At 47.3% G+C, this 124530-nt stretch overlaps 1 protein-coding gene across 8 annotated transcripts; it reads right to left on the bottom strand.

The window, feature by feature from the left end:
- Window positions 1–8471: 8471 nt before the first annotated feature.
- nod1 (nucleotide-binding oligomerization domain containing 1) lies at window positions 8472–96685 on the bottom strand. Of its 8 annotated transcripts, none has more exons than XM_038796828.1 (13): window positions 96531–96685; window positions 51913–52226; window positions 46245–46419; window positions 37916–39716; window positions 29222–29305; window positions 25147–25230; window positions 22831–22914; window positions 20621–20704; window positions 18101–18184; window positions 14566–14649; window positions 13400–13483; window positions 13207–13295; window positions 8472–9142 (listed from the first exon to the last, which is right to left on the bottom strand). In XM_038796828.1, exons 2-12 carry the CDS (start codon window positions 52117–52119, stop codon window positions 13220–13222), a joined length of 2847 nt encoding a protein of 948 aa, XP_038652756.1. In that variant the 5' UTR covers window positions 52120–52226; window positions 96531–96685; the 3' UTR covers window positions 8472–9142; window positions 13207–13219. The 8 variants fall into 8 exon arrangements, 7 of the variants coding, with proteins under 7 accessions (XP_038652756.1, XP_038652755.1, XP_038652757.1 ...); XM_038796827.1 differs by lacking the exon at window positions 96531–96685 and adding an exon at window positions 82490–82569; XM_038796829.1 differs by lacking the exons at window positions 13207–13295; window positions 96531–96685 and adding an exon at window positions 82490–82569.
- Between the last annotated feature and the right edge of the window lie 27845 nt (window positions 96686–124530).

Genomic DNA, 124530 nt, shown 5'->3' with positions numbered 1-124530 from the left:
GAGTGTGGTTGTTCCACTGGGCATATTTGGCTGGTGGGGATGGGGGTGCTGTTGAGGTAAAGGCTTAGAGTGTCGTCCCTATGCAGGAACTCTCCTTCATCCTCACCCATTCTGCATCTGGTTCCTTCACCCATTCCTTCACACTCTCTGCTGTGGCCGCCCAGTGATATATTGTAGGTTTTGGAGGACCAAACCCCCCAGGACATTTTTGAGATCCTTGGATTCTTTCCCCTCCCAGACGAATATCATGATCAATTTGTCAACTGTGTTAAAGAAGACCTTGGGGATGTAGATCTGGAGGGATCTGAACAGGAAGAGGAACCTGGGCAGCACGTTCACCTTGATCGTCTGCACCCTCCCCGCCGGGGAGAGTGGGAGTGTGTGCCACCTCTGCAGGTTCTTTTTTACTTCCTCCACCAGGCTGGCCAGGTTCCACTTGTGGATCCGTGTCCAGTCGTGGGCAATTTGGATCCCCAGGTAGCGGAATTTGCTTCAGGCTAGTTTGAACACCAGCCCCTCCAGCTTGGCTCCTCTCCCTTTCAGGTTCACCGGGAAGATCTCACTCTTGCTCAGGTTGAGTTTGTAGCCTGAGAAGGCCCCAAACTCTTTCAGGAGCTTCATGATTCCTTCCATGCTGCCTTGTGGGTCCGAGGCATAAAGGAGCAGGACATCCACATAGAGTGAAACTATGCTCTCTGTCCCCTCTCTGGATCCCCTTCCAATCTTTCGCTGTTCTGAGGGCAATCGGCAGTGGCTCAATTGCCAGGGTGAATAGGAGTGGGGACAACAGGCAGCCCTGCATTGTGCCCCTGTACAGCAGGACGTATTCAGAGCTGGTGGCGTTGGTCCATATGCTCGCCATGGGGGCGTTGTACAGGAGTCTCACCCAGGAGGTTGGCCCTGTTCCCAGCCCAAACTGCTCCAGTACCTCAATGAGGTACTTCCACTCAAACCTGTCGAAGGCCTTTTCTGCGTCCAGGGAGATGATAACCTCTGGTGTTCTCTCCCTGGATAGGGTCATTATCACGTTTAGCAGGCGCCTGATGTTCGCTGTTAGCTGATCCCCCTTGACAAAGCCTCTCTGGTCTTCTGCGACCACACCTGTTACTCAGTTCTCCAGTCGCCTGGCCAGGACTTTTGTCAGTATTTTCGTGTCTACATTGAGCAGCTAGACGGGTCTGTAGGATCCACATTCCATTGGGTCTTTGTCTTTCTTGGGTATCAGCGCTATGGTGGCTTGTGCTAGCATTGGAGGCAGTGTGCCCCTTGCTAGCAAGTCTGCAAACATTTCCCGGAAGTGCGGGGCCAGTGCTGCCACAAAATATTTGTAGAAGTCTGCCGGAAACCCGTCCGGTCTTGGCGCTATCTCCACCTGCATGGAGCTAATACTCTCCATGATCTCTCCCAGTTCTAGCGTGCTTCCAGCCCCCTCCTCCTATCTTTCCCCACAACTGGCATGTCCAGTCCATCGAGGAACTGTTTCATCCCGAGGCCCCTTCGGAGGGTTCAGAGGTGTACAGTCCCTGGTAGAAGGCCTCCAATTCTTCGTTGACCTTTTCCGGCTTGGTTACTAATCTGCCATTGTTGTCCCTAATCTGAGCTATTTCTCTCAGGGCTGCCTGTTTACTTGGCTGGTGAGCCAGCAGGCAGCTGGCTTTGACTCTGTGTTCGTAAAAGGCCCCTTGTGTCTGGTGGAGTTGGTGTACTGCCTTCCTAGTGGAGAGCAGGTCCTAACCCATTTGTAGCTTTTTCCTCTCAGCCAGAAGCTCTACTGTCGGGTTCTTCGAGTATCGCCCGTCCACCTCCAGTATGGAGTCAACCAATTATTGCCTTGCCACCCTCTTTTGCCTGTCTCTGCATGCATTGTATGTGATGATCTCTCCTTTGATCACTGCCTTCGCACCTCCTAGGGCGTGGAGGATGAGACCTCCCCATTCTGGTTGTTGGTAATATACTTGCCTATGGTCTAGGGCTGGTTTAGCACACAAAGCTAAATCGCTGGCTTTTAAAGCAGACCAAGGCAGGCCAGCAGCACGGTTCAATTCCCGTACCAGCCTGCCCGAACAGGTGCCGGAATGTGGCGACTAGGGCTTTCCACAGTAACTTCATTGAAGCCTACTCGTGACAATAAGCGATTTTCATTTCATATTTTCCCATCAAAAGCCTTGTCGGCCAGGAGAGCTGTGTCCAACCTCCAAGGGGGGCGCAGGATACGAACCGTCTCCAACCTCACATCCCTGTAGTGTGGTGCGTGGACCGTGGTCGCAAATTACGTATGCGGATTATTCCGCTCTTACAATTCCTGGAAACAGCGATTTCCCCACCACAAAGAAGTTGATATGTGTGTAGACCCTGTGTACCTGTGAGAAGAATGAGAACTTCTTCTCTCCTGGATGCGTGAACCTTCACGAATACACTAGTTCCTTTGCCATAGAATCATAGAATTTACAGTGCAGAAGGATGCCGTTTGGACCATCGAGTCTGCACTGGCCCTTGGAAAGAGCATCCCACTTAAGCCCACACTTCCAACCTAACCCCATAAACCCAGTAACCTCACCTAACCTATTTGCACATTAAGGGCAATTTAGCATGGCCAATCCACCTAACCTGCACATCTTTTGACTGTGGGAGGAAACCGGAGCACCTAGAGGAAACCCACGCAGACACGGGGAGAATGTGCGGACTCTGCACAGACAGTGACCCAAGCCATGTTCAACGCACCCCACTTTTGGGTTTGACCTGTCCATCAGTGGGTCCTGTACACAGTTAAAGGCCCCTTCCCCCCCCCCCCCACATGATTAGTCTGTGGGTGTCCACGTTGGGGATTTCCGCCATGATCTTTTTTCTAAACTCTGTGTTGTCCCAGTTGGACGGGTACACCGGTGCCCCGTCCAGGACCCGCTGACCATGACGTACCATCCCCCTGGGTCCATAACCATCCTCGTCACGCTAAATGCTGCCCTCTTACAAAGCCGTATGTCTACCCCCCCTAGCTCTCATCCCAGAACATGAATGGTAGGTCTTACCCGCAGTCAGTCCTTCTCCCTCATAGTTTCTTGGAGGAAGACTATGTCAGCTTTCGTACGTTTCAGGTGGGCGAAGACTTTGGATCTTTTCGCTGCACCGTTAAGCCCCCTGACATTCCAGGTGATTATTCTGATGAGTGTTTTTTATCCCCCACCTCCTGTGGGATCAACCATTCTTACCTGGTGGATGCGCCCTGGGGTTTCCCTTTGTTAGGGGGCTTTCCAAAATGGCCACGGTCGCCGTTCTCACCATGAGGCCAGGTCCTTGCACTCCGGGGTTTCCCTTTGTCCATTGGCCCCCAATATGGCCACCAACTATGTGTACAGCATTGAGGAACTTAATCTAGATTGACATGTTGTCATGTGAGAGTACCTTTAAGAAATGGATGTTTAAGCAATGTACCTTTAAGAAATCAAGCAGCCAGTTTTGAGAAAAAGAGCTTGGGTGTGTCTGTGTTTGCAGTGAGCTGGATCTGCTGTGATCTCGGCCATGAAAGACTATCTCTGAATAAATTGGGTAATTTAAACTCATAATAGTAATGTCTTTAACCTGATGTGTTTCTGTTGTTAAAGGTGAAGTATTTTGGAGGTTTGAAGGAACATTTTGAGGAATTATTTAGTGTTGTATTATTTTCGGGGATATCTTTGAAGTAAGGGGTGTTGAGCGATCCAATGTTTATTTAAAAGGTTAAGTTGAATTCATGGAACAATCATTGTTTTGTGTTTAAAAACCCACGTGTCCATAATCGTAATACCACACCTGGAGAACAAGCCATGTGCTTCAAAAGCAACAATACATTAAAGGGGGGAGGTTGGTTGAACTCCATGATACATTTTGGGGTTCTGAAAATGCCGCTCCCATAACAATGGTGCTATACCGAGGGAGAGATGGCAGAGATGCCATCTTTCAGATGAGACCTTACATCAAGGTCCTCTTTGCTCTCTCAGGCAAGAGATTATCTGTATTATTCCAAAGGCAAATGTGGTCACTGTTGTAATATAGGAAACATTTCAAACAGATAATAACCAGTGATGCTGGTTGAAGGATGAACATTGACCCTAAACCAGGAGAACTCCACTCTTTGAGTTTGCAGTTTGTGGGGTCTCACTGTTCTCAGATTGACTGCTGTATTGTACATCATTACAACAGTGTGACATGTTTTCAAAATTGTGTCCTGAGATCTTTTATATCCACCTGAGAAGACATACTTGGCTTAACGTCTCTTTGAAAAGATGGCTCCTCTGGCATTGCAGAGGAGATCTGAGTATTGCATTGGACTTACAGCCTGGATTATGTACTTACGTCAAGATGGTAGAATGAGCTGGCACATGTACATGGTTGCTAAATTAGCTGATGACACAAAGAAGTTGAAGGACACAGAGAGTCTGCAAAAGGATGTAGATAGGTTAAATGAGTGGGCAAAAGATTGGTAGATGGCGTATAATGTGAGAAAATGTGAACTTGTCCATTTTGGCAGGGGGAATAGGAAAGCAGCTTATTATCTGAATGGAGAGAGATTGCAGAACTCTCGAGGTAGAGGATCCAAGGGTTCTATCTGCATGGTACATGAATCACAAAAGGTTAGTTTGCGGGTACAGCATTTCATTAGGAAGGTAAATGAATGTTGTTGCTTATAGCAAGGAGAATGGAACATAAAAGTAGAGACTTTTTGCTACAGTTGTACAGGGCCTTGGAGAGACCACATCTGGTTTCCAACTGTTGACGTAAGGAAGTCTGTAACATTAGAAGTAGTTCAGTGTGGTAACATCATGTCTCACTGCTGCGGAGATGTCTGAGTGAGGAGATTTTGAGACTTGTATGTCTCATAAAGTCTTTACTGGTAGTCTTTAACTGTTTGCAGTTCCCAAGTTACTGTCAGGTGTAGAGTTGTTCCACACAGGTAGGTTGCTTGCTTCAAGATTTCTGTTTCTAGACTATTCCCCCAGAATCTATTATTATGTCACTCCCTGCATCATACTGCGGGCAGTGCGGTTCACCAGTCCCACGTCAACACTTGCTTTGCCAAGCAACTTTACATTACAATGAATGCAACCGCATATCACAACATTCAGTGAAGGTTTCCTGGACTGAAGGGGCCATCTTATGAGGAAATGTTGGACAGATTCTAGCCTGTGCTCTTTCGAGTTTAGAGGAGCAAGAGCTGATCTTATCGAAAAGAATAAGATCCTGAGGGGACTTGACAGGAAGGAAGCGGAGAGGACATCTCTCCTTATGGGAGAGACTGGAAGTAGGGGGCAACTAGACAGATGAGGAGAAATATTTTCTCTCAAGAGGGTCATTAGTCTGGAATTCTCAGGCAGCAGTAAAGGCAGGATCTTTGAATGTTTTTACTTCTGAGTTAAATAGATTCTTGATTAACAAAGGAGTCAAACGGTATAGGAGGCAGATAGAAAAGTGGAGTTGAGGCCACAGTCAGATCAGCCGTGATATTATCAAATAGCACAGTCAGCTCAAGGGGCGGAAAGGCCTACTTCTGCTTCTAATCCGTATGTTCATATGTATTTTTTATGTAATGCAGAGAAGAGGAAATGATACATTTCTCTGATTCGAACTTGAACCCCCAATCTTTTTACTGAGTAGCAGGAGTTCGACCACTGAGTTAAGGCTATGTTTTGTTGGGAAGATAAATATAAAGTTTACTCAACAGAGGCCATGAACCCATTGGGCCAAAGGGCCTCCTTCTGCACTGTAATCACCCCATGAGATTATCAAGTATTCCTCTTTAGCCGGAAGGGGCAGCTATTTCAAACTGATACCATGCTGAGAGTGTAAGAAAAAAGACAGCTAAAACTTAGTGCAATTAGGAAAATGAGGCTGATAGCCGTTTTCCCTCATGGCACGCTCTCATTGCAACTCCAAAACAAGGACAGAAGACTAGCTTGAACTTGTCCTGGGTGATTATTGGGCCTTTTATTTAAGGGAGGAGCCTTTGTCTATCCTAAACTAGCCTGTTGACAGGGAGAGGGTGGGAACTCCTTAAACCTGTGGTCCATTTCCCCTGATCTTTCAGAGGCTAAGGGCATCTTTTGGACATCAGTTCATTAATGGACTGGAAGACTGGCCTATTCCATGCTGCCTTGGGATGAATGACATGAGTTGAAGTCAAGGGTCATGCAGGTTGAGACCAAGGATGGTGGTGGATCAGGCCAAGAATCATAGCCTGGGCAAAAACATGGCATGGTGACGCAGTGGTTAGCTCTGCTGCCTCACAGCACCAGGGACCCAGGTTCAATCCCGACCTTGGGTGACTGTGTGGAGTTTGCACGTTCTCCCCGCGTCAGTGTGGGTTTCCTCCGGGTGCTGCGGTTTCCTCCCACAGTCCAAAGATGTGCAGTTTAGGTGGATTGAACATGCTAAGTTGCCTCTTAGTGTCCAAACGTTAGGCAGGGTTACGGCAGGGAGTGCTAACCTAGATAAAGTGCTCTTTTGGGGGGTCAGTGCAGACTCGATGGGCTCACTTCTATTTTAAAGTGTTTACACGCGTTTAATTTCCTTTCACTGGTTTCTTCTCCACCCTCACATCAGTCAGGGGACCAGAGCTATGTTTTCTGGTCTCCTTCAGCAGTCACGTGCCAGACGTTCTCCCCTAGTGAGGTTTCAAACGAGCACAATCTTGGAGCGTTTGCTAGGATTGTAGCCCAGAGAATTTCTGGAGCGTTCACAGAGGCAAAGATGATCCAGACGGGAAAGGGAGATAATTTGGGGATCACTGAAAGTATCCGGTTAATGGTATGTTGTTAGCAACAAGTTCCAACTTCTCCAGCTCAGGCTGATAAGTCTACCTAGGTGACTTTAATTTCACCCCTCGGTAAAATACATTGTTTTATTTTCTCAATATTGCTGTAATACATTAAAGTTCTAAGTCTCCATCTGTGTACTAAAAGGAGATAAAGATTCATATGTAATATTGTCATTCAAGTGCAGGCATGAAGATATTACATTTTAAAATCGACCCTGATGAACTGTAAAATAGCGTCTGAACCACTTAGCAGGCTTCCTGGAACGTCCCAAATTGGATTATAATGGACAGTGGTCTTCCTTGAATGGACGTGCCTAAACAGCACGAGTCTGTGGAATTTCAGACCTCCTATTGTCAAGGCTGACACCTGTGCTGAATGGTATCAGTAGCTGCTGTAACTGTACCTTACCTTTAATACATTGGCCCTTTAAGACCGGGCTTGGAACCCTGGGGGACTCCACCTCTGGCTCCGCCCCCAGGAAACGGTATATAAGATGAGCTCACCCGGCAGCATGTGGTGAGCACACTTCTCGGCTGCTGTTCAGTTCTCTGATGATTAAAGCCTTTGAATTACCAATCCTCTCTCCTGTATCGTAATTGAGGGTATCTCAACACCAAAACAATCAACTCCCCGGTCTGTCGTGTTACAAAGGAGGGCTACCGAGATTACATATCCACAATGAAGGGCCAAAGACAACCTTTTAACATTTATCAATCGCTTTTAGCCATGTGACTGAAACTCCTCCACTATGAAGGATCATCATTTGCTTTCCAACATGTATCGATGGCCAATCATCATGTGATCGAAACTGCTGATTTTAAAACCTTTAATCAAAAAGCTGAGAGACGGGGCAGACAAAGCATAACAAACACCAGCAGCATCACAGCTGCAAAGAAAATCTTGTGTCACCTTGCCTTTTCAAGATTTGTAAGGCTTAAAGTCTTTTTAAAGTCCCCTCTTAGCAACTTTGAGTCTGCTGTCAGAAATTGGGCATCAATATTAGGGCCTGTCTACAGGGCCAGCTGAACAGTCTTTAGTTTGAAGGAATTCTGTGGTTTATCCAGGTTTGACTCCAGTCAGCGGAATTACCTGAACTTCAATTCCAGAGTGTGTAAAGGTCCCTACTACGCTCAAAGGCACATAAGCGAACTGTTCGGTCTGGATTGTAGACGTGCACCACTGCCTTTAATTGTATCTTTCTTGGGCTTGTGTGTTGTGTGACTGATGTACCTTTCTGGGGTGATTGTGTGAATGGATAATGTTTAAATCCACGAAGATCTGCTGCTGGTGACTTTTAAATTGACCACACAGTAATGGGAGGTGGGTGCTGATGGGAACACACGTCTGCCGTATCAAAATTAAAAACTGATTACAGACAGAAAGGTGTTTCACTCTATCTCTCCCCCGTCCGTACAATATGCACACTTTGTTTTTACAAACTTTAAGTCATTCCGTTCACATGAGCTAATTTTTATTATCCACCAGTATGTTTCATACCATAAATAACCATAAATAAGTACAAACATTTAGCTGCCCAATCTTATCCACCTTTCCTGCACCTTTCTCCTCTTTGCTTCCCCCTTCCCCTCCCCCCACACCTACAGTTCATCCTCTGATGTTAGTTTCCCTGCTGTTTGACCTTTCACATCTTTTGTCCTCTCTGGGGACTGCCATTAACACACTTTCCCCTTGGTATCTGTGGCCATTAGCACCCAGTTTCCCTGGGTGGCTATGACTCATCTTTCATTCTCACTCTACAGTATAAATATTTCCCACTTTCTGTCTGTTAGCTTTGACAAAGAGTCATCGGACTTGAAACGTTAGCCCTTTTCTCTCCCTACAGATGCTGCCAGTCTTGCTGAGATTTTCCAGCATTTCCCGTTCGAACTTGTTTGAATGACGGAAATTCCAGTTAGACACTGTGTCAGTATAAATTACGTTAACTGGTGGTGGAAGAGTAGAAATGATAGACGTCACGGTTATGCTCAGGCCTTGGCAATGAAATCTTGGGATTGGTGTCAGCAGCTACAATTGCTCATTTCCGATGAGTCACAAAGACACTTTCAGTACATCATGAAGGGCAAGTGGAAAATACCATGGTTTACATGCTGGGTTTTGCAGCAGGATTTCAGTTCCTTCAGATTGTCCCACTCACTGGAACCCACATAGAAAACGTTTGGCAGATTCTGTTTTGGTTTCCATAGGTAGGTAGTGTTACGACTGTTGAACGTTTTTCTGCTCCCCGACATACGATGGCTCCAGCTAATTGCACAGGAACTATCATTCAAATCAGAATCCGCTTATCTTTTGCAAACCTTTTGGCTTCTTCTGCAGTGATACAATTACCGTTCAAGCTAATCAGGAAAGAATTCAAACAGGTTAACGCCTGTCCCAGAGGTTCACAAAACAAAGTCTTAGGCTAGAATTTTCTGATACTCGGGCAGGGGCTTGCGCCCGAACCGGAAACACGTGAAATCATTCAAAAAGACATTGGGCGCCTGTCCCAAAGTTATCGTGCACTCGTGGAATATTTCAGTCAACGGAAGCGCACGAGAATCAGAAGTGCTCCCGCCCACAACCAAACAGGCAATTTAGCCCATTAAGGCTCCAAGTGAACATAACTTTACGTCGCCCTCCTGCTTTTACAGTTGCCGGATCGGCCGATTGGCTAGGTGGCCGTTATGTTTTAGCTTCAATCTCGACCCAGGGTGGGATGAACTGTCTGGGCTAAAATAAAATTTGAAAAGGTGTCTGGGGATTGAGGTCTGTGTTTGAATGTGCTGCCAAGACACTCTGCGCGTAGTTTTTCCATCTAATTTTTTTTTTTAAGTGGTCTGCAGCCCCCTGAGACAGCTCTGTGCCAGCTATTCCCCTGAGGGTGCGCCATCCCACACCCACTCTTTTCTCCACGCCCACCCGGCCAGCGGAAAATCACGTTCTGGGGCCGACATGTTTTGCGCCCGCTTCCAAGTCTGCCGTGCGAGTGCACAGGACAGATGAAAAAAATCAGGCCTTAGTGACTGCTAAGTGCCGGGTAACACATAACGCTTGTTTACAAGATTGTGTGAAAGAACAGAGATCTACATAAATTTTATTGAAAAGAAGCATTATTGGAATCTTCACGGTTTGGAAACCCCTTTGAGCTGTGATATGACTTATTATTTGATTAACAATCTGACAGACTGTAACGTGATTGATCCCCTATTTAGTAATTATAGGGTGGCTAGTCCTGCTGAGGAGAGGGTTTTATGGGCTCCCACAAACCATATGATGAGCAGATTGCAACCCAGAATTCAAAGCCAGTTCTCCAATCTCCATGGACGGGGACTGTCAGGAGCATCATTTCAAAACTTGCACCTTCTGACTCACAGGGACGACGGCTACCACTGAGATAGAGGAGACCGATTCTCTGGCTGCGTTGTACCTGCCGTAAATCCCGCTATGTCAGGAGAATTCTGCGAGAGGCCCAAAATGGGATTTGCGCTGAGTGCCAAACAGTTTCCAATGCTCCTGGGGCCTCCCTGCATAAACAATCTGGTTCACACCCTCATTGGGCATGAACCAGATGAGCATATTAAAATTCTCATTTAAATATGAAAGATTAGCTTTCAGCCGAATTCTCCCGGCTCCTGCAATTCACCTGCTGGCACAACGTGAAGCTGGCAAATCAATACTGGTCTCCACAAACGGAGACCAAACATGATGGCGAGGGAGGGGGGGGGGGGGGTGCTTGGAGGCCCACAGGGGCTAGTTTAGCACAGGGCTAAATCACTGGCTTTGAAAGCAGACCAAGGCAGGCCAGCAGCACGGTTCAATTCCGGTACCAGCCTCCCTGAACAGGCGCCGGAATGTGGCAACTAGGGGCTTTTCACAGTAACTTCATTTGAAAGCCTACTTGTGACAATAAGCGATTTTCATTTCATTTTTCATTTCAGTCCCAGGGTGCCGGGGCATGGCTTGGGCATGAAGGAGGCCTTTGGCAGCCCGATAGCTGGGTGCCCTTCACCTGGGGAAGGCTGGTACTGACTGGTACTGGGAGAGGGTCTTTGCCAACAATTGGGGGACGGTCTTTGCCGGTGAGAAGGAAGAGGGAGCCTGTAGTGTTTTCTGAGATCAGGATGCCCTGTCTCTAAAGATTTGGCCTTGCTGGCATCTTTGGGTGCTGCACAACTCAATTTTAGCGAAAATAACCCTTGGCTCCAAAAAAATGAAGTGCGGGAAGTTCACAACTGGGATTGTGCGGGAACAGCCGCACCAAGTTTTGCACCCAAAATTACACTTAGTCATTTTTAGGGAGCATTCTGCCCAAAGTTCCACTTGTGGGGCGGAATTCTCCGACCCCCCAGCAGGGTCGGAGAATCGCCCGGGGCCGGCGTAAATCCCGCCCCTGCCGTGGCCGGAATTCTCCCCCACCCGGGAATCGGCGGGAGCAGGAATCATGCCGCGCCGATCGGCGTGCCCCCCCGCGGCGATTCTCCGGCCCACGATGGGCCGAAGTCCCGCCGCTGAGAGGCCTATCCCGCCGACGTGGTTTCAACCACCTCTGGTGGCGGCGGGATTGGCGGCGCGAGCGGGCGGCCCTGGGGGGATCGGACCCGGGGGGGGGGGGGGGGGGGGGGTGCCCCCACGGTGGCTTGGCCCGCGATCTGGGCCCACCGATCGGCGGGCGGGCCAGTGCCATGGGGGCACTCTTTTTCTTCCGCCGCCACCATGGCCTCCACCATGGCGGAGGCGGAAGCGACCGCTGACGCACCGGCGCATGCGCGAACCGGCGAAGGCCTTTCGGCCAGCCCCGAAGCCGGCCGGCGGGCGTCAAAGGCCATTGGCGCCGGTTTTGGCGCCAGTCGGCGTGGCGCCAACCACTCCGGTGCGGGCCTAGCCCCTCAATGTGAGGGCTTGGCCCCTAAAGGTGCAGAGAATTCCGCACCTTTGGGGAGGCCCGACGCCGGAGCGGTTGGCGCCACTCCGCTACGCCGGGATCCCCCGCCCGCCGGGTAGGTGAGAATCCCGCCCCAGGTAAGTGATGATGACCCATTCATGCTGCAGAACTATTTCAAAGCACTGCTGGATTGCCTGAGGCTATCATCGGTGTTGTGTAGATACACCTCTAACATTACAGTGCAAACCACTAAACATCAGCACAACAATACAACAACTGGGAAAACGTGAATCTAAAGCTGAATTACCCACAACAAAGTCACAGCAGCAAGTACCCTAGCAACGTGGCTTCGGACAAATTAAAGGGTTTTTACCCAGAGGCCTCAATGGGGAAGATTTCTCTGAGCAGTGGGTGAGGAGGATGGGGTGACGGGGAGGGGGGGGGGGGGGGGGGGGGGGGGTGCAGGGGTGATTGGTTCTGCCCAGGAAACTCCAGCAATGTGAATTTCCCCAGATGCTTGGCACACCACAGTGTTGTCTTTTATTTCCCCATGAAGTTCCCTTCCCAGAAGTCAGCCTGACTGACCTGCTTTGCCCCCTGTTGGGCAGAGTAGAAGGCTGCAGGAGCAGGGAAAGGACCTGGCACAAAGCTAGCAGTTGTACAGGAGTTTGGAGTGTGGGAGAGAATGGGAATCTTTGGAGGCCCCAATCCTTGATGCCGGGGGTTTGGAACTCAGATGGGGAGGCTCCAATGGTGGGAGGTTGTGGCCGTTTGGTGGACGTGTAGAAGGTAGCTTATAATAATAATCTTTATTACTGTCACACGTAGGCCGACATTAACACTGCAATGAAGTTACTGGGAAAAGCTTGGTGGGCTGGAGGAAGCACTCCCAACTTCTCCTGGCCTACAAGCAGTGTTGTAAGGCAATTTTCTTTTCCCTAAAGTTGTTCTTGCATTTCTAGAGGGCCAAGTTTCCACAGGCCTTAAAAAAAACCCTGGCAAACGTGATTAAAACATCAAAGCTGAGGTGCCAGCCCCATTGCACCTCCTGTGAGAGGGTTAGCTGGCCTCACCCTGTCCTGTCCCTTCCACATCCAGAGGTGGGTTGATTGGGGACGGGTTCGGGATTTCAAAAATGTTTGCATCACAGCTGACACCCAGCTCCCCCGTTTCTGGTGGTTAAAGTTACCTCCTCCATCCCGAGGCCATTAACAACCAGTGGGTATCCCAGAAATGTTTTATTTTGTGAAAACAGTTTTACCTGAAAGCAGAATTGTTTCCAATCTCTCCGATGCGGATTGTCACACAGCTCGGAGAATCGCCATGGAAACGAGGACACAATATTTAAATATGAGTGATCCAGGAAGTGGATATTTTTGAAAAGGCAAATAATTATAGGGAGTTATGGGAAGAGAATTAAAAAATTAAGTTCATCCACTGCACATATCCTAACTAATTGGCTTATTTTGCCATCACTACCGTGTTTGTTGACCAACGTTGACCCCTGGTCCCACAATGCCTTGTTTTCAAAATTCTCACCCTTGTCTTCATGTCACTCAATGGCCTCTCTCCTCCCTATCTCTGTAACCGCCTCCAGTCCTGTGACCTCAGATAACCCTGTCCAACTCCTTCACCCAAAATTGGAGACAAAAGAGACAGCTCATTTTACTGAATGGCCTTCTTTGGCATTGTAAGATTTTATAATACTCCCAGGCACTAAGATTATTCTTACCAAATCTCTTCTATTGTTGCATTTTCTTTGAGTATCTCGAAGAAATACTTTGCTCCCACCTCTGTAATTTTGTTGTTAATGACCCTGTGATGAAACAAAGATATTTTAATATCAGTTCTGCATAACACTGTTTCATCATTTAATCAACATGTTAGGCGTTTCAATCCCATTTTGTTAAATGTGAGGCTTAAGTGACAGTAGTTGCATTGATTAATAAATTGCCCTCCTATCTGCATCACAAGTTCTTCCAGCCCCTGCAATATCGTCTGTCTCCGGCCCTGTTTGAATCAAGCTGTGACCGAGGCCCTCACCCAGGCTTTTGTTACCTCTAAACTTGACCATTCCAATGTTCTAAAATAAGTCAAAATACTGCAGATGCTAGAGCTCTGAAATAAACACGGAAAGTACTGGAAAAGTTCAGCAGCTCTGGCAGCATCTGTGAAGAGAGAGAGAGACAGAACCAACATCTCAAGTCCAATATGATTCTTCTTCACAGGAAGTCACATTGGATTCAAAACATTAACTCTGCTTCTCTCTCCACAGACTTTTCCCCAGCACTTTCTGTTTCTATTCAATGCTCTCCTGGCTGGCTCACCTTTCACTCTCCAAAAAATTAAGTTTATCCACTGACCATATCCTAACTCGCAATTGGCTTATTTGGCCATCACTCCTGTGTTGGTTGACCTACGCTGGCTGACCCCTGGTCCTACAATGCCTTATTTATAAAATTCTCACCCGTGTCTTCAAATCAGCCTATGGCCTCTCTCCTCCCTATCTTTGTAACCACCTCCAGTCTTGCAACCCTCAGAGAACCCTGTCCAACTTCGCACTGTTGTACAAGTCCCAATTCTTTCACCCAAAATTGGAGGTCATGCTTTCAACAAACTAGTTCCTGAGCTCTGATAGTCCTGGAATCTGTATGAATAAAAGTTGAATCCCCTGGGCACTGCTGTTAAGGATCCCCAGAGAGAAATCATAGCATCATTAAAAATTATGGTGCACGTGGTTTATCTTCGAATGCTTCCGTTTATTAGTCTTAAACATATTGGCGGTGAGAGAAAAAGGTTCTTTGAGTGGGTAGGGCAGATGGAGATGGGTGCAAAATCCAATCCTGACTAACAGAGACAAAGGAAATGTAATGTGTAAGAATGCAAGTAAACATTTACCATAAATGAAGTAGGCTTTTGTTGAACCTGAGCGCTTCAGCAAATAACTCTGCTGCTTCATCGTTCAACTGATTTTCTGTCAACCTAGTTTACAGAAGAAAACGTTAAAAAAAGACCAAAAAGCTTCTGAGCTTGATTGCTGCTCAAACATAGTGAACACAAGTTGGAAGCAAAACAGTTGAAACCTTTAACAAAAACACAGAGAAAAGGTGGAAACACAACTGGGCAGTTGGAATAGGGTTGCTCGTTTTCTCTGTCTTTGTAACAGTAACCACGGAAGTGCTGTCTTTACTTCGTAGGGTGTAACCATTCCATGACTTGATCAGTCTGCGTGTGAGTAACTTACTGTCATTAGCCCTAAACTTGCTACTTTCAACCCTTGTTCTACTGGCAGTGTCAGCCAGCTGTGCACCCGTATTAGCAATCACACCACTGAATATGGGGTTGTGGGTTTAAACCCCACTACACAGTCTGAGCATATCTTCCAGGCTGACATTAGAGTGCTGTACCAAGGGTTTACTTTAACTCAGTTGGCTGGACAGCTGATTTGTGATACAGAGCGAGGCCAACAGAGCGTGGGTTCAATTCCCGTACCGGCTGTTTGGTCATGAAGGTACTGCCTTTTCAACCTTATCCCTCGCCTGAGGTGTGGTGATTCTGAGGTTACATCACCACCAGTCAGCTTTCCCCTTTAAAGGAGAAAACAGCCTATGATCATCTGGGAGTATGGTGACTTTACTACATTGTTGGACATACTGGGCAGCATTTTCCGGTTGCCCTTCAGTGTTCTTCCGGTGTCGGAGGCGGCTCGCCATTGGCTGCCAGCGGGATCTCCTGGTCCCATTGTGTCTGTGATGTTTTGGCTGACTTGCCCATCCTGTATTGGGGAACTCAGAGGGGGGGGGGGGGGGGGGGGGGGGGGGGTGCCTTGGGTGGGACCAGGAGATCCCACTGTCAGGAAGAGCCAGGAAATTCTGCCCAGCAGTTTTTCAGATGAAATGTTAAACCAAGTCATATCATAGAATAATAGAATCCCTACAGTGCAGAAGGAAGCTATTTGGACCATTGAGTCTGCACCGACGGTATGAAACAGCACCCTAGCGAGGCCCACTCTCCCGCCCTATCCCTGTATCATCTGCTCATCAAATCATGAATGTTTGTGGAACTTGCTCTGCATAAATTGGCTTTTTACATCACAACAGTGATTACACTTCAAAGTAAGAAGTCTTGCAACACCAGGTTAAAGTCCAACAGGTCTGTTTCGAATCATTAGCTTTCGGAGCACTGTTCCTTCCTCAGGTGAATGAAGAGGTGGGTTCCAGAAACATATATACAAGGTCAAAGATGCAATATGATACTTTGAATGTGATTCTTTGCAGGTAATTAAGTCTACAGGTCCAGACGGAGCAACTGGAGAGAGGGATAATCACAGGTTAAAGAGGTGTGAATTGTCTCAAGCCAGGACTCTTGGTAGGATTTCACAAGTCCAGGCCAGATGGTGGGGGGTGAATGTAATGCGACATGAATCCAAGGTTCCGGTTGAGGCCATACTCATGTGTGCGAAACTTGGCTATAGGTTTCTGCTCGGCGATTCTGCGTTGTCGCACGTCCTGAAGGCTGCCTTGGAGAACGCTTACCCGGAGGCTGAATGCCCATGACTGCTGAAGTGTTCCCCGACTGGAAGGGAACATTCCTGCCTGGTGATTGTCGCGCAATGTCCGTTCATCCGTTGTCACAGCGTCTGCATGGTCTCGCCAATGTACCACGCTTCGAGACTTCCTTTCCTGTAGCGTATGAGGTAGACAGCGTTGGCCGAGTCGCATGAGTATGTCCCATGTACCCGGTGGGTGGTGTTCTCAAGTGTAATGGTGGTACCCATGTTGATGATCTGGCACGTCTTGCATTGATTGCCACGGCCGAATTGTGTGGTGTCGTGGTCGCTGTTCTGAAGGCTAGGTAGTCTGCTGCAAACAATGGTTTGTTTGAGGTTGCACGGTTGTTTAAAGGCAAGTAATGGGGATGTGGGAATGACCTTGGCAAGATGTTCGTCTTCATCGATGACACGTTGAAGGCTGCAAAGAAGATGCCGTAGTTTCTCCGCTCCAGGGAAGTACTAGACAACGAAGGGTACTCTGTCGGTTGTGTACTGTGTTTGCCTTCTGAGGAGGTCGGTGTCGATTGATAAGTCGAGTGCCATATCCCGTTCGTACGAGGGCATCTTTCAGCATTTGTAGATGTCTGTTATGCTCATCCTCATCTGAGCAGATCTTGTGTATACGGAGGGCTTGTCCATAGGGGATGGCTTCTTTAATGTGTTTAGGGTGGAAGCTGGAGAAATGGAGCATCGTGAGGTTGTCCGTGGGTTTGCGGTAAAGCGAAGTGCTGAGGTGACCGTCCTTGATGGAGATGAGTGTGTCAAGAATGCAACCTATTTTGGAGTAGTCCATGGTGAGTCTGATGGTGGGATGGAACTTATTGATGCCATTGTGTAGTCGTTTCAGTGATGTTTCAGTGATTCTTCACCTAGGGTCTAAAGGACAAAAATGTCATCGATGTATCTGGTGTATAACGTTGGTTGAAGGTCCTGTGCAGTGAGGAGGTCTTGTTCAAACTTGCGCATGAAGATGTTGGCATATTGAGGTGTGGATTTGGTCCCCATGGTCGTTACCTGTGTCTGGATGAAGAATGTGTTGTCAAAGGTGAAGACGTTGTGATCCAGAATAAAGCGGATGAGTTACAGAATTGCGTCTGGAGATTGGCAGTTGTCGGTGTTGAGTACTGAGGCAGTTGCAGCAATGCCGTCGTCATGGGGGATGCTGGTGTAGAGTGCCGAGACATCCATTGTGACGAGGAATGTTCCTGGTTCAACTGGTCCATGGGTGCTGAGCTTCTGTCAGAGGTCCTTCGTATCGCGACAGAAGCTGGGCTTTCCTTGAACGATGGGTTTCAAGATGCCCTCGATGTAGCCAGAGAGGTTCTCACACAGGGTCCCATTGCCTGAAACAATAGGACGGCCTGGTGTGTTGGCCGTGTCTATTTTCAGGAGGCACTGGAGATCTCCAACGCAGGGAGTACGTGGGATGAGAGCACGTAGGGTGCTCTGAAGGTCTGGATCCAAGGTCTTCAAAGCAATGCTTTCGCTTTTTATTTGTTGTGCATTTCAGGGATGGACAGTGAATGCTGACTTAGCCAACAAAGCCCACATCTCTTGAAGGAATAAAAAAAATTAAGTGTGCAAAATCTTAAAATCTTTTGCATGGCCTTTCAGGCATGTTAACTTCAAAGAGTCAGCTTCCACGGGAACCTACATGTTGCTGCATGACTACGTTGCTTAGAGTGGAAAATTGCCTCAAAGGCTAATTCATCTGCTCCAAAGCATTTTGGAATTTCCTGAGATGGTGAAATGTCCTACATAAATATAAATTATTTTCTTATTTAGAGGAGTTATGGAGATTGATCAGGATGTTTGGGGACAGACAGAAACCCACTGTTCTCCAGATAAAGCTGGATATGTTGAAGCTGAAGTTGTTCTTACCAAAATATCTCCAGGGATCTGTTGTCTTTCAGTGCTACCGCCAAACTTTTTCCACCCTCTGCGGAAATGCCATTTGCTGCCAGGCTGGATAGGGGACACCGATACCATTAATACACATTAAAGAAATTCAATGACAGTTTGAAGAATCTTATTAGACAGTAAAGGCATGGACCATTCCCATCCCACCTTCATCCCAGGCTTACAAGGTGCAGTTTCCACGCTGTGTCTTCAGCTGTCCAGGCCCTAAACTCTGGAATTTCCTCTGTGAATCTCTATGTCCCTTGTTCAAGGGTTCAAATCCCACATTCCTCTTTTAAACAAAGGGAGGCTTGCATTTATATAGGCGCCGCTCTTCACAGCTGATGAAGTTGTTTCGAAGGAAATCCCTCCCGATATCTCTTCGCCTCTCTACCTTGCTTTCCTCCTTCAGTACACTCTTTATAACCTCTCTGAGCAAGCTTTTAGGTCATCTGACCCAATATTTCCTCAGGTGGCTCAGGATCATATTTTCAGAGAATTTCATAGAATCCTTATTGTGCAGAAGGAGGCTATTTGGTCATCGAGTCTGCACCTACCACCCAAGTACTCCACCCAAGCTCATTACCCCACCCTATGCCCGCAACCCCACCAAACCTCCATATCGCTGGACACTAAGGGGCAATTTTAGCATGGCCAATCCACCTAACATGTACATTTTTGGACTGTGGGAGGAAACCCACGCAGACATGGGGAGAACATGCAAATTCCATGTCATCCAACGCCGTAATTGAACCTGGATCCCTGGTGCTATGAAACAGCAATGTTAACCACTGTGCCACTTTTGTTTTATAACGCTTCTGTGAAGCACCTTGGGATGTTTTGTTATGTTAAAGGAAATATATAAATGTAAATTGTTGTTGAGGGGCAATGAAAGAAACATGGGAACAGAAATAGGCCATTTAGTCCCTTGTGGCCTGTCTTTGTGCCATATCCCCAAATACATTTGGTTAACAAAAATCTATCAACCGTGTGAGTCCGGGTATCATCTTGATTAATCCACACTGTGAGCCATCCAAAGTCACGAAAGGTGTTTTTCCTCAGGTATGGTACCCAGATTGCTCAAAGTACTCCAGGTATGGTCTTGTATAACTCGAGAATAACTTTTGTCTATTTTAGTTCTTTAGATAAAATGGACAGCATTCCATTATACATTCCGATTATTTTCTGTGAGTGTTCATGACATTCTAATGTTGTATATTCTCTTTAGACAGTCACTTTTGCTAGCTTTTCACCAATTAGAATGTGCCCTGTTCTTTCCATTCAAGGGCCAAAATTGATGACTTCACATTTTCCTGCTCTGTAATCCATTCGCCACAGTTTTGTCCATTCACTTAATCACTTTGTAATTTATGCCTTCATTTACATGCTTTACAGTGCTGCTCATCTTTATGCCATCATCATTTAAAGCGTTAACCAACAGAGTGAATAAGCGGGATTTTCCGGCCCTTCCCTCCGGCAGTCCTGCCAAAGGCATTCCCACCCCCTAAAGCGGCGGGTTTCCTGGCGGCCGAATGGGCAAGTTGCGCAAAACGCCACAGACATCGGCTGGAACAGAAGATTCCGCCACTGGCCAATGGAAAGCCACTTCCGCCGCTGGAAAACATGCCGGGAGGGGGATTCCCACCCACTGGCTGTCGTCCCAACACAGATCCTGACAAGACATCCTATCAGTTCTTCCTACTTTCAACTTCCTCACCAGGTCAATATTAATAACCTTCAGTTATTATTACCAACCCATTGCGCATCCTGACTCTCTGATCAGCTGAAAAACTTCCAACTCTTCACTCACTCCATCCTTGATTATTGACTCTAGTGATTTTGTGACAACAGATGTAATGCTAACTGGTCTATAATTCCTGGTTTCCCCCTGTCGTTTTTTTGTTTTCCGACTGCAATGTGACATGCACAATTTCCAATCAAAAAGAGTGATTGCCAATCAAGACAACTGTGGAAGATTATATTTAGGGCATCTTCAATGTTCTCTCCGTCTTCCTTTAATAAGCTAGGATGGAAATCGTCTGGTCCTGGGGACATGTCACCCTTCAGTGCCATTATTTTCTTCATCGCTGTTATTTTGCTTATGAAAATGTTGGGGAGTCCCGTCTCTGATTCAATATCAGTTTCTTTGGGAGGTCCGTCCCTTTTGCTCCTCCCCTTTTTTAAAACCCATTTCAATCTGTTTTGTTATATTTTTTATTCTTCATATCGTTCCCATTTGCTAGTATTTGTGCTCGTTTTGCAACTTGTTATGCTTTTTCTTTATTTTTGTGTTGTTCCTTACCTTTCTAGTCATCTGTGGCTTTTTTCTTGCCAAATGAGAACTCTTGCATGCTCTCAAACCAAGACCATTGGATAGACTGGGCGCTCAACCGCATTGTATCATCATTGGAGCAAGGTTAAGGTTCTCAGGGATGAACTATTTTGGTCAAGCAGACATTCAATTGGTTTGTGTCATCCAAATGCTGCGTGCAATGTGATTACCTGAGCTCTCTTATTGAAGGATGGTTTCTTATAGCTTCAGCAAAGGCGACAGCGCCTGCGTCTCCGATCTGATTCCCCCACATCCTGCAATTCAATTCAAAATTTTCTCAGATTGTTAATCGGTATTCAACAACAATGTTGGCCGGGATTCCCCGGCTGTTCGCTGGTGGCGGGATTTTCCGGTTCCGCCAGCAGCACTCCCCCGCCTGTGGGTTTCCCTGCGTCGTGGGGGTCTTCAATGGGAATTCCCTGGCTGGAAGGCCAGACATCCCACCCATTATATATATATTATATATAATGTGCGAGAACAAAGTGACCGTTTTATCATCAATGAATTTGCTACTTTTGAGTAACAGAATCGTTATGTTACAAGAAGTTTCAAATCTCCAGGCCAAATAGTTTTCTATAATGTGGACTCGCTGTAGAGAAATCTCCATAATTAAACTAGAATAATAGATGCAGCCACACATCACTAACTGCTAGTGATCAGATCTCAGTGACACAGTGGGGATTGACAATTGTGAATCTGCAAAGCAAGATTTCTTTTTTTAAAATCGACGCATGTTCCTTCCCCTGTCTATCACCTCCTTCTGCCAAGGACCATCCTCTAATGAAGGGGAAGGGTTAGTGAGAAGCTCCTAAACAATTGCAATGCTACTCGATGGCTGATTTCGCTTGATGCCTTCCCACATTGGTACCGCTGAAATAAAAACAGCAAGAGCTGGGAAAACTCAGCAGGTCATGTACCAGCATTGCTGAAACTGGAAGCTTATTGTCAGTGCAAGTCATTTTGAGATGTAGGGGTGAATCCTCCATCTCCCCAGCCGCGTGTTCCTCGGTGGGAAGCCGTCACAGGCAGTGGGGATTTCCCATTTGTCAACGTCACGCCACTGGGAAACCCTCGGGTGGGGGTGCTCTGCTGGCCGAACAGAGACACCCACTGGCGGGGAATTCCTCCAAAGCTGGTCCCTAAGACTCACTCTGTGCCGACAAGTCTGTTTCTACTCTCCAAAATAAAAAAATAAGGAACACAATGTCCTGACAAGCAGGCTGTTTCAACTTGAGTCCTCGGCTTAAAGGCAAATTCTGAATGTGGGTCTACAGACAAAAAAATAATAAAAGAAAAGAAAATGGGAACCAATGTTATAAAGCAGACCAAGGCAGGCCAGCAGCACGGTTCAATTCCCGTACCAGCCTCCCCGGACAGGCGCCGGAATGTGGCGACTAGGGGCTTTTCACAGTAACTTCATTGAAGCCTACTCGTGACAATAAGCGATTTTCATTTCATTTCATTTCATTAAAGCATGGCCAGGATTCTCCCTTTTGGGGACTGAGTCCCCATGCCCGCCGGAAAACGGGCAAGAATCACTCCTGACTTTTTCATCGAAAGTCTGGGGTGATTCTCCGTTTTCCAGGGGGCTAGCAGGGCCCCGGGGTGCTTTCCGCAGCTCTGGCTGTTGGTGGGGCCCTGCTGTCCAGACCGTGCAGCCGCGCATGTGCACGGCGGCCGCAAGCGGGTCCGTGCATGCGCGTGGCAGCCCCACTTCAGCGCAACACAGCAGGCCTGCGCGGAGCAAGGTAGGTCCCCCACAGATCGCGATGGCCCGCTGATTGGTGGCCCCCGATCACGGGCCTGGACACCGCTGAGGCTGCCCCCGGAGTCAGATTACCCCCACCCCCCCACCAGGACCGCCACCACGGCCACGGGTCCGAGCTCCTGCCGGGTGGTACCAGATGTAAACCACGCCGGTGGGAGTTCAGCCAGTCGCCCGCGGAGAATCGCCACGGGGGCCTATTTCAGCGGCCCCCGACCAGTGCCACGGCGACTGCGTGGGCGTGATTGGTGCCGATTCTCTGGTCGCCGGAGAATTGGTGGTCCGGCGTCGGAGCGGCATGGCAGGAATTTCCCGCACCCCCGGCGCAGGATCGGAAAATCCCGGCCTAGTGTTTGCTTTTCAGAGAAGAAATGTTAAATTGGTCAGGGACCCTGTTCAGAGTCATACTTCATCTACATCAAGCTGTAAGGGTATTAAAATGACAGTGCAGTTGTACTGTACTTTACTGCAAATGACTGGTTAGGTCTCAACTTGAGTACTGTTGCTTTCTGAGCAGTACACTTAGGAAAGATATCAAGGTTTAGAGAGAGGTTGCAAAGGAAATCTTGTTATCTTATGAACACCAAGAGCATTAAAACCATATTGCATACTCACCCTACATCTCTGATGACTTTGCTTTTCTGAATTGCCTGCGCTATTAATTTCCCTCCTTCGCTTGTAAGTTTGTTGAGTCCAATTCTGCAATTTCGGGTTGATTTAAAAAGCTTTAATTGTACGCATTTATAAAATATACTGCTTCAGCCCCAAATATTAAGGTTCACTTCTTTTCTTTCATGGACTCTTTGGTGCTCAAAAATAGTGGGCGGAATTCCCCCCTCGCCGGGTGGGAGAATCGGCGGGGCCCCTGGCACCCGCACGCGATTCTCCCACCCCCCCCCCCCCCCGCAAACCAGCGTGGCGAGAATCACGGCTGGCTGCTCGGAGAATCGCCGCTCACCGTTTGCAAAAGGCGAGCGGTGATTCTCCGGCCCGGATGGGCCAAGCGGCCGCCCCAACACGACAGGTTCCCGCCGGCGCCGTCCACACCTGGTCGCTGCCGGCGGGAGCTGCGTGGGAATGCTGGGGGGGGGGGGGCGGCCTGTGGGGGGGGGTTCCTGCACCGCGGGGGCCTCCGATGTGGTCTGGGCTGCGATCGGTGCCCACCAATTGGCGGGCGGGCCTCTCTGAGGGAGGACCTCCTTTCCTCCGCTGCCGTGCAAGATCCATCCGCCATCTTCTGGCGGGCTGGACTCGGGGAGGATGGCAACCACGCATGCGTGGGTGACGTAATTTACACGGTGCCGGCTGCGTAATTTACGTGGCGCCAAGGCCCAGCGCGCATAAATGACGCGACGCCGCTCCTAACCCCCCGGGGGCAGGAGAATAGGGGCTAGGAGCGGGCTCCGACGCCAGAGTGAAACACTCCGGTTTTCACTCCGGCGTCGGCACTTAGTGTGTCCCAACAGCAGAGAGTTTAAAGAGGACTGGTCTCGATGGTCGAAGAAATTGGGAACTCACTTTTGCAAACAGCAATTAATTCTAGATCAACTGGTAATTTCAAGAATGTGGTTGATAGATTTTTACTAAACAAAGGTGTTAAGGACAAATGCTGATTCGTGGGACTTGATATTTAGCCCAGGCTGGGGTCGCTATCAGAGGTGGGTGAATGCTAAAAATACAGCTGCAGCCCTACATGTCAGCTTCCTGGCTCCCTGCAGCCCCCAGACGGGGGAGCGGCGACAGGTCTGCCCATCCGAATGCAGCAGGTGGCTGATAATACTTGTTAATGGCCTCTTAAGGCCAATTAAAGAAGGTCAAGTGGGATTTTCCAATCGGCCTCCAGGTCCCCACGGGCAACCGGGCCCAGTTTATCTGCCTAGAGGTGGCCTCGCAGCAGCTACTGGTTACATTATAGGGCTTCTTTAGAAAGATTACTCTTTTTCCAAGTTCTGCCACTTCAACTATCCCTAATCCACTAGCCCCTGTATTGAGAGGTTTGGATTTCATAGGCCTTGAAATGATCAAAGAATTGCATAAATGGCCATACTGATCTCCGGCCTATGTTGAGTTATCATTGTCACTGAGTGAAAAAAGTATTTGGCTTTTGCAATCTTTCGTCAAAAAACTGTTTTCCTAGGATAGAATGACAGGGGAGGCTTTCGATCTCCCACTGTAATTTCAGCTGAAACCCCAGAGAAAAGTCATAACTGCTGTGCCTGACCTGGAAGCACGTGAAATCACATGAGAAGATCTCGGGTGTGCATCCCGATGTCATTGTGCATTCACGTGATATTTCGGTTGGCACAAGCGTTGGAAGCATGCCCGCCGACAATCAAGCTGGCAAATTAGCCCATTAAGCAATCAATTTTTATGCAGTCTCTCTGCCTTTTACGGTCGACGTGTAGGCCGATTGGCCAGGCAGCCTTTACGTTTAAGCTGCTACTTCGATCCAGGGTGGGATGAACTGTCAGGGATTAAATAAAATTTTAAAAGGTGTCTGGGGACTGAGGTTTGTGTATACATGAGTCGCCTGGACACTCTTTGCATTGTTTTTCCATCACTATTTACATTTTACGTGTCTGCAGCTCCCTAGGAGAGCACATTGAAAGCATCAGCCCACCATCTTCCCTTTTCTGTGCTTCTGCCCATGTTACCCCTCCCCGCCAAACAGCACTGAATCTTTCACAGCAGCCATTTTACGCTGGATTCCTGTTAATTATCTAACCAGCATGAAATCATGTTCTGGGCCCGAACATGGCTAGAAGCATGTCTCACACCCGCTTCTGGGCCCACCAAGTGCGCGCACCTGACGAGCAAAATATTTAGGCTGTTTCTGTAGTTTCAGCCAGTCATTGGTAGACTTCAATATTACCATTGGCATTAAATACAGTACAAGTCATTTGGATAAACTGTCAACATATTATTTCTTACTTTAACGTTCGAAGACAGGGGCATTCTTCAACAATTTGGGCAATTGACTGGGCACCAACATCAGTGATCTGATTCCTGTACAGGCTGGAAAAATAACACACGTTCTTTAAGAATGGTGACTCATCAGTAAGGTGACACCCATATATTGAATATTAATTGCTATGGCATCCATAGATTTCCTACAGTGTAGAAGGAGGCGATTCAGCCCATCGAGTCTGCACCAACCCTCTGACAGAACACCCCAGCTATCCCTGTAACACAGACCTATCCCCGTAACCTTATCTAACCTTAAGACACAAAATGGCAATTTTACATGGCCAATCCACCTAACCTGCACATCTTTGGACTGTGGGAGGAAGCCGGAGCACCCGGAGGAAATCCACGCAGACACGGGGAGAAACTCCACACAGTCATCCAAGGTCGAAATCGAACCTGGGCCCCTGCCGCTGTGAGGCAGCAGTGCTAACCCCTGTGCCACCCCTGTTTATGTATCTTTCCACCCTGGCATCATCATTCACTGTCTCCTGAAGCTTGTGAACAAATAATGTGATGGAATATAATCAGAAAATAAGCAACTGGCCCTTTTCTGTTGGCATATACATTGGCTTCATTTCATAGAATCATAGAATGATACCGCAAAGAAGGAGGCTATTCTGCACAATGTTGGCTCTCTGTAAGAGCAACAGCTAGTCCCATTCCCCAACTAACTCCTCTCTTCCATCCTTTCCCTGTAGACCTGCAATTTTCCTTCCCTTCAGGTGCTGATCCAATTCCCTTTAGAATCCCATAATTGTACCTGCCTCCACACCTCCAGGTTGTAAATTCTAGATCCTATCCTTTTGCTCCTTAGAAACGTTTCCCCTCATGTTGCTGCTGGTTCTTCTGCCAACCACCTTAAATGGGTGTCCTCTGGCTCTTGATCCTTTGCCAATGGAGATGGTCTCTATCTGCTCTGTTTGGATACCTTGTGGTTCGGAACACTCCTCTCAACCTGATCCATTCTCATAAATCTTTCCTGCAACTTCTTTAAGGCCTTCACAGCCATCCTAAAGTTCCCAGAATTCCAGTTGAAACTCAAACAAAGTCTTATAAAGATACAAGTTCCTGGCTCTTGTACTCTTAAGGGTGGGATTTTCCGCATAACCCACCGCATGTTTTGTGGCGGAGGCCCGCCACGGGTGCCCTGTCGGCGAGACCACAAGTTCCCACCGGCGTGAACAACCAAAAGGTTTCTATTTGCATAGCCTGAGATCCTGTGTGCTGCAGTACAGGCTTCTTACCACCAGGGTCTGACAGTGAGCTGGAAAATCGGAACAGGAGAGGGCCGTGGTATTTTTAAAGGGATAGACTGCCAGACCACAAAGGTGCAAATAAACAGATTTATTGGGATGCTATTTGCTCACAGGCTGCTAGACTAGACTGACAATTAGCCTGCCCAAACTGCTGATGACATCATCAACACATCAAACCAGGGGCTGGTTTAGCTCACAAGGCTAAATCGCTGGCTTTTAAAGCAGACCAAGCAGGCCAGCAGCACAGTTCGATTCCCGTACCAGCCTCCCCGGACAGGCGCCGGAATGTGGCGACTAGGGGCTTTTCACAGTAACTTCATTGAAGCCTACTTGTGACAATAAGTGATTTTCATTTCATTTCATTAAAGTGACCTTGTTCCAACTAGGAACAGACATGAAAGCACAGCACTTTCCTCCCCCTTTACGTTACAGGTTGCTGCAATGAAACACAATATAACGTTAACAATCAAAATTTACAACATAAACAGTAGCAGCCGTGTACACCACCTACAAGATGCACTGCAGTAACTCACCAAGGTTCCTTAGTCAGCACCTTCCAAACCCACAACCACTACCATCTAGAAAGACAAGGGCAGCAGATACCTGGGAACCCCACCACCTGGAGGTTCCAATCCAAGTCACGCACCACCCTGATTTGGAAGTATATCGGCCGTTCCTTTGCTGTTGCTGGGGCAAAATCCTGCAACTCTGTCCTTAACAGCACAATGGGTGTACCTACACATCAGGGACTGCAGCGATTCAAGAAGGCAGCTCACCGACACCTTCTGAAGGGCAACTAGGGATGGGCAATAAATGCTGGCCTAATTTGCCATATTTTTGGCCTCTCAGATGGGTGTAAAAAAGAACCTGTGGTGTGCGATTTCAAAGAAGAGGAGGGGACACAAAGAAAAGCAGGTTAGATGCATTGGCCATGCTAAATTGCCCCTTAATGTCCAAAGATGTGTAGGCTAGATGGATTGGTCATGATCAATGGTTACGGAGATAGGGCGGGATAATAGGCCAAGGAAGAGTGTCGTTTCGGAGGATCAGTGCAGACTCAATGGGCCAAATGGCCTCCTTCTGCACTGTAGGGATTCTATGGATCTATGGAGTTCCCCACCCAGTGTCCAAGCCAACATTTATCTCCCAACCAACATCACTAAAACAAATTAATCGATGACTTATTTCATTGGTGTTTTTGAGACCTTACAATGTTTGGTAGCCATGCTTCCTCCGTCACAACAGTGACTATGCTTGAAAAGTACTCCATTGCCCATACAGCATTTTGGGGCTGTTTTATGGTTAAAGCAGTCATTGTGAATTTAATGAGTTCAGCCATGCTATCTGTTTCTCCTAGGAAAAGATCAGTTTGAACCAGTATTCCTCATATTTCCCCGTTTTACTGGTTTTCCATTTTGAAGTATACAGGGCCAGTTCAGACCAGTATTCCTATTTCCCTGTTTTACTGCTTTTTCCTTCTAGGAACGCATCATCTCATCATTTGTTGAAGGAAAAGAAATTTGCTACTTTTGACAATACTCTACTGACAAAAGGCTGTTTCCCAGACTGGGACAGAAAAGTGTTAAAATAGGCTTTTGATTGTGTGTTACAAGGTGACAATCAAAATTCAGAAATCAAAACCAATAGAAATAATTCATACCGAGCTCAACAGCAGCAGTTCATAGAATGAACCGCACAGCTTTAATTCAATGGAATTCTGTGATGGGAAAAAATAAATTTAGAAAACCTATTGGCCTGACTCTCTGCTCAAGTACTCAGTGATCATCATCATTTACTAATTCTTTGAAGTGAAAGCTGGATCTGTTCCTGCCTATAGGGCAGAGATTTCATACAAGAGTTATAGAATCACAGAATCCCTACAGTGCAAAAGGAGGCCATTTGGCCCATCGACCCATGATCTGCACCAACCCGTCGAAAGACCACCTTTCATAGGCCCAACCCCCCACGCTATCCCTGTAACCCCACCTAACCTTTGGACACTTAGAGACAATTTAGCATGGTCAATCTACCTAACCTGCATTTCTTTGACTGTAGGAGGAAACCAGAGCACCCGGAGGCACAGGGAGAATGCAAGTCGGAATCGAACCCAAGGTCCCTGGTGCTGTGAGGCAGCAGTGCTAACCAATGTGCCACAGTACTACTTCTGTGAAATGTTATTTGGGGTCAGACTGACCTTTTGGAATGGCTCCAATCATCCAAGTGAGTCAAAAAGGAATTTCTCAAATTTCACCTCACTTCATCATCCACTGTCCTTTTCCAGAAGTGATTAGAGAGACCAGACAATATTTTCATGCATTCATTTGTTTGTATTACAATATCTTGGGGGGGGGGGCAGGGGTGGCTGCAGCGAGAGAGGAGCAGAAACAGACAGCCACTAATGCCCATTGTACAAATGTACAGTGATTTCCTTCATACCTAATGTGTCAGATGATTTAATCAACCTAGTCTGCATTTCCTCAGGGCTTGGGGGACCAGCAGGATATACAACAGTCCAAGAGCTCTGTTATTGTGTTATTGGGCTGGACCCAGAGCAGTTGAGTTTTGCCCAGAAGACCTACAGCACCCATTCCCTCCGCTCACCCACAGATGACCTTACCCTGACCCACAACTACTCCAGCTTGGTCATGGCCAGAGGCCCAGCAGCTGAAATGCACCCAGCCAAATCCACGGCTGCTTAGAGACCCCAAAAGTCTTCAGAGCCAGCAGCCGTAATTCACACTATGATTATACATAATGTGCAAAAATACTTCCTCAACACTTACCCAAGGATTTTAATGATTTTGTACTTTGTGAGTTCTTCTGCCAGTACCTTGGCTCCATCGTCTGTTACCTGATTTACACTCAATCTGAGTTTAAAGAGAAAGGGCACATTAGAGTGTTCAAGAGTAAGGACACATCATACACAAAAGACAAATGAATTTACTATGATTAATCAATAACTAGCCAGGTGTGAAGATCAGGTGAGGGGTTATTTTGACAGATGGATAAAGATGTGAAGCATCCGTCAGGCTAAGAGCCATGTGAATAGTATATTTCTGGATATGATCACACCGCAGCTTAAAGGTGCAAAGGCAGAGAGGAAATGGGTGGCCACCAGGCAGTCAGGGAGGACAAGACAGGTAGTGCAGGAATCCACCGAGCGCATCTTGCTCTCCAGCCAGTGTTCAGTCCTGAATACTAACTAGCCTCCGGGTGCTCCGGTTACCTCTCACATTCCAAAGATGTGCGGGTTAGGTGGATTGGCCATGCTAAATTGCCCGTAGTGTCCTAAAAAGTAAGGTTAAGGGTGGGGGGGGGGGGGGGGGGGGGGGGGGGTTGTTGGGTTACGGGTATAGGGTGGATACGTGGGTTTGGCTCGGCACAACATCGAGGGCCGAAGGGCCTGTTCTGTGCTGTACTGTTCTATGTTCTATGAGGATGATGTTTCCTCTGGGGAGTACAGCCAGAGCCAAGCGTGGGGCACCACAGGTAGCTCCTCTACACACGGGCAGGACGAAGATTGGAAAAGCGTTTGAGATAGGGCGTTTCACAATTAGAGGGACAGATAGGCGATTCTGCATATGCAGAGGGAATCAGGAAGTTACGTTGCCTCCTCGGTGTGACGGTCAAGGATGTTGCTGAGTGGATGAAGGGCACTTTGAGATGAAGAGTGAAGAGCTAAGGTCATAGTTTATATCGCTACCAACAGCATAAGTAGAAAGAGGGATGATATCCTTGCAGGCAGATTTTAGGGAGGGATGAAGAACACTAGCAAGTAGGAAATCAAAGCTAATAAATCTCCAGTTTACTGCTAGTATAGAAATAGAAGGAAAGAGCAGGTGAATGTGTGGCTGGGGCTCTGGTGAAAAAGGGAGGGCTGTAGATTCCTGGGACATTGGGAACAGTTCTGTGGCAGGAGGGACCAATACAGGCTGTTCCGATTGTACTTCAACAAAGTCTCAAGAAAGTCTTTGTGAGGCAGTTTGCTAGTGCTGTTGAAGAGGGTTTAAACTGAGTATGTGGGAAACTGGATGTAGTAACAGGAAAGAGAAACCAGGTGCACTAAGGATTGGGAGAGATGGATTACAATAGAGGAAGAAATAGTAAGGCATTAGGCAGGGTCAGAGTAAAAGAGCATGCAATTAGGTTTACTGTGCATGTATGTAAACTCATAAAGTCTGGTAAATAAGGTGTAAATAACCACCTGGTAATATAAACAGAGGCCTCTCTCAAAAAAAGCATGATGTGGAGATGCCGGCGTTGGACTGGGGTGAGCACAGTAAGAAGTCTTACAACACCAGGTTAAAGTCCAACAGGTTTGTTTCAAACACGAGCTTTCGGAGCACGGCTCCTTCACCTGAAGAAGGAGCCGTGCTCCGAAAGCTCGTGTTTGAAACAAACCTGTTGGACTTTAACCTGGTGTTGTAAGACTTCTTACTGTGCTCAAAAAAAGCAGGAATGGGTACTAAATATTCCTAGATGCAAGGTGCTGCATACTCCACTGTCAGGATTCTCCGTTGCACCAGCAGCGCACCCACGCCTGGGGATTTCCCGATGGTGGGGCGCTGCCCACAATGGGAAACCCCATTGGCCGGCTGGCGAGACGGAGAATCCCACCGCCAGCTGGGGCGTGCCGCGCCAGAAAACTGGTGTGGCGGGGCGGAGAATCCTGCCCAAGGTATTCAGGAAACATAGGGAATGGGAGGAAAGGAGTCGCAGTATATATTGAGGAGAATATTAGTGTTGGAGAGCGAGTATCCAAGAGGGGACCACGACAGAATCTATTGGTTCGAGCAAAGAAACAATAGCAGTACCATTACACTGGAGTAGATTCTATAGGCCACCAACTAGTGAAAAAGATGTAGAGCAGCAAATTTCAGAGCGATCACAGAGAGGTGTAAAGATCACAGAGTAGTGATAATGAGGATTTTGATTATCCCAGTGTAGACTGGGATCATAATTGTATAATGGGTAGAAATTGGGGGGAGGGGGGGGGAAAGAGTTCAAGAGAATTATCTTGATCAGCATCCGGCCCAACATGGAAGCAGACACTGCTGAATCTGACTTTAGGGAATGAGATGGGCCAAGTGGATCAAATGTCAATTAGGGGAACTTTTAGGGATCAGCGGTAGATGCATCATTCTGTCAGCTATGAAAAAGGACAAGGAGCCATTTAGAGTAAAAATACTTATTTGGAGGAGAGCCAATTTCAATGGCACGAGAGCAGATCTTGCCCAGGTAAACTGGAATCAAAGTTTGGCAGACAAAACTGTCAGCTGCTTGCTGCTGTCAGTCAAGGTCCCATTAAGAGGAAGGCAGGGTAAACAAATTCGGAACTCCCTGGGTGGCGAATGAAATAGAGATGAAAGATGAAGCCGGAAAGGGGGATGTATGATCGACGTCAGGTTGGTAATGCAAATGGTGAGGATCTGGCTGAACATAGAAAGTTAAGAGCAAACTGAAAAAAGAAATAAAGAGAGCAAAAGAGACTGGCAGCTGGCATAAACAGGAATCCCTAAGTCTTCTATAGGTATACAAATTTTAAGAAAGTAGTAAGAGGATAAGTGGGTCGATTAGGGACTAAAAGGGGGTGCAGTACATGGAGAAAGAGTACATGCCTGAGTATTGAATGAGTATTTTGCATCTTTCTTTACCAAGGAAGACAATGTTTCTAAAGTTAGAGTGTGAGAGGAGGCAGTTGAGGGGCTGGATGGGCTAAACATTGATGGAGAGGAAGTATTAGAAAGGCTGCACTTAAAGCTGATAAGTAAGCTGGATTGGACTGAGTTCACCAAGGACACAGAGGGAAATAACGGTGGAAATTACAGAAGCACTGGTCATAACATTCTAACCCTCTTTAGATACAGGCATGGTGCCAGAGGGCTGGAGAATTGCACATAGCTTTGTTCTAAAAATATGGTAAAGGATAAACTCAGCAACTACAGCTCAGTCAGTTTAACTTCAGCGATTGGAAAGCTTTTAGAATCGATACTCCGGGACAAGGCATATGATAAAGTGCCACACGGTAGGCTTGGCAGCAATGTTGAAATTCAAAAAATGAAACAGCCAATGGCAGCCTGGATACAAAGTTGGCTGAGTTGCAGGAAACAGGGAGCAGTGGTGAATAGTTTCTTTGACTGGAGGACGGTTCCCTGAGGATCAAAGCCAGGACCACTGTTTTTCTTGATATATATTAATGACCTTGACTTGGGTTACAATTTCAAAATTTACAGATGAGACAAAACTTGGACGTATAGTGAAATTGTGGGAAAGGTAGTGATGGACAGGCTAGTGGAACAGGACACAGCAGCTGAAATTTGATGCAAGAGCTCGGCACAACATCGAGGGCCGAAGGGCCTGTTCTGTGCTGTACTGTTCTATGTTCTAAAGTGTATATGATACATTTTGTTAAGCAGAATGAGACGAGGTAATACAAAATAAAGGGTGCAATTCGAAAGGAGGGTGCAGGAACAAAAAAACTTGTGAGTTTATGTGGACAAATTATTCAAGGTGGCAGGGTGGGTTGAGAAAACGGTTAAAATGTGTACAGGATCCTGAGCTTTATAAGTAGAAGCACAGGATACAAATGCAGGGAGGTTCGAAGAAACATTATAAAATACTGGTTCAACCACAACTGGGGTTGATGTTCAGTATTCTGGGCTTTAGGAAGGATATGAAGGCTTTTGGGAGGGCAAAAAGATTTATGAGTTGTTCCAGGGATGAGTGACTTTAGTTATGTGGATAGGTTGGAGAAGCTGGAGATGTTCTCCTTAGGGAAGAGCAAGTTGTGAGGGAGATATGATAGAAATATGATAGGGTGGCACGATAGCACAGTGGTTAGCACTGCTGCTTCACAGTGCCAGGGATCCGGGTTCGATTCCCGGCTTGGGTCACTGTCTGTGCGGAGTCTACATGTTCTGCCCATCTCTGCGTGGGTTTCCTCCGGGTGCTCTGGTTTCCTCCCACAAGTCCCAAAAGACGTGCTTGTTGGGTGAATTGGACATTCTGAATTCTCCCTCAGTGTACCCGATTGGTGGCGGAGTGTGGCGACTAGGGGCTTTTCACAGAAACTTCATTGCGGCGTTAATGTAAGCCTACTTGCGGCATTAATAAAGATTATTATTATTTTCTCGAAAAACTTTACTGCAATTATATATGTATTTGTGTGGATAAGTAAGTATGTAAAACAATACTCTGTCGGTGTATTAGATAAGAATGGAAAAAAAAGACTTGCATTCATATTGTGCTGTGACTACCTCAGGATACCCCTAAACACTTTACAACCAGTGAAGTGCTTCTGGAGTGTGGTCCGTCTTGTAAAGTAGAAAATGCAATAAAGCAATTTGTGTACAGCAAACTCCGACAAGCAGCAGTGTGACTTAATTGTCATATTTCTGTGTCAACCTTTTCTATTATAAGTATGTTCCTCTGTCCACATTTATAATGGAATTTGCCTCTATAGACTTGCTGCATTCTACTAACACCCACCAGACAGTGGTGGTGCTATAGCATCTCTACTTTACATCTCCCATTTTCTGCACGCACTGCAGCATAGCTCCAATTAACTTTGCCTCCCAAATTGCAGACGTTTTTGTCAGGATCCGAGAGCGTGTTGCATGGTTAATTTAATTATTACAAATGATTACATTCTTTAAGGAAGGCAACTACAATGAGTGTATTTCGTAGTAAATTTCGGGCATGAAAGAATTCTGAATGAGTACTCCACATATCAGAGAAAAACTGCAATGTTTCCTTGGCGTTAACTGATACTTTGTTGTTTCTGATCTTATAGCCATAATTGTAACAGGAGGTAGTTCCGCATAAAATGGCCGTTCCAACACAACAGAAAAGAACAACTTGAGATGGATGAGAAATTGTTCAGCCTCCCTCCTCTAATGCCGATAATTAAGGGTAATTCGTGAAATACAAAATTCTCTGTTTTGAATCAAGGTCGTGTGTAAACATTTCTATCCAATCCTCATGTCTTCATCCTTGCCATTCTGAATATCCTTTCACACCTTTCCAATTACTTTTTATTCAAACAATAGCTACCAAAGCACTTTTCTGAACACATCTATATAACGCAATAACAGTGTCGTGCTATAAATGTTACCACAGCCCCCGAAGGCCATTGGTTGCTCTCCCCTTTGAGTGAGTGTTGATGGCATGATGGCAGAATGGTTAGCACTGCTGCCTCGCACCACCAGGGACCCAGGTTCAATTCTGGCCTTGGCTGACCGTGAAGTTTTCATCTCCCCGTGCCTGTGTACGTTTCCTCCGGGTCCCCATCATCCAAAGATTTGCAGGTTCGGTGAATTAGCCATGCTAAATTGTCGCTTTGTGTCCAAAGATGTGTAGGTTAGGTGGGGTTACGGGGATAGGGTGGGGAAGTGGGCCTAGGTAGGGTACTCGTTCAGAGAGTCAGTACAGACGTGATGGGCCGAATGGCCTCGTTCTGCACTAAAGGAATTCTATGGTGGTGATTTAGCTTTAAAAAAAAAGATTTAGAGTATCCAATTCTTTTTTTTTCCCAATTAGGGGACAATTGGGTTGTGGGGGTGAGACTCATGCGGATACGGGGAGAATGTGCAAACTCCACACGGACAGTGACCCGGGGCCGGGATCGAACCCGGGTCCTGAGGCAACAATGCTAACCATTGTGACACCGTGCCGGTGATTTAACCTCATGGTTACTATGTCTCAGGCGAGGAGTCAGGTTGAGAAGCAAGGCCTTCACGAATAACCTTAGCCGATACGGGAATCGAACACATGCTGTAGGCATCACTCTGCATCACAAAGCAGCCATCCAACTGAGCTAACCAACCTCCTGTAGTGCTATAGAAGTCAAAGGAATCACAGAATACTTGTTTTCACAGTTCCTCCTCATTTTGTTGCTGGTTTTTCACAGCAGCTTGCGTTTCTAACACATCTTTAATGCCTGTTATAGAAGTGGAGTCACACAAAAACTGACACCAAGAGGGGAAGTAGGGCAGGTGGTCAAAGCTTGGTGAAAAGGGTAGGTTTAATGGAATGTCTTAAAGAAAGAGAGGGAGGTGGAGAAGTTTCTGGAGGGAATTTCAGAGCTCTAGCTGGTTGTGGGGGTGACTAACATCAAGGAGAAACAAGAAGCCAAAAATAGAAAATGCAAAGGTCTTGGAGGGTTGGAGGGCTCAAGAAGGTTACAGCGATAGGGACAGGCATTGAGTTAAGAGAATTTTTAAAATCGTGATGCTGCTGGACTGGGAGCGCACACGGATCAGTGAATACAGGACTGATGGGTGAATGAGACTGGGTGCAAATTCAGATTTGGGGAGTAATCGCAGGCCAGAAATTGAGGATGCCTCGATGATTGCAACAAGGGAAACATCACAAAACATGTGGCATTTTCTTACTGAGAATGCTGCCCATTCTGAGGCATTATTCTCAAGACAGAGATTATGTTGATTTTCAAACTTAATTAATGGCTTCTGGTTTATAGTGAAAACAGCTCAAATCTCCCCTCGTTTTTTAATCCTTGGTTTCCCTGGGGACAGCAGAAATGTTAGACTGTGGAATTGCACCAGAGAAAGCCAAAGAGAGATTTTATAGAGGCTGTCAAAATTATGTGGGACTTTCGTAGAGGGAGAAATTGTTTCCATTGGCAGGAGGATTGAAAGCCAAAAGAAATAGATTTAAGATAGCTTGAAACAAAGCCCAGAGAGGAGGGAAGGATTTTTATTTTTGTTGATATGATGTGTAATGTGCTGCGCAAAATGTTGGTGGAAGTAGATTGAATAGTAACTTTCAAAAAGAATTTGGATTAGTACCGGAAAAGGAACCATTAACAGGATTATGGGGAAAGAATAGAGGAATGGCTCTAAATGGACAGCTCTCTCATAGAGCTGGCACAGGAGCAGTGGGTCGTATGGCCTCCTTCTGTCATGCAAGACTCTGTGCTTTAAGTCATTTTATTGAATATTTCAGCTCTTGAAGAATGCACCTTTAACATGCAAGATGGATAGAGCCTTTGTCTGTCAACTTGGTTTGCAGTTTGAGTCAGAGGCTGTGCGTTCAAATCATAGTACAGGACTTTCTGGCCCTTCCTGTCAGCGGGATTTTCCAACCTCCGAAGGCCGGTATCCCGGCGGGAGGACCAGAAGATCCTGCCAGCGGACAATGGCGAGCCGCTTCCGCAGCCAGAAAATGCAGGTGGGGTGGGGGGAGTGCATAAAATTCCTCCCAGAGTCCAGAAACCTGAACAGGTAAACCAGTCTGACATTTTAGCAGAGTACTGTGGGGGTTATGTATCATCACATCTCGGATGAACTGTTAAATTGAGGCCCCATTTGCTTGCTCAGGTGGACACTATTATTCCCGCTCACGAAACAGATTAACATGGCATTTGTTTAATTTGATGTTTGTGGGGCATTGCTGTGTAAAATTGAGTGTCATATTTCCTAACAGGATAACAGCGATTATAGTTCAAAAGTAATTTTGCAGCATGGTGCCACAGTGGTTAGCACTGCTGCCTCACTGCGCTGAGGACCCGGGTTCGATCCCGGCCCCGGGTCACTGTCCGTGTGGAGTTTACACATTCTCCCCGTGTCTTTATGTGTCTCACCCCCACAACCCAAAAGATGTGCAGAGTAGGTGAATTGGCCACGCCAAACTGCCCCTTAATAGGGAAAAGAAAACAATTGCGTACTTTAAATAAAAATATACACTGATGCCTCACAGCACCAGGGCCCCGGGTTCAATTCCGGCCTTGGGTGACTGTGTGGTGTTTGCACGTTCTCCCTGTGTCTGCCTGGGGTTCCTCCAGGTGCTCCAGTTTCCTCCCACTGTTCACAGATGTGCAAGCGAGGTGGATTGGCCATGCTAAACAATTGCCCTTGGTGTTCAAATATATGCAGGTTGGGTGGGGTTGTGGAAATAGGGCGGGGGAGTGGACATGGGGGCACTTACGGAGGGTCAGTGCAGAGACGATGGGCCAAATGGCCTCTTCCTGCACTGCAGGGATTCTATGCATTCTAATTAATTGGCTGTAGCATACTTTGGGTAATGCACAAAAGATGCTATGTTTATGCAAGTTCTATCAGGGAAACCTGTACAGTCAAAGGAGCCATCCTTCACATGGATGATAAAATGAGCTGCCCCCCATCCCCCAGCTATCCTCTCAGTAGGGCACAGAAGGTACTAGAACACTATTTTGAAGACGATCAGGGGAGTTCTCAACAGTGTCCTGCCAATTTCTATCCCTCAAGCAACAATATTTAAAGAACAGACATCTGGTCATTTATCACTGTCTGTGGGAGCTTGGTCTGTGTAAACTCTCTGTCATGTTTTACTACATTACAGCAATAGCCACACTATAGAAGTACTTCACCGGCTGGGAAGCACTTTGAGGTAATCTGACATCCTGACATTCTTTTTCCTTCTAATCGAAGGACACAACAAATACTTTGACGAAGAATGGAAGAAAATATCGGAAAACATACCTAACCACTGTGAGTTTATCAAAACAAGGAATGAGTTCTTTCACTCCATAGTCATTGATATTATTGTTGTCCAGTTCAAGAGCAATTGATTTTTTACGGTGGCGCAAAATATTGGCAATGGCACTGCAGTCAGCAGAGAAGGCATTGCAAAACGTGAGCTTGATATAATCAGCGCAAATCCCTTTAGCTGCAAGATTGGCAATTGCTTCACTCTGGGTTTCAAAAATGTAGCGCAGCAACCAGATAAACCGGGGCAAGACTTGCACTCTACAAAATTCTTCAAAAGCCGCTTTCGGAAGATTCTTTAAGTGCACCTTCACACAGTCGGCAAGGTAGGCCTTGAGTGCCGAGTGCTTCCTTTGGACGCTTCCCGTGGAAGCCAAATGTTTAAACAGGTCCCTCTTAGTCTTAGACAATAGGCCGCAGAGGAAAAGCGTCGTGAACTGTAAATGTTCATTTGTTTCAAATGGATCTTTTCTGTGGTGTGTGCTGTAGCCCAAGCATCTTAGCAAAAGAACATTGGTTCGGGCACCAGTCAAGTAGCTGTCACATTTGGAAAAAAACTTAATGAGTTCCTTCGCACTAATTTCCTCATCCACAACCAAGGAAAAGGCAGCAAAAAATGACTGCAGGGTCAAGTGAAGGAACTCATAAGTTGATTGGTTCCCACATCCGTCGTAATGGCCCGTATTCTTGACAAAACCCAACTGTAAATCCTCCTCTGAGATGCCAGCCGCTGTGATTTGCTCCTGACTAAAGATGAAGTTGCTGTTTTCAATCCCCTCTTTTGCTAATTTGCCCAATCTCATTAATGTATCCCTCTTGGCTTTGAATGTTTCATTTTGACTTTTGTTTCTTTTGTTCAATCCTGCTTTGGAAGAACGGTTTAGGAAAACCTCCAACATCAACAGATAGACGTCAGTCAATGTAATGTAGCCCAGCAGCTGCTGAGAGCTACATGTGGCCTGAAAGTGTTCATAACATTTAAATATAATCCAACAAAACAACGGCACTGAGCACAGACTGCACAGGTGAGGGTTCGCCTCCAGCTGGGTGAAAACTGAGGTTTGATGTGGTTTGTTTTTGAAGAATTTCTTTGAATATCGCAGTAAATGGTCCTTGGAAAAGCCTTTCAGTGCCACTCTCTTTCTCACCATTCTCAACGGTAGATTTGTGCCCGTTCTTGCTGTCAATATTTTTATGGAACTTTTTAATAGTCTTCCTCGGAGAAGATTCATCAAAAGGGCCACAGGGTGCGTGGGTTCAAAGGGCGAGGAGATGTCAGGGATGTCACTGAGGTCACAGTCAACATTGATTTCATCAAACCCGTCCAGTGTGAAGAGGACAGAAGCTGGGTGTTGGCGGATGTAGCTGAATATCTCATCAGCATCTTTGTCAGGGTAACAGTTATATTTGAACAGTAGATCTCTGAGAGAGATCTTATCTTCCTCCTTAAAGCTATTGAAAATTCGACATCTGAATTTGAAGAAGAATTTCACATCAGCACAGAGCTCCCCTTTGGACCACAAGTTCTGAAGTCTCTGGAGCAGTATGGTCTTGCCAATCCCAGCATCACCAGTTACAAAGACTGTTTCTGCATCTTCATTGATGACTCCAGTGTCACTGAACAAATCCTCCAAGTGGGAAATATTTCCTTTAGTTTCATTTACAGCGTTGATTAATTCCATAAGAGACTCAGTGTAAGTATCATCCAGCAAGGTGTCTTCTTTCTGGACGTACGAAGTGACGAACTTTGTGTCCTGTCGTAGATCATGTTTAATCTTTTGAATGTACTGACAGACTAGAAAAGAAATGCAAAGTTATTATCGTAGGATCATAGAATCATGGAATTTACAGTGCAGAAGGAGGCCATTCGGCCCCTGGAACGAGCACCCGACCCTAGCCCACACCTCCACCCTCTCCCCATAACCCTGCAACCCCACCCAACCATTTTTGGACACCAAGGGCAATTTAGTATGGCCAATGCACCTAACCTGCACATCTTTGGACTGTTGGAGGAAACCGGATCAACCGGAGGAAACCCATGCAGACATGGGGAGAACGTGCAGACTCTACACAGACAGTGACCCAAGCCCGGAATCGAACCTGGGACCCTGAAGCTGTGAAGCAACTGTGCTAACCATTGTGCTATTGTGCCAACCAATTACCCTGAAAATGTAGTCATCCAGATAAGCCTATTTATTGCCTATTGCTTAGGGCAATTGATGAGGTCGCTAACAGTACTAAGAGGTCAAATCTATCACAGAAGGCTGAACAGGCTGTGATTCTTTACTCTAGAAAAGAGAAGGATAGAGTGAAAGGGTGACGGGGTGGCATGGTGGTGCAGTGGTTAGCACTGCTGCCTCATGGCGCCAAGATCTCAGGTTCGATCCCGACCCTGGGTCACTGTCCGTGTGGAGTTGGCACATTCTCCCCGTGTCTGCATGGGTCTCACCCCCACAGCCCAAAAGATGTACAGGGTAGGTGGGGTAGCCACGCTTAATTGCCCCTTCATTGGAAAAAAAAGAATTGAGCACTTTAAATTTAAAAAAAGAAAAAAAAAGGAGTGAAAGGGAGATGAAGAGAAATTATTTCCACTTCTCGGGAGGCAAAAACTAGGGTCCATAATTATAAATTGTTATGAATAAATCTTTGCCCCAAAGAGTGGTAAGAATGTGAAAATGGCTACCAGAAAAAACTCAGGTGAGTAGCATAGACGTATTTCACAGTTCTTTACAGTGCAGAAGGAGGCCATTTGGCCCATCAAGTCTACATTTCTCTCTGAAAGAGCATCCTATCTAGTCACACTCCTCTGCATTACCCCCCGTAACCTCGCAAATTATTTATTTTCAGACAGGAATACAATTAACTTTTGAATAGCCCAATCAATCCTGTCTCCACTTCACTCTCAGGAAATACATTGCAGACTCCAAACACCATTGAGGGGGAACCGTTTCTCACTATTCCCCCTGCCCATACCCCTCAGAACCTTGGATATCTCTCCTCTCAGGCTTCTTTTCTCCAAAGAAATCAATCCCAACCTCTCCAGTCTATTCTCAAAGCTACAGTTGCTTATCCAGGGAATCATTCTTGTGAATCCTCTCTGTACTTGCTCCAATGCCTTCACATTCTTCTTCAAATATGGCATCCAGATGAGCCCTAACTAGTGTCTTATACATGTTCAACATGACCTCCATTACTCTTGGACCCAATTCCCCTATCAATAAAATCTGGAATACTATATGCATCATTGTTGTGTGGCAAATGCTTTTTGAAAATCCATGTACATCACATCAACAGTGTTACCCTTCTTAGAAAAATATATTTTTATTCTCCTTTTTCACATTTTCTCCCAAATTTACACCCAACAATAAACAATAATCAGTAACGAATGCAATGTCAATCCCCCATATCAATAACAACAATCCCATCCTGCCACCAAACCCCAAACATGAGCCCGTATGTTAAGATAAACAAATGACAAAAAGGAATCAGGAATCACCCATAGTCACCATCAACACATACAGTCCCCCTCCCACCAATCCTCCCAGACCCCCCCCCCTCAATGTTCATTATAATCCAATTCTCGAAAGTCCATAATGAACAACGCCCACGAATTGTAGAGCCCCTCCATCCTTCCCCTCAGTTCAAATTTGACCTATTCAAGCGTCAAGAATTCCAGCAGGTCCCTCCACCACGCCAGGGCACAGGGTGGAGAGGTTAATCTCCACCCTAACAGGATCTGCCTTTGGGCGATCAACGAGGCGAAGGCTACAACATCTGCCTCTGCACCCGGCTGGTTCGATACCCCGAATATGGCCTCCCGAGGGCTCGGGTCCAGTTTGACATGCACCACTTTAGAGATTACCCTAGAAACCTCCTTCCAGTAATCCTCCAGCTTTGGACGGGACCAAAACATATGAACGTTCACACACATCTTCTACCCCCTCAAAGAGCCAGCTCATCCTAGCCCTTGTAAGGTGTGCTCGATACACCACCTTCAGCTGTTTCAGCCCCAACCTCGCACACAAGGTTCACCCTACGGAGCACCTCACACCAGAATCCCTCCTCCATACCCTCTCCCAACTCTTCCTCCCACTTTGCCTTGATCCCTTCCAGCGGCCATGCGGCTGAAGACTATCGCTAATAGGGAATTGGCAATCGTGGTTAACTGAGCACTTCACACAACCCAAATGGACCCCCATGGGTGGGTGGGCCATGTAGCATGTGGGATTCATTGCTTAGCATCCCAATCACACCTTGATGCATGGATACTGTGTCTGAACACTGCGGAAGGCAACACCACACATGCAACAGCCAACATCCAAACACCCAGAGGTTGGGGCACAGCTCCGGAGACATGTCCACGGCCGGAGGTGGGATAAATGCCACAGGGAGGGGAGATGCCTGGAGAGATGGGCCAAGGGTTCGGAGGTCGGCACACATTGTGGAAGGTGACAGAGGCATCATACAGGTTGTGCACAAATGTATTTATTGCGTTTGACAATTCCCTACCCTCCCGATGGTGCTGCTCCCTCCCCCACCGCCAGCACCCTGACCCCCTACCTACCCCTCCCTCTCCCCCAGTGCCCTCAGTTATCCTTGATGAGCTTTCTCCTTCTAGCTCTACCACTAAGTCTAGGTGTGTCCCCAAGATGCACATCTGAGGTGGAGGCAGCCAGCTGCTTACCACGTCCCGTGGCCTTCAATGTCTTGGCGGTCATCCTCTGGGGGCACTGAGGCCAGAGGGCCCCGGCTCACTTGTCGGCAGCACATGCATATGTGCTGACTTCGAGACGTGGCTTCACCAGAGGGGTGGAACTCAAGGGAGCTGGTGACCACTCACCCCTTACTCTGACCCTATTTAAGAACCTATTGCTGCCTACTCTCATTCTTTTAAACTTTCCAAGTATTCTATTTACCTTGATACTGTTCTCTGATATATCCTCCCTAGCAGACAATTCTTCTCAACTTCCCACTGTCTGTTTTTCTCCTCTCCTCTCGGAGCTTCCCATCAGGATCTCACCCCCACCGGCCAATCTAATTTAAACTCCCCCCAACAGCACAAGCAAAGCTGCCCATGAGGACATTAGTCCCAATCCTGTTAAGCTGTACTCATTCTTCTTGTACAGGTACCTAAGGAGAAGCTAGCTATATCCTTGGGGAAGAAAGATGGAAAGATATGCTGATAGATTTCAATGAAGAGGGATAAGGAGAGATTAATGTGGGTCATTATTGGTTATATAGACCCAGTCAGTGAGTGGCTTCTCATTCTACATAATTCAATGTACTGGGGCTGGATTCCCCGATCGCTGATGCCAAAATCGTGTTCGGCGATCGGCCAGAGAATCCAGGTTTCCGACCAAATCGGGGGCGGCGCCACTTTTGCGATTCTCCGCCCCCTCCAAAGTGACGTAGCACATATCAACGGCCGTAGGATATTGCCTGAGGCCCACCCCCGATGCTCCGTCCCTGACCGGCCGAGTTCCCGATGGCGTGGGTCTCTCATGGTCTCACCCGTCAGGAACCCGGCATGGCGGCTGCGGACTCAGTCCAGCGGCGCCACAGTTGGGGGAGTGCCAATCCACAGGCAGAGGGGGACATTATTCGGAGCTGGGGGCACTATGGGGGAGTTGTCCGGGACACGCCATTCGCCTGAAAGGGGGGACTATTTCGCGGGCTGGGGCCTGCGAGCGACCGCCGCCATGTTGCATGGCCCGGCTGCTGCAGGCCGCCGTCATGTGCATGAGTGGGCAGTGACGCGGCAATTATCCGGGGCATATCGGCAGCTAGAGCTGGGTGCTCTACGCTGACTGCCTGCTAGGCCCCAGCAAAACGGGGATTCGGTGGCCTTTTTGCGCCAGTTTCTGGCGTAAAACGCCACCGTTCGCACGCCGGCGTGGGGACATAGTCCCAGAATCGGAGAATCCAGCCCAATATCTCCAAATGTCACCTTAAGGGGTATGGTTTGAAAAGAATGTGAAAGTCACCATGGTCCCAGAGGATCCTTTGAGAGAGAGACAGAACTGACTGGTAGGGTATAACCTGAGGATCACCACACCTCAGGCGAGGGGCAAGGTTGAGGATGGGCCCCTCATGAATAACATCAGCCGGTACAGGATTTGAACCTGCACTGTTGGTCTCACTCGGCATCATGAACCAACTGTCTAGCCAACTGAGCTAAACTGGCAACCTGGAAAGAACTATCCTATGTTCCTCATTCTCCCTTGGTCTTTTTAAGACTCTATCCAACAATGATCAAGAGCACAAGCAAATGACAAGGTCACAGGGAGGAGGTGGCCAGAGGGGGAAATTATAACAAAATAAGGTACAAATTGTAAATTTGGTTTTCTTTTTTTTACACAGGTGTTGGGAACAGGAAAGCCAAGGGGAAAAAAGAAAGAAGCATACAATCCAGAAGATTAGAGTGTTCAAAGTGTTGTATAGTAGCACGGTAGCACAGTGGTTAGCATAGTTGCTTCACAGCTCCAGGGTCGCAGGTTCAATTCCCTGCTGGGTCACTGGCTGTGTGGAGTCTGCACGTTCTCCCTGTGTCTGCGTGGGTTTTCACCGGGTGCTCCGGTTTCCTCCCACAGTCCAAAGACGTGCAGGTTAGGTGGATTGGCCATGCTAAACTGCCCTCAGTGTCCAAAAAAAGGTTAGGAGGGGGTTATTGGCTTAGGGGGATAGGGTGGAAGTGAGAGCTTAAATGGGTCGGTGTAGACTCGATGGGCCGAATGGCCTCCTTCTGCACTGTATGTTCTATGTTTCTATAATTAATAATAATCTAGTCAATCTCCTCATGTGTTGCAGGGAAAAGTTAAGCCACGTCTTCAGGTCAGGCGAGCGGAGGCAAATTAGAGGACAGGGCATGATTGGACAATTTGGAAATTGCATAGTGGTTAGCATTTTTTATTTGTATTACAAATCCCCATATCCCTTTTTTTTAAGAATATATTCTATTAAGGCATTTATAATTTTAACACTTTTAAACGGAAAGATCCAACAAAGACAAAAAACCCACAATAACATAGCCATCTCCCCCCAAACACAAACCCCAACCAACATGGTCCATATAAACACTCAGTCTCACGGCCCTCCCTTTGTTGGTTTTCCTACCCTTATTCGTCACTTCCATGCTTCCCCCCTTTTTCCCCTCCACCCCCCAATCACCCATTGCTGACAGACTAATTTTTCTTAAAGGTGTCAATCAACATCTGCCACCTCCCAGCGAACCCCTGTAATGAACCCCTGAAGGCAAATTTGATTTTCACCAACCTGAGAAACCCTGCCATGTCGCTTACCCGTACCCCTAACTTTGCAGGCTCCGAGTCCCTCCATCCCAGCAGCATCCGTCTCCGGGCGACCAGCAAAGCAAAGGCCAAAACGCCGGCCTCTCTCCCCCCACCCCTGTACTCCCGGATCTTCCGACACTCTGAATATTGCCACCTCTGGACTCGGAGTCATTCTCCCTTGCAGGACCTCAGACATGACGTCCGCAAATCCGTGCCAAAAGCCCCTCAACCTCGGACACGCCCAGAACATGTGTAGATGATTTGCAGGACTTCCCCCACAGCGCCTACACCTGTCCTCCACCTCCTCAAAAACCCTGCTCATCCGGGCCACCGTCATATGAGCCCTGTGGACCACCTTGAATTGAATCAGGCTGAGCCTGCCACATGACGAGGATGCGTTCACTCTCCGTAGGGCCTCCTCCCATAGCCCAACCCACAATCCCCTCCCAGCTCTTCTTCCCACTTCCTCTTCAACTCCCCTATTGGAACTCTTTCCCACTCCATCAGCTCCTTATATACCTACGAGACCTTCCCCTCCCCGACTCCTGTTTTTGACATCACCTTGTCCTTTAGCCCCCTTTGTGGGCGGTGCGGAAAGCTTGGGACCTGCCTCCGAACAAAATCCTGTCCCTGCAGGTACCGTAACCCGTTCCCGCCTGGCAACTCAAATTCCTCCTCTAGCTCCTCCAAACTCGGGAAGCCCTCCTCAATAAAAAGATCTCCAAATCCCGTGATCCCTGCCCGCTGCCACCTCCTAAAGCCCTCGTCCAGCCCCCCCGGAGAGATCCGATGGTTATCACAGATCGTTGGCGACACCGAGGCTCCCTCCAACCCCATGTGTCCCATATCCCTGTTTCTAGCTAACTGCTCACGTGAACTAGCCAGGCTGTCAATACTGTCCCAGCATATAACCACCAGGGAGAAGGTATAATTACAGTGCGACAGGTTCACCTCAGGAGTTATAATGGAAAAAGGCAAAAGGATAATAAATGTATAATAAATTATTTGATTGAATGCATGAAAGAAATACTTACCAGCGTCTGTGATAATTACTGATTTGGTTCGTATGTGGTCTGATGGCTGGTATTGTATTTCTTCCAACCATGGGCTAAGGTTGGTGTAAACCTCACTGGCCTGGTACAAGACGTGAAGGAAATACTCTGCTGTTTCTTCTCCTTTGCTCTCAACCAGGTCCAATATTTTTCGTACCTAAAAGAAAGCATGTTACAACATAATGGATGTCGCAGACGTTCAACAGAATTCATAAATCAATCTGGATGTAAGGTCGCTGTGAGTTTGGACAGCCTCAACCCAGTTCCTAGTGGGCTTCAGAGCAAAGCAGTCCTGAACTTGCTGCAACATGGCAATTGGAAAGAAAAATGCCACACCAGTACAGAATGGAGTCCTCTTCTGATGTTGGGGCTGAGGGACATTGTTGTGAGTACAGGAGGTTGTGAGTACAGGAGGTTGAGATCAGCTAAAGAAGTCATAGAATTCCTATAGAAGGAGGCTATTCAGCCCATCAAGTCTGCACCGACTCTCTGAAAAAGCACCCCCACATGGGCCCACTCCATCGTCGTAATCCCATAACCCCACCCAACCCTTGGATACTGATGGGCAATTTGGCAGGGCCAACCCAGCTAACCTGCACATCTTTGGAAAACCGGAGCAAATGGAGGAAACCCAACTCAGACATGGGGAGAACGCACAAACTCCACACAGACAGCCAGCCAAGGTCGGAATCGAACTCGGCTCCCTTGCGCTGTGTGGCAGCGGTGCTTTTTAAAAAATAAATTTAGAGTAACCAATTCATTGTTTTTCAATTAAGGGGCAATTTAGCATGTCCAATCCAGCTACCTTGTATATCTTTGGGTTGTGGGGGCGAAACCCACGCAAACACGAGGAGAATGTGCAAACTCCACACGGACAGTGATCCAGAGCCGGGATTGAACCTGCCGTGAGGCAGCAATGCTAACGATTGCGCCACCGTGCTTCCCTGAGGCAGCTGTGATAACCACTGTGCCACCATGCCGGTCAAGCCAGGAAATATTCGGTCTGCATTGCTAATTGCGAGTCTGCCTTTACCCATGAGACATTTATCTGGAAGAAAATGGCAGAGTGGCATTGTCACTGCACTATCGATCCAGAGCTGCAAGGTAAAGCTCTGTGGACTTATGTTCGAATCATACCATGGCAGATATTTAAGTTTTAACTCAATGAAAATCTGGAATTTAAAGTCTAATGATGACCATTGAACCATTGTTGTAAAAATCCATCTGGTCCACTATCATGTGAGAGTACCTTTAAGAAATGCGTGTTTATAAATGGGTATGTATATAAATATCTGTAGTGAGAGTACCTTTAAGAAATAGATGTTTACCACTGCAGTGATGTCAGAGAGTGGGTGGAGCTGGGCTGTCTGTCAGTTTTTTTACTTTCATTTTAGGCTGTTTGCTGCAGGGTGTGTTTTAGTTTCGTTTTCAGAGCTGGATAGCTGCAGTCACAGCCAGAAGGTGTATGAGTTTCTCTCTGTAATCTAAAGTCTGTAAGTCGATCCTGGTGATTTAAAACTAATAACAATAGTAACTTTAACCTGATCTGCTTCTGGTAAAAGGTGTTTTAAGTCTTATGGATGTTAAAAGGACAGTTTATGGATTACTTAGTGTTGTATTCTTTGGGAGTTGTATTTGAATTAATGATTATAAGATGTTTACTGTATGTTTTAAACAGGTTAACTTGAGTTCATAGAATAAACATTGTTTTTCTTTAAAAAATACTTTTCCATCTGCTGTACCACACTTGTAGTGTGGGCCGTGTGCTCCCCATACCACAATCAATTAAAAGTTGTGGGTCAGGTGAACTCCATGATACACTTTGGGGTTCTCTAAATCCTGGCCTATAACACCACTAATGTGCTTTAGGGATGGAAATCTGCCGTCCTTACCTGGCCTGGCCTACATGTGACTCCAGATCCACAGCAATGTGGTTAACTCTTAGCTGCCCTCTGAAATCATAGATCATAGAATTTGCAGTGCAGAAGGAGGCCATTTGGCCCATCAGGTCTGCACCGGCACTTGGAAAGAGCACCTTACCCAAGGTCAACACCTCCACCCTATCCCCATAACCCAGTAACCCCACCCAACACTAAGGGAAATTTTGGTCACCAAGGGCAATTTATCATGGCCAATCCACCTAACCTGTACATCTTTGGACTGTGGGAGGAAACCGGAGGAAACCCATGCACACACGGGGAGGATGTGCAGACTCCGCACAGACAGTGACCCAAGCCGGGAATCGAACCTGGGACCCTGGAGCTGTGAAGCAATTGTGCTATCCACAATGCTACCGTGCTGCCCATGGTACCTAGCAAGCCACTCTAGCAAGGGCAGTCGAGGATGGGCAACAAATGCTGGCCCAGCCAGCGATGTCCACATTGAATGAATTTTTTAAAAGCCTTATTTTAAAAGAAAAGGCATCCGGGTCATCGCCATTATGGTTAGGTACAAGAAGATCTCGCTTTTCTTTCTGTGATGCCAGGACTGGAGACCCAGGAATACCCGAGCACCACAGTGCTTCTTTGTATTCGTCAAAACGCATCTGTTCAGAAACATTATTTCCTGCAGCACTTCTTGAGTGAACATTTATAGTGGAAAATATCATCAGAAATTCCATGGAAGGAAAACCTCAGGAATGTGGGAAAATTTAACACTGAACAAATCACACAACCATCTTTGCTGAATAATTTCCTGTGTACTTTCCCTCCCCTACCCCAATAATTGAAATTACAACATAATGTCTTACAAAGTTTGAAATATTTCATTCGAAATGAAGAAATTACGTATTTCGCAACAACACGATTAAGTTTCTTGCCTTTTCCGGATATTAATTTCTTCATCAAAGATCTTTCTTCAAGACCGCTGACTATTTCAAATGACTTGGGCCGTACACAGATATTTTTTACCCCAGAACAAATGGCCTGAGCTGCCAATCAAATCTGTGCATCCTAAGCAGCGTGGTTTACAGAATTTCATTTTAAAAATAAATTATATTTTTTCCAATTAAGAGGTAATTTCATCTGGCCAGTCTACCTACCCTTCACATCTTTGAGTTGTGGAGGTGATACCCACGCAGACACGGGAAGAATGTGTAAACTTCACATGGGCAGTGACCCTGGGCCGGGATGCGAACCCGGGTCCTCAGCACCGTAGGAAGCAATGCTCACCATGGTGCCATGTGTCGCCCAAGGTTTACAGAATTACCCAGCATGCTTTTTTATATTGCAAGATATCCAAGGGTATGTCTTCTCATTGTGAGGATCTGAGAGGTTCTTCAGTTTTAAAGAAACTGAAGATTGAATTTACAAAGCTTTATTTCTTTCTTATATCTTGTATTATTGGGATAGTTTTAGCCTAGCCCACAGGAATGAAGAGGGCTTGGGTAAGTGCTCATTTTACAACCAGTCCGATTTTGTTCCACAAAGAATCAAATGCAAGGCCTCACGCTCCTTGCTGTGTTCACAAATCCCTAACATGTGGTTCTGGTGCTCTCTGATTTGTGAACTGTGTCCAATATGCCCGCATTCCTCTCCTTCCTGGTGTTCACAGTTTCCTGAACCTCTCTCTCTGTAATCCCTGTAATTACTCCTGTGATATCCAGTAGGGAGTTAATCTCATTACTGGAGACTGCTGATCACATTCCTGAAAGACAACAAGCTCACTGGAAACAAACTGCGAGATGTGGGGCGGGATTCTCCAGCCGCCTTCGGCCATCGACTGGAGAATCCCGCCCAAGGTCAGTAGATTTTTCCATTATCGCCGCCTCGCCTGTGGCTTTCTTGCAGTGGGTGGGGTGGAAGAATCCTGCCTGTGTATTATGGTCTGTAGAGTTTTGTACTGTAACAACATCACGACAGAACCTATTATATTTGGTGCCGGAAATCAGGAGGTGGGCCCATCCTGTCCTATTGTATAGAATAGGAGCAGAGATAAGAGGTGCTAACTACGGGTCATTCAGTGGGATGGGCCTTGGAGCAAAGTTGATTAACGGTACAATATGATTGATAAGTTGAATTCCAGTGGCTGGGAAGACAAGAGGATAAAAGAAGGCTTACGACTGTTCAAGGCAGGAGAACTCAGAGAGAGAGAGAGAGAGAGAGGCTGGGTCCAGCTCTCCAGAAGACAGTCCAAAGTGAGGCTTGGCGAGGGAGTACCTCTACACCAGGCCTGATCAACCTGAGGGCAGGCGGATAATATCACATGCACACACAAACGAGAATAGTTTTAGTTTATGTAATTACAGTATTTCGTTAGTAATTTGGCTTTTGTGCAATAAATCGATTGTTTAAACTGAAACTTGTGTCTCAGGGTTGTTACTCGATACCATTGGAAAGCTCATGGGACATGCTTCCGGACACAGGTCAACACTCCAGAACCTCTTCCTCCAGTGTAGACCGGACAAGCTCCCTTACTCCAAGATTCTGGGTCCCACCTCAAAATATTGCTGGACCTTGAAACCACCCTTGACAGTCCTAGGCCTTCTCCTGGATACACCCAGATCTCAACATAGACATTTAATGCTGCCTGCGTCTTGACAAAACATCTCTGAAGACAGGCGAGTAAATCAATTTCCAATAAACAACCTCCTACTTATCAGCACAATGCCACAGGAGATTAGCAAAAACAATTCAAACATTGAAACAAAAGCTGCAAATCTAAAATTAGAAACAGAAAATGCTGGAAATACTGAGCAGTTCTGGCAACACCTATGGAGAGGGAAGCAAAAGTCACTGATCTTTCATCAGAACCGACTCTGATGTCTAGACGCTTTGGATGGAATATTACCAATCCGTGAAATTAACCCCGTTACACACTCTACAGATGCTGCCTATCATTGCTAAACCTGGCAGAATGGCCGGGAGATTTACTGGATTCGCCCTCGGTCTCTCAGAGGCTTTAGAAAGCAGTCTGGGAGATTTTAAAATGACAGGATTGCAATGATTGAATTCCGGCAACAAGAGTCCATTTGACTAAACAGTGATGGATGATTGGGTTCACTTCCCGTGGAAGCGCAGCGAGGCGATACAGAACCCTTGGATCATAGCAGTGCACACGTAATGTGCTCACGACGTTCCTGTCTAGTGCTTACCTGCTGCCAGTGTCCGGCACTGAGCCAGGGAGCGAGTGAGCCTCGAATCAACCCAACCTCGCGCTGAGACTGAGAGCAAGGAAAAGGAGCCAGTAATACTAGGAGGTAAAGGAGTGAGCAATTAAGGTCCACCGTCTGAAGTTTTAACTGCTCCTGCCTGCGTGGGAAATTCATACCCACCAGTCCAGCTCAGATGGCCATAGACAGCTCATAGGAAAGACCCAAGGGGCTGAGAGGTAAGGATGGAGTGTGGCTTCCAGATTCTTGCTTTGCTGCTGGGCTTAAAAAAATTGCATCGATTACAAAGCCAAACTAGAGAAAGCTTTCAGCTGGGAGACCTGACTCATGCTAAAATAAAAATTGATGGCATAATTGTGGATGGGTTGATAACTCACGGGTCAAAGGTCAATCGACGACATCATCAAGTTTGGGGGAAAAACCTCTCCGGGAATAGCTTTACTCTGAGTTGGCAGCCCTAATGCTGTCTGACCTGCTGAGTATTTCCAGCACTTTCTATATTTACTTCAAACGTTGAGGTGAAGTGCAGCGAGTCATTACCTTAGCTGCTTGTGTAGGATGCTGCTGTGATAATTCAGCCTCTTCACCAGAAATGTATTCGTGTTTTATCAAATTGTCCAGCACACACTCTGTGTTCTTGATACGACCAACCAAGATCTCTCGGTGTAACTTCAGCAACTTAATAAAGGAGTGCGTTGATATGACTGACATTTGATGCCGTGATACAGGCTGGCACACTCTATCCATTCTTGCACAAGCATCTTCTGCATTGCAATCAAAGGCTTGTTCAATCTTCCCTTGCCAGGCTGCTCACCGAGATACAGAAGATCATTTCTAGATTCCACACCATGCACCTATATAAATATATCAAAAACATAAAAGTCAAACTACCAATATGGATTAAAAGATACTAACGCTGTAAAAAGGGTCCAAAATGCAAAACAGTTCAATTACAGACATACATTGTATCCATGCCAGTTCAGTATCAGAGCAATCCAACATTAATCCCACTGCCCCACCCTATCCTTGTAGCCCAGCATCTTTCTCCATTTTAAATGTTTATGCACTTACGGTCATCATTATCTGCTTCCTCTTGAACTCTATGCCACTAATTATAAAATCCATAATGCCTGGTGTTTCTTAGAATCCCATCTACTGGCACTCAGACTTGCAGGCAATAGCTATATAATCCCTTGGTCTCTCTTTTCATCCACACCTATTTGTGTCTTTCATTTAAGTGTTTATTCACAAACCTTGTTCATTAGAACATAAAACATAGAACATACAGTGCAGAAGGAGACCATTCAGCCCATCGAGTCTGCACCGATCCACTTAAGCCCTCACTTCCACCCTATCCCTGTAACCAATAACCCCTCCTAACCTTTTTGGTCACTAAGGGCAATTCATCATGGCCAATCCACCTAACCTGCACGTCTTTGGACTGCAACAGGAAACCAGAGCACCCAGAGGAAACCCACGCAGACACGGGGAGAATGTGCAGATTCCGCACAGACAGTGACCCAAGCCGGGAATCGAACCTGGGACCATGGAGCTGTGATGCAACTATGCTAACCACTGTGCGACCATGCTGCCCCTTTGGATACGGTCCCGTGATGCTTTTGGGAGATGCAAGCTACCCTTTGGAAGAGGTAGGGCACCCTTTTGGAGAACTTTGGCACCATTCGGAAAAAAATATACCATCCGTGTTAGAGGTAAACATGTTAGTGCGTAAATAGTACATTAGCCCATTGTAACATGTCATAGCTGTCAAAGAAATGTCAAAAGCGGTGAAAAACTGTCAAACTGTTAGTCAAGATGTTCAAGAACTGCCAAGCTGTCAAAGAAGAAATTGTCAAGGTGTCAAAGACTGTCAAGCTGTCAAAGAATTGTCAAACCTGAAAAAAGAATTGTCAAGTTGCTAAAGAACTGCCAAAGAATTCTGAAGCTATCAAAGAAAAGTCAAGCTGTCAAAGGACTCTCAAAGTTGTCAGAACCATCAAAACTTGTTGGAACTGGCAAAACTGATCAAGCAGAAGATACAAAAGTCTGAGAACGCGTACCAATAGATTCAAAAACAGCTTCTTCCCAGCTGTAACAGAATCCTGAATGGCCCTCTTATAGACTGAACTAATCACTCTTTGCATCTTCTCTACTTTTGTAGCACTACATTCTATATGCTTCACCCGATGTCTATGTCTATGTATTTACATTGTGGGTTTATCCTCTGTTCCATGTGTTTCATGTATGGAGTGATCTGCCTGCACTGCATGCAGAACAATACGTTTCACTACCTTGGTACACGTGACAATAAATCGAAATCTGTCAAAGCTGTCAATGGGCTTAAATCTGCTGAGCTTTAAATTTATTAACAGCCTGGAGTTTAAAAAAAAAATCAGTACTTGATATTTCATTTCAGTCTGGCGACATAAGCCTGAGGGGTATCATTATAAAATTTGTGCTGCGATTACTAATTTTACAAACTAACATTATCACAGTGGGGTGCCTGTTAAGTGAGCAATTTGATTGACAGCTACAAGTGGTTATTGTACAGAAATGTTCGTTTTCATAAGATCAGTCGAAGAAATCTTGACTTATTGAATGGTTTTTCATAAATTAGTGTTTCTTTTGTTTAGAATCATTAAAGTGACATAATTAACAGACAACATTTTTTTATGTCAGTATGGCTCCTGAACTTTGTCCATGATGGATACTAGGTAAATTGACTTGGAGGAGGTAAGGGCAAAGAGTGGTGGGTGGGGGAATGAGTTGGCATGAGCACAGAGGGTAGCACTGTTGCTTCACAGCGCCAGGGTCACAGGTTCGATTCCCAGCTTGGGTCACTGTCTGTGTGAAGTCTGCACGTTCTCCGTGTCTGCGTGGGTTACCGCCGGGTGCTCCGGTTTCTTCCTACAAGTCCCGAAAGATGTGCTGTTCGGTAATCTGGACATTTTGAATTCTCCCTGTGTACTGGAACAGGCGCCGGAATGTGGCGACTAGGGTCTTTTCACAGTAATTTCATTGCAGTGTTAATGTATGCCTACTTGTGACAATAAAGATTATTATTGAGTTAGCACTAAGTTGCCCTGGGAATATAAAGGACCAAGTGGATGTGGGAACAAAAGGGGTAATAGGGGTCATGGGGATGTGGGTAGTCATTTGGCATAGGGCGAATGAAGGGCATGTATTAACATAGGGGGTGTGAGGACCCATGGAAGGGTGGGTGAGGGGCATGGCATAGGTTGGCATGGATGAGGCATGAGAAGTGGTGTTGGATGGGGGAGTGGGGTGACAGCTGGAGTGCTGTTTTTTGTTTTAATTAACTCTTTATTGAATTCAATGAAGTGCTGGAGCACAGTGGCACACCTTACACCCAGCTTACCTTTGCAAGTGGCAGCCTCCACACTCATTGTGTGCCTCCAATTGACTGAGGGGGGTCCAAAGAAGGACCACCCTCCCTTGTCTGACAACAGCCTGTGCAGCTAATGCTGCTCTGATCTTCGCGAGTGGCATGGGGCTCCTTGCCTGAGGTGAATTATTGACAAGGGCAGCATTAGGCCCTAAAGCAGCCATTATTGTGCCACTTAAAGCCTCAATAACTCCAAGTGTGGATGGGTTATCTGGTTACCTGACATCTGCACTGCCCCCCTTAAAATTTAAGGCCGGTTGGGGTAGACAGGTGAGCATCAGGAAAGTAAGTCACTGGACTTTATCTGCCCATGCAGCCACCAGCCCCCTCCTGTCAATTCAAACCTACTGGCAGCAGAGCGTTTATACCCGGAACATATCATTCTGCTGCAAACGGTTCAACCATAAGGTATGTTTCATAGAACAAAGAACATAAAGTGCAGAAGGAGGCCATTCAGCCCATCGAGTGTGCTCCGACCCACTTAAGCCCTCACTTCCACCCTGTCCATCCTCGTAACCCAATAAGCCCTCCTAACCTTTTTGGACACTAAGGGCAATTTAGCATAGCCAATCCATCTAACCTGCATGTCTTTGGACTGTGGGAGGAATCTGGAGCTCCCATAGGAAACACACACAGACACGGGGAGAACGTGCAGACTCTGCACAGGCAGTGACCCAGCGGAGAATCGACCTGGGGCCCTGGTGCTGTGAAGTGCTAACCACTATGCTAACCTGCTGCCCACATCACTCTCAAGGGTATCAATTCAATTATTCAATTCATTACTCTCAAGGGTAATAATCAGAGCTAAGAATCAACCAAGGTTTACTACTTATCAAATTGTGCAATTCTAATTGTATTATTAATATCTAACTACAACACGTTTTACAGGTAGAGATTCATGCAACCTATAGGTCAGTAGTGGAATGCAAAACCTGAATAGCTAATTATTTGACACTTCGTGACTAAGAGGCTAACAATTTGCTGATGTCCTGCGTGGTGCATTTTCTTGTACTCTGGTCAGCTTTTTTGGACTGTCTCCCCAAATTTACTAAAATGGCTGCTTTTATATCATGCTTGCTGGTGAATAACTGGCTTCCTATACGTTCCACCATGGCTTACAATATTAAAATAAATTGCCACAGACTTTCAACGCCTTACAACTGTTTTACCTTTATCTGTCTGGACAGGCCGTTGAATAAGAATGGGATCAAACTTCACAGCATGCCTCAACTGTTCTTCTTTCAGCTCCTTTACCAAGTAATTCATTCAGAGTTCTAATAAATCCTTTGTTTTCCTTCAAACTGGTATTTTTATTTCATATCACAAAGTCCGAAATCCTTGAATGCCATGACGCATAGCTGTGCTGTCAGAACTTTGGTGGTTCCACAATTAAAAAGTTTGTTGACAAGGAGACTGTTCTAACATATTGACTTTATAATAAGGGTTTTGACAGACTAAAGAAGGAGAAACTGCTTGCACTGGCAGCAAGGTCAGTAACCAGACGACACACATTTAAGATAACTGGCAAAAGGACCTGAGGTGAGATGAGTAGTTATTCTTTTTATGAAGCATGTTGTATTGATCTGGAATGCACTTTATGAAAAGACAGTGAAAGGAGAGTCAATAACGGTTCTCAAGGAAGAATTAAATATAAATTTGAAAATGAAAATTTCTGATCAGCTATGGTGAAAGAGTAGGGAATTAGGACTAATTGGGCAGTACTTACAAAGAGCCAGCACTGCAATGATGGACTGAATGGCCCCCATCTGTGCTGACTGTTTCTACGCATCAAACAGTTTAAGTTACCACACGGGGCTCACCTTCATGCTTAGGTTCATACAGCTGTCTGACTAGACACAACCTCGTCTGTTTTTTCTCAGGAGAGGGGCTTTCCTCCCTTTACCTCGACTTAAAGGCCTAACAACGGGAGCGTTGGCTTTTTTCCCCCAAATTGCCATGAAATATTAATAGAAAATTGAGAGGTTGCTGGGATGATTGGTTGTTTTGTAAGTAAACCTGATAAATATATGGAGAAAAATCTTTTTCAAAGACTCGGTTCACTGGAAATATAAGGATGTAGGGATAGGAAAGGGCGACCGTGCCAGCAGATTAGAGGCCAACTCATTTTCTCTGAGGAAAAGCTGACCACCACCCATTCCGCATTCTCAACCAAGTGTTTTGTAGATAACTGAAAATAGTTGCACACGCCAACAGCAGTTTAATAAAGTACAGGAAAGACAAACAGCAACGGAAGCACAGAACCCCGGAGGAATTGTGCTCCAAAATATGAGCAGCAGGCTGCTTACATTGAATAAACAGATTAAAGTATTGAGTTTTACACAGGGTAACATTTCCAGCTTCTAGCATACCACTGAGGATCTGAGAGAGCATGGGGCGCGATACAGCGAACTTGAAACTAAGTCCGCTTTCAGGTGCGTTTGGCAGGGTGTTTTATCGGCGATTGCAGTACTGAGATTCATCCCACTATTCACCAGCACTTGGCCAGTTTTTGAGCCATGTGGAGTTTCTCCGCACCGAGGCCACACTTTAGTCGGTTTTCAGCAGGACTGGCTCCACGCAGATCGGGGCGCACCGGCTCTCTACATGCCCCCCCCCCCCCCCTTCAGTGCCCTTCCCCCCACCTCCCACTTTCTCGACCCATCCCCTTCACCTGCCTCCAAACCTTGTAGGGACACCCGGAACCACCCTTCAACCCCATGGGCTCGACCCCTGGCAGTGGCAACTTGGCACCTGGGCACAGTCAACCTAGTGCCTTGGCGCCACCAGCCTGGGCAGGGTGGCATTTCCAGGGAGCCAGGCTAACACTCAGGGTGCCTGGATGTTAGGGTACCACTCTTAACTGCCCCGACCACCCGGGTGTTTCTAATGGCCTGAGAGACCACCCCCCACCCAAGGTGCCAACACGCCTGGTCCACATTTGCGGAAACCAGTGGTAAACGGCACCCAGCTAAGGTCTCGCAGGCATGGCCATTGATTCTCACGCACTGGATGAAAGTGGCACCTGGGTATTTAAATGATCTAACAGCTCATTTAAATATGCTGATCTGGATCGCGCCCAGCGGGGGCAAGATCCAGTTTGTGCTGGACAGAGCAAGTCAGTTGACTCATGGTGGGTCCAGGACCCAGCATCTGGCGCGGAGCCCAATTTGTGCTCTCGCGGGATTGAGCCAGGCGTAACGCAGTGGCTGTATCCTGCCCAACCGCACTGTGGATTGTCAATCAAAATCTACCACGGCAACATGTGAAATTAGTTCCTCCTTTTATCAACATCCAGAATTTGTTAGTTTTGAAACAGTTCTTGCCAATTTACTGAAAGCTTTTTTTTTTACAGTCTTAACATTTGTTTTCCACACAACGTCTATTTTGTACCAGCTGCACTTCCAATTTACCCAAACCAGTGTTTTCTAATTTAGTACAGTACAATTTACAGATAATCTACGTAAATGTACTTCACCCCTATATATTCCCTGAACAGTAACATGTTCTGCTTGTCATTTTACCAATGTGCGGAAAGTTCTTAAGCATATGTCATGTGATTGTTACTGCAGGTCACATGACCAAACCCATTCTCTAATTTACCAATTAGCTGCATCTGGATTCCCAGTTAATCACATGTGGTTCACAGTTAACCTATCACTGATCCAGATCATTATGACTGAAAGGATGGAGTTTGCACATTCTCCCCGTGTCTGCGTGGGTCTTACCCCCACAACCCAAAGATGTGCAGGGGAGGTGGACTGGTCACGCTAAATTGCCCCTTACTTGGGAAAAAAATAATTGGGTACACTAAATTTTAAAAAAATGATTGAAAGGAAGTTTAATTTGAAGACCTTTTGGTCAGTTGTCATTTTCTGATTTCACCACTAACGTTCCAACTATTGGTTCTGAAGCTGAAGAACCGCCCATTTTACAAAACCAGCTTCTTAGATCCACGAGGGGAGGGGGTAACGTAGTGGTGTTGTTGCTGGGGGAGTAATGCTCTGGAGAACCTGGATTCAGGTCCCACCACAAGAGAATTTAAATTCAACAGAAATCTGGAATTAAAAGTCTAATGATGACCATGAAATCATTGTTGATTGTCGGAAAAACCCATCTGGTTCACTGATGCCAGTTTGGGATGGAAATCTGCCATCTTTACCTGATCTGGCCTACATGTGACAGCTATGTGGTAGATGCTAAAATGCCCTTTTAAATGCTTCACTCAATTGTACAGAATGAAAGTTGTAAGGAATGAAACAGGATGAACTACCTGCCAATAAGCTAGGCATCAGAAATCACAACGGTAAACCCAGCCCTGCCGACCCTGCAAAGCCCTCCTTGCTAACATCTGGAGATAGTTGTCTCACAGACGAGCCCAGCATACTCACACTCTCGGAATCATATCTTACAGATAATGTTCCAGCAAGGCAGCACCTCCCAAACCCATGGCCAAACCCAAGGGCAGCAGATATATGGAAACATCCCCACCTGGGAGTTCCCTGCCACGCCACATACCATCATGACTTGGAAATATTTTGTTGTTCCGTTACTGTCGCTGGGTCAGAATCCAGGAATTCGCTTCCTATCAGAACTGTAGGTGTACCTACACCACATGGACTGCAGCAGTTCAAGAAGGCAGTTCACCACCATCTTCTCAAGGGCAAGTACAATTAGTGATGGACGGAAACTTCTAGCCTAGCCCGCGATGCCCACATCCCGTAAATACGTTTAAAGAAAACCCTGCTTCCTCAATACAGAGCACTGGGACTCTACTCCAATTTCAAACAGAGCTTCCTTGAAAATCATTATGTATCCAATAGGGCTCCACCGCTAGATCTTCTTCTTTCAATATAAACTTGAAATTGGAAAGACCTCACTCTTTCCCATGTTTTATTTGTACCCCAAAAGACTACCGAATTTCACCACAATGTTCATAATATCCCCTATGCTTTCCAGCAGGTCCGTTATATACAACAGCAGGTCGTCCACAAATAGGGACACCCTGGGCGGAATCCTCCGCACCTTCAGGGGCTAGGCCAGCGCCCGAGTGGTTTGCACCCCGCCAGCTGGCGTGGAAGGCCTTTGGTGCCATGCCAGCCAGGGCCGAAGGGACACCGCTGGCCGGTGCGAGTCCGCGCATGCGTGGGAGCGTCAGTAGCTGCTGATGTCATCCCCGCGCATGAGCAGGGGGGAGGTTCACCTACGCGTTGGCCATCGCAGAGGCTGACACGGCCGACGCGTAGGAATAGAGTGCCCCCACGGCACAGGCCCGCCCGCTGATCGGTGGACCCCGATCGCGGGCCAGGCCACTGTGGGGGCACCCCCCGGGGCCAGATCGGCCCGCACTCCCCCGCAGGACACCGGAGCCCACCCGTGCCACCAGGTCCCGCCGGTAAAGGACCAAGTCTAATCTACGCTGGCTGGACTGGCAAAGAACCAGCGGGACTTTGGCCCATCGCGGGCCGGAGAATCACCGGGGGGGGGGGGGGGTGTGTGCTGGGAGCGGCCACCGACCAGGCCGGTGCGATTCCCGCCCCCTATTCTCCACTCCCCTCCCCCATCCCTGCACAATTCCTTTCCAGCCCCTCGATGCTCTAAACGCCATCGCCAGTCCTAAAATACCCCAAACTTAACCGATTTGGTCTGGCACTGCCACTGGCGCCCGGTATATGACAATCGAATCCAATCCACAAATCACTGCCCAAACCCGAACCGCCCCAATACCTCCCACAAATATCCCCACTCTATCCGATCAAAGACCTTCTCCGTGCCCATTGCGACCGCCACCTCCACATTTCGTCCCTCTGGGGACATCATTATGACATTCAATAGGCTCCTAATATTGGCCGACATGTGTCTCCCTTTGACGAATCCCCCCCATCACCTCTGGCACACAATCCTCAATCCGCGAGGCCAGAATGTTAGCCAGCAACTTGGCATCTACATTCAACAGAGATATTGGACGGTAGGACCCATAATGCTCCGGGTCCTTGTCCTTCTTCAGGATCAGAGATATTGAGGCCTGCGCAAACATCAGGGGGAGTTCAACCTTCTCCCTCGCCTCATTAAATGCCCTCACCAGCAGGGGCCCTAGGTCACCGAAAAACTTTTTATAAAACTTTACTGGGAAACCGTCCGGGCCTGGGCCGTCCCTATCTGCATTGCCTCCATACCGCTCCAGCACCTCCACCAATCCAATGGGCGCTCCCAGCCTCTTCACCATACCCACCTCCGCTCTGGGGAATTCTAGGCTGTCCAAAGAATCTCCTTCCCCTCAACCAGGGGTTCCAATTCGTAAAGCCTCCAATAGAATTCCTCAAACACCCCATTCACCGCCACCAGATCCAATACCACTCCACCCTTGCCGTTCTTCACCCTGCCAATCTCCCTCACCGCCTCCTGCTGTGGGCCAGCATCCTGCTACCCTTCTCCCCGTACTCATACACAGCCCCTTCCTTGTGGGCACCAAGCCTACTCCATCTGGGCTGTCTGATTCTCCTTCAACAATCCCGCCCCCGGGGCCACTGCGTAGCTTCCGTCCACCCACATAATCTCATCCACCAATCTTTACATCTCCGTATGCTCCTACCTTCACCCTGTGAACCCGAATTGACATAAACTTCCCCCTGACCACTGCATCGAATGCCTCCCATAGCGTGGTGGCCGAGACCTCACCTGTATCGTTTACCTGCCGTACCCCCGGATGACGGCCCTCACCCGCTCACATACCTCCTCCTCGGCTCACAGGCCCACATCCAACCTCCACTGCAGGAGCTGAGCTTGCCCTGATCCGCTCACACCTCCACCCAATGCGGCACGATCGCCGAATATCCCGAGTCCACCACCTCCACCAGCAACGACTTACCCACCACAAAAAAAATCAAGCTACGAGTAGACCTTATGCACATGGGAGAAGTATGATAATTCCTTCTTTCTCCCTCAGCCTCCCAAACTTCCATGGGTCCACTTCCCCCATGCGCTCCATAAGCCCCTTAAGCTCCTCTGCCACCACTGACTCCATCTCCAATCTAAAACTTGACCGGTTCATCCCGGGTCAATGACCCCCCCCCCAATAATCAGCCGGTGCAAGTCCAGGACCAGGATCTTCATCAATACTCACTCATAAACTGCACAGAGTTCCAATTTGGGGCACAAACATTAACTAGGACCACTGGCATCCCCTCCAATTTCCCGCTTACCATCACAAACCACCCCCTGAATCCACTACAATATCCCCCACCTCAAATGGCACCCGCTTATTGACCAGCACCGCCACTCCACGCATCTTCATATCCAACCCCAAATGGAAAACTTGCCCCTACCACCTTTTCCTTAGCCTTGTCTGGTCCCCAATCTTCAGATGTGTCTCTTGCAAAATGGCCGCATCTGCTTTCAAACTCCTCAAATGCCCGAAAACATGCGACCGCTAACACTACTATTTGTTTCACAGTTCTGCTTTTGATCTGCCCCTATATCTCTGTGCCCTCCTACTTCCCTATTTGCCTTAAAAGGTCTCATAGAGACTACCATTGTGAAACTACTTTGAATCACTGAGAGCACTCTTGACTTTGAGCTCGTTCCTCGCTACTCGAGCACATTTCCTGCATTGCAACAGGACTAAGCTTCAAAACGTACTTCATTGGCTGCAAATTGTGTGCCAGCCAAGGCTCAGTTGGTCGCACACTTACCTCTGAATCTGTTTAAGTCCCGTTCCAAGGCTCGAGCTTGACAAAGATCAAGTCAGACTTGAGAGCACAGAGAGGACATAGCGTGGTGGCTGGCGATGTGCCTCGGGGAAGGCACCATCCACCTACCCCACCGCTTGCTTTGCCGAATGTAAAAGACACCTGGCACTATTACAAAGAAGGGCAGGGGAGAGTACCCCGGTGTCCTGGCTAACATCTATCTCTGAAAAAACAGACTATCTGGTCATTGTTACATTGCTGCGTGAGGAAGCTTGCTGAGTGTAAATTAGCTGCGAGGTTTCCTGTGTTACCAAAAGTGACTACACTTCAAAAGCTGAAGTACTTTGCTAGCAGTGGTCATGAAAATTAGAAATGCAAGTATTTATTTTTTTAAAGTGGTTTGAAACAACCAGTGGTCATGAACAGTGCTATGTAAATGAAAGACTTCCGTTCGTTATTCAAATAATCTAGAGCCAATGGTCACGGAGGGATTGCTGTGCACTTCGGAGTTTCTTGGATGAGATGCCAAACCGAGACACTGTCTGCCCTCAGTATCGGATGCAAAAGATCCCATAACACGACGTGATAAGGGGCAGGGAATAAAATGTAAAATTCTAGAAAGAATTAAGAGAAACTGTAGCCATCTAAGATGGCCACCTGCAAAGGACCATGGAAATTATGGCCAACCTAGGATTCAGACAGATACACAGCCTATGTGTATCTAAAACACAGGTAACCAGACCTGACTGAAACCCCCGCTCGTTTACAATTTAATGGCCCATTGTCCCAGGAGAATAGAACTCCAATCAAGCAACCGGTACAGCCACATACTGATTGGTGCCACTCCCCTTACTCAGAAAGCACAACTGCCAAGGTCAATGACTGCTAAGGACCCGCCCAGCTACCAAGGCACCCGCCCCTTTATTGGCCGAAATCGAAGACAGTGATCAGAGCCATGTCGAACTATTGGGTCCAAGGTTAAGGTTAAAGAGCGCAAAATCCCAGAGGGATAAAAGAGAGCGCAGCCATATGTTCTGTCTCTCTTGGATCCGGCCTGTGCCTACCCAATTGCAGGAGGAACAGCCAGTTAATTTCAAGACCAACGATCGCTACCTGATGGATGAGCCCAGCAGAGACAGAACCACTTTCTTCGAACCAGCCAAGTGAAATCCAGATAAAGGCCTTTATCCATTTGCACAGTGCCGGTCGCCCTGAAGTTAAGTATACGTTATTGTAGCTGATAGGTGTAGTTTAACTCGTAGTAGATATTGTGTTTGCATGTTGAGATAACTCCTGTGTATGTAAATAAACCATCTTTTGAACTAACTAACTGGTTGTGTGGTCATTTGATCAATATAAGGGAAAGGCTTGTGGTTCACCGAGATAAATAAATAGAGCAACTATTTTTACTCATGGATCTCCTGATTGGACTGCAACAACGCATATTTATACAGTACCATCACCAGGGCAAATCAGAGGATATGTATTGATAGGAGAGACTAGAAAGAAAGAGCTTGCATTTATATAGTGCCTATCTAGGCTTCAAAGTGTAGTCAGTGCTGCAATGTAGGAAACCTAGAAGTAAATTGGCATACGCCAAACTTCCACCGACAGCAATGTGATAGTGTCTGGCTGAGGGCCCACCATTCAGATTCAAGATTCAGCTGTGTAAGATAGGGGGACCTGCCTGTAGAGATACAACAGGCATCAACATCTCATCGAAGTAATAATAATGAGGCTTGAGGTCCAATTTTAAGGTGATATCGAGCCTCATATTTGCGGTACATGCTGCATGTGCGCCATGGGTTGTGCACCAAGTAGCAAATAACCAATTTCTGAGGCAGTATCGTGTGCAGGTAGATTTTGGAAGATACAGACTCCCAAGACTAGAAGAAACCACACAGGGTCATGAACACAGCCCAGCTCATCACCCAAACACGCCTCCCATCCATTGACTCTGCCTACACCTCCCGCAGAACAATACTTTTGACTGTACCTCGATACACGTGACAATAAATCTAAATGTAAACTAAAGAAATCCTGACTTCTAGATATTGTCAAGAAAGATCAACGTATTCAATTAGTGAACAGTATAAAGCTAGAATTCAGCAAATGAATGTAATAGCCTGTGCTCAGGCCCTTTCTATATATGCTTGTCTCCTTGACACTAAAATTAGGGATTGGACATGATCCACGAGTATCTTATTGCTCCAGTTCATTGCAAGCCATCTGCAATCCTTATTTATAGTGCTCTAGAGAGCAGTTGGTAGCGTGAGATATTTCAGTAATGAATTCCTGAAAACAAAAATCACCTGCTATTCCTGTGGAAGAAGTACTGGTATTTCTGTAACGGCACTGATCTAAGTTACTCATGATTTATTTTTGTTTAAGTGGTATGTGCAGGAAGTGAATGACAGATATGTTGAGTGCATTTGCCAGGACAGCCATCACTTTGACAGATAGCAACAGCATGCAGCTTATTTCAAAGAGAGTAGGTAAGTTGCTACATCAATGAGAGTTCTTTCTTTCCAGTAGAATCAGCTGTCATTCTGACCTTCAGATGTGGGGAAGACCTTGTCCACTCAACCCAAGTCATATAATTGCATTCACATGCATTCTCTTGGTTTATATCAGCAATGTCAGTGTGCCCGATGGTATTTCCATCTGACTGCATTGCTATTACACCAGTGATGGCAGAGAGGGCATGGAATCTGATAGGCACCTCCTCACAACACTGGGGTAGACACCAGGCCACAGCTTCCAGTCACCAAACAGTCATAGAATAACAGGTACTGTGAATTTAAAATGAGACTCTTGGCAGCTTCCTTTCAGAACAGAATCCTGTAGAAGGAATATGCAAAATATTGATTAAGTTAATCTGTGTGGAGATTCCCTAGCCAGATGTTACAGGTCGATCACATTAGGAGTACCGTTGCTTTGAAATGTGGATTCCATGTCAATCGTGCGGGCACATAAAGGTGGATAAGTATTGTTCTCGAGACAATAAAGCAGAGCTTTCATTTTCAGACCCCTAGGATGTTGGCCTGGGGATTGTCCGATTTTAAACCCTTATGTTTCTCCAGTACATTTTCCTCTGATGATTTTTTTTCTTTATTCTTTCAAGGGACATGGGCAATGCAGGCTAGGCCAGCATTTGTTAACCATCCCTAATTGTCCTCGAGCGGTGTGGTATTTTTTAAAGAGTCAATCACATAACTGTGGGTCTGAAGTCACATGTAGGCCAGACCAGATAAGGATGGCAGATTTCCTTCCCTAAAAGGACATTAGTGAACCTGATGGGCTTTTACGACAATCGACAATGGTTTCATGGTCATCATTTTAATTCCATTTTTTATTTTATTCAATTAAAATTTCACCATATGGCAGGTTTCAAACCCGGGTCCACAGAACATTACCCTGGGTATTTGGAGTACTAGCCCAATAACAATACAGACCCTAAAATAGGTGCCGTGGGCCTGGGCACCTGCCACCATGCAGCATGGGCCCAAAGTGAATGTCTTGTTATAAAAGAAGTTCTACTCCTATCCTACTCCAGGCTGGGTGATTACCTACATGACCATGGGAACCATTTCAATACTTAAAGGGCAGAGAGATTTGTGCACATAATCCAGGGCAGTACTGATGGAGTGCTGCACTGCCAGAGGCGCCACCTTTTAGATGGTACCTTAAACCAAAGCCTTGTCTGCCCTCTCAATTGTAAGTAATAGTAACACTGGAACATTGTATAGAATTCTCAGGGAACAGACTGCGGGATGGAAGATGGGTATTCACAGCTGATGATGCACAAATAGCCAAATAGGATGCCTGGCATTGGGCCTCGGGCCTCATGATCTCTCCGAGGGCCATTTGCTATTTCAAGCAGCTGGATCTCAAGCTGCTTGACCTCCTCCCTGTGGTCCATGGGGTCGTGTGGATGATAAGAGAAGCAGACAAAGAAAATGGGGAACCAATCGTGGGTTTGCAGTTGTTCTCAGGAGTGCTGGGGGGCAGGAACCGGGGGCTATCCACCTGCTCTTCCGGATCTTACAAGGTTGGAGGGACTCGGAGCCCCCAAAGTCGGGGATATGGGTTAGCGGCATGGCGTGGTTTCTCAGCCTTGAAAAATTTAAATTCACCTTGAGGGCTTCGTTGCAGAGGATGCTTGGAGGTGGCAGCTGTTCATCGACTTCTTTGAGAACAATTAAGCTGTCAGCAGGGAGGAAAAAGATGGGGGAGGGGAGGCATGGGAGAGACGGGTAAGGATAGAGGAGGGGGGGGGGGGGTATTGTTTGTGTAAGCCATGTTGGCTGAGGAAAGTGCCGGGGGGGTTGTTGGTTATATTGTTGTGTTTTTGTTTGAAATGTGATGTTTAAAAATTGTGAAAATTATAACGGCCTCAATAAAATATTTTCTTAAAAATAAGATGATTTAGAAAGAGTGGGAGGTGAGAGTCAGAGAGGAGATTTAAAAAGAGTGGTCTGAATTTGAAAACAATTCAGAAGGATGTCATAGGAAAAGGGTATGTTCATTGACTGGTAAGTAACTGCTAATTTGAATTACTTATTCTGAATTGCTTTCAGATTAAAGATAAGAAGTGGAAATATTTTAGAGATTAGAAAGACTTAAAACCAGCTGGAAATGTAAAAAACAAATAAAAAATGAATTAAATAGAGATGTGTTGTACCTGCAAGATGTGGGAGCTGATGGACCTCATTGTGGTTCACAGTGAATACACCTGTAGCAAGCATTGGTTGTTTGAGGAACTTTGGCTTAGAGTTGATGAGCTGGAGTTTGAGCTTCGGATGCTGCGACACATCAGGGAGGGGGAGATTTATTGGGTGCTGTGTTTCAAGAGGCAGTCATATCTCTTAGATTAACTACCTTGAATTTTCCCAGTAGTCAAGGACTGAGGTGTGTGACTAGGAGTGAGGTAGGTCGAGAGATCCAAGAGGTAGGGTTGCAGGGGCCTCAGCCCTTGCCCAACAGGTTTGAGATTCTTGCTCCCTGTGTGAACGGGAACGGTGACTGCAGCACCGTGATACAGGGAGCCATTCAAGTGGAAGTGAGAGAAAAGAAATATAGTCGTAATGGGGGATAGTATAGTTCGTGGCATAGACACTGTTCTCTGTGACCAGGACGAGAGTCCTGAACGCTGTGCTGCCTACCTGGTGCTTGGGTTCGGGATATCTCACCTGGGCTGCAGAGGAACTTGGAGTGGGAGGGTAAAGTTGCCATGGTCCACGTAGGTACCAACAACATAGGTAGAACAAGGATGATGATGATAATGATAATCTTTATTGTCACAAGTAGGCTTACATTAACACTACAATGAAGTTACTGTGAAAAGCCCCTAGTCGCCACATTCCGGTGCCTGTTCGGGTACACAGAGGGAGAATTCAGAATGTCCAGTTCACCTAACAAGCACGTCTTTCGGGACTTGTGGGAGGAAACCGGAGCACCCGGAGGAAACCCACGCAGACACAGGGAGAACGTGCAGACTCCGCACAGACAGTGACCCAAGCCGGGAATTGAACCTGGGACCCTGGCACTGTGAAGCAACAGGTGCTAACCACTGTGCTACTGTGCTGCCCAAGGATAGAGATTCTGCTGAAATAATATGAAGAGCTCGGGGCTAAATTAAAAAGCAGAACCAAAAAGGTAATAATATCCAAATTACAACATGAGCCACAAGCTAATTGGCACAGGGTCAATAAAATTATAGGTGTAAATGCATGGCTCAAAGATTGGTGCGGGAGAAATGGATTTGAATTCATGGGACATTGGCAGCAGTACTGGGGAAGGAGGGAGCTGTTCGGATGGGACGGTCTTCACCTGAATCATGCTGGGACAAGAGTCCTGACAAATTGCATAACTAGTGCTGTAGATGGGGCTTTAAACTGAATGGGCGGAGGTGGGGAGGGTTCAGTTGTATGGAAAATTCGAAGTGTTAAAGGAGAAGGTAGGTGTGCAGGTTAATGATGAGGTGGATTGTTACCAGAAAATAAAAGGAAGGGACAGAACGTGTGAACGTCATATTGCACCAAGGAACCAGACAACAGTAGGGAAATTTGATAATAGAAGAAACTTAAAGGCTTTGTGTTTGAATGCTCAAAGCATTAGGAACAAAATTAATAAGTGAACAGCGCAAATAGAGACAAGCGGGCATGATTTGGTGGCGATTACTGAGGCATGGTTACAAGGAGATCAGGCCCGGGGGGGTTAAATATTCAAGGGTACTCAGTTTTTCAGAAGGATAGACAGAAAGGTAAAGGAGGTGATGTAGCTTTGCTGATAAAGAAAGGGATCAGTGCTGGTTTGACAAATCATCTAGTCTCTGGAGATCAAGATGTGGAATCAATCTGGGAAGAAGGAAATAGCACAAGAAAGAAGTCCCTGGTGGAAGTAATCTATAGATCCCCAAACAGTAGTTGCACAGGTGGGCACAATATAAAGCAGGAAATAGTGGAGGCTTGTAAGAAAGGTACAATAATAATCATGGGTGATTTTAATATGCACGTAAGACTGGATTAATCAAATTGGCAAAGGTAGCCTTGAGGGATAGCTAACTGAATGTGTTAGAGATTGTTTCTTGGAGCAATGTGTTGTGGGACCAACCACGGAGCAGGCTACTCTGGATTTGGTATTGTATAATGAGGAGGGATTAATTCATGACCTCATAGTTAAGGATCATCTAGGGAAGAGTGATCATAGCATGTATAATTTTTAATTCAATTTGCGGGCGAGAAACTGGATTCCCACACTCGCATTCTGGAATTAAACAAAGGTAATTACATTGGCATGAGGGTAGATTTGGCCCAAGTGGGCTGGGCAGGAGGAACGTTGATGAGCAGTGGCTGTTGTTTAAGGAGATATTCAATTTATCCCAATTAAAATATATTCCAGAGAGGAAGAACATTGTAAGAAGGGGAAAAAAGCATCCATGGCTGAGCAGGGGAGTTAAAGATAACGTAAAGACAAAACCAAAGGCATACCATATTGCAAAGGCCAGTGGCAGGCTGGAAGATTGGGAAGATTTTAAAGATTAACAAAGGGTTACTAAAAAAGTAATAAAAAGAGCAACGGTAAATTATGAAAGAAAAGTAGCGCAAAATATAAAAAAGATATCAAAAGCTTCTACAAGTATATAAAAGGGAAGAGAGGAGCTAAAGTGAACATTGGTTCATTGGTGGATTAGACCGGGGAGTTAATAGTGGGGAACACAGAAATGGCAGAGATGGTAAATCAATACTTTGCCTCAGTTTGCACGGTGCAGGACACTTTCAATAGTATCCATTTCAATAGTAGCAGGTAATGCAAAGATAATAGAAAGGGAGGAACTTAGAACAATTATCATCAATAAGGAAAAAGTACTCAACAAACTATTGGGATTGTAGGCAGACAAGTCCACAGGGCCGGATGGCCTATATCCTAGGGTCTTAAAGGAAGTGACAGCGGAGATAGTGGATCCATTATTATAATATTCCAAAATTCCCCAGAGGTTGGAAGGGTTCTGGTGGATTGGAAAAATGCTAATGTTATTCAAAAAGGGAGGGAGGAAAAAAGTAGGAAATTATAGACCAGTTAGTTTAATATCTGTCGTTGGAAAATTGTTAGAATCCATGAAAAGGAAGTAATAACTATTCAGAAATTATTCAGAATGTCAAAACGCAATCCATGGTTTTATGAACGGTAAGTCATGTTTGACTAATTTGCTAAAGTTCTTTGAAGATGCAACAAGCAAAGTGGATAATGGGGATCCTATAGACATAGTATTTCTGGACTTCCAGAAGTCATTTAATAAAGTGCTGCACAAAAAGTTAATATACAGGGTAAGATCACATGGGGTTAGGGGTAATTTATTAGCTTGGATAGAGGACTGACTAACCGACAGAAGGCAGAGAAATGGGTCTTTTTCTGGTTGGCGAGATGTAACTAGTGGGGTACCACAAGGTTCAGTCCACGGGCCCCAACTATTTACAATATACATTAATGGCTTAGATGCAGAGAAAGAAGATACTATAGCCAAATTTGCAGATGATACTAAAATATGTGGGATAGTAAGTTGCAATGAGGAAATAAGAATTTACAAATGGATAGAGATAGGTTACGTGAGTGGGCCAAATTCGGCTGATGGAGTTTAATGTGGATAAGTGTGACGTTATCCATTTTGGTCAAAAAAATGGAAAGGCATTATTAACTAAATGGAGAGAAACGTCAGAGTGCTTTGGTGCAAAGGGATCTGGGTACCTTTCAGAAAACTAGTATGAAGGTACAGCAGATAATAAGGAAGGCAAATAGAATTTTGGCCTTTATAGCTAAAGGGATAGAATATAAAAGTAGGGAAGTACTGCTGCAACTGTACAAGGCATTTGTGAGACCACATCTGGAGTACTGTGTACAGTTTTGGTCCCCTTATTTGAGGACAGATGTAGTTCCATTGGAGGCAGTTCAGAGGAGGTTCACTGAATTGATTCCAGAGGTGAGGGGTTTGTCTTATGAAGCGAGATTGAGCAGTTTAGGCCTATACTCTCAGAGTTTAGAAGAATGAGAGGAGATCTAATTGAGGTATATCAGATGATAAAAGGTATTGACAAAGTAGACATAGAGCGGATGCAACCTCTTATGGGGCAATCTAGAACAAGAGATAATAGTTTTAGGATAAAAGAGATGGCAGATTTAAAACTGAGATGAGGAGAAATTACTTCTCTCAAAGGGTTGTGAATCTGTGGAATTCAGTACCTCAGAGTGTGGTGGATGCCGGGACTTTGAGTAAATTTAAGGAGGAGACACACAGATTGTTAATTAGTAATGGATTGAAAGGTTATGGAGAACGGAGAGGAAAGTGGAGCTGAGGCCAAGGGGAGATCAACCATGATTCTTGAATCCATTATCAAGGACATTATAGCAGAACATTTAGAAAGCAGTGGGAAGATCAGTCAGAGTCAGCATGGATTTATAAAGGGGAAATCACGCTTGACAAATCTGTTGGAATTCTTTGAAAATGTAACTAGTACAGTTGACAAGGGGGAGCCAGTCGATGTGGTATATTTGGACTTTCAGACGGCCTTTGAGAAAGTCCCGCATAAGAGACTATCGTGCAAGATTAAAGCTCATGGGATTAGGGGAAGTGTATTGAGATGGATAGAAAACTGGTTGGCAGCGAGGAAACAAAGAGTAGGAATTAATGGGTCCTTTTCAAATTGACAGGCAGTAACTAGTGGGGTGCCACAGGGATCGATGCTGGGATCCCAGATATTCACAATATATATTAATGATCTGGATGAGGCAACAAAATATAACATCACAAAGTTTGCAGATGATACCAAATTGGGTGGGAGGGTGAACTGTGATGAGGATGCAGAGATTCTACAGCAAGATCTGGACAGGTTGGGCGAGTGGGCAAATCAATGGCAGATACAGTACAGTTTGGATAAGCGTGAGGTTATTCACTTTTGAAACAAAAACAGGAAGGCAGGCTACTACCTGAATGGTTGTAAATTGGGATAAGGAAGTGTGCAGCGTGACCTGGGAGTCCTTGTGCACCAGTCGCTGAAGGTAAGCATGCAGGTGCAGCAGGCGGTAAAGAAGCTAATGGTATCTTGGCCTTCATTGCAAGAGGTTTCGAGTACAGAAGCAAGGATGTGTTGTTGCAATTATACAGGGCCCTGGTGAGATCACATCTAGAATGTTGTGCGCAGTCTTTTCTGAGGAAGGATGTTCTTGTTCTCTCGAGAGTGCAGCGAAGGTTTACCAGGCTGATTCCAGGGATGGCGGGATTGTCATATGAGGAGAGATTGACTAGGTTGGGATTGTTCTCGCTGTAGTTCAGAAGAATGAGGGGGGATCTCATAGAGACTTATAAAATTCTAACAGGACTAGACAGGGTAGTTGCAGCGAGGATGTTCCCGATGGTGGGTGTGTCCAGAACCAGGGGTCACAGTCTGAGGATTTAGGGTAAACCATTTTGGACAGGGTTGAGGAGACATTTCTTCACCCAACAAGTGGTGAGCCTGTGAAATTCATTACCACAGGAAGTAGTTAATGCTAAAATATTGAATATATTCAAGAGGCGGCTAGATATAGCACTTGGGGCGAGTGGGATCAAAGGTTATGGGGAGAAAGCAGGATTAGACTATTGAGTTGGATGATCAGCCATGATTATGATAAATGGCGGAGCAGGCTCGAAGGCGCAAAAGACCTCCTTTTGCTCCTATCTTCTATGTATCTATGTATTGAATGGCAGAATAGCCTTGAGGGGCTGAATTGTCTACTCCTGCTCCTAGTTTTTATGTTCTAAGACCTAGATTTTAATCGCAGCTGCTGCTACTAAAACTTGCATTTATATTGTGTCTCTAATGTAGTAAAACATCCCAAACTATCCATTCTTACCAAACACAAGCAAAACTGACACAGCAACTAATCCCCATCCATTAACGTGTGCGCTGTCTGAAGGCAGGTCCTTGGTCCTTCATCCGGAGCTGTTTTCTAGGTAGGTTTTGTCATTGCCTTCCACTGTCAGGGCCTGGACAAGGAGCTGGTCCCAAGTCTAAGTCAGCTGAAACGGGAGTTGAACGTGCGCTGTTGACGCCACCCTGTAGCAAATGCTAGCCATCTAAACTAGCCATCCCACCACCCCCCAACACCACCACGTTAATTTGGCATTAGATCCCTCATTAGCATATGGACTTGAGAGTGGACCTGGACTAATATGGCACCATGTGTTTCTCAGGTATCCCTGATGAAGTAGGACATGAACCAGAAAAAGTGGTCATTTTTGCATCCTCCCCCTACTCCATCCTTCTCCACGACTCCACCCTCCTCACCCTGTTCTCCATTCAATAATCAGGCAGAATGTGGACCTATGTCTAAGTCTGAGTGTCGCAAGTAAAGATGTGCAGGTTGCTGATAAAATTGGAAGAAGCAACTGCCAGGGAGGGACTATGAAAGTCATGGCTGGTTGGACTGCGGGCATATTCCTGGATCATGAGATCACTAATAAAATAAGAATGTTTAATGACCAGGAAGCCAGTGGAAGGAATGACAAGAATTTATTTTAACTAAACAAGTCTGCCCAAGGCAGTAAAGGCGCACATCACAGTCCCGTTGGGATAATCAACATGCCGGTCCCTACTCAGGCCGGCTTTTCTGCTCTTTTTTACAAGCCCCAGCTGAGTGGGCCTCTGCCCAGTACCAGGGAATCTCATACTCCTGAGCCCCATGGGGAGATTGATTATTGTTCCCCCGTGGGCCTCGTGGGAGTTATGACATCCTTCTCCCTCTCCCCCCCCACCCCAGTTCAAAAGATCCCCACCTCTGCAACCATCTGAGGAGGTCTTCTGTGACGCGTTGCACGAGGCTGTGCTTCTACCTGCAGCAGGTCTGGGTCGGGTGGTGTGTAACGGTTGGAAGCCCGTCTTGTCCTGGACGACCTCCGGAGGGCTAGTGACGGGATCGCAGTCCTGGACACAGCATCATCCGTCTGTGCAGACGCCTCTGCATCCACTTCAGAGCTAGAGTCGTCCTCATTTTCATCCTGGTGGTCCAGAGTAGGACCACGGTTGGATGCACACCCTGGCTAAGGAGTAGTTCCTGGTTAGGCAGAGGTAACAACACCCCTAGTCGGGTGTCTGCTTGAGCAGGCTCTCGCTCCTTTAGGTGGATCCATGTGCTAACATAGGGTCTTCCCATGGACCCTAACCTTGTATGAGATGGGAGCTGTTCCCTCTACTCTGACTCCTTGGAGCCGGAGCGCACCTTCTCCAAAATTGCGGGCGTAGATCGTGGCTCCCAGTTGGAAATTCCGCCCAAGCGTTCTATGGTCCATGGTTTGGGAAATTTAGGTTTAATCGTGTCCTGAGGTGGCGGCCCATCAGAAGCTCCTCTAGTGCCACCCCTGTTGTCATATACGTCGCAGTTCTATAATTAAAAAGGAATCCTGCCAGTCGCATGTCCAGGGAGCCCGCGGTCTACTTCCTCATGCCTCGTACAAATGTCTGAAATACAGGGGGCGGCACAGAGGCACAGTGGTTAGCACCGCTGCCTCACAATGCCGAGGTCCTAGATTCGATCCACGTCTCGGGTCACTGTCCGTCATCACCCAATCTGGCCTCTATGTGACTCCAGAACCAGCAAAAAAAAGGTGGTGGACTCTTAAATGCCCTCTGAAACAGCCTGGCAAACCACTTGGTAAAATGGCAATTAGGTAGGCAATAAATGTTTGCCCAGTCAGCAACGCCAACATCCCATAAAAATCACCATGGCTCATAAGAATCAAGACCATGACAGTGCACATTCAACCCATTGGGTTCATGTCAGCTATCTGGTAGTGAAATCCAGTCAGTCAGTCAGTTTCCCTCACTCTATCCTCCATAACCCTTCAAGTTTATTTCCTTCAGGCAGCATGCTGGTGCAGTGGTTAGCACTACTGTCTCACGCCGCCGAGGTCCCAGGTTCGGTCCCGGCTCTGGGTCACTGTCCGTGTGGAGTTTGCACATTCTCCCCGTGTCTGTGTGGGTCTCACCCCCACAACCCAAAGATATGCAGGGTAGGTGGATTGGCCACACTAAATTGCCCCTTAATTAGAAAAAAAATAATTGGGTACTCTACATTTTTTTTTTTTTAAATATCTGAACCACCCATTCAGCCAGGCCATTAGATGGCGGGTGTTACAGGGCGTTCCTGATGTATCTGATTCCGTTCATCTTCAGAAGTCTTCACTTGTGAACGGTGTCCCATTGTTGGTTACCAGGACTTTCGGGATCCGTGAGTGGTGAATGAGCACCTCAACATCTCAATGATGGCCTTTGATGTGATAGAAGCCATTGTGTAGATGTCGAGCCATTTGGAATGGGCGCCCACAATGATAAGAAACATGAACCCCATAAAAGGTCGGATAAAATCAGCATTCAGTCTTATGCAGGGGCTCCCTGGCCATTCCCAGGGGTGGACTGTGGCTGCAGGTGGATGGTTTTGAAGTTCCTGACACATTGAACAACTACACACAACCTGTTGATATTTCCATTGATTCCAGACGTAGCTTTGAGCAAGGATCTTCACTTTTGAAGAGCCTGGGTTGCCACTGTGTTAATCATTCAGGATCGATTCCTGACACGCCGGTTGGGTAACCACGCAAGCCCCCCACAGGGGAATACCATCGTCCTCACTCATTTCTTGCAGCTTTTGGACATAGGGCTGCCGGGAGGGTCCCCTGTAACCAGCCATAACTTGCCAATTTGAGATCCTTTCGTGTCCATGCTCGTATCTCTCCAGTCATTACCGGCTGTCTGTCCATAAAGTCAACTACATCCGCCACTGGTGGAGACGGGGGACTTACGGGAAGTAGAAGATGATGAAGGGCTATCTGGGCCCTGGGCAATGTTGAAGAGAATACTCATATGCTGTAAGTAAGAGTACCCAGCACTGAATCTGGCCGATGCTATGGGGCATTCCCTTGTCCTCTTTAAGGAGGCCCAGCAGAGGCTTGTGGTCAGTAATGATGAAGAAGTGTCACCCGTAAACATACTGAAGGAATTTCTTGACAACAAGCAGCACCGACAAGCCTTCCTTTCCTATTTGAGCAAAGCAGTGCTCCATGTCTGCCGGGAGTTCTGGATTCAAACGCAATGGGGCACTCCATGTTATCATCACAGCTATGGGCCAGCACCAGGCCGACACCATGGGATGAGGCTTCGCAAGTAGGGATGAGCAGCCAAGATGAGTCATAGTTAGTAGTCCCCACAAGGGCAAACAGATTTGTCCGGCTTTATAACCTGTACTACGATTGTGGCCCTCTCCGCAAAACATACTGGGCGTACGATTCCCAGATCTTCCAGGTGCTAAAGCTGTGTATCGGCCTTGGCAAGAAAGGCGTACGGGACAGGCCATGCACTAAAATATCTGGGCTGAGCCTCTGGGCCTACATAGACGTGAGCCTTTGCTCTTTTTATCTTGCCCAGGCCCTCCTGGAATACTTCAGGATATTTGCCAAGGATCTCATTCAAGTTTCTAGTGCCAATCCGGAAGGTCTGCTGCCAATTGAAATGGAGGACTTGTAGCCAATCACACCCAAGCAGGTTAGGTCCCGGCCTCTGCACCATGACTAAAGGTAGCCTGAGTGCTGCCTGTGGGTCATCGGGGTCACGATGCTCAGCGGTTCACCCGTATAAGTTGTCAATCTGGCCTTGGTGTCACGTAGGGTTAGTGGCATGTTACGGGCAGCACGGTAGCAGAGTGGTTAGCACAGTTGCTTCACAGCTCCAGGGTCCCAGGTTCGATTCCTGGCTTGGGTCACTGTCTGTGCGGAGTCTGCACGTTCTCCTTGTGTTTGCGTGGGTTTCCTCCGGGTGCTCCGGTTTCCTCCCACAGTCCAAAGATGTGCAGGTTAGGTGGATTGGCCAGAATAAATTGCCCTTAGTGTCCAAAGGTCAAGTGGTGTTACGGGGTTAGGGTGGAGGCGTGGGCTTGAGTAGGGTTCTCTGTCCAAGGGCTGGTGCAGACTCGATGGGCCGAATGGCCTCCTTCTTTACTGTAAATTCTCTAATATGATATGATCCCTGTATGAAGTCCATAGAACCATCGAAAGAGCCCTAGTGGTAGGATCCCTGTATGAAGTTGGCTACAGGTTTGCTGACCAATGATGGAGCTGGCGGCTCCTGTGTCCAGCTCCATCACTAGTGGTGTCTGTTCACCTGCAGTGTGACCCGAATTGGTGCCAACTTCAGGGTCGTGATTCAGTTTAGCTGCATCATGTTGTCTTCCTCAGGTGCAGCTACGTGCAAGGCCCTGGCTCGTGGTGACTTGATCGCAGCTCTCTCTCCACCAATCTGCCAATGAGGTCGGAATTCCTTCACATCCTTGGGGGAGATATCCTACTGGACTGAAGCGGCACCCAAATACTGAGCCCGACTGAGGTATTGTGCCTTTGGTTGTCGTTTGGGAGGTGACCTGGCCATTTAGGCACTACCGTGGGATATCGCGGAAGTCCGATATGGAGGTCAGGTCACACTATGGACCCAATAGTCCATTGAGCCTTGAAGTTCCTGTACTCCTTTCTCCCTGTTTTCCCGGGACAGTGCTAACTCAATAACCCGCTTTAAGTCCAATGTGGGCTCCGCCAATAGCTTCCATGTTATTTATTCCACAGACCAGCCAATCCCTCAGCATTTCAGGTGAGGATGGCCCAAACCCACAGTACTCCACCAGCTACCTGAGGTGGGCCAAAAGAATTAGCCACTGAATCTCCTGAAGTTCCCACAGCCATGTTGAACCGGTACCATTGCATAATAACTGATGACTTTGAATCCGGAGCAGTTGGGTAGGTAAGGCTCTTTATAATCCTAAAGATTGGGGCCCCATGATCTGTTAGGAGGTTTACCTTCTGCCGGTCTTCTCCCAAAATTCCACTGGCCTGACAAGTACCTCATACGTTACACGTATTGGGCCCAGTCTTCCGGGGTGGCTGGGGCACCTTGCAACAGAGTCAAGAGTTTCCTTTTTTCTCGTCGCCTGATTAATGACCAGGAAGCCAGCAGTAGGAATGACAAAAAATGTATTTTAACTAAACAACAAGACTATCCCTGCTGTAACTATCTTCAATCAAAGTCTCCATTGGGGCAAGCGACATGCGGGTTCCTGCTCGCGCCAGGTTTATGCTCAGTTCGACAAGCTCCGCCCACTACCGGGGATGTTTATACTCCCCGAGCCCTACGGGCAGATCAATTAAGGTTTCCCAGTGGGCCTCGTGGGGGCTATGACAGGAAAACATTTCAATTTTGGTGGATCAAGAGAGGAAGGAAATAGTGGAAAGCTTGTGCCAACTCCCCTTTAAACTTGTTATTTCGCAAATAACAAAAAACATAAGGAAGCCAGTATAATATTTTTCAACTGCTCTGTGAGGCAAAAATCGTCTCCTCCTTGCTTTATTTTTCACTTTCAATGCTTTAAATTCGTACATATCCACAGTAGTTCTTAGTGTTTGGGGCTTTAACTCGCAAAGTTAGGCAGCGGGAGGATCCAGCATTCCAGCAGGGACTCCGCAACAATCCTATCAAAAACCAGAACCCAGTACTCACAAAACTCGTTCTGAAATGTAGCTTTGCTGGAGTCTGCCAAAGTTGAGCAGTGGCCCCTAGAATACTGCACATGAACTTTTAACGTGAACACGTGCCTGAATGTCTGGAGGCAGGCCCACAGTACAACCACAGTTGGGCAGAGCTGATATCATTATACCACAACGATAACAGCCAGCACAGCTTACATTCATCCGAAAGTAAATGTACAGCATGTCAAAAGTACAAATGTAGTAGCCCAGATGAACAAATTTACTGTTAAACCACTATTGAAGATAAAAGTCAGCATAGTAAACCTTTCAGAGAAGCCTTGTAACAGCGACGACACTTCAAGAGTACTTCATTAGCTGTTATGAAAAGGTGCTAAGCAAAGTTTTACAATTCTTTGCAATGGTTACGTTACTGTAACTGGACTTAAAAATTAATCATTTGAAAGTGATTTCAATAATAATTCGAACCACTATGGCAGATTTCGAATTCAGGTTTTTTTCAAAATCCAGGAATAAAAGCTGCTATAAGAAGCAGGAGTGACCACCTTGAAAGAACCCTGGCCACTGGTGCAAGCAAGCCAGAGGTTATCAGTGCCAGTCCCAGCCCAGGTAAACAGGGAGGGTTCATGGCAGGAAGGGCCTCAGACTGTAGGGCCAACCGTCCAATACAAAAATGATGGTTGACACAAAGAGAGATCGGCCAGCTGGAAGGCTGCATGGTAAAGTGGGAGAAACTGAAAGTAGAGGAATGAAAATAGAAACCAATAGACGGGACCATACAGTCGTCTGGGTATCATCAAACCAAAACTTGTTAAGTAATGTCTTTTTGGGATGGACTCCTTACTGAGTCTGTCCTATTTGTAACCATAGACCAATTACAATGTAGCTGAGCTTTAACTGCCTTCTGAAGTAGTCTAGCAAGCCACTCAATTCCATCAAATCAGTACATAGGCTGACCACATTGACCATAGCGATTCAAGAAAGCCGCCACCACCACTTTCTCAAGACAACCAGAGATGGAAAATTAGTGCCAGCCTTGGCAGCAAAATATGCAATGAGATTTTAAATAAATTTTTCCCTCAATAACAACTTGTAATTATCTAGTGCCTTCATCATGGTAGCAAAGTCACAGCAGAGATATCAGACCAAAGATTAACAAAAGATTTTTTGTCTCCGTGCCAGACTCAGGGGGGCCGAGCAGACCCTTGGAGCATGCTCTCTTGTCCCCGAGAACCAGTTGTTCTGACACAGTGGCACGGTGGTTAGCTCCGTGCCTCACAGTGCCAGAAACCCGGGTTCATTACCGACCTCGGGCAACTGTGAAGTTTGCACATTCTTCCCGTGTCTGCGTAGGTTTGCTCCGGATTCTCGTTTCCTCCCACAGTCCAAAGATGTGCAGGTTAGGTTGATTGCCCATGCTAAATTACCCCGAGATGGGGTTACCGGGCTAGTGTGGGGGATTGGGCCTAGGTGGAGTCGTTCAGAGGGCTGGTGTAGACTCGATGGGCCAAATAGCCTGCTTCTGCACTGTAGGGATTCTACAGTTAACTACTCGCTCTCTGATTTCCCTCACAACCAATAGGGAGGGAAGCACCTCCTTGCAGTCTCTACCCTTATTTCCCAGCTGATATTTGCATTTACCATTTTGGGCATGTGCCAGATTCGAGGAACCACATGCCTGTCCAGCAATTATTTCAAAGCTAGTTGGACAAAATGCTTCCCCCCCCCACCCAACCACCAACCCCAGAGTGAGGAGATGGCACCTGGTGAAACCTGTTTTACATGAAAACATCAATTACCAGCTCGCCTCACCTCAGATACTAAGTCACATGGAGCCCTATCTAATGAAACATGCCCCATTGGGGCAGGCAAAGTTCATCACTACATAAACGCAAGCCTTTCATTCTCTTGTTTCTTATAAGCATAATGCAACTCTTCGCATTTTGAGCTATTGGCATTTTGCAGTGGTTACATTTACCCAAATTCCTGGACCAGTAACCCAGAGTCCTAAGCTAATACAATGGGCGGGATTCTCTCAGCCCGACGCCGGGCAGGAGAATCGCGGGAACTGGCGCGAATCATCGCGGCAACTAGCGCGAATCACACCACGCCGCCCCAAAACCAGGATGCGGCACCAGCAGGGGGGGCCGCTCTACATGGCCCCCCTGGCGATTCTCCACCCACGGCATTCTAACCTGCTCTTAGCCGGCGGGACCTCGGTGTGGAAGGATATGGGGGCAGCCTGGGAGAGGGGGGGGGTCCAACCCCGGGGGGGGCTCCGCTGTGGCCTGGACCGCGATCGGGGCCCACCAATCGGCGGGCCGGCCTGTCAGGTTGGGAGCCTCCTTTCTTCTGGGCCTTGCCCTGTAGCCCTACGCCATATTGCATCAGGGACAGCATGGAGAAGGGAGCCACTGTGGCGCCGGTGCCACTGCGCATGTGTGGACCCCGCGGCACTCAGTTGACACCGGGATCAGCAGCTGGAGTGGCGTGAGTCGCTCCAGTGCCGTACTGGCCCCCTGTAGGGGCCAGAAATGCTGACCCTGAAGCCATGTTGACTGCGTCTGGAAACACAACGGCATTTACGATGGTGTCAACACTTAGCCTCAGGATCAGAGAATCCCGCCCATTGAATTTGGGTTCAAATCCCACCATGGCATTATTTGAACACAGCTTTAAAAAAAAAATCGAGAACTCAAATGCTGGTATCAGTAAAAGCAAACATGGACTTGTCGTATTAATGCAAAAGTACAACTGGTTGACTATTTTTTTAAATTTCTAAGTTCAGTGTATCCAATTATTTTTTTCCAATTAAGGGGCAATTTAGTGTGGCCAATCTACCTACCCTGCACATCTTTGGGTTGTGAGGACGAGGCACACGCAAACACGGGGAGAATGTGCAAACTCCACATGGACAGTGACCCGGGGCCGGGATCGAACCTGGGACCTCGGCACCGTGAAGCAGCAGTGCTAACCACTGTGCCACCGTGCTGCTCAACTGGTTTACTAGTGTAGGGAAGGAAAGTTTCTGTCCTTGCCCAATCCGGCCTAGATGTGACCCCAATTGCATACCAATGTTGCTGACTCTTATGTTGCTCTCGGAAGTGTCTCTGCCAGCCACTAAGCTGCATTAAATCTCTATATAGAATAACCACACTTACAGCAGAGGTTGAAGAAGACCAGCAGCCCGTTCACGAGACAGCTAGGGATGGATAACAAATGTCATCCTTGCAGCAACCCAAACATCCCGAGAGACTCATAAAGTTAATCTTTGCATCAACAATGACAACTTGCATACATAAAGCTCCTTTAACATAGGCGAACAATCACAGGAGCATCATCAGACTAATACTTCACACTCTGCACTGTAAATTCTCTGATTCTATGATAGCCACTGGCAGGAGAGGGAAGCATAGGTTTGGTCAGTGCGGTCGGTTGCGATGAATATTGTGCTGAGCAGATGGGGAGAAACAAAGAGCTTTATGCAGGGAAATCCACAGCTCAGGATCTAGGCAGCTGAAGGCACATCCATGGCTCAGCGAAGGAAGTGGTGGAACCGCACAGGGAGCCAGAATTGGAACAACACTGAATTCCGGGGAGTTTCAGGTCTCCTTGTGTCAAGACGCCAGAGATCGCAAAGTTTATAAGGCAGACTCTCCTGCATCCGAACCAGTTTTTATTATTTCACTCTTTGATACGCCCCTACCTGCCCAAAACCCCAGGGCAGGGAAGCACATCTTATCCACCCCTCCCCCAATAATGCAGATAACATTCCAACTTACCATGTGCCACAGTGGAGGAGCTCCACTCAAAAAATCTTTCAAAACTTCTTGCACAAGATTCTACCCCAGAGTTAATATCTGCACCTACGCAAACCTGATTTACATTGACACTGAAGTCCACAATTAAAATTTCCAGGAGTGTACATTGTACAGACTGACATTGTTTACAATAAGCTCCTATACTTACACAGCATGTTCACGAAGCAGCCATGTACCTGAGTCCCCTCGACATACACTGGAATCAATCTGACTTGTTCTTCTGCCTGACTACAGTGTGACTCTTGCAGCTATTTACAGGAAATGAGGTCTGGCTTACTGAAATGCCCAGCAAAGTATGGATGCCTGCCAGAAAAACTGCAGGCAAAACCTGACAGAGTGAACTTCTGAAGCTCCATTGACATAGCTGCCAAGTGAGAATATATCTGCGTTATTTTACAGGGAGCCAGCGATTAATTTAGCATTCCACATCATTCCCACAGAGTCAAAATGAGTATCTCACTAAACCCTTTACCCTTCCATCGCATACTTATACAGATTTCTTTTTTTTTAATAAACAATTTTATTGAGGTAGTTTTTGGCTTTATAAACAGTTACAGACATCATCAGAAAGAAAGCAAAAAAGGCAAAAATGTGCAAACATCCACGTACTTTCAATACTTCCATCATAACATATTGCACAAGCCCGCTCCTCTCCCACCGTTACTACCCGCCATATTTTCCCTCCTACCCTACTCTACCCCCCCCCCCCCCCCCCCCCCCCTGCTGATGCTCACTCTTCCGCAAAGAAGTCAATAAATGGTTGCCACCTCCGGGCGAACCCCTGCACAGATCCCCTCAAGGCGAACTTAATTTTTTCCATACACAGGAAACTCGACATGTCCGCAAGCTACCACTCAGTCTTCGGGGGCTTTGAGTCCCTCCACGCCAATAGTATTCGTCGCTGGGCTATCAGGGAAGCAAAGGCCAAAACATCGGCCTCTTTCTCCCCCTAGACCCCCGGGTCTTCCGAAACCCCAAAAATTGCCACCCCTGGACTCATCACCACCCTTGTTTTTAGCACCCGGGACATGACCCCCGCAAAATCCTCCCAGTACCCCCTCAGCTTAGGGCATGCCCAAAACATGTGAACGTGGTTCGCTGGTCCTCCTGCGCACCTAGCGCATTTGTCCTCTATCCCGAAGAATTTGCTCATCCGAGCCACCGTCATATGGGCCCGGTGACCGACCTTAAATTGAATCAGCCCGAGCCTAGCACATGTCGCGGTCGAATTTACCCTACTCAGGGCCTCTGCCCACAGCCCATCCTCCATTTCCCCGCCTAGCTCCTCCTCCCATTTAAGTTTCAGTTCCTCTGTCTGGGACCCTTCCTCCCTCATGAGCACATTATAAATACCCGAGACTCTACCCTCCCCTTCTTCCCTCCTAGAGACTATTCTGTCTAGGATCCCCATTGGCGGGAGGCGTGGGAAAGATGGGACCTGTCTACGAACAAAGTCCCGCAACTGTAGGTATCTAAAGTCATTTCCCCTTACCAACCCAAATTTCTCCTCCAAGCTCCTCAAACTCGCAAAGCTACCGTCCAGGAACATATCACCCACCCTTCCCGCCCCTGCTCGCCGCCATACTCGGAACCCCCCATCCATACTCCCGGGGGCAAACCGATGGTTGTCGCAGATTGGCGCCCAGACAGACGCCCCCATCTCCCCTACATGCCTCCTCCACTGGCCCCATATCCGCAGGGTCGCCACCACAACCGGGCTGGTGGTGTACTTGGCCGGCGGCAGCGGTAGAGGAGCCGTGACCAGGGCTGCCAAGCTGGAGCCCCTGCACGAAACCGCCTCCACCCGCTCCCAAATAGACCCCGTACCCACCATCCACTTCCTTATCATAGCGATGTTGGCCGCCCAGTAATAATTAATCAGACTCGGCAAAGCCAGCCCTCCCTCGCTGCGGTTCCTCTCCAACATCGCCTTCTTCACCCGCGGGGATTTTCCCGCCCAGACAAAGCTCATGATCATCCCAATAACTCTTTTAAAGAAGGACTGTGGGATGAAGATCGGGAGGCACTGAAAAATAAACAGAAATCGAGGGAGGATTGTCATCTTTACAGTCTGCACCCTCCCTGCCAACGACAGCGGGAGTGCATCCCATCTCCGAAACTCTCCCTTCATTTGCTCCACCACCCTGGCCAAATTTAACTTATGCAGCCAGCCCCAGTCTCGTGCCACCTGAATTCCCAAATACCGGAAATGTTCCTCAACCAGCCTAAACGGTAGCCCTCTCAATCTGTTCTCCTGGCCCCTTGCCTGGACCACAAACATTTCACTCTTGACCGTATTTAATTTGTATCCTGAGAACTGGCCGAACTTCCTCAGCATTCCCAGTATACTTCCCATCCCGGCCACTGGGTCCGACACGTACAGGAGCAGGTCGTCTGCATAAAGAGAGACCCTATGTTCAACCCCACCCCTCACCATCCCCTTCCAACCCTCTGCGGCTCTCAGCGCAATCGCCAGCGGCTCTATGGCCAGCGCAAACAGCAGCGGGGAGAGAGGGCAGCCCTGTCTGGTCCCTCGGTACAACCTAAAGTACTCTGACACTTCTCTGTTGGTCCTGGCGCTGGCCCTCGGGGCCTGATATAATAATTTGATCCAATCCACCAATCTCTCCCCGAACCCAAACCGTCCGAGCACCTCCCATAGATAGTCCCACACCACCCGGTCAAAGGCCTTCTCGGCGCCCATTGCCACCACTACCTCCACCTCCCTACCCACTGGGGGCATCATTATCACATTAAGTAGTCTTCTCAGGTTGGCTGCCAGCTGCCTACCTTTCACGAACCCAGTTTGATCCTCCCCAATCACCTCCGGTACGCAGTCCTCCATTCTAACCGCCAGTACCTTTGCCAGGAGCTTGGCGTCTACATTAATCAGGGAGATTGGCCTGTAGGATCCGCACGCCTCCGGGTCTTTACCCCGCTTCAATATCAGTGATATAGTGGCTTGTGACATTGTCGGCGGCAGGGTCCCTCTGTCCCTTGCCTCATTGAAAACCCTCGCCAAGACCGGGCCCACCAGCTCAGAGAACTTCCTATAGAACTCTACTGGGTATCCATCCGGCCCCGGGGACTTCCCCAACTGCATGGCCTTTAGGCCCCCCAATACCTCCTCTGGAGGTAGCTCGCTCCCCCGATCTGCAGGTCCACCCAATGCGGGGCATGGTCTGAGATAGTAATTGCCGAATATTCCATGTTCTTTACCTCGCCCCTACAGTCCCTGCTTAGTACAAAGAAATCTATACTAGAATATACTTTATGGACGTGCGAGTAAAACGAGTAGCCCCTTCCTGTTGGCTATCTATCTCTCCAGGGGTCCACTGCCCCCATTTGCTCCATAAACCCTTTCAGCTCCCTTGCCATTGCTGAGAGTCTACCCGTTCTGGGACACGACCGATCCAAAGTCGGGTCAAGGACCATGTTAAAGTCCCCTCCCATTATTAGCCTGCGAGAATCCAGGTCCGGGATCTTCCCTAGCACTCTTTTAATGAAGTCCACGTCATCCCAGTTCGGGGCATATATATTCATCAGCACCACTCTTCTCCCCTCCAGTCTGCCCCGTACCATCAGGTATCTGCCCCCCCTGTCTGCGGATATGCCCTCTGCCTCAAATTGCACGCACTTGTTGATCATGACTGCCACCCCTCTGGACTTCGAGTCCAAGTCCGAGTGGAAGACCTGGCTAATCCAGCCCTTCCTTAGCCTGGTCTGGTCAGACACTTTCAGATGTGTCTCCTGCAACATAATTACGTCCGCCCTCAGAGCCCGCAAGTGCGCGAACACCCGTGCCCTCTTAACCGGCCCATTCAGTCCCTTGACGTTCCAGGTGATCAGCCTGGTCGGGGGGCACAACCCACCCCCCCCACCCCGCCGGTCAGCCATAGCCTTTCTCGGGCCGGCCCCCGGCCCATGCGTCGCGCCATTCCTGGCCCGCCCTTTTGCTGCCTCCACCCTCGACCTCCTCTCCAGTGCCTATTTCAAGTCCCTCCCACGTCAGCAGAACAACCCCCCCCCCCCCCCCCCCCCCCCTAACCACATCCCCCGATACCCCCACACCTGCCATCTACTGGCTGTGACCTCCCCTCCCCCACCTGACTCCATTGACTAGCCAATCTGCTAGCCCGGTGACTCAACACTCCGGCGCCTTCCTGTCTCATTCCCATTGTTTCCCCGCCCTCCTCCCCACTCCCTGGCGCCCCATCCCCTCTCCAACCCACTGGGGCAAGCCGGCTCCAGTGTCTTCCGCGAGCTGCACAAAAAGTACAAATCAGCCCAAACAGGAAAAAACAGAAAAAAAGAGGAAAAAGCACAATTAAAAAAAACCCCAAAAAACCCCCCCCCCCATAAGAAAAAAGAGAGACAACAGAAAAAAAAGGGTTAACCCCCCAAACCAATGTCCATGAACAAAGGAAAGAGTCCCAAATGTTCCACTTGGCCCCTTTGGCCCAGCAAACCGTTGAGCAGCAGTCCAGGCCCATTCGGCGTACCTTCCCACGGTAATCCTCGGGCCCTAATTCGCGTCCTTGGGGCCTCCTTTCGGGACCAGCTCCTGGTCCCTCACAAAATCCATCGCTTCTTCAGGCTCGGAGAAGTAGTGGTGTTGACCCTGGTGCGTGACCCATAGGCGAGCTGGGAACAGCAGACCAAACTTCACGTGCTTCTTGAACAGCACCTCCTTGACATTCTTAAAGGCTGTTCGCCGCCGAGCCACCTCTTGGCTTAGGTCCTGGTAAATGCGGATAACATTGTTGTTCCACGTGCTGCTCCTGGCGCTCTTTGCCCACCGCAGCACCCGCTCCTTGTCCACGAACCTGTGGAACCTAATCACCATCGGGCGGGGGGGGTCCGCCCGGCCGCCCCTGTCTTGCCTGCACTCTGTGCGCCCCCTCCAGCTCCGGCGGTCGCGGAAAGGCTTCGGCCCCCATCAGCTGCTTCAGCAGGTCTGCTACAAACGCTGCAGCATCAGCTCCCTCCGCCCCCTCCGGGAGGCCGACCATCCTCAGGTTGTTCCTGCGGACTCTATCTCCAGCTTCTCCACTCTGTCCAGCAGTCTTCTCTGCCGCTCTTTCAGGCCGTCAACTTCTAGCGCTGCAACCGTCTGCGCATCCGCCTGCTCCTCCACCGCCTCTCCCAGCTCCTTAACGTTAACATCCTGCGCATCCAGCCTCTGGTTCAGCTGATCCACCGCTTTCTGGATTGGGTCCAAGCTGTCCCGCTTCAGCGCTTAAAAACTGGGCTTCATTACCTGGAGCATGTTATCCAGCGCCTGCTGGATTACTGAGTCTGGGGTCCGTGTGTCCGCCATCTTAGGTCCCAGGTAACTTTCTTCAGGTCCTTGTCTCTGTCCCTTTTTCTCTTTCTTCTTCTGCCTTCTGGACTCCCGCTGTTCCATGTACCGCAGCCCGCTCCTCAGCCCTTTCGCTGCCGCCCTCCTTCGCCCAGCTCCTTAAATTTTACCTTCTGGGCATCTGAAGTGGGTCCAAGTTGTCCTGCTTCAGCGACTCCAAAACTTTTTTTCTTCTCCTGGAGCAAGGAAGTTCCGTGGGTCCGCCATTTTGTCAGTTTCAGGTCAGTTTCCTCTGCTCCTTGCCTCCGTCTCTCTCTCTCTTCCCCTACCTGCTGGCCTCCCACGATTCCATCAGCTGCAGCCCGCTCTCCAGCTTTTTCGCGGCAGCCTTTTTGCCGCCCCCGTGGTCCCGCTATCGCGGGGAATCAGCCCCAAAGCCCTGCCGGAGTGAGAGCCTGCCGAATGTGCGGCTCACTCAGGCATCGCCGCCACCAGAAGTCCCTTATACAGATTTCTGACCACTTCATAGACAGATGTACTGTGACAGAGATTTCTTTCATTTGTCACTAAATATGAAATTCTGCACGAAGGTTTAATATTTCTCAGTTCCACAGAAAATGCCTGAAGAAAAGTCTTAATCTTTAATCCACATGTTTTTTCTACTGTTTTGAAAGACACACAATTATACGAAAAGTAAACTTCATGTCCAATTACATCCTTGCATCATAGTGCTGTTATAGCCCTGTGACCAACATTTCTTTTTACACAAGAGTGCAGGAATATATTTGTTGAAGTCCCAAAGCAGTTCTGCTGTGCAGGGCTGGGTTCTACATTGGCTGGCGCCAAAATCGCGACAGGGCGGAGAATAGGTTCTGATGCTAAAATTGCAGCGGGTGCCGATTTGACGGCAAATGGCAATTCTCTATCACCTCGACAGTGGTGTCAATGCGTTCCGGAACGCACGCACAGTAAACACCATTTGCATGTCATTAGTGGGCCCGACCCGGTATTCTCCGGGGCCTCTGCAATGCTCCGCCTCCGATGGGCCGAGTTCTCGACGGCACGGTTCGCTTCTGCTTTTAAAAGTTATGAAACTGGCGTCTTGGCTGCTGAGGGAGAGCAAGAGGGGGTATGGAAAGTGTCCAATATCGCCATAGTTTGCTGACAGTTGTGCAGATGGCCGGGGGGGCTTCTGCCAGGGTTGGGGTGGGGGGGAATAGCGGGGAGTGGCCAGGAGGTGGGCTGTGGGGTCGGGGTGGAAGGGCACGGAACACCATTTCCTCAGCCAGCAAGGCAGCCATGCAGCTGCTCATGCCACTAAAAGCCCACTGTGAACTTCGGGCCACTGGTTGTCTAGGTGTCACCCCAGGCCATCCCCCTAGGTGCCCTCTGGTCCCTGCCAACCCATCAGTTGTATGGGCGCACTCCAACACAGCCAGTGCCATCTTGTTGGTGGGATGAGTGTGTGGGGAGTAAATTGTGTTTGTGCGGCTGCAGCTTGTCAGCCTCCCGAGTGTCAATCACGGACCCAGCGAATCCTGCACCATCTTTCATTGAAATCGATTGTGTTCCACGTGGCGCCAGTGCTAGCCCCATCATATGAATCGGTCCAGGCTCGGTGACAATTTTGATGTCGTGAAAGTTCATGAACTCTGCATCAGCGTCAACATATAGCCTCAGAAACAGAGAATCCCACCCGTGGTATCTGCAGGCGATTTTTCTGAAATTCATTCACAGGCAATGGGAATTCAGATGGCATTTACATGGCACCTTTCATGACCACAGCATGTCCCAATGCACATTACAACCAGTTGGTACTTTTAAAGTGTAGTCTCTGTTGCAATGTGGGAATGGACACTAGCAAGGTCAGCGTTTCATGCCATTCCCAGTTACCCTTGAGATGGTGCTGGTGGATCTTCTCAAACTGCTGCAATTTCCATGGTAAAGCCGCTTCTAAACTGTTTTTACAGAGTTCCAGAATTTTAGCCCAGTGACTGCAAGGGAATGGTGATAATGCGCCAAGTCAGAGTGGTGTGTGACTTGGAGAGGGACTGCCAAGGTAATGGTGCTCCTGTGCATTTGCTGCCTTTGTCCATGTAGATGATGGAGATCTCAGATTTGGAAGTGCTGTAGAAGAGCCCTTGGTGGGTTGCCACATTGTATCCTGTGATGAAATAAGATGATGGGTAGTTTGCTGAATAATCAAGCAGCTTTGCACTGGATGGTGTCAAGCCTCCTGAGTATTGTTGCCTTGACAGAGATGGAATCAACAGTTTGGCTGTACACTTCCTGGGAACAATGCACAGTTCTAGGGAACAAGTTCACTTGATGATGATTCCTTAGGGTTCTGGCCACATTAAATATTAGGTGGACTAATGGAATCACAGAATAAATTTGTGGTCTCGCTCTACTCTTTTTTTGAGGAGGATTTGGGCTCACACTGAACATGTCTGGTGCATGTGGCCAGTAGCAATCTTTTGACTGACAGGCTTCTAGCCTGGGACTCGAGCTTGGTACGGTACTCTCTTTTGGCATCTTTGATACATTTCTTTGGAAGCTGTGAGAGTATAGACTTTAGCTAGAGTTTCCTAGTTATTGTTTTGCATTTGACGTTCAGCATTTCACGTCTTTCCTGGAAGGTTTTCCTGAGGATTGGAGCGCAGTAATCCATCATTTGTAAGGCACTGGTCCTCTGCATCCAATCCAATGCGGATAGTTTACTTTACTGGTGGGACTTCCTCTGAAGAGGAATAGAAGGGCAGAAGGGAGGGGAGGCCTGGTGCGCACAGGCAGCCTCTCAGGGGTATATCTGTAAGAGGAGAGGCAGGGGCTCAGTTGGTGCAGGGACAGCAGGGAGGCCAAGGTGAGAGGGTCCACCGAAGGTGCCACTACCCAGCGGATAGAGTCTACAGGGAGCGTGCCAACTACCTCCAGTCCGAAGCCCAGAACTGCAGGAGTCTCCACCTTTCCGGGACACAATGTCATCAATTTGTGACATGATTGTCCTGAAATAGCCTCAAACGGCATGGGGTGCTACCCCATGCCAGTGGCATAGAAGGTCTCAGTGATATCCTCAACTTCTATGCCTGTGGTTCATTTCAGGTCTCAGTGGGGGGGTCTTTGTAGCGTGTCTCAATCAGACAGACACAGTTGTGTCAAGCTAGTGGCTGATGCCATCTTCAGACATGCCCACACTTTCATCAACTAGCAAACAGAAGAGGGAACCAGGCGGAGAGCATGTGGGTTTGCGGCAATGACTAGGATTCTCAAAATCCAGGGTGATATAGACTGCACGTATGTGGCCATCGGGGTACCAGGAGAGCCAGGAGGTTTCATCAACAGGAAGGGGTACCATCCGATGAATGTGCAGATTTTGTGACCACAGCTCACAGTTTCTACAAGTATGTGCCATTATCCAGGGAGCCCACACGAGTCATACACCTTGCGGCACTCCCGGGTATCAAGGCTGTTCGTGACTCCTGTAAGATTGGATGGATGTCTCTTGGGTGACAATGGCTATCCCTTGAAGAGGTGACTGATGGCCCCACTCCTTCACCGACGAACTGAGGCAGAGGAGAGATATAACAGGAGTCATGCTTCCACAAGAACGGTGGTGGGCAGGACCATTTGGTTGCTGAAGATGTACTTCTGATGCCTTGACCAATCTGGGGGTTCATTGCAATAACCATCAGAGTGTGTTTCCCTCAAACTTGTCACATGCTGTGCCTTGCACAATCTAGCTCTGACAAGGAGATAGCCAGTGGAGGCTGAGGAAAGCGAGGCAGGGCTACGGACCAGGGAGGGTGACTCAAGTGATGAGTCTGAGGGTCAACTGGGATCACACTGAGTGAAGACATTGAGGCAAACAACATGAACACTCTGGGGAAAGGAACACTAGGGATGGATTGATCCATCGAACCTTCAGCTAGGCATCCAAGGCATGGAGGCTGACACAATCCAATGGCAATATCTCACTCAAGGTTAAACTTTTCTTAACAGCCCAAACCAGAAATGCTGCACCAAACAAAGCCTTCAACTTTCAAACCTGTGCAACATCTGGCCAACATAGAAAGCAGGCAGCCAACTCAGCCCACTGAATAGAGAAAAATGTTTATGTGAGTTAACTTAACAACAGCATGCAAATGTGCCAAACCTAACAGAAATCGCAAAGTAATGAACGCAAAAAAAAAATCACCCAGACATGCCCCTGTTGTGCTAAAGGTGCCTTAAACTTGTGTCTGTGAGCTCTACGTCTTAGTGCTCCTCTTACTGTCAGCGGCATTGGAGGCAGCCTGCTGACTTTGCTGCTCTCACTGTCAGCGGCATTGGAGGCAGCCTGCTGACTTTGCTGCTCACTGTCAGCGGCATTGGAGGCAGCCTGCTGATTTTACTGTCATGGTGGCTCTGATAACCTTTGGAAGAACCTTTCGAAGAGACAATAGACAGCTTGTCCGCCAGGGTGAGGTGTATCAGCACGTTCCTGCTCACCATTGATCATCTGCCTCTCACAGTGGGAGTGACCTCCTGAGATGTGTTGACTTGCAGGTCTGAGTGCGACCCCTGGAACCACTCAGTCCCAGAAGCAACCTCTTCATGTCAGTCGCCACTCTCTCAATGGAAGAGGACATGCACTCATTTCTTAGGGACGGTGCAATGCTCATGTTCCATATTGACTCCTCCATGACAGAGACCAGGGCACGCAGACACATGGATCTCTGCCAGATCTCCCCATGCATGCCGCTGGACGTACGGCATCTGCTGCTTGATGGACACCTCCAGAGGCTTATCATCCACCTCAGACTCAGCGTGGTCCCAGTCTTTAGCTGTCCTCCCACTGCCGGTGCCCTGGGACCTCTCTGCCTCTGCCAGCTTCTCACGTCAATTTGATGCACCCTCAGCACATTGCACTATTTGGGAAGCTGGCAACCTAATGCCCACCAATGTGTGATTCTCTGCACTGCTGCCTGGTTCCAAGAGAGGGTGTGACACTGCAGGAGCAATGTCTTCCTGGGAACTTAACAGGAATCCTCAGGGTCGCCAGCTGCTCTTACAGATGGCACATCCACGGAAGGAAGCATAAGGATCAGTAAATTCAACCATCATAGTGTCTATGCATTCTAGGCAAGCAGAAGAGAGTGGAGACCTGATGGATGGTGATATCTGCAATGGAGCTCCAATGGGCACTCTGGTTGTGGCAATTCACATTCCGATGACAGAAGCCCATAATGTGTCCAGTAGCTGTGTCACACGCACCTGTGAACTGCACTCATACCTCCATCTGAGACTCCCACCTCACCATGACCGGAGGAGCGAGCTGGCTGCTGGCACTCCAGCTCATCACTTTCATGCTTTGTGGGGACTAGCACATTTGGCACTCCTCCCACAGTTCTGCAGCGCTCCGCAGCATGATGACCTGTCTTTTCCTGACAGGGAACAGTAGAAAACCTCATTAGTGTTCCATCTCCCTTTCCAGCTTCCTGCGCCCCAGGCATTAAGCAGGCCATTTCACTATGGTACACCTCAGCCTCTAATGTACTGAGGCCAATCATGCTGACGTTCCAGCCTTGTCAGGGAATGCTTCAACGCCAGTTGGCAAATGCACTCAGACCCCTGAGCGCTTAGAGAAACAGGAACCCGACTACACTTATCGCCACAGGTCCATGCCACCTCTGTACTTACCCTTCCGGCTGCGGAATATCATTGAACCTTTTATGGCACTGAAGCCACATGCGGCGTATCACATCACGCCCACCAACCTAGGCAGTGACCTCTACCCAGGATCTTTTGGTCAGGTGGTGGTTTCTTACCATCCCTGGGCATGGGAGTTTGCCACCTGTTGCTGACTCCCAGGCACTCTCGAAGAAATAGAGGGCAGAGTGCCCACCCAAACTGACCTCCCACCTCCCATGAGCACCAGGGACTGGGGCCATGAACGCGGGACAGGGACAGTTTTTGGCATCCTCCCAGGCCACTCCCTCAGCCTTCCCATGACTCCTGGCTTTTCCGTCAGATCCCCACCCCCCTCGTGCAGCGCAAACTCAACTGGCACACACGGTACATACTGGGCTGGTCTTAATTGGTCATCCAGCAGATATCGCGATAACACCCGCTTCCGGCCGCAGTGACTTCAGGTGCACCCTGAGGGTAAAATTCAAACCATGGATATGTATAAAGGGAAACCAGGAGAGGACATGAGGGAGTAAGAAATAGAAGGATGCGGTGATAGGATTAGATGAATTAAGGTGATAATAAGCTCATGTGCAGCACACACACTGGCATAGATCAGTTGGGCTTTGGGATATTTTCCTAAGTTACAGGTGCTACATAAATGCAAGCTACTGATAAATAACTTATTTTTTGTGCTGTTACTTCAATGAGAGTATGTATCCAGTGTCCAAGAAGAAAAGTTAAAACCAGCTGCCGACATTGGAGGAGACCCACATAAACGACCATTTCCATTTTAAGTGAGTATATTTGTGCTTCCAAAATGAGTCATATGGTCCAACAATTGTAGTAATGTACTGAAAACTATTTGCAACTGGAAGCACATTCCACTTACCTGGTTAGGCAATAACCTAATTGTGAAGGACGTGTTGACATCCTCTGGAATTGCCTCACAGTAACTACTCAATGTCATGACAGGCTGTATCTCCCTTGTTCGCCTTTGACTGAGTCAATTCATAACAGGCTGACTCAATCTGGAATAAAAAACTTCCTTGATAACTGACTTTCAGTGATGTGTACTGAAGGAGAACCTCTGCAGCTACTTTTAAATGGGCTTTTCTTCAACTATACAGCGCAGCGATGTGATTTGACTGTCTGCTGGTAGAAACGTATATCCATGCCTTCCATAGCTTTGGTGCCTGCAGGCTAATCGTACATGCTTAAGGAGTCAAAAGTTCAAACGTCATCATGGGAAATTGTGAAACTGCATTATGTCTGTTAATCTGTGGAATTTGCATGAAAGCTTCCAGATTGTTGCAAAACCCAATCAGTTCACCAAAGCTCCCCCACCAGGGAGAGAACTTCACCACTCCCCTTCCATCTACCCCATACATGATCCAATTCTACACTATGTTTACCTCATGGTGTTTTAACACATCCACTAAGTTCAGTAAGGAGAAGATAATTGGACTGGCCACTCAGCAATGATCCAGGCACATCAAAGCTGAGAGAAAGAGTTGCACAGGGAGCAAAACTGACCAACAGCTCTGACTATGCTTACAGAGCGGCTGCCCACAGTGGCGTCATTCCACCTAATGCTACTCTGATTACTGCCGTGAAACTTTAGAGACTCGAACGATGACAGTATTTGCTTTGTCTCCTGCTCTGCCACATATACACTGGCGAGCTTGATGATTGGGCACTGAATTTCCAGGTTTTGGCTGTTACCGGAAAATAATAATCTTTATCGTCACAAGTAGGTTTACATTAACACTGCAGTGACGTTACTGTGAAAATCCACGAGACGCCACATTCTGGCGCTTGTTTGGGCACACAGTGGGAACATTCAGAATGTCCAAATTACCTAACAGCACTCTCACATAAGATAAAAACAAATTACTGCGGATAATGGAATCTGAAACAGAAACAAAAAATGCCGGACAATTTTAGCAGGTCGAACAGTATCTGTGGAGAGAGAAGGGAGCTAACGTTTCAAGTCTAAAGCTGTAAAGCACTTTTGATGTCTTGGGGTTGTGGAAGACTCTTTTGCAAAGCCAAGACTCGAAACATTAGCTCCATTCTCTCTCCACAGATGGTGTCAGACCTGCCGAGATTGTCCGGCATTTTCTGTTTCCACTTCTCTCGCATTCCTTTTGGGTTATAACTTAAAATCTAACAATCTTAATCTTTAGTTATTGGATTTTAATTTTCTTTAGTTTCCTTGGCTTTCTGATAATGTTCTGCTGTGCATGACCAAGTATGAACAACATGTCCGGGATTCTCCGAGCCCACGCTGGGTCGGAGAATCGCCAGGGGGGCGCGCGAATCCTGCCACGTCGCTCCGACGGCGGGCCGCCGATTCTCCGGTCGCCAGAGAATCGGCGCCAGTCGCGCCGGCGCAGTCGCTGCAGCACCGGTCGGGGGCCGTTGAAAGTGGCCCCTGCGGCGATTCTGCGCGCTCGACGGGCCGAGTGACGGCCGAGCTCTGTCTGCGTCGTTCGTGTATGGTCCTACCCGGGACCTCGGCGTTCTGGCTGCAGGGGCCGTCCTGGTGGGGGGGGGACGGGGGGGAGCCAACTCTGGGGGGGGGGGGGGGGGGCCTTCACGGTGGCCAGGTCCGCGATCGAGGGCAATTGATTGACGGTTGCGCAAATTCCGAGGGGGGGGGGCCTATGTTCCTCTCCGCCGGGCTCCTGTAGGGCTCCGCTATGTTGCAAACGCGGGCCGGCTTTCGGCAAAAGAGCAGCGCACAGCACTCCGCCGCCCTTTTAGCCCCCGAGGACAGGGAGAATAACTTGGCCTGGAGGCCTGTTGACGCCGGCGTCGCTCGCACCTGTTTTGACGCCAGCGTCAACACTTGCCCGGGGTTTCGGAGAATCCCGGCCCATGTACTGTGTCGGTACGAAACATCAAAAATCCTTTACAGGTTTAGTCACTGTCGTAATTAATGTTAAGGAATGCAGCAGCCAAATTGTACATAGTAAGATCCAACAATTCAATAATGTGATAATGACTAGATAATTCATTTTATTGATCTCCATCCTTCCCAGCGCTCTCCTCATTCTTCCCTAATGTTTCTGAGCTGATACTTTGGACGGGGTGTGGCAGAAAAGCTGCCCCTCACAGGCCCGGGCTCGGATTTTCACCTCGGCCACCGGCACACACTCCACCCCCTCCCGCAGCCCGAAACCGGCGCCGCTCCACCTTTTCCTCCGCCTCTCACCTCACTGTTTCGGCTTCGGAGGATCACGGCCCTGGGATGGCGAGATAGTCGAGTGCCCAACATAGAAATCAAATGATCCCGCGGAGTCCAACCGGAGGAATCTAACAACCCAAAGCTGCGAGAGAGGCTGCCCTCTCCCTTCACACTGCAGGCAGAGAGCAGCAGTCAACAAGTACAGCAAGACAATCCCTTCCTGGTCATTCTTTTATCGAAAAGGAGACCCCTGCCCCTCATTCTCCTCCTCACTCCACTTCATTCCGCGCTATATTTCTGTTTAATTTCTTTTTTTCCTTTGTAATTGTTAAAACATTCATATTAAAATTTAACACAAACATTTAACACAACGCTATAACCCTGAAATAATGAGTGGTGACATTTTTACACTTAATTGACCCTGGTCTGAAACACCATCGAATTTAATCATTTGCAGTCAATTAGGTACCTTTTAAAATTGTGAACACCAACGTACTCTATATTATTTTGTTTTGGACAATTTAAGTGTACGGCCCCGTTAATTTGTTTTTGCCTGGTCAGACATAGAATCCCTACAGTGCAAGAGGAGGCTATTCGGCCCATCGAGTCTGCAACCACCCTCTGCAACAGCACTCCAACCAAGCCCACCTCCCCGCGCACATTGATCAAGGCCAACCTACCTAACCTGCACGCCTTTGGACTGTGGGAGGAAATGGGAGCACCCGGAGGAATCCCACACGGAGACAGGGGGCACCAACAAACTCCAGATGGTCGCCCAAGGCCGGAATTGAACCCGGGTCCCTGGTGCTGTGAGACGGTAGTGCTAACCTCTGTGCCACATGTCCAGTAACTTAAAGGGACTGCAGAACTGGGTACTAAATGTTCCCGGATAGAAGGCAACAACTGTTGGCCTTGCCAGTGACTTCCACATCCCAACAAAGAATTTTAAAAAGTGTTCAGGAAAGAGGGAAGGAAAAAAAGGAGGACGGTGGTTGTAATGACTAAGCAGAATGTTGCAGTGCTGGAGCTAAAGGATGTTCTGGATGGGTTCAAAGAGAGAATCTATTTAGTTATGCGTCAAGAAAAATAGAGGTGTCATTATACTGCTGGGTTTAATTTGTAGGTCACCAACTAGTTGGAACGATATAGAGCTGTAAATTTGCACGGAAATTTGTCAGGAAACAGGTCGTTTAAGTAATCTATGTTCGTTAGAAATTAAAAAGAATATATAAATTTAAGTGAATTTCATTTAGTTTTTCTGTGTATGAAAGGGTTAAACTTTAGTTAGACTCATGTTAAACAAAGATGTTTGCATGTATGGGGGTTTTGGTTTCATTTCAAATTGTGTATATTGTGTTTTGAATGTTACGACATGAAAAGCGAAAAGAGCTTAAAGAAGGACTGGGCTGTTGCTTAGCAACCAGGGGCCACCTTTAAGTTAGAAAGACCATTTGTGTTTAATTTTAACTGAATCCAAGGCAGTTTGGAGCCTAGCAACTGGAGAGGTAACACTGCTAGAAGCAGAAGCAAAAGTAGGACAATGGAAGAAAGCAAGTCCCAGAAACTAAAGGACAGCTAGTTCCAGAAACTTGGGAATGAAAAGAAACGTTTGAGGAAGACTGAAGTCAAAGGGACAAAAGGAACTGGAATGTGAACAAGGTACTATTCATTGGAATTCAAATAAAAGGCAGAGAAAGTGCTCTGAGTTAAAGAGACAGCTGCAAGATCCTGTTTTAAAGTGGGGAACCAGACACCCGAAGTAAATCAAAAGTTTGGTGACATCTTAATACAGCCAGTGAAGCAGTAATGTTCTATTGGAGTGGCTGAGCACTTGAGAGATTGTATCGAAGCTTGACTGCATGTGGCAATTCAAGGCAGAGAATACTGAAGGGAGAGTTGGAAATCCTGGAAGTGTGTCCTTGCTGAAAACAGCTGAGAAAAAGCATTGCTGGAAGATGATTCTAAGACATGTCTTTCGAGAGTGGAGTTTGGGAAACACTTGTGTGAAAGTCAGATTCCAGTGAGGCCAGTTGGCTCATGGTGTAAGAATCATCTGTGGGGGAGGGGGGTGGGGGGGGGGGGGGGGGGAGGGATTTGAGGAGAAATCCACAGAAGTTCAATTTGGTGGCATCTGCTACTTGGTTAAAGAGTGGGGTGTGTCTGACCACAGTTGGCCAGTTGATTTACAGGGCCTGTGTTTACTGAAAACCTTATGGCATAAAATATATTTTGTAATCTGTGTTACCATTTAAACCTGCGTACTCTTTGAAGATAAGTGGGAGTGAAGGAGTATTGTATTATAATCAAACTTTTCATGTTTAATAATTTTTAAAAATGTTGTTAAGAGCTAATTGGCAATCATGTGACTCTGTTCATCCATATTTTCTAAAGAAAAGGTAAACATTACGGTCTTTTGAGCCACGGTTCCATTCTGGGATTTTCCAGTCCAGTAGTAACATCAACTGTAATTGTAACACATTACATATACATAGACAATAGTGATAATTGAGGAATTTAACTATACCAATATATACTGGGGCTGTATATATTGGGATAGTTAAATTTCTCAATTATAGTGTAAAGGGCAGAGCGAGGGAAGAGTTTCTGAAGTTCAAGATAATTCTTTTCATCAGTATGTTTCCAGTCTAACAAGAAAGTAGGAATTGCTGGATTTGGTTCTGGGGAACAAAGTGGATCCAATAGGGAATTTTTAGGAACCATGGTCACACTAGGCTAGCCATGAGAAAGGACAAGGGGCAATCTCGAATTAAATAAAACTAGATTGGAGAAGGGCCAATCACATTGGCCCCGGTTAAACTGGAGACATAGATTAGCCAACAAAACTAACAGAACAATGAGGTGCCTTTAAAGAGGAGGTAGTTCAGGTACAGTTGAGATACATTCCCACCTGCTTCAAAGTTAGGGCAAGCTAAGCCAGAATCCCTGGATGACAAAATTAAGATGAAGCAGAGAAAAATGAGCAGATGACAGATGGCAAGTTAATAACTTAAGTGAGACCCAGATCAAGTATAGAAAGTTCAGAGAGGAAGTGTAAAAGGAACTTGGCAGGTCAAGGGGGAAGTATGTAAAAAGATTGGGATTGGCAGCTCATAGAAAGGGGAATCTAAAAACCTTCAATAGCATATAAATAGTATTTCAGAGAAGGGATGGCGCCTGTTCAGAGCCAAAAGGGCAAACTATGCATGGAGACAGAGACATGACTAAGGTATTAAATGTGTACTTTGATCTATCTGTACCAAAGAAGATGTTACCCAAGTCATAGTGAAAGAGGAGGCAATTAAGATACTTGAATGGTTAGCACTGCTGCCTCACGGCGCCGAGGACCCAGGTTCGATCCCGGCCCTGTGTCACTGTCCATGTGGAGTTTGCACATTCTCCCCGTGACTGCATGGGTCTCACCCCCACAACCCAAAGATGTGCAAGGTAGGTGGACTGGACATGCTAAATTGCCCCTTAATCGGAAAAATGAAAATAAAAAACAGACACTTGAATAGGATATAAATCCATAAAAGGAGGTATTAGAAATGATGGTTGTACTTAAAGTTGATGGGAGGCATCTTGGGATGCTGATGGAATTAAGGGCACTGGCCATAATCTTCCAATCTTCCTTAGATATAAGCATGGTGCCAGAGTACTGGTGAATTTAAAATGACATGTCCTTGTTCAAAAAGGATAGAGATGCTAACCCCGAGAACAATTTACAGTCACTTGGACAAGTGCAGCTTATTTAGGAAAAGCCAACCTGGAATTTGTTTAAAGGTGAATTTTGTCTCACCAAAGTGTTTCGAGAGGGTTGATAAGGGTATTGAGGATGGCGTAGTGTATACAGACTTCCAACAGGCATTCGATAAACTGCCACATAATATACTTGTCAGTCAGGTCAGTTAGTGGGCAGCATGGTAGCACAGTGGTTAGCACTGTTTCTTCACAGCTCCAGGGTCCCAGGTTCGATTCCCAGCTTGGGTCACTGTCTGTGCAGAGCCTGCACATTCTCCCCGTGTCTGCGTGGGTTTCCTCCGGGTGCTCCGGTTTCCTCCCACAGTCCAAAGATGTGCTGGTTAGGTGGATTGGCCATGATAAATTGCCCTTAGTGTCCAAAAGGGTTGGGCGGGGTTACTGGGTCACGGGGATAGGGTGTGGGCTTCGGTAGGGTGCACTTTCTGAGGGCTGGTGCAGACTCAATGGACCGAATGGCCTCCTTTTTCATTGTAAACTCCATGATTCTTGGCTAAATGCCACAGAATAAAAGAGAGAGTTACAACATGGGTATGTGTTTCGCTGAGTGACAGGAAACAGAGCGTAGTGGTTAATGTTTTTTTTTCCAGGCTGGGCGAAGATTGTTATGTTTTTCTAATGATATGAAGGCACCGATCACTCATCAGGGATGGTGTAAACGCATTGTGGGTATTTATTATGACTAGGAGCATGAGGACAGATATACATATGTATAATACTTCAAGCTGCAGAGCTGTATGTGTGTGGTCTATTGAAAGCAAAAATGAAACTAAATCAGGATTGCACGATACACTTCCTTTCCAGTGGTAAGGCTGGCATAGTAGTTAGCACTACTGCCTCACAGTGCCAGGGACCGGGTTCAATTCCAGCCTTGGGTGATTGTCTGTATGAAGTCTCTACATTCTCCCCATGTCTGCGGGGGTTTCCTCCGGGTGCTCCGCTTTCCTCCCACAGTCCAAAGATTAGGTGGATTGACTATGCTAAATCGCCCCTTTTTGTCTAGGGTTCTGCAGGTTAGGTGGGCTTATGGGGTAGCGCGGGGAATTGAGCCTAAGTAGGGTGCTCTTTCAGTGGGTCGGTGCAGACCCGATGGGCTAAATGGCCTTCTTCTGCACTAAAGAGATTTTATTCTATTCTATGTCATGTTACAATCCCTTAAAGGTATATTACAACATAAGATATACGGGAGTGAACAACCAAAATACTAGAATCCTGGGAAGGAAATTTGCTACGGCTCTTCGGGGGGGTTTAAACTAATTTGTCAGGGGGCTGGGAAAACGAGCTGTAGTCCAGAAGCCAGTGTTGAGAGTAGTGAGGTACTGAGGAGGGTATCAAGGTCGCAGGAGAGTGAGTCGCAAGGCAGACAGAAAGGTGGGTTGAAGTGTGCCTACTTCAATGCAAGGAGCATCCAGAATAAGGTAGGTGAACTTGGAGCGTGGATTGGTACTTGGGACTACGATGTTGTGGGCATTACGGAGACATGGTTAGAACAGGGACAGGAATGGTTGTTGGAAGTTCCAGGATATAGATGTTTCAGTAAGATTAGGGAAGGTGGTAAAAGAGGTGGAGGAGTAGCATTGTTAATCAAGGATAGTTTAACGGTTGCAGAAAGGCAGTTCGAAGGGGATCTGCCTACTGAAGTAATATGGGCCGAAGTTAGAAATAGGAAAGGAGCGGTCACATTGTTAGGAGTTTTCTATAGGCCCCCAAATAGTAATATAGATGCGGAGGAAGAAATTGCAAAACAGATTATGGATAGGTGTGGAGGTCTCAGGGTAGTTGTCATGGGTGACTTTAACTTTCCAAATATTGATTGGAACCTCTATAGGTCGAACAGTTCAGATGGAGCAGTTTTTGTACAGTGTGTGCAGGAGGGTTTCCTGACACAATATGTGGATAGGCCGACAAGAAGGGGGACCACATTGGATTTGGTACTGGGTAATGAACCGGGCCAAGTGTTAGATTTGTTGGTGGGAGAGCACTTTGGCGTTAGTGACCACAATTCAGTGTCTTTCACTATTGCAATGGAGGGGGATAGGGCCATACGGCAGGGCAAGGTTTATAATTGGGGGAGGAGTAATTATGATGCGATTATGCAAGAATTAGGGAGCATAAGATGGGAACAGAAACTGTCAGGGAAAGGCATACATGAAAAGTGGAGCTTGTTCAAGGAACAAATGCTGTGTGTCCTTGATAAGTATGTCCCTGTCAGGCAGGGAGGAAATGGCCATGTGAGGCAACTATGGTTCACAAAAGAGTTTGAATGTCCTGTCAAGAGGAAAAAGGAAGCGTATGTAAGGATGAAAAAACAAGGTTCAGTTGGGTCGCTTGAGGGTTACAAGGTAGCAAGGAATGAGCTAAAAAAAAAGGGCTTGGGAGAGCTAGGAGGGGGCATGAGAAGTCCTTGGCGGGTCGTATCAAGGAAAACCCCAAGGGCGTGATTCTCTGCTCCCGCGGAGAATTGCGAAGGCCGTCGTGAAAGGGGCCATCTTTCACGCCGGCCTCGGAGCCCGCTCCCGGCACCGAATTCACCCCCACCCGGGGGGCTAGGAGTGGGGCTCCGGACTTCTCGGCGGCGCGCCGAGAATGATGCGCGGCCGGCGCCTATGTGATGTCAGCTGCGCATGCGCAGGTTGGCCGGCTCCAACCCGCGCATGCGCAGATGACGTCATCACGCAGACGGCACGAACCCGCGCATGTGGGTGTCGTCTTTCCCCTCAGCCGCCCCGCAAGACGTGGCAGCTTGATCTTGCGGGGCGGCGGAGGGGAAATAGTGCGTCCGATGTGGACGTAGGCCTGACGATCGGTGGGCACCGATCGCGGGCCTGACCCTCCTGAGCACAGTCATGGTGCTCTTGCCCCAAATGGCCCCCTAGAAGCCCCAAACGGGCATCTGCCGCCGTTTCACAACGGCAGTGACCAGGTGTGTTTGCCACCGTCGTGAAACGGTCGCGAACGGCCGGCCGCTCGGCCCATCGAGCGAGCGGCGATTCTTCCGAGCCGGGGAGGGGGGGGGGGGGAATCACGGGGGGTGCCAGGGGGGTGTGAAAAATGTCGGGGGGCCCTCCCGTGATTCTCCCACACCGCATGGGGAGCAGAGAATCGTGCCCCAAGGCTATTTCCTCTTATGTGAGAAATAAAAGAATGACCAAGGTGAGGGTAGGGCCGGTCAAGGACAGTAGTGGGAACTTGTGCATGGAGTCAGAAGAAATTGGAGAGGCGTTGAATGAATACTTTTCTTCAGTGTTCACCAAGGAGAGGAGCCATGTTTTTGAAGATGAGAGTGTGATACAGGCGGGTAGGCTGGAGGAGGTAGATGTTCTGAGGAAGGATGTATTAGCAATTTTGAAAACACTGAGGGTTGACAGGTCCCCTGGGCCAGATGGTATATATCCAAGGATTCTTTGGGAAGCAAGGGATGAGATTGCAGAGCCTTTGGCTTTGATCTTTGGGTCCTCACTGTCCACGGGGATAGTGCCAGAGGACTGGAGAGTGGCAAATGTTGTTCCTCTGTCCAAGAAAGGGAATAGGAATTACCCTGGTAATTATAGACCAATTAGTCTTACTTCGGTGGTCGGTAAGTTAATGGAAAAGGTCCTGAAGGATAGGATTTATGACCATTTGGAAAGATGCAGCTTAATCCGGGATAGTCAACACGGATTCGTGAAGGGTAAGTCTTGCCTCACAAATTTGATTGAATTCTTTGAGGAGGTAACTAAGTGTGTAGATGAAGGTAGAGCAGTTGATGTCGTATACATGGATTTTAGCAAGGCGTTTGATAAGGTTCCGCATGGTCGGCTCATGAAGAAGGTAAGGAGGTGTGGGATAGAGGGAAATTTGGCCAATTGGATAAGTAACTGGCTATCACATAGAAGACAGAGGGTGGTGGTGGATCGAAAATTTTCAGACTGGAGACCAGTTACCAGCGGTGTACCACAGGGATCAGTGCTGGGTCCTCTGCTATCTGTGATTTTTATCAATGACTTGGAGGAGGGGGCTGACGGGTGGGTCAATAAATTTGCTGATGACACCAAGATTGGTGGAGTAGTGGATGAGGTGGAGGGCTGTTGTAGGCTGCAAAGAGACATCGATCAGATGCAGAGCTGGGCCGAAAAATGGCAGATGGAGTTTAACCCTGATAAGTGCGAAGTGATTCATTTCGGTTGAAAAAAATTGAATGCGGATTACAGGGTCAATGGCAGGGATCTGAGGTATGTGGAGGAACATCGGGTTCATGTCCACAGATTTCTGAAGGTTTCCACTCAAGTGGATAGAGCCGTGAAGAAGGCTTATAGTGTATTAGCGTTTATTAACAGGGGGCTTGAGTTTAAGAGCCGCGGGGTTATGCTGCAACTGTACATGACCCTGGTGAGACCACATTTGGAGTATTGTGTGCAGTTCTGTCACCTTATTATAGGAAGCATGTGGAAGCATTGGAAAGGGTGCAAAGGAGATTTACCAGGATGCTGCCTGGTTTGCAGGATAGGTCTTCTGAGGAACGGTTGAGGGAGCTAGGGCTTTTCTCTTTGGAGCGGAGGAGGATGAGAGGCGGCTTAATAGAGGTTTATAAGATGATGAGGGGGATAGATAGAGTGGACGTTCAGAGACTATTTCCTCGGGTGGATGTAGCTGTTACAAGGGGGCATAACTATAAGATTCAGGGTGAGAGATATAGGAGGGATGTCCGAGGTAGGCTCTTTACTCAGAGAGTGGTTAGGGTGTGGAATGGATTGCCTGCTGTGATAGTGGAGTCGGACACTTTAGGAACTTTCAAGCGGTTATTGGATAGGCACATGGAGCACATCAGAATGACAGGGAGTTGGGTAGCTTGATCTTGGTTTCGGACAATGCTTGGCACAACATCGAGGGCTGAAGGGCCTGTTCTGTGCTGCACTGTTCTATGTTCTATGTTCTAGAATCACTGCTGTTCTTGAATTATATCCATGACCTAGGCTGGGTTTGCAGGGCACAATTTTACAGGTGACAGAAAACTTGGAAGTATTGTAAACTGTGAGGGGGATCGTGAAAAACTTCAAGAGGACATCAACAGGCTGAAAGAATGAGTGGACACATGGCAGACGAAAGTTGACGCAGAGAATGCAAAGTGGTACATTTTGGTAGGAGAACGAGGAGTGGCAATTTAAAATAAAGAGCATAATTCTAAATAGAGTGAAGGAACAGAGAGGCCTGGTGGTGTCGGTTGGATGTTTCTGCTTTCATGGGGGTGCCCTTTCAAAATGGCACTCTGATCTGTCAGGAGCTAAAGTTGCCGGTGGGGCATTCTGGAACTCCCTCCCTTCCATTTTTTTCTCCAAGCGTTTAAAAATACAGCGGGGAAACCCAGCAAGGCCGCTGACGGGCCTGCCTACATTGTCCCCGCCTAAGGCAACATTTCAGAAAAAAAACTCAACATTCCGCCCATAGTGTCCAATTCTGGGCACCAAACATAGGAAAGAAGTGAAGGCCTCAGAGAGGGTACAGAAAAGATTTATGAAAATAGTTCTAGATGTACTGGATTTCAGTGACTTTCTTAAATAAATTTAGAGTATCCAATTCATTATTTTTTTTCCGATTGAGGGACAGTTTAGCATGGCCAATCCACCTACCCTGCACATCTTTGGGTTGTGGGGGTGGGATCCGCGCAGACACGGGGAGAATGTGCAAACTCCACACGGGCAGTGACCCAGGGCCCGGGATCGAACCTGGGACCTCGGCGCCGTGAGGCAGCAGTGCCACCCTGGATTTCAGTTACATGGAGAGATTGGAGAAGCTCGGGTTGTTCTCCTTAGAAAGGAGAAGGTTGAGAGAAGATGTGACAGAGCTGATCAAAACCGTAGACGGAATTCTCCCATTCGGTGGTGGGCAGTTGTGGTGGCCTCCGTCCCACCGCCCAGAATGGCGGGATACCGTGTCAACTTCAGGCGAGTTTCCCTCTGTCTCTTCTGGCAGGCTAGCAGCTGATTCATCCGCCCGCTCTCAGCTGACGGGTTCGAAGGTCCCGGCACCATATTTAAATTCCAGTCCCGCAAACTCGTCATTTTCCCCAGCCCACCTGTCTTCACTAGACTGTGCGGGATGTCAAGCAAGCCAGAGCGGAAAGGCTGGCAACCTCACGAGGGCGGCTTTCAGTGCCAGGGCACTCAGTGGTGGGGGCAACCCGGAATGTCCTCTACCCGAGGGACAGCTCAAAGAAGCACACGAGCTTCATTTCTCCACCTGGAAGATTGTTGTCCGGGAGGTCAGCGCGGCTGTCACCCGGGAAACGGCATCCGCAGTGGCAAGCGGGTGAATGATCTCATCCACTCTGTCTCTCTCAGGTCCCTCCTTGATCAAACTCTCAGCATGACATCACATGCTCAAATAGCTTCTCTCTTCACAGATCTCACACATTCACTCTCAGAAGACACATATCAACACTCACTCTCTCAACAAGTTATTCACAACACCACCATGCCATCTGTCCAAATTCTAATCTCTGTCCCTTCTGGGGAGGGCTCACCACACACAGGGACATGCATTTCACCCATTCTCTGCTCCACCCCCTCTGATCCCATTTTTTTCCTTTGTTCCGTGCAGGTCAATCTTGTACGCAACAAGCAAGAACGAGTCCATTCCGGAGGAGGGAGAGCAGAATTATTCGCCCTCACCGAGTTCGAGGAGGCTACTGCAGAGCGCGCCGCTGAGAACTGGGATCGCTCCTGTGGCGATACAGAGCTTGGCCTCTTGCAACAGCCTGGTGTGGATCTCAGCTCCATCACTTCACCAATCCTGCAGTTCCCACTGAGTGCCGTGTACTCTGAATTAGCTTCAGCTCATCTGCTAAAACTGTCCTTTTGTCTTTTACAGGTACCAGCAGACCGTGGCCAGTCAGATCAACTCTCCATGCCCCCAGAACACGTCTGAGGTTGTAGGGGCTCAAGAAGAACCATCACAGCACTCACCCTCCACCAGCACAGAGACACACACCTCGGTGGCGCGTAGTTCAAAGTTAGACCCGGGGCCACTTTCTGGGGAACATCTCACAGACAGGTCCAGGCATCTGAATCACATCTTCAGCAGTCCGATGGTCTGCTCTGTGAGGGAGTATGTGGTAACGTGAGCAGCATTGTACCTTTCCTCGGCTGGAGTCTGAGGGCGACACACCGGAGTCATGAGCCACTGTTTAATTGGATAGCCCTTATCCCTGTAGCCATCTGGCATAGCCATTTACAACAAGAAACATGGACGTCGCAAAGCCCAAAGGGAAATATGGACAATGTAAGATTCAGGCAGACACAGAGCCTGTATGTATATTTGTGAGCAGAGAATCCAGACAGTATCGAAACCCCCAACCTCTCCATAAGACAAAGGGCTTATATTCAGGTAACCGATACAGTTCCAGACATTTCAGCGCCACTCCCTTTACTCAGAAAGCATAAACAGCAAGATTAATGACTGCTTAGGACACACCCATCCATCAAGGTACCCGCCCCTTCATTGGCTCAGATCGAAGGCAGTGATCGAGAACTGCCCAATTAATTGGGTCCAAACCTAAGGACCGCCCAAAAGAGTGCGAAACCCCCCCAAGGATAAAGAGAGACACTGCCATGTGTTCAATCTCTTTTGGACCTGGCACTCCGGCAATGTCTATCTCCAATTGCAGCACCATGACCAGAAGCAAGTCCAAGTTCAACGCTCGCTAGCAGATGGATGAGCCCGGCTGAACCGCAGTTACTTCTCCAGCCCAGCAGATCCAGATTCGAACAAAAGCCACTGTTCCTCTAACCTAAGCCGGGTGCCTGAAGTTAAGTACAGGTTGTCATAGTTGTTAGGTGTAGTTTAAATAGTAGTGTTTACGTTGCATGTGTAAGTTAATCTTGTGTGTAAATAAAGTACCATTGATCTAGAACTAACTAACCGGTAGTTTGGCTCTTTTGTCGATATCCGCTTGAACCTTGTGGCGGTATCACTTGATACCTGGCGACTCTGAGAGCATATCATACCACTATCTAGATAAAAGTAGGGCAACCTATTGACTGCCATATTTATAGCAAGTAATAAAGGCAACAGTTATTGGCGAAGCGTGATGGATCAAGATCCCCCAGCAACCATCCATGCAAACTTTCTGACATCTCGAAGATGTTAGGATATTGTCTGCCTGTCCTGTGTACCCTTTTAATGTCCCTCTTGCTGCTTTTTACGATCTGCAGTCTTCTGCTTAAACTGTAGTCTTTGGACATTGGAAACCCCCCTGTTCTAATGGGCTGGTCCAAACATATCCCCTTTAGGTTCTGTGGCAGAACCTGTGATGTCGACTTGGCAAGCGGCCAAACAGCGTATGTGGAGTTTTCAGCCTTCTCCTATTGGAGCCTGGGGTTGGTGAAGCCACACAGAAACTTTCAGCAAAGAAGGCGGGTCTTCTGGAGAGTACCATCTGTTGTTCAGTTCTGTGTGAAAAGCCAGTTAGTAAGGACCCTGAGGACTCTCTCCTTTCCTCTCTCTACTGGACGATTTTAAGAGGCATTCTAGCCAAATCTGAGAAAACCTTCCTGTTTAAAGAGGCACATAAAGTCATCAGAACTGGGAAAGAGATCTTGAATATGAACGTGCAAGCGGTGTTCCCAAAGGTCAGTAACCTTCAGACTTTGTGTGTCAGGGGCTGGGAAGAGCTGTAGAATTGAAGCTTAAAGTGGAAGCATTTGTGATAAAGCCGCCAGAGTCTTGTACAGGAATCAGGCAAGTAAAAACTGTTAAATTCCAGGATCAGAGCTGGATTGTTCTCACAGGGAGGCGAAAACTCCCTCTGGTGGTAAAAAGGCAGAAGTCGACCAATTTGAGCATCCTGTGTGCAGCACGCATCCTGTGTGCAGCACCATCTGGTGGCCAGCGACAAGAACTGTACTGATCTGAACATCTCGGACCTAGCTCCACCTGATGGCTGAAGAGCGGAATTGCCCTGAACTGGAATTTTTAATGTGAAATGACACCTGGTGGTCGAAGGAAAGAATTGCGTCAACCTGAACATCTCGAGTAAACCTATTTCCCAGAGGCTGAAACCACAGCAGTGAAGATTCATCTCAAACCTATCCTTTAATCCCCATTTTAAAAAAATCCTGATGAGCCTTACCTTGTGTCTGTCTTCTGTGTGTCTGGGTAGAGGGTGGGACGGGTTTTTGGGAGTAGGTAGTCTGGGAGACGATTATCCTGTTATTTCCTTATGTGTTCATCTTTTCTCCTTTTTATTAATAAATAGTTTTTTAATGGTATACTTATAAATCTGGTGTCTGTAACTCATAGGAGCAGTCAAGGTTAAAGATCGTCGGAAAATGGGGACATCCTACTCTGTCTGGACCACTCACGGAGCAATCAAAAGCTGAAAGCTTTGCCAAGTCAATGAGTGGAGTTCAGAGCCACATTGCTTCAATGAGGTCATTTACAAGCTCTCCAGGTTCATCAGGGTGTTGCCTGAGATGGAGCATTTTAGCTGGATAAAGTTAAGTTATTTTCTTTAGAGCAGAGAAGGCTGAGAGAACAAAGAACAAAGAAAATTACAGCACAGGAACAGGCCCTTCGGCCCTCCCAGCCTGCGCCGATCCAGATCCTTTATCTAAACCTGTCTCCTATTTTCCAAGGTCGACTTCCCTCTGTTGCCGCCCGTTCATATACTTGTCTAGATGCCTCTTAAATGATGCTATCATGCCCGCCTCTACCACCTCCGCTGGTAAAGCGTTCCAGGCACCCACCACCCTCTGCGTAAAAAACTTTCCACGCACATCTCCCTTAAACTTTCCCCCTCTCACCTTGAAATCGTGACCCCTTGTAACTGACACCCCCACTCTTGGAAAAAGTTGTTGCTATCCACCCTGTCCATATTTTCTTCCAGATGTGAATAGATCCTATCCCTCAGTATCTTGTCCAACAGTTTGCCAAACACTGACGTCAAGCTCACAGGTCTGTAATTCCCTGGATTTTCCCTGCTACCCTTCTTAAACAAAGGGACAAAGGGACAACATTAGAGGGATCTGATTGAAGTGTGGAAGATTATCAGGGGCAAGGACAGGGTGGGTAGAATCTGGAATGCACTGCCTGGGAAGGTAGGTGAAGCAGAAAACCTCACAATCCTTAAAAGGGGCTTGAATGAACACTTATGTGGAAGGAAAGTAATGTGAGGAATTATTGATTGCTTTGGACCCTTCGAAAATATATTAATATATTTTGCTATTATAAAAAATGCACTTGCTACAGCATACTGGGATTGCTTGACTATATTTTAAGACTGTTTTTAGCTATATCTTAGAATGATGGGTAAAGTAAAAGGTACTGGTAAACAACTTTTAGATTAATCCTATTGTGCTGACAAGTTGTTTCAGCTAAGGGTGCGAGGGTACACTGTAACATTTGTCAATGAAGAGATAATAAACCAAGAGACGATAGTCGCACTCCCAAGGTTGTCTAGTATAGTCATGGCCAGGCCAGATGTTGTTTTGCATGAAAAGCTGTTTATTTTGGTGTATTTTGATAAACTCTGTGCTTCTGCAAGTCAGGGCACTGGTGAATGGTCACTGACCATTGCATGCTCTCCATGATATTGTGTTAATAAACTCCTGAACGAAGCTCGAAGTCTCCATCTAATATTATTTCCGCGACAACTTGAAATGCATTAACATTCAAGGTTATGGGCCAAGTTCTGGGAAGTGGGATTAGTGTAGATTAGAGTAGTTTTATATTTTGTCAGTGAAGGTTTGATGGGCCGAAGGGCCTTTTCTGTGCTGTATGATTCTATGCAGGTGCGCAACACACAAGTCTGTGCAAAATAATTGGACACACATTGCTGTGTCAGCCTGGACTCAGGTGGTTGCTCTCTTGCTTCTGACCTGCGACAGCAGTGAGGCCCGAGAGCAGCAGTCAGTGAGGGCAGTGCAAATGAGGCAGGAGGCCAAGACGAATGGCAGCATCTAAACAGAAGACCAGGGAAATTGTCTGCAGTGAATGAAGAGGGCAAGGAGAATGGCCTGAACATGGTTTGTGGCTCGGGATGGCGGCAACAGCAAGTTTAGCAGTTATGAAAAGTGTCATCAACTGGGAGGCCAGGGAGGCCAGAAGCCAGGGAGGCTAACCAATTAGGGGAAAGCAAGTCTTTGAGCATCTCCAACTGAATCCAGTCTTCTGCAGATGAAAGCGCTCCATAATGCAGCAGGCCCACATGAAACTGCTCAGATCACAGCCCTTTGGCAATCATATGCTGTTGCAAAAAAATCAAGGCCAACTTAAAAATATCATGGGGTGGGAACAAAGTCCCTATGAGCCAAGGACTGAGACCATGCTGGGGGCTGTCCGCGCCTGTATTAAATTAGCAGGCTAATTTGGCATCACAGAGACAGCCGACACCGTGATTTCTCTAAATCTCTTTGCTAACAGTGGGAATGAGAAAATCAACTTTGCAGCTTATGCTGTAGCAGTTGTCAGCATTGTGGATAGGACCACACCCAAAACCAGCCCTTCGGGGAAAGGGAGAAATGACAACACGTCAAAGCTGTGCAACTGGTTAGCTTTGAGAAGATAATTTTCCCATGTATTCCTGAATAGGTAGGGTCTGGCGGTGAAGCACAGCTGATGCGGCACCGATCCAGGACACAGCTATGGCGTACGAGGAAAGGAACACATGTCTATGTGGAATGCAGGGATAGCACCCGATGAAGATCGATAGCAGTGAATTGGGCTTTCTAAAAAGAGTTAATGTTATCCCACCTTCTCGCCAGATCCTGGGGCCCAGTAAAGAAAAACTTTACTTGTTACAGATTGCCTGGGTAATTGTTCTTAATCTTGACCTTACAATGTACCTCAACAGCACGGCAAGCTGTATTAAAAAAAAGATTGCTCAGCACTCTGGCAAATGCTCACCTACTTTGGAAATGCGCAGATGCCCTCAAGCTCCAGCATGTTCTACAAGTGGGTCGCACAGTGGCACAGGGGTTAGCACTGCTGCCTCACAGCGCCAAGGACCCGGATTCAATTCCAGCCTTGAGTGACTGTCTGTGTGGAGTTTGCACTTCCTCCCCGTGTCTGCATGGAATTCCTCCGGGTTCTCCCACAGTCCGAAGATGTGCAAGTTAGGTGGATTGGGCCATACTAAATTGCCCTTTGTGTCCAAACGTTAGGGAAGGTTACGGGATTGTGGGGCAGTGGACCTAGGTAGGGTGCTCTTTCAGAGGGTCGATGTAGACTCAATGGGCCAAATGGCCTCCTTCTGCAGTGTGGGGATTCGATGTTGCTGTACCAGTAAAGTTTGCCTGTGACCCACTAAATGTGGCAAGCTGGAGACACGGACTCCGGTAACGCAGGGCTCCTGTAGGCTTCATGCCAGGAGGCTCACATCAGGAGGAGGTTACAGGGCTGGATACTTGGATGATACACATTTGTTTCATTCAAATCTGCGTGCCTTCCCTATCGAATAACAGGGGGGGAAAGATAGCTGGGAGGCAACTATATTGCAGGCTGAAAAGGTCAGCAATCAAAGACCGTTGACTCTCGTCAAGGACAGAGTGCCCAGATTAAAGGGAGGGCAGGAAGTTGAGATTGAAGGTCTTCCACCGAGCCCAAAGCACTTTCTTTGCTGAGTCACTGATGGGAGAGAATGATTGAGTGAATATTGAACAATACCGATTGATTAATTGTTGAACAGAAGGAATTCAACGCAAGCAACAGGAGACCAGGATAGTGTAACAACAACAACAACTTGCATTTATACAGCATCATCAATGAGTAAAACATCCCAATGTGCTTCATAGGATCATTATGAAACAGTGTTTGATATGGCACCATATAAGGAGATAATTAGGACTCATCGGCGAATCCCCGATCAGGGGAAGGTTTTAAGGAGGATCTCAAGAGGGAAAGAGATGTAGAGATGTGGAGAGATTTAGGAAACAAATTCCAGGATTTAAGACCTAGGCTGCTGAGTACAAGCTGCCAATGGCAGATCAATGAAAATAGTGTGCATGCAAGAAGCCAGAACTGGAAGAATGCAGAGATTATGAATGGTTGTAGGGCTGGATGGAGATTGGAAGTGTAAGGCAATGGTGAGATTCGAAAGCTCGGATGAGAATTTAAATGTCAAGGTTTTGCTGGACCGGGAGCCCATGTGGGTCAGTGGCCACAGGGGCAATGGGCACAGGATCCTTAAGAGAAAACCCACAGCCCAGGGCCATTAACATTGGGAAAGGAATGGACGGGGGAAAATGCATAGATGACAGACTAGCCGCCATCATTGGAAATACATCACTACAATAGTGAATACGTTGACAACCTGGAGAAAACAAGTGGCTAAAACAAGACAAGCAGCAAACTTCCTAGAGGTTCTGCTCCAGCAACATTCAAATCAAAGATATTATGTATTTGCAATACTTCCAGAACTTCCGAGGAGCAGAATTCCCAGTCAGATTGCCCCTTTGCTCCTTTAGACTTAGCTTAGTCAGGAGCTGCGCATTTACACCTGACCTCCCAACCCTGACCTGCTGAGACAAGTGCAGAGCAGAAGGTTCCTGAGGCCTTCAGTCTAGTGCGCCATGGCAAGTGAGTGGCTATGTTGTGAGCTCCTTCCCTCTTCAACACCGAGGTTTTAAGCGGCTGCCTCTTCGGTCTAGGGAGCTCCTGCAGTGCAGTTGCCTCCTCCTCTGCATGGGTGAGGGGCTGACACAACCAAGGGCTCATGCCGTCCTGCTTGAAGGTAGCTCTTGGCTGCCTTACCTTGCCATGATACTGCCTGCGGGGGAAAATCATGCAGAGGTGGCTACATGTCCGACAATTGGCGGACAGACTATCCTGCAAACCAAAATCTGCAGCATGCCTGTCCTAGTAACCAGACCCAGCCTCTGTGGCCAAATCAAGTTCATTGTCTTTCCAACACCTCTCCCTGCTTATTGAGATACTTTACCCATCAGAAAAGCAAAGCATTCCAGGATATTTCTTCAAGAGATCAAAAATTCCTTGATTGGACGTAGCAGTTATCAGTCTCCCACAATAGCTAAATGAAACAGTATATGAACAAGTGTTAAGGCAAGTGCAAGTTCCCTCATGCTGAGACACTGACAGAGCTCCGAAGAAGAACCATCCGGACTCGAAACGTTAACTCTGTTTCTCTCTCCACAGATGCTGCCGGACCTGCCGAATTTTTTCCAGCATTTTCTCCTTTCGTTATGGTCCTGACATCAATGTTTCTCCCAGTGGAACCATGTGATATTGTGTCAGTTGTATTAATCATTGTACCTTGCTCAAGTGTTGGGCCCCTTCACAGGTTGGCCAGGTCTCCCGGGCACTCGGCTCATCGAGTGCAGAGAACAATGCGGCCATAGGCCGGCTCAGTGGCGACCGCACAGGCACCGATTCTCCGGGCACTGGAGAATGGGCGGACCAGCGTCAGAGCAGCGTCGGTGATTCCCCCCCCCACCCCCCGGCGATTCTCCAACCCGGCGCGGGATCAGAGAATCCCGCCCACTGTGTGAGGACTAAGGGTTTTATCACTTTGTCTTGTTATTCCCCATCCCATCATCTGTTATCGTGGGAGACAGATGTCCCTAATGGTAGGAGTTTGACAGTTTGCTGGATCCAATCAATAACTTCCCCATGTCTCGTTATTTCGTTCTTTTCATCGTTAACCATTTGTGGAATGAAAACAGTTGCTGCAACACATCCCAGGGAAACCAAGAGTGGTGTCCCCTGCCACCCTGTGGAGCAAGAAGGAACTGCGCCGTTTTGCTGTGTCGGGCTTTTGAAGGAGCGTCAGAGACCACAACTGGAATTTGGGCTCCTGTCCACAGGTAAGGCAGAGGGGCAGTTGAGGAGGGTTAAGGGGGCGGTCTATGAATATGGGGAAAAAGCCAGCAGGATGATGGCACACCAGCTGAGGAAACAGGAGGCGGCGAGAGAGATTGGGAGAGTAAAGGATACAGGGGTAAGGTGGTGGTGGATACGTTGGGAGTGAACGATGTGTTTCCGGAATTTTACAGTAGATCATATAAATCGCAACCCCCGGCCGGGGAGGAGGGTATGAAATTATTCTTGGGGGGGGGGGGGGGGGGGGGGGGGGGGGGGGGGGGGGGGGCTGGAGTTCCCGAGGATAAATGAGGAGTTGGTGGAAGGCTTGGGAGCCCCAATTGGGCTTGGTGAGGTTATAAAAGGGTTAGGGCGATGCAATCGGGTAAGGCCCCGGGGACCTGATAGATATCCAGTCGAGTTCGATAAAAGTTTTCCGAGGTGCTGGGGCCGCTCCTGGTGAAGGCTTTTAATGAGTCTAAGGAGTTGGGAGTGCTCTCCCCAACATTATCGCAGGCTTCAATTTCCTTTATTTTGATGCAGGATAAGGATCTGGAGATTTGTGGGTCGTATAGGCCGATCTGCCTTTGAACATGAAATTGCTGGCAAAGGTCGTGGCCACACGCATAGAGGATTGTGCCCCAGGGGCAATAGGGGAGGACCAGACGGGATTTGTGAAGGGACATCATCTGACGTCCAATATTAGACGGCTCCTAAACGTGATAATGGTGCCAGCGGAGGGGCACGAGGTCGAGATGGTGGTGGCCATGTTTACAGAAAAAGCCTTTAATCTGGTAGAATGGAAATACCTGTGGGATGTGCTGGGAAGTTTTGGCTTTGGGCAGGGATTCGTGGGCTGGATCCAGCTGCTTTTTGTGGCGAATAGAGCCTTTGGCATTACGCTAAGGTCATCGAATATTTGGCGAGGGATAGGAGCACAGGGTCTCGCTTTATGCGGACAATTTGCTTCTTCACATAACAAACCCGTTGGTCGGTTCTCAGGTTACAAATTAAACATGAGCAAGAGTGAGGTCTTCGTGATCCAGGCAAGGGGGCAGAAGAGGAGACTGAGGGAGATGCCGTTTAAAGTGGTGGGAAGGAGTTTTAGATACCTGGAGATTCAGGTGACAAGGGACTGGGGTCAGCCTATAAGTTAAATTTGGGCAGGGCGATCGAGCAAATAAAAGGGGACTTCCGCAGGTGGGACGTGCTCCCGCTGTCATTGGAGGGGAGGGTACAGACTGCGAAAATGACAGTCCTCCTGAGATTGCTGTTTGTCTTTCAGTGTCTCCCAATCTACATCCCTAAGGCATTTTTCAGGAAGATTCGGGTTTTATGTGGGCTGGGAAGGCCCCGAGGGTGAAGAAGGTCCTTCTGGAACAGGGGCGTGGAGAGGGGGCTTGGCCCTTCCAAACTTTATTAATTACTACTGGGTGGCTAATATATCGATGGTTAGGAAATGGGTAGTGGGGGAGGGGTCGGTAAGGGAGCGAGTAGGTGGCACCTTGTAAGGACAAGAGTCTGGAGGCTCTATTAACGGCATCTCTGCCGTTCTCGCCGGCTTGGTATTTCACATGCCCAGTGATAGTGGGAGCCCTGAGAGTGTGGGGGCAATGGAGGCAGAACATGAGACTGGAGGGTCACCGATCTGTGATAACCACCGGTTCGCTCTGGAGGGGGGCTTCAGGAGGTGGCAACGGGCAGGGAAGGGAGGCATGGCAGTGAAGAATACGGGGAATCTAATATATGGGTGGTCAGGAGTTAGGGCAGGAGGAAGTTGTGTATGTTACTGTGAGGTTGCGTGTGTCAGACCGCTCGGTTATTTAGAGTGTTAAATGTTAAAATTACAAATACTTCAATAAAATGTTTTCTAAAAAAAACCACTTTGCTGTGTCACCATGGCACCTTCACGTGGAAACCCTAACAATCATCCAATAAATGGTTCTTTCCCCCTGTGACCAGATCGTGATCAACACAGAGAGTGCTGAGTTTGGGGAGTTCCATTCCTGTAAATATGGAAACCGAGCACAATATGACGTTTTGCCTTAATATAGACCATTGAACGCAGGAGCAGCAGAACCACTTACATTCTTCATTTGTGCTAAAGGTTACTGAAATCTACCCGTGGGAGGCATAGCAAGTTGTGTTGCTGGGGGGAAAATTACCATCAGGGATTAAGTGAATGGATAAAACTGATGCATGGAGTTCGATGCGCATAAGATTACATAGGGTATACGGCACAGGAAATAGGGCCATTCGACCCAACCCGCCAGTGCTCAACTTTGTCTTTTTAATTTGGCGTTGGAACCGTCAATTCCCTTCTCCATCAGATGTTTGTCCAGCTTCTGTTGCAGACATTGCCTGTGGTAGCAACTTCCACATTCTCACTACATGCAGTCTTTGGGTAAATACATTTCTCCTGAATTCCCTATTATACTTCATGCTGACTGCCTGCAGAGATCTACCATGAGAATTTAGTGGCACTTGCGAACAGTAAAACAGTAAAAAATCAGTAGAAATTTGAGTTAACACTTCTCAGGTGCAATTGTTTTATTTGTCTCTATTGATTACAATTGAGAATCATTTAAAGTCTTATTCTCTAATAGGTCCAGCTAGCAAAGGACTCAAGAGAAGCAATCTTGTAAACTTTTTAACTTTCAAATAATACAGAAATGATTTTCTTGCTTACGGCAAACAGCTTGCAATAACTTCAAAAGTCAGAGTTAGAAAGTGAAATATGAAACACAGAGAGACAGCGAATAGTTAAGTCAAAGTATAAATTGATTCATGAATGGAAAATGGCTGTACGATCTATCACGGTTATACTAAATCATATCAGACTTTAATCATCTAGTTATACCCTGATGTAATCCTAATTGGTTTGGGTTAGAATCAAATAAGTTTGATTTGACGGTTAGCTGTCTGTCTTTAATGTGCAACATTAACTTGAAATGTTTCATAAATGAATTCTTGTATGTGTTCTGGAATGCGATTCTGTGCCGTTATCACAAGCTGCTTGAACTGGATTCTTGCTGATGACAATAGCGCCTTTAGGTTATGTGCTGTTGCCATGGAGTCTGCCTTGTCCTTGGATACAGTCTTGAGAAATGTATTTATTAGCTGAATTTATTTGTGAAAAGTGTTTGTTTTATCATGGTTTTTGTGTTTCTGTTAAATTGTGTATTTTAATGTTGTACTGTCCTGAAATGAATTATGCTGTGTCATGCTGAATATGTGTTTTGAAATGACCTGAGGTTATGAGTGAGTTTTAAAATGGGTATTTAATAGACTAGGGGCTTAATGCTAAATAGCTATCTTTCACCTATCACTTTTACCTATCAGGTGTATTGGAAAATAACTGGCTTCTACACTACCTTTCATTGATGGCCTCTTAACTCTGCTCATTCCCAGCCTTCTTTGAGGCAATGTCCAAAGTGGTGGGGATAAGGGTGGAGCCATGCCCAAAAGTGGCGGTCATCGGGGTATCAGATCTATTCCTGAGGCGGAGTGTGGACGTCCTTGCGTTTGCCTCCCTTATCGCCCGCCGTGGAATCCTGCACCCAAAGCTGCAGACTGGCTGTCCGACCTATCAGAATCTCTCCAAATGGAGAAAATCAAATTTGCCATCCGAGGATCGGATGACGGCTTTCACAGAACGTGGGAGCCATTCACCCAATTGTTCCGGGACCTGTTTATGGCCAACGAACAAGCAGAAGAATAGCCAAGTAGCCAAGAATCAGCAGAAAGTAGCCAAGGCGTGAGAGGGAGGGATAGACCTGGGGGATGGGGTTGGGTGGGGGGACAACTAAACCTAAGAGAAAAGAAAGGCAAACCACAGGAGAAGGGAAGGGGGAAGAGGGGCAGAAGGAGGTCGGGGGGGGGGGGGTTTAGAGGGAAGAATGAAGAGACAGGGAACAATAGAGGGGAACCAGAGAGCGGGGGGGGAGGCGAGGGAATGACAGTTGGAAGGAGAGCACGGGAAACAACAGAGAGCGAGGAAAATACGGGCGAAAGACGGGAAGACCGGCCGAAGCGGAGGTGAACGCCCGACGACAACGGCAGCGAAAACCGTCCGGGAGAAGCAAGTAACAACACCAACACCAGATGCATTCTCGCATTGCCCTCACTGTATTGGACATAACTACTATAATTGTTTCTCCAGCACCCAAATGTATATGTACCTCCCCAGTTTCCACCCCAGCCCCATAAACAGGAGCCTACTTATTTGTTAAACATAATATTGCTAACTGTACAGCGTTGCTGTTTCTGAGCTAGTGCACAATATCCTACCAGTTTATTTTTATTTCTTTTTTCTCTTCTATATACATATTTTAATCTGTGTACATAACTGTGAATATACTATGTTCAAAAACCCAGTCAAAAAACATGTAATAAAAAAAATTTGATTTGACGGTTAGCTGTCTGTCTTTAATGTGCAACATTAACTTGAAATGTTTCATAAATGAATTCTTGTATGTGTTCTGGAATGCGATTCTGTGCCGTTATCGCAAGCTGCTTGAACTGGATTCTTGCTGATGACAATAGCGCCTTTAGGTTATGTGCCGTTGCCATGGAGTCTGCCTTGTCCTTGGATACAGTCTTGAGAAATGTATTTATTAGCTGAATTTATTAGTGAAAAGTGTTTGTTTTATCATGGTTTTTGTGTTTCTTTTAAATTGTGTATTTTAATGTTGTACTGTCTTGAAATGAATTATATATATATTTTAATCTGTGTACATAACTGTAAATATACTATGTTCAAAAACCCAGTCAAAAAACATGTATAAAAAAAAAAGCTCTGCTCATTCCCACAGGAGGAAACATTCTCCCTGTGTCCACTCTATCCAATTCTTCCATAATTTTAAAAACCTCTAATATTTTCTGATCTGCATGCCCATGCATTTCCAGTATGACCCTTGTAAGTCTCCATCTCGCCCTTTTTATTTTATTTTTAAAATTTAGATTTATTTTCACGTGAACCGAGGTAAAGTGAAAAGTATTGTTCTGCGTACAGTCCAGGTAGATTGTTCCATACATGAAAAAACAGAGGACATCCGATAAATAGACAATGTAAATACATAGGCACAGGCATTGGAGCATACAGAGTGTGGTACTATTCAGTGGAGAAGATGTGTGAAGAGATCAATTCAGTCCGTAAGAGGGTCATTCAGGAGTCTGGTAACAGCGGGGAAGAAGTTGTTTGTGAGTGTTCTCAGACTTTTGTATCTTTTGCCTGATGACAGAGGCTGGAAGAGAGAATAACCCGGGTGGGAGGGGTCTTTAATTATATGATTTTGCTGCCTTTCCAGTAACACTCTAACCTTTTATTTTTAATTATGGTGACCAGAACTGCACGCGATGCCCTGAAGTGTAATCCGAGCGAGGTTCAATACAGGTTTATCATGTCTTCCCCAACTTTTCAGTTCAATCCTCGAGAAATAAAGTCGAGTGCTTGTTTTTTTTTTTACAGCTTTGTTGTTCTACATCTTTAGATACAAGGAAGGCAAATCTCAATGTATGGTGGGAAACAAGGAATTGTGGAATTGAGAAATCATGAATCATTAAAAGTTAATGCACAGGTGTGAAAGGTAATTAAACTGGTTGATGGAATGTTGGTTATTACCCATTTGGAATTTAATTCAAAGCAAAGGGGGAGATCATGCTTCAGTCGTGCAAGGTGCTGGTCAAACCCCATCTCGAGTCCTGGGTTCAGTTCTGGGCTTTGGAAAGCCGAGGGTGGGAATGGGCAGGGTAGGGAGCACAGGGGAAATGGCACGGTGCTGAGATGCTGTAGGTAGTACAGTGCAGATTCACAAAAACGATACCTTAAAAGGATAAAATTGAGAGGATAGTTTGCAAAAACACTATTCATATATGGCTCGAGTTTACAGGGTGTAGGGGTGGATTTAACTGGGCTGTTCAAATTGACAGAAGGATTTGATAGGGAGACATCATTCCATTTGGTGCAACTTCAGTTTGCATTGATGCAGCGCTTTTAACACAGTGAAAGGAAATCTTAAATCACTGGAGCATTATTGAACAGAATTTGGCAGTCATGTAAGGAGATATCCACACAGGTGATCGAAAGCTTGATTTGAGGTCGGATTTAAGCACCATTTTAAGGAGTAGAGATAGAGAGTGTTAAGAACCTTGCCAATCCCAAAACCCCGAAGAGTAACTTGGAGTACTGGTTCTTAGTGGAGTATATTTTCAATTTATCATATAATGAGAAAAGTTATGCAAACCAGGGAGGAAAGGTCCAGTTTTATTGTAAACAACCATAAAATATAAAATTTACCAAAAAAAACACAATAAAGACCACAATACAACAGTATATTTAACTACAATAATGGCTACACTCATATCCCGCATAATATCTTATGAAGTTAACCCTCGTTCCCAGTTAACTAAGTTCCTGAACTCTGCGAGATGCCTGTTTGCCGAACTATATCCAATATTATACAACTCCATGAGCTAAATGCCGCCAAACGTTGCCACCCTCGAGTTATCCATAGAACCATATAATCCCGACGGTGCAGAAAGAGGCCATTTGGCCCATTCGCGCTGGACCGACCCCCCGAAAAGAGCACCCCATCCTGCACATCTTTGGACAAGGGGACCAATCCACATCTTTGTATTGTAGGAAACCGGAGCATCCGGAGGAAACCCACGCAGACATGGGAAGAACATGCAAACTCCACACAGTCACCCAAGGCCGGAATCGAATCGGGGTCCCTGGCACTGAGAGGCAGCTGCGCTAACCACTCTGCCGCCCATTATCCTCAAGCTTAGAAAAACCTCTCCAGTTTCAGCACAGCGTTTCTTCTTTGATATTTTCAAAACAGCACCAACATGTCTGGGAGACAAACTGCCCTTCCAGCTGGGCGACAATACAGTCTTAACTGCTAACCAACTGTACCTGTTCTTCTCCTGTTGTGATCCAGTTACCCTGCTATGAATATAATGGCCATACTTCATTTCATTTTATCCAAATCTTATTTTTTATCTTTATTTTGCTCAATTCTTAAATCTTCCTTTTCTTCCAAGATCTGGACAAGAGGCATAGAGGGAATTCCAGAGATAAGGTCCAAGGCAGCAGAAGGCATGACTCTCAATGTGGAGCAATGAAAATCAGTAATTGGTAAGGGATGAAAATTGGACAGAGTGCAGAGCTCATGGAGCGTTTGGGGGCTGGAGCATGTTTTGTGTTAAACCCTGGGGGACTGTCACATTGGGAGACAGGCTCTCTTCCTCCTGATCCACTCCATTCAATAGGGGTAGAGGTTCCTCAGCCTCATTTCCACTCCCTTTTTCTAATCAGTACCCACTCCACCTACCCTCCCTCCCCCAACATCAGCGAAGTGGACGTCAAAGGTTGGGAACTCAGCAGAGACTAACTCACCTGACTACTTAAGCCCGGAGAGAGAATTCTCTCTACTTGCCGGGATAAAAGCTCGAACACTCAAGGAGCCCAACACCATTCAGGATACATTAGCCAGCTTGATCGGCACCCCGTCCACCATCTCAATCGTTCACTCCCTCCACCAATGGCGAGTAGTGGCAGCAGTGTGTACTATGTACAATTGTCTTGGATTACTCCAAGGGTTCTTTGTGATTCAGACACAAGGTAATTAAGAGAACAATGACACAAGGCCATCTACTCCACTTTATCAATAAGAATAAAATATAGGATAAGAATAAAACAAAAGAATCTCTCGCCCATCAGCTCGTTGGGGACCCCTGTGTCGACGGCGGCTGCGAGGTTCGGCTCCTGGCATCTGTCGTGACTCAGGTCAGAGGTGAAATCCCCACAAATGAGCAACAAGGCCTGATATTTATACAGTGAAGTAAATAATAGATTAGATAAGCAGTTGGGAGAGTCAGCAAAATACATGAGAACGCCCGAGTCTGGACACCTGCCCTTTTATGCCCCAGCCAACATCCTAGCCCGGGAAGGCTGCCAAGTATCCTCACAGTGGACAGAATTAACGCATCCCTTACAACAAGATGCACTGCAGAAACTCGCCAAGACTCCTTCAACGGCATCTTTCAAACCTGCCTCTCGAAAGTTCTGAAGAGGAGTCATGTTGCGCCCAAAATGTTAACTCTGTTTCTCGCTCCACAGCCCCACTAAACTTTTCCAGCATTTGGTTTTTGTTTTAAACCTGTGATTTCTGCACCAATTAAAACAAGGGCAGAAGGTGCAAGGAACGCTCCCACTTTCAAGCACTCTTCCTAGTCACATATCATCCTGACTGGAACTATATCACCCCCACCCTGTCCCTTCACTGTTGTTGGATCAAAAACCAGGGGCTGGATTCTCTGATTCTGGGGCCATGTCCCCACACAGGCGCGGGATCGGTGGTGTTTTACGCTAGAATACCTGGCGCACAATGGCCACCGACTCCACATTTTGCAGGGGGCTAGCAGGCCAGCAGCGTAGAGCGCCCGGCTCTAGCTGCCGATATGCCCCGCAGAATTGCCGGGTCCATGGCCGCGCATGCATGCGCCGGCAGCTGAATGCGGACCTAGCTTGCGAAATAGTCCCCCCTTCGGCTGGCACACGCACCCCGGATCACCCTCCTCCACAGTGCCCCCAGCCCCGAATAATGTTCCCCCCCCCACCCGCGGATCAGCCCTCCTCCAACTGTGCCGGCACTGGACTGAGTGCGCGGCCGCCACACCGAGTCCCCGAAGGGTGAGGCCATGAGAGATCCACGTTGCCGGGAACCTGGCCGGTCGGGGGCGGATCATTGGGGGGCGGGTCTCAGGCAATGTCCTGAGGCCATCGATACGTGGCGCGGTGTACTCCTAGAATGCGCCGCTTTGGAGGGGGGTGGTGCATCGCGAAAGTGGCGCCGCCCCCGATTTCATAGGAAACTTGGATTCTCCGGCTGGTCGCCAAATGCGATTTCAGCGTCGGCGACCAGAGAATCCAGCCCCAGTACTCTTCCCAAAAGCCCACAGGATATGCCAACAACACATGGACACCAGCAGTTCAAAAAGGTGGCTCACCACCTGTTTCAAGGGCAATTAGGGATGGCAAAGAATGCCGGACTTTCCAGCAATGCTCACATTCCATGAATCAATTAACCAAAAAATTAAGCAATTGAGGAATTTTTGCAGGGAATAAATCTTCTCACCAAACCTGGCTCCAGCTGTGGCCCCACCCTCAGGCTTGTGGAGGTCAGTACCTCGTACCTCAATCTGAGAATCACTCACTGCTACATTCAACGCCTTCAGTGATCCGGAGCATGAAATTCCTGCTCCCAGGCTGTTATTTGCCTTATGAATTGCTGATGGAAATTCCCCTTGGAAGTGTCCAGAATCAGCAGAGATCAGAGCTAACTGGGTCTTCCTCATTTCAGCTAATCGCCTGCCTGTCTGCAAGTGGAAGATGGGTGGAACCCTTCAGGAATTCCAGTAGCTGACCTTGAGTCACAAGTCAAGAGCTAGAACATTTCCAAGTATGGTTTCCAGA

Source organism: Scyliorhinus canicula, chromosome 5, assembly GCF_902713615.1.
Source record: "Scyliorhinus canicula chromosome 5, sScyCan1.1, whole genome shotgun sequence".
In the NCBI taxonomy this organism is placed as follows: Eukaryota; Metazoa; Chordata; class Chondrichthyes; order Carcharhiniformes; family Scyliorhinidae; genus Scyliorhinus; species Scyliorhinus canicula.
The sequence above is the reverse complement of the archived record's forward strand: the minus strand, read 5'-3'. Positions and strand labels throughout refer to the sequence as shown.

Bases quoted from the DNA above. Each gene is read 5' to 3' on its own strand.
- nod1 (XM_038796828.1), bottom strand. From the start codon at position 52,119: ATGGATAGAGTGTGCCAGCCTGTATCACGGCATCAAATGTCAGTCATA. The intron at 29,306-37,915 runs GTATGTTTTCCG...CTTTAAACTCAG, and splicing joins GATAAACTCACAGTGGTTAG to ATTGAGTGTAAATCAGGTAA. The intron at 13,296-13,399 runs GTAAGAATAATC...TTTTGGGTGAAG, and splicing joins GCAACAATAGAAGAGATTTG to GAGTTGGACAGGGTTATCTG.